Source organism: Lathyrus oleraceus, chromosome 4 (genome assembly GCF_024323335.1).
Source record: "Lathyrus oleraceus cultivar Zhongwan6 chromosome 4, CAAS_Psat_ZW6_1.0, whole genome shotgun sequence".
Classification (NCBI taxonomy): Eukaryota; Viridiplantae; Streptophyta; class Magnoliopsida; order Fabales; family Fabaceae; genus Lathyrus; species Lathyrus oleraceus.
Genome location: NC_066582.1, coordinates 115143717 through 115287895, shown reverse-complemented (window position 1 = coordinate 115287895; position 144179 = coordinate 115143717). Strand labels below are relative to the sequence as shown.

Here is a 144179-nt window from a genome sequence, read left to right as displayed (position 1 = left end):
TGGTGTTTTGTGATTGCACAATTGGTGGCAATCATTGGTTGATTGAAGATATGGCTAGCTGGCACAATCTATCAGGGATATCAACCAGATTTACTTATTTTCCAAGGAGATCTTTACAGCTGATATGAAAAGATTTAATTGGAAAATATATTTAGGGTTTTCAAGTTGTCCAATGTTTCTATAAAAAGGGACTTAGAAAACCTGATTGAACACACAACCAAGACTGAGCGAAATAGAGAGAGAGAGAGCTAGGGTTTGTGTCTGTTTAGTCGTAAGACTTGTAGGTCATTCAAGTCATCCATTGATGATTGAATTGGACTGATTTGTGGTTGTAATTTGTCACTCTAAAGCTGTTAAGCAAGAGTGTGTGTCCACTTGATCAAAGCTGTGAAGCAAGATCAAGTGTGTGTCTTCTTGATCAAAGCTGTGAAGCAAGATCAAGAGTGTGTCTTCTTGATTGAAACTCTGAAGTAAAATCAAGAGTTTGTAATTGAAAAGTATTTTCTTTTCACAAGGGATTGTTGTTTAAGATCACTGGTGTGTGATTGTAAGGGAAGTGAGTGGGTTCTCATATCTAAGAGTGCTTAGTTAGAAGTTGCACGGGTAGAGATTAGGTGAGAAAGACTGTAACTTGTTGAAGTGTACGGATAGTCTTTGAACTAATTCTATTTTAGTGAATTTCCTTCCTGGCTTGATAGCCCCCAGACGTAGGTGAGTTGCACCGAACTGGGTTAACAATTGCTTGTGTTATTTGCTTTACCATTCTGTATTTTTTATCCATTGTGTGTTAACAGATATTAGTGTCGTAACATTACCTTCGACATCTTATATCTGATACCAGAATTTCAATGGGTTCCTTTCAGAAACCTGAGTATTCTTTTAACAGCTGTTAAATGAGATTCTCTAGGATCTGATTGGAATTTGGCATAAAGACATGCACTAAACAGAATATCAGGACGTGTAGCAGTCAAATAGAGAAGAGAGCCTATCATACCACGATAGAGCTTCTGACGAACCTTTTGGCTAATTTCTTCTTTTTCCAGAATGTAGGTTGGATGCATAGGTGTCTTAGCAGGTTTGCATTCAGCCATTTCGAATTTCTTCAGAATGTATTTTATGTATTTACTTTGATAAACGTAGGTAGCTTCTGAAGCTTGATTGATTTGAATCCCTAGAAAGAACTTTAGTTCTTGCATTAAGGTCATTTCAAATTCTGCCTGCATTAGCTCAGAGAATTCTTGACATACAGAAGGGTTAGCTGAACCAAAAATAATGTCATCAACATATATCTGGCATATCATGAGATCATTTCTAATGTTTTTACAAAAGAGTGTAGAGTCAACCTTTCCTCTAATAAAGTCATGTTCCAGAAGGAAGTTACTTAATCTGTCATACCAATCTCTAGGAGCTTGTTTTAAACCGTACAGTGATTTCTTGAGTTTAAAAACGTGTTCTGGACATTTAGAGTTTTCAAATCCTGGAGGTTGATTGACATAAACTTCTTCTGATATATAACCATTAAGAAATGCACTCTTGACATCCATTTGATATAGTTTGATAGAATGATTTATAGCAAATGAAACAAGTAAACGAATAGATTTTAACCTGGCGACTGGGGAAAAGGTTTTGTTGCAGTCAATGCCTTCTTGTTAACTGTACCCTTGTGCCACCAGTCGAGCTTTATTTCTGACAACTTCTCCTTTTTCATTCAGTTTGTTTCTGAACACCCATCTGGTTCCAATAATGTGAGTTCCTTTAGGCTTTGGAACAAGATCCCAGACGTCATTCTTTGAGAATTGATCTAGCTTTTCTTTCATAGCTAGAACCCAGTCGTTGTCTTGAAGTGCCTCATCACAGGAAGTAGGCTCAATCAGAGATACTAGTCCTAGAGGGATTTCTTCAGATACTTTGAATGTTGACCTAGTTCTGACAGGTTCATCCTTGTTTCCCAGAATCAAATCTTCAGAGATGTTGGGGCGACTTCTTGATTTCTTCTGGATAGTTAAGGCTTCAGTTGCATCTGGACTTTGTTTATCAGATACTTATGGTGCTTTAGTCTTTTCGTCAGAACCTGCAAGAGTAATCTCCAGATCTGCAAGTTTCTCAACTAGCTTTGACTTTTCAGGGTCAAGCTTATCATCAAATCTAACATGGATTGATTCTTCCATAATTTTGGTTTCTGTGTTGTATACTCTGTAGCCTTTAGAGTGTTCTGAGTATCCTAACATAATACCTTTTTGTGCTTTTGAATCAAACTTGTTCAGATGTTCTTTAGTATTCAGAATAAAGCAAGAGCATCCAAAAGGATGGAAATAAGAAATGTTGGGTTTTCTTCCCTTACACAGTTCATAGGGAGTCTTTTCCAGAATAGGTCTTATAGAGATTCTATTCTGAATATAACATGTTGTATTTACTGGTTCATCCTGAAAGTGCTTAGCCACATTTGTTTCATTGATCATGGTTCTGGCCATCTCTTGGAGTGTCCTATTCTTCCTTTCTACAACTCCATTTTGTTATGGAGTTCTAGGACAGGAGAAATCATGGGATATTCCATTAGAATCGAATAGTTCTTCAAAAAAATTATTTTCAAATTCTCCACCACGATCACTTCTGACTCTGGTGATTTTAGAGTCAAATTCGTTTAGCACTTTGGAATAGAGGCTAGTGAATACATAGTGAGACTCACTCTTGTGCTTTAGGAATTTTACCCATGTCCAGCGGCTAAAATCATCAACGATAACTAGTCCATATTTCTCTCCATTGACTAATGTTGTTTTAACAGGCCCAAACAGGTCAATGTGAAGAAGTTCCAGAGGCTTAGAGGTGGAAACAATATTTTTCTTTTTAAAAGATGTTTTGGAAAATTTCCCTTTCTGACATGCCTCACACAGAGCATCTGAAGAATACTTCAGCTTGGGTAGACCTCTGACTAGCTCGAATTTGTTTAGCTGAGAAATTTTTCTCATGCTAATGTGGTCAAGCGTATATGCCATACCCATTGCTCTTCGTGAACAGACAGAACGAATTTTACATTTTGTTCTTTTAGGTCTGAAACATTCATCTTGTAAATATTGTTTTTCCTCCTGCCAGTGAATAAGACTGTTCTATTGTTCTGATTAATTGCTTTACATGTTTTTTGATTAAAGATTATATCATAGCCGCTATCACTTAATTGACTTATTGATAACAGGTTATGCATTAATCCTTCTACATAGAGAATATCAGATATAGAGGGAAGAGTTCCATTACCAATAGTTCCGGAGCCTCTGATCCTTCCTTTCTGATTTCCTCTGAAACCTACGAAGCCAGCATCTTTAAGTTCTGGGCTTTGGAACATATTCTTTCTTCTCGTCATGTGTCGCAAGCATCCAGAGTCCAGGTACCATGATTGGTGTCTTAACTCTGCTGCATAAGATATCTACAACATAAACAATCTTATCCTTTGGTACCCAGAATCTTTTGGGTCCTTTATGATTAGTTTTCCCAGAGTTTCTTAGAACTTTGGGTTTTCTAGCATTATCAAAATGTTGTGCTTGTGTATGTGTGTAGTGATAAGAAAAAGGAGATTTAGGTTTGTCATTTGTGGAAGATATATCTTCATTGGGGATATACCCTATTCCTCTTTTATTATTCTGACTTACTCCATAAATCATGGATGCCATTGTGCTCCCTTCTATCCCATTTTTCAGAAACTTTTGAAAAGATTTTTCATATTCATATATCATTGTGTTAGAAGTTTGTGGGGCTTGAGATAGTGCTTCTTCAAGTTTTAAACATTGTTTATTTGTGGAGTCTCTTTCTTTTATGAAAGTTTTATTTTCATCTTTTAGTTCTGAAGCAGTTATCTCAAGCTTATCACATTCTTTGATTGTTCTTTCAAGAACTCCTTTTAAAGCCTTAAATTTTTGTTTAAGTTTCTGATATGAGGTTAGAGTTTCAGAAAGGCATGATTCAAGGTCAGAGTGAGAAAGTTCAGAAAATACCTCTTCAGAGTCAGATTCTCCATCTGATATATTTTTGGAAGTGATAGCCAAGAGTGCAACATTTGTTTGTTCTTCAGAGTCTGATTCGGATGAATCAAATCCACTATCGTCCTAGGTGGCCATCAGTCCCTTTTTAGTTCTGAATGAACTTTTCTTGAAATTATCTCTTCTAGAGCTTTCTTTCTTCAACTTGGGACATTCATTTCTGTAATGACCTGTTTCCTTACATTCATATCATGTTATATCTTTGTTTGACTTACCTCTGAAAGTTGATTCTGAGCGATCCCCCTTGGGTCTTGGTCTTCTGAAGTTATTATTCCTTTTTCTCCAGAGTTGTTTTACTCTTCTGGTTAAAAGTGATAATTCTTCTTCGTCGTCATAGTCTTCCTTCTCAGAGTCGTCATTGTCTTCCTCTTCAGCTTGGAAGGCTTTGTTTCTATCTGGTTTGCGTCTTTCGGATCTGGACTTTAGTGCTACAAACTTGATCTTCTTTTGAGGTTCATCTTTCTCCAGTTCTATCTCGTGGCTTCTGAGTGAACTGATGAGTTCCCCGAGGCTGATATTGTTCAGATCTTTTGATAACTTTAAGGTTGTAACCATGGGTCTCCATTTCTTTGGCAAGCGTCTAACAATCTTTTTAACATGATCCGCAGTTGTGTAGCCTTTATCCAGCACTTTGAGTCCTGCAATTAAAGTTTGAAATCTAGAAAACATTACCTCTACAGCTTCATCGTCCTCCATTTTAAAGGCTTCACATTTCTGAATTAGAGCCAGAGCCTTTGTTTCTTTGACTTGAGAATTTCCTTCGTGAGTCATCCTCAGGGAGTCAAGTATTTCTTTAGATGTTTCCCTGTTGGTGATCTTTTCATATTCATTGTAGGAAATGGAATTGAGTAGTATCTTTCTGGCTTTGTGATGGTTTTTGAATTCACGCTTCTGATCATCTGACATTCTGCTTCTGGGAATAGCAACGTCAGCGTCTGTCGCAGGTGGCGTGTAGCAAATTGTGACAATATCCCATAGATCAGCGTCGTAGCCCAGAAAGAAACTTTCAATTTTGTCTTTCCAATAATCAAATTTTTCTCCATCAAAGATTGGAGGTTTAGCATTGTAACTATCTCTTTCATTGGTGTTGCCCATAGTTTTTCTCACGCTGGATCTCTCTACACTGTTAAGTGTTTGATTAGAAAATCAATAATAGAGCCGAAGCTCTGATACCAATTGAAGGTTGAGAAAAACAAGAAAGGGGGTTTGAATTGTTTTGGAAATAAAAACATTTTCAGAAATTAGACACACACAGAATAAAAGGAGATGACACAGAATTTTATACTGGTTCGCTTGAAATTCAAAGCTACTTCAATCCACCCGACAAAGGTGATTTCGCCTTCAAAAGAGACTTAATCCACTAATCTTGAAATATTACACAACCAATCGTCTAAGAGAATAATCTCTCAGCCCTCTCAAGTATTCAGACTACACAAAGTCACTTGAGGAAGTATTTTAAGCAAGAGTATAAATTGTAATATAATGTGCTTCTAACAAACAAGCAAGAATTACATAATTGTAAGAACAATAGCTTTTCACGTAAAAGCAGTAGCTCGTGAAAGATAAGAAGGAAATTGAGAGTTTTCGTTTTCTTGTGTGTCTCAGGTGTGTTTTCTTATGAAGTATTTCGTCCTTTATATAGTCGTTGTGAAGGACCGTTAGAGTGATGACAGGATCTTGGTCATTGAAGAATGTTTAATGTCATTACTCTCCTTGTTTCTTTCTAAAATAGTTTTGCACGCCTCATTATTTCCTTCTCAAAATACTTTCTTTCCAAATTAAGATTTCTTTTCGGTTACGCGTTCTGAACTCGTGAGTCTGCATCAGAGTCTTGATAAATCAGAGTTTGTCTTTAGAGGTTGATTATGTCTAACCACACCAGAGTTTCTCGATGCTCTAGACTTCTTCAGATTCAGAGTCTGGATTCAGTATTCTTTTCTTAGAGTTTCTGACTTCTTTATGTTGCGCTGGTATTTGTGTTGATCAGAATCAGAGCCTTCTGGACATATTCTTTCTGAGTAGCATCTAATAGTTAAATATTTTGTATCTGATGTGATTTTCTATCTGATGTTTGATCAGAGTCCTGCACATTAAAAAAAATCTCGTTAGAATACCATTTTTGTTTCATCCTTTGTTATCATCAAAATCTTAGAGACATGTTGTAGAACCAACTTTGTTCTTACAGCAGGCGTGTGCTTCCTTCGGATGCGTCGAATCTCAGACTCAAAAGAAGTCTTCATCTGAGTCGTCTCGAGGACAAGCTGGTCAACAATCTTCTTCCAAGCACCGGAAGGCTGAGGCATACTAGAGGAAGATGGACCCTCTGGCTCTCTCTGTTTCTTCACTGCTCATTCCTTAAGAAGTTCAATCAGTGCATCCTTGTCCTTAGACTCAAGTTACAACTCTTCATGCTTTCGGCTTAAAGCATGGAACCGCTCTTCCCACATATCCTTCTCTTGTTTCATCTTGGCGAGTGCGTCTTCCAACTCCTCTACATCTTGATTAGGGAGAGTTAATGGCTCAACCACAACCATAGACATAGGTATCTCACAAGCATACGTCATCTTCAATTACAAATCTCTCTTTTTCACCCAAAGAGTGTAAGCTTCCAAAGCTACACAGTTGCACGGACAAAGCTCAGATCTTCCTTTCCTATGCATATTATGCCAAGCATGTATCACTTTCTGCTTCAAATGTTGGAGATCTTTACCCTCTTAATAGAAAATACCTTCTAACTGAGTGTTATTAGGTTTGTCTCTCAAGGGGAACCCAAGTTGACAACGAGCCAAAGCAGGGTTGTAGTTGATTCCTCCTTGTGTACCAATGAGAGGCACATTAGAGAACTCACCATAACTATCAATAATATCCAAGCTACCTAATGTAGAGTCATGCCAAACTATATCATCATTAGTGAGGGACATCCGTAGATATTGTTTGTTCTCCACAAAAGCAGGCGTCTGAGGCAAGTGCGAAATAAACCACTTGTATAGAAGAGGAACACAACACACAATAGTTCCACCACCTTTAGAATTCCTTAGATGCAAAGAGAAGTACATATCACCTAACAAAGTAGGCACAGGATTCCCAATGAAGAAGATTCTAATGGCGTTAACATTAACAAAACTGTCAATGTTAGGGAACAAAGCTAAACCATATACGAGCAACACAAAGATGGCTTCAAAGGCATCCATACTACCGGCTTGAGCAAAGGAAGTAGCTTTCCCAATAAGGAACTCAGAATACAACCCAAATAGTCCTCCTTTCTTCACCCAATGAGCCTCAATCTCAGACTTCTTCAGATGAAGAGCTTCAGCTATGATATGAGATCTGGGAATCTCCTCCAATCCACTAAAAGGCACTTTGTCAGAAACAGGTATTCCTAAGAGATGGGCATACTCCTCTAACGTAGGCACGAGCTGATAATCAGGAAAAGTCAAGTAACGGAAGAGAGTATCATAAAACTGAACCAACACGCTCAAGAGTCCTTCAACCACATCAGCAGATAACACAAATAGAAGCTTCCCATGACGTTGCTTGAAGTCCAAGGGATCTAATACAAAAGATGACAACTTCCTTAACTCTTCCAAATCGGGATATCTGCAACTGTACTTCTTAGTGTTCCTTCGTTCACAATCCATGGTCTGAAAATATTTGCAAATAAAACCTCAGTTCCTTGAAATTTTCATGTGATGAATGTTATGATGTTCTACAGTCCTCAGCTTCTCGGACCCCAAATCAGAGAAAGTAATGCCTAACCACAAATAACTTGTGTGACATCAATAGCTCCAAAATAGTCTCCACTGAGTATATGAGTCTCAAGCCAACTTGTTAAGGACTACACCGCACAAGTCGAACATGACTATACCATCCTCCTATCTTAATTGCACTCAAGTTCGGGTTAGAACTTATCTCACCACTCAGAGATCACCAAGCACAACAAGCAGATTATATCACACAAAACAAATATACAAACATCAAATAAACAAATATATTCACATAAAAAAGTAGGCTAAACTCACTGAGGACTACTCCCCAGCAGAGTCGCCACTTACTTTCTGTAGCGGTAAATTCATGATCATTAAGCTATGGATAAACTTAAAGTCAATAAAACCAGAGTCGCCACCGCACTTTTATTGTTTCCAAAGGAAAAAGGGAAAAGTACGAACAAAACCCAAAGATAAGAAGTTTTCAAATCAAAACTAATAAAATGCCAGAGATTACAGGTAAGGGGGTTGGTTACACAGAGGGAAGGTGTTACCACCCAAAGTGTCCTAGGTACTCCTAGGAAGCCCTTTTTTATGTGCGTATGTGTTTTGGTATAAAATATGTTTGCAATAAATAGAGTGTGAGGGTGAGAAAAGAATTCATTAATTATATTTTTGTGTTTGACAAGACCTTCGGACTCGTGCCTACGTACCAACATAAAAATGAGGGATCAAAACCTCGTAGTTCATGGTATCAATTTCAAAGTGAGTGCATTTCTTTTAACAAGTGGGAGGAGATGAAGAGACTATCCTAAGAAAAAATTAAAAGTTAAGAGTTGAAAAGATCTGACAAATGGGATGCAATCCAATAGACAAGAATGTCATATAGAAACCCATTTTTCTTTGGACTTTAGAATCAAGCAATATCAATAAGCAAGTATCAAAATGAAGAGCAAGGCATCAAATAAAGATAGCCACATCCAAGCAAGCAACTTCATAGTCTTCTTCTCAATCTTCCATGTATTAGATGACATACTCCTTGATTGGCTCAGAATAAGGCATTAGACACAGGTTCAAAATGACATTTGCATTAAGTCCATGTAGCAGATGAACTCAAATGGATATCAATACTTGTATCAGATGAGAATTCAAATCACAAGAACTTGGTTTCAGAAATGTTGGCATTAGCCAAGTCCTTTTGCATAGGGAATATTGCCTAATTCTAAGTCCAAAGCTCAGATCAAATCCAACAGTCCACACAAACATTTTTTACGGGTTTTTGTTTATTAAGTATTTTAAGGTCCTAAGACCACAAGCACAAACAAAATATACAAACAAATATATACAATCACAATATATGGCTCAAGTGAGCAAAAGGGAAAATGGCACTAAAATAAACAAGTTAAATGATATGTATAATGGAAAATGATAAATAGCTTGAATTTAAAGTGCATAAAGTGAATGACTTGAAATTAAAAGTTAGTCAAATGTTACTTGATTAGATGTTAGTGGAGTTTTACTTTTCAATTGTTTAAGTCATTCTTTGGAGAACACTCAATCCTATATTCACAAGCATGAATCCTTGAACCAAGACATCTTCCAAAGGAAGGAAAAAAGGCCAAGTTTCCACACAATACCATGAAAGGGGGGAGACTTACAATCTCACTTACTAGAATGCTATGCCTTTTGGTCAAAATTTAGCGTTATGTTAAGCAATCGTAATTGGACTTATGTAGAAGTCATAACTATCTGAGGCTAGACAATAGAAATTTTGGTGTTAATGCATGTTAGAGATATGGTATAATGAACCATACTCCTAAAACATACCACATACAAAAACAAAATGATCAAAGGATGGACCTAATCTCATCCATACTTGTATTGATTCATCTAACATAAAGTTATTGATGAACCAATTAGCCTTAGGATATTGAGATGTCATTGTTCAATGAGAGGGATGGGATAGAATAGGATTTAAGATGAAGAGGGAGGGGAAATGAGACAAACACAAATTGGTCATGGGAGGAATTTTATCAAATTAAAATCATTCATTCATTTTGGGAGATGAAATGTACATTTCATCAATCCCCTAAATCCAATGATTTTAATCCAACAAAAGTCAAATCAACCTTGACCAAGGCCCAAACACATAATCAAACTCCACAAGTCAATAAAAATGGCTCAACATAATTTCTACATAATTAAACAATTAAAAATCAAATTAAAATGCATTAAATTAAATTATGTTTAATCAAAAACCTAAAACCTCTTCAAAACACCAAATAAATGGCCAAGAGATTTATCATAGATCAAACAAAGTCAAAGGACCTTGGAGAAAAAATTTCATCAATTTTGAAAAGTCATAAGTATTTTTAAACAATTAAAAATATGCACAAAAACAATTAAATCATGAAAAATATCAATATTGATCCAAAAAACAATTTTAATTCAGAAAATGAAAGAGAAAAATATTTGAAAACTTTTGGTGAAAGTCCCATATTTTTTGGATCAATAATGAAAATTAATATGAATTAATGAAAATAAAGCGATTAAAAGAAATTTCAGAAAATAAAAAAAAACGTGCACCATCTGATCTCCCTCATTAATTGAGGTGGCAGATCAGATGGATCAGAGTGTGCATTCCACATATGCCTAAGTTAAATGAGATGCACGCGTGGTAATCAGAAGCGACGCCCAAGATTAAAACAATTTAAAAGGATCTTATGGTTGAGATGCTTCCAACACATCATCGGAGCCAGAGCTCCGGTCTTCTTCTCCGATGGACCTCACCGGACTAGTCCACCTTCAACCATCACAAAAATGAAAAAGCAAGACATGGATTCAAAGAAAAAATGCTCAGGAGCTCGAATCTAGCCTCAATTTTATCTAATTCCAAGTATATGAAAAGATACATGGAATTGAATTTTTAGGATCATGATCTGAGTTGCTTCGATTTGACCTCAAAGCAACTCAATCTTGTTGCCTACATTGGTAGGTCTTCAGCAAACCAAAAATAAACAAGAATAGTGGAGAATTAAGAGAGAATCGAAGAAAAGAAGTTTCTGAAAAATCACCTTCGAGTTAATCTAATTCAACCTGATCTTGATCTGGATTTGATTGCTTTCTCCTCCTCTTGCTTGCAGAAACCAAATGAGATGAAAAGGGAAGTGAATTTCTGAAGTTTGAACTTCCAAACAGAAGATGAAGTTTAAGCTCGATTTCAAGAGAAATCTCAAAAAATTCTATGGCAGTGAGGGTTTGAAATGGTCTAGCAAAGCTTGGGCAAAGTCTTGATGATGAATCTGAAGCCTTAAGCTTGTTTAAATAGGCGATGCACTTGATATTTGCACCACTTAAAAATTGGACAAAATTAGAAACCTCATTGCATGGGTGCATGGGCAATGATTTGGGCCTTGAGGATGATGCAATCCACTCCCAATTCATGTACAAAGTATGCTGAAATCATCACATGGAAGCATGCAAAAGGAAATGATCATGTGAAGTCCAATCTTTCCAAAACACTTTCCATAATGAGGCCATGTGCAAGTCCCTCAATTTTAATCCAAATGAGATGATCTAGGATGTTTTGTAAAGGTGACATCAAGGGGAACAACTTTCATGTTGAACACTTTTTCATTTGAAGCTTGGATTATGATGAATTTTGAGGTGGAAGTTTGGGAAATTAAACATATTTGAAACTTTTCTAAGTCCCAAGTCAAATATTCACTTCTTCCACCTTGAATAACTTTTTCTAGGGACTTCAAATTAAAACAGTTCCTTCATCAAAGTTGTATCTATTTCAAACCTATTTAATTTGGTAACAAATTTGACCTCATTTGGATTTGTCATGAGGGATTTATGCATTTTAGAAGTTGAGGAAAATCACTTGTTCAATGTTATTGGCCCAAAATGACCTATAATGTTTTCACTTGGCACATGAATTTGTAAGTTGAATTTTCACTTCCTCCGAACATAAAAGTTGAAGTAGACATATTGAATTTGATCATTCAATTTTAATGGATTTTAGATCATAAAAAATGAGAAAGTTATGGTCTTGGGAAGTTGACCTCAAAATTAGGGTTTAGACAAAATGACTTATAATCTTGCACCATACAAAATGACTTTTCAAGCAAAACTAGCTCTTGACCTCAACATGAAAGTTGTTTGGAATTTCATTTAGATAAACTTTTCTCTTTTAATAGTTTTCATATGACAAATATTGTAGGCGATAAGGTCTAGGGAACCCCGGTTTTGACCAGTTGACTTTCTCTAGTTAACCACCCTGAATCATATTGCTAGCTTGACATTCTCTTGACTTTTGGGACTCATGGAGTATCATATATGCATAATATATTTGATCAATTGGTGAAGAAACTTGTTGAATAAGTCACACAAGATACCTAGATGAATTAGGGTTTCCAAGGCAAACAATCTCCAAACTCTTGATGATTTCTTGATCAAAATAACATGTGAAGATCATAGGGATCCATATATGACACTTAGAGCCAAGGTAAACCAATTCTTGATTGAGCTCCTTGCATTAAGGGTCTCAAACCCTAGATATGGTCTAGATAAAGCATAGGTGAACATGTACACTACCTACAAAAGCAACAAACTATACAATGACATATATTTAGTATTTTGGTTAGTAAAAATAAAGAAAAATGAAGTATGATACAATCAAAAGTGCTTGGTGATCTCTCCCAATACAAACCCAATGAATGAGGGGTGAGGAGGATGCCAAGTTGTGATCCCAATGCTAATGCATATGATGAGATATCATGAGGGATCTTAGGGTCAAAACTAGGGTCTTACGCACTCGTCTGTGTTTTTCCTAAAAACCTTTTCAATACTCGTTTGTATTCATCTCTAACACTCGTTCGTGTTTATCTTACCTCTCCTTGATACTCATCAGTATTGCTTTCCAACACTAGTCTGTATTGGTCTTATCTTTTTGTCAATACTTGTCTGTGTTAATACTTCCCTTCTTCAATACTCGTCTGTTTTACTTCTCAACACTCGTCTGTGTTGGCAACCCTTTTCATTTAATAATTCAATCTGAGCTAAAAGAGAAGTATTAGTATCAACAACTAAGATACCTTTAGGCATTCCCACAGTTTCAATCTTGACCAACCTTTCTCTTTTGGACCAGTGGTCACATCTTCTCAACAAGGTATTTCACTTGTGGTTCAGTCATTTGGCGGATGGAACCTCTCGCGGAAGCATCCAATAACATATGAGTTTGACTCTTTAGGCCTTTAATAAAATTACGCATCTGCTTTATATTATTCATATTGTGATTCGGGAATCTGCATAACAAAAGTTTGAATCTTTCTCAAGAGTCATAAAGTAACTTAATTTCCTGCTGCTCAAAATTCACAATGTATGCTTGGTGCTCGATAAACTAAGTAGTAATGAAGAATATTTCTAGGAATTTGTCCTCCAATTCCTTCCATGTTCGAATTGTTCCATTTGGAAGGCAAAGTAACCAATATTCTGCCCTTCCAATAAGTGAGAACCCAAACAACCTCAATTTAACCTGGTCTTCAGTGACATCAGTTGGTTTGAACATTGAAGTTGTTTTGTAGAAGCGTGCAAGATGCTCCCACGGGTCTCTAATCGCGTTCTCGTTGAACGGATTTTCTCTTAAACCTGAAAGTACATAATTCTTAATATCAAAGTTAGCAGGGTCATCCAATACACACCCTCTCGAAACCTATCCTTCATTGGTTCTTTTACAGTAATCCCTCATAGTCAGGGGTGGTACAACTGCCATGGTGACTTTCTCTTTAGATTCAGAAGAACTTGATAGTTACTCTTCTACTTGTGTTCCATCGTCCAGAGCTGTTTCTCTAACTGCTTTTCTGAGAGCACGTGCGGTTCTTTCAATCTATAGATCCAATGGTATTAATGATGATCATGAACTAAGCATACACAAACAGAAAATATCTTAGTAGCACTATGATAAACAAGAAAAAAACAAAAATAAAACATACTAAAATAAAACGTTGCACAAACGTCGCCTTGTTGAGATATCAATAGTCCCCAGCAACAGTGCCAAAAACTTGATGACTTCTCGTCAAATTTACCAATAATGTCACAGTAATAAAAAGATCGAATCCACATGGACTACTTCTAATAAGAAAAAATGTGTGCAATGTATAAAACTAGTAAAAAGGGAGATTTTTCTAGTTTTAATGCGAAAAGCAAATAAGAGATTCAACAAAATTACGAAAGCGGTCAGGTTGTGTTTTAGAATCCCCTATTTCTCCATTGTTGATGTTTGATGCCTTGTATGAATGATCTTATCACTATAACCTCATGGCGAATTAACAAAACCGTTATAGTCGATCCCTTAGGAAATAACTCACTAACCACTACTCGGAGCTTCCTATCCCTAGTCCGCCAGCATAAGCAGGGTTAGGAGATGTACAAAATGTTAATTCCCTATGCCACTACTCAGGGTCTCCTATTCCTATTCAACTAGCATAAGTATAACAATTGCCATAGGTCCAACACATAGACTAATGGTCAGTATTCCATATGTGCCTAAAATCAATTTAAAAGAGTATCTCATATAAAAAGAATTAAGAATAATAAGCAATTGAATGGCATTATAGATCAAAAGGTTCATACAAAGTCAAATCAACATATAACTCAACAATATTGAAAAAGGTTCATCATAACACAACCTAACACAGAGGAGCTTAGCTACTCATAATTCAGATTACAATACCACAATTTGTAGATGAAAATAACATATGAATTCCCTTGAAGTAATGGTCTCCAATGGCTTTAAATGCCCTAAAAATATCCTTATATGCTCTCCAAATCATGCTTTGCTCTCTAATTTTTGTAACCCTTATCAAAGTGAAAAAATTCCCCTTAAAAATAACTTAGAATGGATCAGACGTGTCAGAAAAAGCCAAGAAAAAGGGACCATTGCGCGCATGATGACTTGTATCGCACGCGCAATGAAGCTTTTAGTGCCCTATAACGTGCATGATGGTGCATGTGATTATTTCCGAATCTTAAATCTTTTTTCTCCCTTTTTCACCCAAATTTTCACTAAGTCCACAATCTTCACACTCAGTAATTTTTTCCTCATTCTTTGGTCTTTCATCTTCATTTTGGCTCAACTTTCACTTGTTTTGATCCGATTCTTCGAATAAATTCATGCAATGACGGACTGTCATCATTTACATTTTTTGAAGGTGGATTATTTTGATGGAGTTTTGTTTGTGTTGTTTTTATGGAAATTTGAAATGAGATAGGTAGTAGAAGTCTATGTTTTGAAATTAGATGGCCAATGAGATACGTTTTTCTTCAAGCAGGAAGCAGATGGTTTGCGTTTCTTTGTGAGCCACATTTATCTTTTCCTTTAATTCATTTAGTGATTTGAATTTTGGAAAGAGAGGAGAAATTATTGGTGGGCACCGCTCATCAAATGAAATTCAAGGCCAATTATACTCACTATTTATATTATACCTTTAGGGTTTTACAAATTTAATTTGGTCAAAAATACCCTTAGATATTTTGTGAGATCAAAATGAATCTTATTGATAATAAACAAAAATCAAATATATATTTTTAATATAAATAAATAAAATAATTTAATTGTTTTATTTATCTCTATTTATTTTTTAGTAATATTTTGAATTAAAAGTGAAACAAAAATGAATTAAAATGAATAAAATTCAAACGTGAAAATGCACAAAAAAATAAAATGAACGCATTAAAATAATCTATGCAAAATAAAGTTTAGTAAAATAGATAGTCGTAGATCAAATCTCGCAGTAAAAAATACCCAGGTGAAAAGGTTCACACTTATCAAAATACGACAGAGCGAAGGCGAAAAAAATAAAATGAGCACGCCGAGTTAAACTACACATAATGTAGATCAATAAAACAGACAGTTACAGACCCAAACCTAAAAACATTATTTACTGATTTTACATGGGTCAATAAATCGATTCAACCATTCTATTTGTAAAATCGAAATTTTATTCTAGACAAAACAAAATAAAGTTGGTTGAGTGAAAATTTAAAATGCATGGACAAAATTGGGGTATGAAACGAATCACCTAACTAGAAACAAGCAATGACTGGTTGATTTTGACTCTAGTAAAAGGACCAAGATCATATGTGTTGATGATGAGTATCTGAATGTTAAAGGAATGGGAAATGTAAAGTGATGTTAAACAATGGCAAAGTTGTATTGATCAAGGATGTATGGTATGTTCCTAGCATGAATAACAATCTGATGAATGTAGGTCGGCTGATTGAAAAAGGTTCTTAGTAACCATGAAGGACAATCTCTTGAAGTTGTATGAATGTAATCAGAAGTTTATTATGCACTATGAGCTGGGAAGAAACAGAACATTCAAAGTAAATGTTACAACAGCAGACACCCAATTCCTTAAATTTAGAGGTGTTGAAGGGGAAAGTGAGTTGTGGCACAAGAGATTGGGGCATCTGAACTACAGAATCTTAGGGCATTTGACTTCAAAGAATATGGTACATAGAATTCCTAAGATTATTGCACCATAGAAATCATGTGATATATGCATTGGGTGTGGTGCATTCCAATGTATGTGAGCCTTTTGAGGTACCTTCACTTGGAGAAAACAAGTACTTTGTGTCATTTGTAGGCGATTTCACAAGAATGACATGGGTAACACTCATTAAGTTTGAACACGAGGTGTTTGCTAAGTTCAAGAAGTTCAAAGTGAAGGCTGAAAATCAAAGTGGACAAAGATTGAAGATCCTCAGAACCGATGGTGGAGATAGTTTAATTTAATAAAGTGAAAGAATTTTTGTGAGGAACATGGTATTGGGCATGGGGTGACTGCTTCATACACTCCACAACATAATGGTCTTGTTAAATGGAGAAATAGAACTTTGCTTTACATGACAAAGAGCATGGTGAAGGAGAAGAATCTACCTAAGCAATTGTAGGGTGAATCAATTACCACATCAGCATATGTGCTTAACAGATGCTCAACAAAGAAGTTAAGGGAAGTAGTTCCTATTAAGAAGTGGACTGGAAGAAATAAAAGTGTCGGCCATTTCAAGAATTTTGGTTATGTATGTTACAAACATATACCAGATGCTACTATAAGGAAATTGGATGACAAAAGCAAAGTCATTTTGCCTATAGGTTATCATAGTACATGTACTTATAAGCTCTATTTCCCAGTCATCAACAAAGTTAAAATAAGAAGAGATGTCATGATGAAAGAATCAGAAACATGGGATTGGAGTAAGTCTCAATCCAAATCTAGTGTAGTGTCAACACTAACGCTTGATTCTGCCTTTGAAGGACAGTCTGAATCTGAAGATGACTATGACTCTTAAAGTGAGTTTGGCTCTGAAGGTGACTTTGAATCTTAAGGTGAGTCTGACTCTGATGGTGGATCTGAATCTGAAGGTGATCCATCCTCTGAAGGTGGAACTTCTAAAGATGGTCCATCCTCTGAAGGTCAAACTTCTGAAGGTGGTGCTTCTGAAGATGTTCCAGACTATGAAGGTGGAACTTCTGAAGGTGGTCCTGCTTCTAAAGGTGAACTTGTTCAGTTCTAAAGGCCACAAAGAGTTAGAAAAATACCAAGGAGACTTATAGACTTTGAGTTGTTGCATGATACTGAGATTGACTCCTAAGGGGAAGTTATACAGAGTTCCATGATGGTGGACTCTGAACCTGTCATCATAAATGAGTCTCTCAAGAAGAAGGTGTGGGTGAACTCCATAAAGGAAGAGCTTGAGGCCATTGAAATAAACAAGACATGTGAATTGACGTTTCTAACTCAAAACAAGAAAGCCATCAGTGTGAGAAAGGTTTTCAAGATAAAGCCGAAGCCAGACAGTTCAATTTCTAAGCATAAAGCAAGGTTAATAGCTAGAGGATTCATACAAAAGTATGGTTTATACTACTTTGAAATGTTTGCACCTGTAGCTAGACATGAAACCATAAGGTTGGTTATTGTTATAGCTGCAAATAGAAATTGGCCTCTGATACATTTAGATGTAAAGTCATCTTTCCTAAATGGTCTATTCTAAGAAGAAGTTTATGTGTTACAACCTCCTGAATTTATGAAAGAGAATAAAAAAGAGGTGGTGTACAAGCTGCATAAAGTCTTGTACGGGCTGAAACAAGCTCCAAGGGCTTAGAATCTGAAGATTGATTCATTTTTCAAGCATCTGGGTTTCAAAAAATGTGAAATGGAGTATGGTGTGTATTTTGTAGCATACTTCTGAAGGCAATATGATTTTGGTGTGTCTTTATATGGATGACATACTTCTTACAGGGAGTTGTACTTCTAAGATAAACAAGTTGACAAAGAGTTACACTTCTGAGATAAACAAGTTCAATAAGGTGTTAATGAATGCATTTGATATCACTGACCTTGAAAATATGGTATATTTTCTAGGGATGTAGATTTTACATTATGAGAAGGGAATTATTGTGCACCAGCTGAAGTGCGAACTTGAGCTACTGAAGAGATTTGAGTTGATGAATTGTAAGCCGACAATTACACATGCTGAGGCAAATCATAATCTGGATTCTGATGTTAATGGTGAAGGTGTAGATGCTATAACCTTGAAGCAGTTGGTTGGCTGTCTGAGATATATGTGTAACACCATACCTAACATATGTTATACAGTTGGAATGGTAAGTAGTTTTATGAGGAAACTAAACTGATCACATTACCAAGCTGCAGTCAGGGTTTTGAGGTATGTAAAAGGGACTATGAGGCATGGAATTATGTTTCCATCTGGAATGTTAGATAATACTGAGCTGATATGTTATTCAGACTCTGACTGGTGTGATGACATAATGGACAAAAGAAGTACTACTGAGTATCTGTTCATGTATCTAGGAGCTTTCGTTTCTTGGTGCTCCAAGAAGTAATTAGTGTTTGCATTCTCAACCTATGAATTTGAATACATAGGTGGTGCTTTATCAACTTGTTAGGTTGTTTGGCTGATTAATTTGTTGCATGAACGGAAGTTCAAGGTCAGCAAACCAGTCAGATTGATGATTGACAACAAATATGCCATAAGTGTTACTAAGAATCTAGTGTTTCATGGAAAAAAGAAAGCACATTGATACTAAGTATCATTTTCTGCACAATCAAGTTCATAATGGAGCACTTGAGGTTGTTCAAGTTAGTACTCAGAAGCAACAAATATGCCATAATGTGCTGACTAAGGCGGTCAAAAGTGAACACTTCATCAATTTGAGGGGTGAGATTGGTGTTGTTGATTTGTAAACTTGAATATGAATTAAGGGATGGTGTTAAATGTAATTCAGTTCAAGTTCATTTGCATTTCATTGGAATTTGCATTTGTGTTTAGTTTAAGTTTCATTTGGGTCTTTGTATAAAACTAAAATTTTAGTTGCATTTGTAAAATATTTTAACTTTTGCAATTTGAGTTTCAAAGTTAGTTACAAATTTTCATTCTCTCTCTCTCTCTCTCTCTCTACAATTATATTTTTGGATTTTCATTATAGTGTTTGACCAGATGTAAAATCTCTCTCCTACGTATCCTTAGGTGCAATGAGGAATTCAAATCTATGTAGTTCTTTGTAGAAAATGAGTGTTTGTTGGTAGATTTTAGAGAACGATGTTTAGGTTGCATTCTAGCGGTTAAACATTGCTTGTATACTCGCGTGTGGGAGACTTAAGCGTTTGTTTGTATCACGGTAGAATGGATCATGTTTGATCGCATTCTAGAGGTTAAACGTTGCATGTATACTCGCACGTGGGTTACTTAAGCATTTGTTTGCATCACAATAGAATGGATAAAATATCATTTGTTTATGAAAAAGTTTGATTTTTGATTGCACTTGGGAAAAAATGAGTTTGGTGAGTTAAATTTGCTTTTAAGGGTGAAAGACGAGTATTTAAATGGTCAAGCTAAACGCATTTTATCCAAGTACTCAAGGATGAAATATATATACATCTAATTAGTCCTTTTTCATTCGAGTTTATTGTAAAATATGTGAGGCGAATTGAGTCACGATCCCTTAACGAAAGACAAGCATCTGAATGGTTAAGCTATATGACTTGTATCTGAATACTAGGGAAAAAGGCATATTCCCAATTAGTCATTTTTTATCCACCAAAGAGCAAACCAAATTTGGTTGATTATTGTGTTTTGAATGGAAGACGAGTATTCAAATGGTCGGGCTATACATCTTGTATGCGAATACTCAGAGAAGAAAGTGGCATATGCCCAATTAATCCTTTTTCATCTGAGTTTTGTGAAATAAGATTTGAATTAATTTTTACTTAAGTTTGAAAATAAATTGATGTTTATCAAGTGTTTGATTTGAATTAGTTTGATTTGAATTAGTTTGAAATTGATTCGAAAAGTTTTTTGATTTGATGGTGAAATGGTTTTGAAAATTACTTGCTGTTGATCAAGTGTTTTTAATTTTATTTTGAAAAGATTGATTTTAATGGCTTTTTATTTATTTTTAGGTTTTTTTATTAAGAATTATCAATTAAAAAATAACCCATAAAAATAAAATCATAAGATAAAAGGGATGGGGTGCACTATTCATACAATGGAGGAGCGAGGGTAAAAAACCCTAAATGGGATTAAGGCCCAAACAAATAAAAAAATAAAGAGAAGGTGAAACAGGAAGGGGGTGAGAGTCAATAAATAAGCAGGGCACAAACACATCAAGGCCCAATTATTAAAAAAAACAACAAAAAAGGCCATGAGGGCCTGAATGCTCTAGACCATCAGATTGATCTGATGGTTATGATTTGGCCTCAAGATCAAACAATCTGGAGCATGATATCATAATCTTATGATCATAAAAGAGGGTGCACGTTAGACCATAGTGGGGGATTTTGTATAGGATCCCTTCATTTTTTAGCTAACATCCACTTGTAGTGTGAAACGTGACTTTCTTTTACAAAAAATAAAAACGGTAAAACCAAATATATTATTAAAAGAGTACAAAAAAGAAATTAAAAAAACTTAAATCCCCATTAACGTCTCTTTTCTCACGGTCCTCCATGCCAGTTTTCAAATATTTTCTAGAAAATCGAACTTAACCCTAACCTCCGATATCTCCATTCCTCATCTCCCTTCTATTTCCATGAAAATTGAACAACAACGGGAAAAAATTCCAACAACCTTAAATCAATTTCAACATAAAAACTAAAATCAAATGAAGAAGAAAAACTACCAAAAATGATGATTGTTTCGTTCGTGAGATCAAAATAGAAGCACGATGGTAGATCCGACGGGGTTTGGATGTGGATGGTGGCGCAGGGACGGTTCCTCGTCACCGGAGCTCATTGAGACATTGAAGGGAATTGTACAGCCTCCAGTTGTGAAGGTATGTAGATGTTTGATAGTTTCCAAATATGCGGAAATCAGATAGTGTACTTCCGGCGAGTGATTTTTTCTTTTCCGTTTGAATCTTTTTCTTCTCTTTTCGTTTTTGGTCATGTTGCTGCTATGTGTTATTTTTGCATTTTGGATTAGCAGTTTTTGGGACATAGTTATTGTTGTTGTTTCGAACAACTGGTTGAGTGAGGTGATGATAATGATTTCATGTGGTTATTGTGGAAGGAGAAAGTGATAAGTTGAGGTTGTGTTAATGGTGGTTTTAAGTTATGGTTTATGGTTGATTATGAAGAAGAAGGTTGTGATGTTTTGGTTTGGATGGCTCTATTTGTGATGATATTGTAGAGTTGATTGGTGTGTGGTTAGTGATGGAAGAATGATATAAAGATGAATGATTTTGAAGAATGTTTATGGAGCTCCTGTAAGGTGAACGAGGTTGGTAATGAAATATGGTGATACCTTTTGATGATTGAGGAAGAATATGGTGAGAATAATTTATGTGTGTTGTATTGTAAGAAGATGGAGATGAATGAACAGAAGGTGGCGAAGAAAAAAGAAGAAGAAGTGATATAAAAGTTGGTTTGATATATAAGAGAAAACACGGTGAGATAGTTTTATTTTTGCATGGAGAAATGGTTATAAAATTGAAATGCAATGGTGATTTTTCTATTGCAATTTTGTGACTCCCCAATCTTCTCATTTCTCTTAGAATTTATAGGTATTAACTAGGTTAAGATTCAAGTGTGTGAGCATGATAAGTGTGTGAGAAATTGGTGAAAACCATGTGAGAATTTGTTATGAAATTTGGTGAGTGGAACTGTGTGACTGGGTGTGATGAGGTGAGGATGAAAAGTGTGAAAAGCTTGCACATGCACGTAAGAAAAAATTGTTGTAAAATTTGTATGGTAAGAGAATGTATGATGTAACGAGAATGATAATGAACATTGGAATTTTTGCCCTTTAGTGCGTGACTTTTGAAAAATGTATGTATGCATGTATGGTGAAAAGATATTTTGCAACTTTATATTTGTTTCATGTGTAGTTTGCACTAACTTGTTGGAAAAGAAAGGAAACATGTGATGATGTCTGTGATTGGATGAATGATATCATGAAAATAAAATTATTATTTTTATAATTTGTTTGGCTTTGTCTTTTGTGCCCATTTAATACTTTTGATTGACTTAAAATAAAAATTAACAAAAGGGATGAAATGATTCATATGGTTTAAAAATGAAAAATTATTTGTATAATTTTGTTTTGCACTTTCAAAAATGAATATGATGAAAACAAAGTGTGATATTTAACTTATGCTAAAAATATGGAAAGTGAAATGGTCCTAAAAATCAACAGACAGGAGAAATTATATATTTTTTTAAATGCAAAATATGGTGAAATGCAACAAGTGAAGAATTGACAAAATGCAAGCATGATCAGATGAAAAGAAAATGCTCGAAAAAAATTATGGTACAACAGTTGCCCCTTATTTAATTATTTTTTACTTAGAGCTTATGAATGAAAACAATATTCATATGATCTTTGTGAAATATGATTAAATAAAAAAATACGCTAATTTAGTCCATTGAAAGGTGCAAGGAGATGGGCTGATAGGGTAAATGACTGGTCGTCTTCAATAAAAGGGTTGATACCTAGACCGACTGCAAGATCGTCATCAACATGGGGGTTGATACTTAGATCGACAATAAGATCGTTATCAACATGAATGTTGATACCTAGATCGACATCAAAGTCTTCATCAACACGAGTTTTAATACCTAGATCGAGGAATTAAAAGACCACTGGAAATATCTACCAGAGATTTATTAAGTAAGTTGCAAGGGAGACTTGCTAAGGAATGGTTACAAGGGAGAATTACTAGGGAAGTCTAGCGCTTGAGGGTGTAAGACCCCAATTTTGTCCCTAAGATCCCTCATGGCATCATAACATTGCATTTGCATAGCCTCAAGGATCATAGGCACCTTGGTTCCCCTTGCCTTTGGGTGGGACTCCTTGTGAGTGGTTTGAGATCACCAAGCATGCTTGAATTGTATATCATTGCTTTTCTCATTTTTTTGTTTACTAACCAAAGGCACAAAAATATATCACTAACATTTTTTGTTTGTAGCTTGAGCAATCACAAGGTCAAAAGCTTCTAGGAGATCCTTTGTGCAATGACATGGCCAAGAGAAGATGAAAGCAAGCATGGTAATGGTTCCCAAAGCTCTCATCCATCAAATATGCCTCCCTAGCATCTTAATTCATCATTTTGATCAAATCAAGTCAAAGGGTTTGAGGTCTTGTTCTTCATGGAAACCCTAATTCATCTGTGCACCACAATGCCTTGCTCTTGAAGCAACCTCAGCCCATGATTAAATAAAATCAAGGGAAGTTCTTTAATTCATCATTTCATGCATATTTGAACTTATTTGAGTGTCCTCAATCATCAATTCATCAGGGTATGAGTTGTGGACTTGAGAAGTTGATCAGTCAATTCATCTGACTATTTTGAAATGCACTGAGACCTAACTTTTGATGTGTTGGTCAAATGGAGATTATTCCAAAAGAAAAAATGTTCTTAAGGACAATATGAACAACTTTAATGTTCATCAAAAATTGATTTGAATCTTGGAAGGTCATCATCCATTCTAAGACATTATAGGTCATTTTGACTGAAACCCTAATCTTGGGTCAACTTCCCAAGGACACAACTCATTCATTATTTATGATTTTGAGGTGGGATCAAATGCATTGGAAATCTTAAGATGTCTACTACAAATGTTATGTTGAGCAAAATTTCAAAATATCAAAGGAAATACATGTGATAATGCAAGACATTATAGGTCCTTTTTTACCAAAGGCATTAAAAGGCAAAAAAGTCCAACTTCAAGTGTCCATACCTCTTTCATCAAAACTCCAAATGATGCAAACTTTAAGTCTATTTTGATTGTCTTGAAAATATCTACAACTTTTATGTTGGAGGTTTTTCCATTTGTGGCTTGCATCATCAAAACAGAGGGGCTTGAAAACTGGCCAAATTTAGAAACCTTGCTTTGACATGTCATGCACCTTGCACTTTAAACTCAAATTTCATAAATTTCCACACTTCAAATGGATTTCTGCCCAACATGACAATTGTTCCTTACATCAAGACCTTTCCAACCATTACTCACATGGTCATGTTTGGACTTTCCAAATGGGACTTTCGAAGAGGTGAATGTATAGGTCAAATTATGGAATGCACATGAAATCTGGATACACAAGCAAACTCAAAGCAAACTACACGTCCATTTCATTCCAGACTGAGTTCAGCTTGCATTTGGCATTGTTTTTGGGCCTTGTGCATGATCATGCAAGCCCATGCAAGGAATGCCCATGTTCATGCACACGGATTGATTCATCATTTCCTTGCCACTCCCTCTATAAATAGAGACCCTATTCCATTCAAAATTCATCCCTGATTCAACCTGTTATGCTGCACAAATCTCTCCATAACCATTACCAAAGAAGCTAGTTCATTTTTCTCTAATTTTTTCAGATCCAAAATTCAACTACATCTGGTTGAATCCTTGGATCTAAAGCTTCTAAACCTTCATCATTCATCTCATTGATCTGCTGTTTTGGCAAAGAAAGCAAGGAATCGAGCTTAAGTTTCCAGAAATCAAGCTTACTCTTTAACTGGTATTTTCTTCGAATCTCATCATCCATTGACCTATTTGCTTGGATCTTGTGTTTTCTGAAGTCCTCACTTGAGAGGCAAGCTAGTGGTAGCTTCAATTTAGTTTTTCTTTGATCTGCATTTTTCATACCAGAATCTTCCACCACAGATTTCTTAACCTATAGGAATCTTGAGTGTGATTCAAGGTTACAGGGGTGATGTACATCACCCCAGCTTTAATTTGATGTATAGATCGTGCATTTTCATTAAGGTTTGGATCTTTGCAATTTTGGCCAGAAAATCCAAGCTCGCCGGAGAAAACGGTGGCTCCGGTGGATGTCCTATTGCCAGATGCATTGTGGACCCTTGGATTCATTTTCCAGATTTGATCTTGGCCTTTGATTGTTATGACTTTTATTTAATCTGTGTGTGGTTGCATTGACTTGGTCCTATGATGCGCGCGCATGCCATTGCCTTCAGATCGTCCACGTCATTTAATGAAAGGAGATCTAACGCGCCAGGATTTTCCACATTTTCTAATTTCTGATTTTATTTTCTTTAATTCCATTTTATTTCAAAAAATCATATCTCTCTCATTTTTAATCCAAAAATTATGGGACCAATTGCATTAGTCTCCAAATAATTTCTAGTTTCTTAAAATGATTTTTAATATTTTTTATTTCATCATTTGATATTTTTAATGAATTTTCCCTTTTCTGGTTATTTTTAATTCATTTTAAATAGTTTTTGATATTCAAAAAATACAAAAATATTTTCCTAACCTATTTGAATGATGATGAATCTATGAAAAATATTCTCATCAATTTTTTAATTGATTTGAGATTTATTTGAGATTTTAGTTCAATTAGGTTATTTTTATTCATTTTTAATTGATTAAAAATAGTTTCTGACTTTTAAAAATGCTGAAATTTTTTGTCAAACCTTGTTTGACCTTGTTGAACTTAGGATAAATCACTTGGACTTTTCAAGGTTGATTTGAAGTGATTTTGAAGTTTGACCTTTCTTTTATTTTTAATTCAAGTTTAATTTTAAATATTAAAAAAATGCCAAAAATATTTTGTTCATTTCTTGACTTCCAATCTTCATCTCACTTCTGTTTTTGATTGTTTGACTTTGACTTTCAATGTCATTGGTCAACATATGTGGGTTGGTACATGTTATTCCATTTAATGCACTTTAATTTTGCCATTTCCATTTCTCTTATTCATCTCCTTCTTCTTCTTCTTTTTCCTTTTGATCAATGAGTTGAAGGTTGATAAGTTAGCATTGATTAGGGAGACTTAATCTTCCTTGATCCAAACCTAATTCATCTTGATCAATTGATCAAGTGAATGGCTTTGCATTAAGGATAGGTTGTTTCCTAAATCATGCAAAAGGCTTAAACCAATACAAGATCAATTCTCTTCTTCTTTTTGGCATGGCAAGTTGTTGGAACTTGGTTCACTAATCAAGACTTCTAACTTGTGTTGTTGCCTACATTATTATTGACCGGCCTCAGATAGTTGTGACTTTTACATAAGTCCAATTACGATTGCTTAACATAGCGTTAAATTTGCCTTATGGCACACTAACTATTAACCACTAACAACTAACTTTTACTTTATGCAATTTACTATTCTTGCACATATTATTCATTTGCTTTTTCCTTTGCTCATTGGAGCACATGTTTATGTTAATGCCATTTGTCTTTTGCCCACTTGGGTGTATAATTGTGTATATATATTTTGTGCTTGTGTTTGTCTGTTTGTTGTGAATCCAAATGCAAAGAATTGGACAAAATGGACTTAGAATTTAGGACCTTACCCAAGCAAATGGAATTTGAAGAGCAACTAGGCCTCATGCCTTTAGAGTGCTTAAATGTCAAAGAGCAACTAGGCCTCCTGCCTTTAGAATGCTTAAAGCTTAAGGATAAACATTGAAAGGACCATATTCTAAACTCCCTCTTGTCCATTCTTTGATTGTGTTATAGAACTTTTTGATGTGTGTTTTCTTTGTGCTAGGGATTCCAACTTGAGCCTAATTGAGAAACCATTACCATGAGCTTCAAAGAGAGAGATCCAAGATGCCTTGAAGAACCTTATCTCAAAATTCATTAATTGTTGATTGCTTGAGTTCATGCTTGTGATTGCTTATTCCAAAGGATGGGAGCTACTTGGATCATCAATATGATCTCAAGAGAGGAACTCCTTGTGTGGTTTTGTTCTCTCTTCCTTTACCTCTTGTATGCTTAGGATCTTAGCCATTCTTCTTCTTCTCTCCACTCTAACCCTAGCCAAAACTTTTGTGCAAACATTTAACATTTGTTTTCAACATTATAAACCTAAGCCTTATGCTTTTGATTTTCAAACTTCCTTTTCATAACACTTATTTTGAATTGAATCTTTAAGTCAACTTTGACCATTTTGTATATACTTCTAATTGGTAAATATAACCCATTCAAATGTCTTTTTGTGGTTTCAATGGCCACTTTCTTAGTCAAATTTTCCATAACCTTTAGCTATTAGGTTTGAGTTATCCTTGAGGTAGATGTAATACTCACCTATATCCTTAGTGATGGACAATGAGTCTTCCATGCTTATTATAGGGTTAACCCCTCACTAGCATGTTGAAGCTATCCTCACATGGTGGATTTGTGGTTTTAGGTTGAGTTTTCTCCCTTTGATAACAAAAGACCTTAAGGCTTTTGGACTAATCAATTCACCAACTTGTTTTTTGAGATTTTTACCCCGAACTACGAGGTTTTTGATCCTAATCTTTTTTAAGATGGTACGTAGGCAATGGGTTTATCCATCCCAACAAAAAATGTAAATAAACTTGTATATTCTCTTCTCATCCCTTCAATCATGTTTGCACAAATAAACTTTCACAAAACACCAACCTTACAACAAGTATGAAAAGGGCTCCCCAGGAGTACCTAGGATGTTTTGGGTGCCTAACACCTTCCCATTGCATAACCAACCCCCTTACCCAGATCTCTGACTCTTTTTTACTAGTTTTTGTTAAAACTTTTAGGTTTTTGTTCGCTTTCTAACGATTCCTTTGGATAAATAGAAGTGCGGTGGCGACTCGACTTGTATGATTTACCTTGGATTTAGTCAATATCTCTAATGGTAACGAATACCCCGCTACAGAGGGCACCTAGAAAGGAGCCCTATTGAGATAAAACTTCATTTGGGAGTTGTAACTGGTTTTGTTGGGGATTAATATGGACTTCTATGAGCGGTCACAAAATCTTGGTTTATGCTATGCATGTATGCTTTATGCCGATGCATGAGATGGTGCATGAAATGTAATGCATGGTTAGTACATGTGATAGGTTAATGGATGTGTGTGCCAATGAAATTTGGACTTTGAAGTTGAACTGCCAAACGGAAACTAGATTTAAAAATGAGAATTGTCAGAAGAGAACTGGACTTTGAAAATGATAAGTCACCTGATGGGAACAGGGCTTTGGAATTGACTACCAGACATAAATTGGTTTTGATTTACTGTCATAGGGGAACTAACTTTAAACTAGACTACCAGACAAGAGCTGGTGAAAAAGATTAAGTTGTCATACAAGAATTGATTTTTAAAATGGAGATTGCGAGACAAGTACTAGACTTTGAAATTTGACTACTAGATGGGAACTGGTGAAAAAAAATTAAGCTGCCAGATGAGAACTGGATTTGATTTAACTGTCAGAAGGGAACTGCCTTTAAAATAGGCTATTATATGGGAACAGGTCAAAAAGATTAAGTTTCCATACAGGAACTGACTTTAAGATAGGCTTCCAGACAGTAACTGGACTTAAAAAAGATTAAGATGCCAGACAGGAACTGGAAATGATTTAACTGTCAGATGAGAACTGGTCCTACAAATGAAAAAAGTTAAAATACCAGTTGGATGTTGGATTAAATCGCCATACATGAACTGGTCTTTAAATTGAATTGCCAGATGAGAACTGAACTTTAGATTTGACAAATTCCAAAGCATTGAATTTTGAAAGAGTTTCAACTTTTCCAAACAAGTACTAGTCTTTGGGAATAAGAATGAGCGCCACTCACGACTCTTGCTATGCATGATATTTACTTCTATGAAGTATAATGATCTTCTATGCGATATTTTTTTTAAGAAATGCATGAAATGTGATGATTGGTTGATGCATGCAATGTGTTGATTTCGTGTTGTGACATATAAAGTTGAGCTTTTGTGAGGTACCAAGTAAGATTGGACTATTGATGTTTGATCTTTCATGCTTGTGTTACAAGGCTTTTTGATGATACCATATTCATGCCATCTGAATATGCTAGATGAATGAGATTATATGCATGGTTTGATTTTAGAGCAATGCAAACATGGTTGATGCGTGGGGATGATTCATAACTCGGGGTTTCCAAATATGCCCTTGTGGCAGGTAATGGATGGAAGGATTCTTTTTCATCAAGTTTTTGTTGAGGAAAAGGTTATAGGATGGGGTGTTAGCATGATATCCCGACACTCATTTTAAACTCAACGATTGTTGATGCACGATATGGTTTACTTGAGCAACTTGAAGGTCTGGAGAGGACTTGCCCCTCTATAGCTCATCTTGCCCTACTTTGTTAGATCTTTGAAGAAGTTTACCTTGAAAGGAGTTTGTAAGAAACTTGCCATAATATGACCTTGAGATGGTTTTCCCTAATATTTTAAACCTTGAAGCGGTATGCCCCTGATTGGGCGATGCTTGAAGTGACTTAACTCTGATTAACCAAATCTTTAGGTGATTTTCCCCTGCTCAACAAGTCCTTGAGGTGATCTGCCTCTGATGTGGCTGATTCTTGAAGTGGTTTTTCCCTGACGCGATTTCAAAATGGCTTGCCCCAATATGACCTTGAGGTAGTTTTCCCCTGATTATTTGATTCTTGAAACGATTTGTAGGTGCTTAATTGGCTGCATTATATGGTAAAACACTAGATGGTTACTAATGTCTTGACTGATGTCATGACATGTAGATGTGACTACATTGTAGTTACTGCAGGACTAGCTAACACAGGTTTTATTGAATGTCAAACTGGATGCTGTGACATTCATACCTGTCAACAGATACTAAGGACAGCAGGAGTTCTGTTAGAACTTAGTATTTATTTCCAGTCTGGTTATCAAGGAAAGACCAGACCTGGCATAAGGCCTACTGACTGAAAGTCAAACTGGATGTTATGACGTTCATCATTGACAGCAGCTGCTGAAGATTAGACAGAGTGGTGTTCTGCTATACTTCAGCATGTAACTTAGTTTGTTCTTCAAAAAGAACAACAGAACTAACTTAAGGCCAATTGTGTAAATGTTAAGTTGGACACTTTGACATTTATTAATGTAAGCTTTCACTGTAGTATGGTCATTTTGATCATGTACAGGTCAGCAAAATTGTACAGTCTGTTTTCTGGAAAAACAGACTCAGCATATGAACCTTGATGTCAAGCTGAATGTCGTGACATTCATGCCTGACAGCATATGCTACATTGTAGGTTGTTCAGTTTTCTGTTTCAGCTTTTTCTCAGGCTATTCTTCAGGAAGTCAACAGCTTAGAGAAAAACCAGGAAATCAACAACCAATCTACATTCAATGAACCTAACAAATAGCCTATTTGTTAGTAACCTAAATGTTGAATTTATGGAAACTTGTGTGACCTTAAATTCAGGAGAATACAGGTGCAAAAGCCCAGGATACTACAATATAAAAGGAAGGCGTTCCTTCATTCAGTTTCAGGGATTTTGAGGCGTGAAGATTAAGTGTGTCCATCATACTTCACTGCTGTATTTTTGTGAGTCTTGTATTAGACGTATCTTGTAAGCCAAGTCATTATCAAGTAGATGATAGCTTTGGCATAGGGTGTTCATTGAGTTGTAAGTGTTGTGTCACTCAAAGCTTTTAAGCGTGAGTGCTGTGTATCTTGATTAAAGCTGTGAAGCACAATCAAGAGTTGTTTGAAGTGTGACTTCAACTTGTCTTTAATATTGTTTAAAGATAGTAATCACTGAGGTGATTGAGGGGGAGTGAGTAGGAACTCTGATCTTAGGTTAAGATTGAAATTGCATTGGGTAGGGATTAAGTGATAAGTTGTAAACGGGTGAGTTTAGCTTTGAATTGATACTACTAATAGTGGATTTCCTCCCTGGCTTGGTAGCCCCCAGACGTAGGTCATGTTGGACTGAACTGGGTGAACAATTACTTGTGTTATTTACTGCACTTACTGTTAAGTTCTGCATAATCCCTGTCAGTGCAGAATTGGATGTCATAACAACCAGTGTGACATCCAAAGTCTGATAACTAGAATTTCAATTGGCATCAGAGCAGGCACCCTGCCTGTGAATTTCTGGGTGAGATCTAGGGAAGTTACTTTCTAGTACCATGGACAAGGATTTAGGACACTCAAATAGACCACCCATGTTGGATGGCTCTAATTATGATGACTGGAAGCCTCGTATGATAGCCTTCTTAAGGTCTCTAGACAGCAAAGTCTGGAGAGCTGTCAACAAAGGATGGGAACATCCAATGAGGACAGGTGAAGATGGAGTCAGTGTGCAGATTCCTGAAGAAGAGTGGGACAAGGAGCAAGAGGCATTAGCTCTTGGAAATTCCAAGGCCTTGAATGCATTGTTCAATGGAATCAGCAAGAACATCTTCAGGCTGGTACACCACTGTGAACTAGCTAAGGAAGTTTGGGATACCCTCAAGGTAACTCATGAAGGTACTTCCAAGGTGAAGATGTCCAAACTTCAGATGCTGACCACCAAGTTTGAAAATCTGAGGATGAAAGAGGATGAGACTATTCATGACTTTCACATGAATATTCTTGAAATTGCAAACACCTCTGGTGGACTAGGTGAGAAAATGGCTGAAGAGAAACTTGTAAGAAAGATTCTCAGGTCCTTGCCTAAGAGATTTGCTATGAAGGTCACAGCCATAGAGGAGGCGCAGGACATCTGCAACATGAAGGTGGATGAACTCATTGGTTCCCTCCAAACCTTTGAAATGGGCTTGGGTGAGTATGCAGATAAGAAGAACAAAAGTATAGCTTTTGTATCTAATACTGAAGAGGAGTCAGAAGCAGGATATACTGGAGGTGATGAAAGTATATCAGAAGCCTTAGCCATGCTTGGGAGACAGTTCAACAAGTTCGTGAAGAAGATTGATCAAAGAGGTAGACCCAATGTCAAGAACATCCCGTCTGACATTAAGAAAAGATCAACTTCTGATGAGAAGTTCAATCACGGCAAGGGAATCCAGTGTCATGGTTGTGAAGGGTATGGACACGTCAGAGTTGAATGCCCTACTTACCTCAAATTGCAAAGTAAGGGGTTAGCTATCACATGGTCTGAAGGAGACTCTGAAAGTGAGTCTGAAGGAGAATCTGCCAAACATGTCACTGCACTAACCAGTGTTTGTGCCTCTGAAGATGACTCAAGTGCAGATGAACTGACCTTTGATGAACTTGCTGCAGCCTATAAGAAGCTGTGTTCCACCAGTGCAGAAGTGCGTGCACAAGGAGAAAAGCAAAAGAAACTCATCAAGGAACTGGAAGATGAGATAGAGGGTCTAAATGATGAGATAACCCTGCTGACTTCCAAGCTGAATCAGATGATCAAATCCATCAGAATGATGAATAAGGGAACTGACACCTTAGAAGAGATTCTAAAGGTGGGACAGCAGTCTGGAACCAAATCTGGCCTTGGATTTGGGAAAAGATCCTCAACTGAACACAAACGCCCAAAGGCTAAAGTTCAGAAGTTCAAGCGGAAGTCAAAGCCAATGTCTCAACATCGAGGAACTAGGATGAATGATCATCAGAAGAGGAAATACCAGGAGTGGAGGTGTCACCACTGTGGTAGGCTTGGTCATATAAAAGCCTTCTGCTACTGGATTCAGGGTTTCCCTAACCAAGCCTCACAGGTCAGGCCTAAGCATAAAACACATAAGCGATATGTTCCCATTAAGAAGCAACAATGGTATGCTAGGATAGCACACACTGCTCTAAGGGCTTCTACCAGAGAGGACTGGTACTTTGACAGTGGATGCTCAAGACATATGACTGGTATGGAAAATCTACTGGTAGATATTCAACCTCACACTACCAGCTATGTGACCTTTGGTGATGGTGCTAAAGGAAAAATAAAAGGTGTGGGCAAACTGGACTGTTCTGGAGTGCCAAAACTGAATAATGTGCTGTTAGTAAGAGGACTAACTGCAAACCTCATCAGCATAAGCCAGCTGTGTGATCAAGGGTTTCATGTTCAGTTTACTAAGGAGCTATGCATTGTGACAAATGGTGACAATCAGGAAGTTATGAGAGGAACCAGGTCCAAAGATAACTGCTACCTGTGGGAACCTGAAGTCTCTAACTTTTCCACAACATGCTCCTCAGCCAAGGAAGAACAGGATGTGAGGCTGTGGCATAAACGCCTTGGACATCTCCACTTACGGGGAATGAAGAAGATTATATCCAAGGAAGCAGTCAGAGGAATTCCAAAGCTTCTGATTGATGAAGGAAGAGTCTGCGGAGAATGCCAGGTGGGCAAGCAAACCAAGACGTCACATCCGAAGCTGGGACATCCCACAACCTCCAGAGTTCTGGAACTGTTGCACATGGACCTAATGGGACCTATGCAGGTTGAAAGTCTTGGTGGGAAGAAATATGCATACGTAGTGGTGGATGACCATTCCAGATACACGTGGATAAGCTTCATCAGAGAGAAGTCAGATACATTTGATGTCTTCAAGGACCTGTGCATAAGACTTCAAAGGGAAAAGGACTGTTGTGTGGTTCGGATTAGAAGTGATCATGGTACGGAGTTCAAGAATTCCAAGTTTGATGAGTTTTGCTCGTCTGAAGGAATAATTCATGAGTTCTCCTCTCCTATAACTCCTCAGCAGAATGGAATAGTTTAAAGAAAAAATAGAACTATTCAAGAATCTGCCAGAGCAATGATTCATGCAAAGAAGCTCCCCATGCACTTCTGGGCTGAAGCAATGAATACCGCGTGCTATGTTCACAACAGAGTCACCTTGAGAAAAGGAACCTCCTCCACTCTATATGAAATATGGAAAGGCAGAAAACCCACTGTGAAGTACTTTCATATCTTTGGAAGTAAATGCTACATCCTCACAGATCGTGAACAGAGAAGGAAGGTAGATCCCAAAAGTGATGAAGGTATATTTCTGGGATACTCCACTAACAGCAGAGCCTACAGAGTGTTCAACTACAGGACCAATGTCCTGATGGAATCCATAAATGTTATTGTGGATGATAAAGAGGAAGGAACCGATGTCATGGAGGATGTTGAAACATTCCTTGACAGTTCAACTGACAGTCCAGTCAAGTCTGAAGAAGTACAGGATCCTCCTCCTGAATGTGAAGTAGATGTAACCACCAAAGTGCCATCTATCAGAATTCAGAAAGACCACCCTAAGGATCTTATCATAGGGGATCCCACCAGTGGTGTAACTACCAGGTCAAGAGGAATAAACTCAAATTCCTGCTTTGTATCCAAGGTTGACCAAAGAATGTGAAAGAAGCCCTGACTGATGAATACTAGATCACTGCCATGCAAGAGGAACTTGAGCAGTTCAAAAGGAATGAAGTATGGGAACTAGTTCCAAGACCTGAAGGGACCAACATCATTGGTACCAAGTGGATCTACAAAAACAAATCTGATGAGAAAGGAGTAATTACTAGAAATAAAGCAAGACTAGTAGCTCAAGGATACACTCAAGTTGAAGGGGTAGATTTTGATGAGACATTTGCTCCTGTGGCTAGGCTTGAGTCCATCAGGTTGCTGTTGGGGGTAGCATGCATCCTGAAGTTTAAGCTATTCCAAATGGATGTGAAGAGTGCATTCTTGAATGGCTACCTGAATGAAGAAGTCTATGTGGAACAACCTAAAGGGTTCTGTGATCCTAACCAACCTGAGCATGTATACAAGTTGAGGAAAGCCTTGTATGGGTTGAAACAAGCTCCTAGAGCATGGTATGAAAGGTTAACCGAATTTCTGACCTCAAACGGATACAGAAAGGGTGGCATAGATAAAACCTTGTTTGTGAAGGATGAAGAAGGCAAAATCATGATAGCTCAAATCTATGTTGATGATATAGTCTTTGGTGGAATGTCAGAACAAATGGTTCAAAAATTTGTTCACCAGATGCAGTCTGAGTTTGAAATGAGTCTAGTGGGAGAACTGACCTATTTCCTTGGAATGCAAGTAAACCAAATGGAGGACTCTATGTTTCTCTCCCAAAGCAAGTATGCCAAGAACATAGTTAAGAAGTTTGGTATGGATAATGCCAGGCACAAGAGGACTCCTGCTCCCACTCATCTGAAGTTGACCAAAGATGATGGAGGGCCTAATGTTGATCAATGCTTGTATAGAAGCATGATAGGTAGTCTGCTGTACCTAACTGCAAGTAGACCTGACATTTCTTATGCAGTAGGAGTGTGTGCCAGATATCAGGCAGAACCTAAGGTGAGCCACTTGAATCAAGTCAAACGGATTCTCAAGTACATCAATGGGACCTGTGACTATGGGATGCTGTATTCACATGGGTCTGAGCCTGTCCTATCTGGATACTGTGATGCTGACTGGGCTGGGAGTGCTGATGACAGAAAAAGCACATCAGGTGGATGCTTCTTCTTAGGAGACAACCTCATATCTTGGTTCAGCAAGAAGCAGAATTGTGTTTCTCTGTCCACTGCAGAGGCTGAATACATAGCTGTTGGAAGTAGTTGTTCCCAACTGGTTTGGATGAAACAGATGCTCACTGAGTACAATGTCACTCAAAATGTCATGACATTGTTCTGTGATGATCTCAGTGCCATCAATATCTCCAAGAATCCCATCCAACACAGCAGGACCAAGCATATTGACATTAGGCATCACTTCATCAGAGATCTGGTGGAAGACAAGGTGATCACTTTGGAACATGTAGCCACGGATCTTCAACTGGCTGACATATTTACAAAGGCTCTGGATGCTACTCAGTTTGAAAACTTAAGGAGCAAACTGGGAATATATCTCTCTGAGACCTTATAGCAACCACTGATGCTTGGGATAAATTGTTTAATATCTCTGCCTATTAAACAATTTGTACTAGGCTATGATTGGTCACCAGATCATAGCTATGCTACCTGCAACAAGGGTGGATACAAGAGGGTAAGGAGACACCCTACTGTGAGAAGGCCAATGTACCTGCAGGAGTTCAAGGATGCTGTTCATGCAGGAGTGGTTCTGGATGTCAGAAACAACATCATGGCATCTGATATGGTGGTACCTACTGTAAAGCAAAAGTGGGTGATTACTTGATCAAAGCTGTGAAGCAAGATCAAGTGGTTGGTAACTTGGTTGAAACTGTGAAGTAAAACCAAGTCTGTAACTCTGTCGTTATTCTCTGGTTATGTTGTTGGCTTTGGCAACATTTTTGACAAAAAGGGGGAGTAACCCCTGAACAAACAGAGTGGGTGTGTCTCTACAACAGACACTCATGGGTCTCTACAACAGACTCTCAGGACGACAGATTCCTCCCCTGTGTGTGCTGCTGTGTATATGTGTGAGTGTGCTGCCACTCTGAGTGTATTAGCTAGTAATATTTCCTGCTAGGTGTGTGATTCCGCTGCCATGAACTCTGTTATGGGGATCAAAGTGTTTTAGCCAAAAATTTGCTAAAGGGGGAGTTTGTAGGTGCTTAATTGGCTGCATTATATGGTAAAACACTAGATGGTTACTAATGTCTTGACTGATGTCATGACATGTAGATGTGACTACATTGTAGTTACTGCAGGACTAGCTAACACAGGTTTTATTGAATGTCAAACTGGATGCTGTGACATTCATACCTGTCAACAGATACTAAGGACAGCAGGAGTTCTGTTAGAACTTAGTATTTATTTCCAGTCTGGTTATCAAGGAAAGACCAGACCTGGCATAAGGCCTACTGACTGAAAGTCAAACTGGATGTTATGACGTTCATCATTGACAGCAGCTGCTGAAGATTAGACAGAGTGGTGTTCTGCTATACTTCAGCATGTAACTTAGTTTGTTCTTCAAAAAGAACAACAGAACTAACTTAAGGCCAATTGTGTAAATGTTAAGTTGGACACTTTGACATTTATTAATGTAAGCTTTCACTGTAGTATGGTCATTTTGATCATGTACAGGTCAGCAAAATTGTACAGTCTGTTTTCTGGAAAAACAGACTCAGCATATGAACCTTGATGTCAAGCTGAATGTCGTGACATTCATGCCTGACAGCATATGCTACATTGTAGGTTGTTCAGTTTTCTGTTTCAGCTTTTTCTCAGGCTATTCTTCAGGAAGTCAACAGCTTAGAGAAAAACCAGGAAATCAACAACCAATCTACATTCAATGAACCTAACAAATAGCCTATTTGTTAGTAACCTAAATGTTGAATTTATGGAAACTTGTGTGACCTTAAATTCAGGAGAATACAGGTGCAAAAGCCCAGGATACTGCAATATAAAAGGAAGGCGTTCCTTCATTCAGTTTCAGGGATTTTGAGGCGTGAAGATTAAGTGTGTCCATCATACTTCACTGCTGTATTTTTGTGAGTCTTGTATTAGACGTATCTTGTAAGCCAAGTCATTATCAAGTAGATGATAGCTTTGGCATAGGGTGTTCATTGAGTTGTAAGTGTTGTGTCACTCAAAGCTTTTAAGCGTGAGTGCTGTGTATCTTGATTAAAGCTGTGAAGCACAATCAAGAGTTGTTTGAAGTGTGACTTCAACTTGTCTTTAATATTGTTTAAAGATAGTAATCACTGAGGTGATTGAGGGGGAGTGAGTAGGAACTCTGATCTTAGGTTAAGATTGAAATTGCATTGGGTAGGGATTAAGTGATAAGTTGTAAACGGGTGAGTTTAGCTTTGAATTGATACTACTAATAGTGGATTTCCTCCCTGGCTTGGTAGCCCCCAGACGTAGGTCATGTTGGACTGAACTGGGTGAACAATTACTTGTGTTATTTACTGCACTTACTGTTAAGTTCTGCATAATCCCTGTCAGTGCAGAATTGGATGTCATAACAACCAGTGTGACATCCAAAGTCTGATAACTAGAATTTCAATTGGCATCAGAGCAGGCACCCTGCCTGTGAATTTCTGGGTGAGATCTAGGGAAGTTACTTTCTAGTACCATGGACAAGGATTTAGGACACTCAAATAGACCACCCATGTTGGATGGCTCTAATTATGATGACTGGAAGCCTCGTATGATAGCCTTCTTAAGGTCTCTAGACAGCAAAGTCTAGAGAGCTGTCAACAAAGGATGGGAACATCCAATGAGGACAGGTGAAGATGGAGTCAGTGTGCAGATTCCTGAAGAAGAGTGGGACAAGGAGCAAGAGGCATTAGCTCTTGGAAATTCCAAGGCCTTGAATGCATTGTTCAATGGAATCAGCAAGAACATCTTCAGGCTGGTACACCACTGTGAACTAGCTAAGGAAGTTTGGGATACCCTCAAGGTAACTCATGAAGGTACTTCCAAGGTGAAGATGTCCAAACTTCAGATGCTGACCACCAAGTTTGAAAATCTAAGGATGAAAGAGGATGAGACTATTCATGACTTTCACATGAATATTCTTGAAATTGCAAACACCTCTGGTGGACTAGGTGAGAAAATGGCTGAAGAGAAACTTGTAAGAAAGATTCTCAGGTCCTTGCCTAAGAGATTTGCTATGAAGGTCACAGCCATAGAGGAGGCGCAGGACATCTGCAACATGAAGGTGGATGAACTCATTGGTTCCCTCCAAACCTTTGAAATGGGCTTGGGTGAGTATGCAGATAAGAAGAACAAAAGTATAGCTTTTGTATCTAATACTGAAGAGGAGTCAGAAGCAGGATATACTGGAGGTGATGAAAGTATATCAGAAGCCTTAGCCATGCTTGGGAGACAGTTCAACAAGTTCGTGAAGAAGATTGATCAAAGAGGTAGACCCAATGTCAAGAACATCCCGTCTGACATTAAGAAAAGATCAACTTCTGATGAGAAGTTCAATCACGGCAAGGGAATCCAGTGTCATGGCTGTGAAGGGTATGGACACGTCAGAGTTGAATTCCCTACTTACCTCAAATTGCAAAGTAAGGGGTTAGCTATCACATGGTCTGAAGGAGACTCTGAAAGTGAGTCTGAAGGAGAATCTGCCAAACATGTCACTGCACTAACCAGTGTTTGTGCCTCTGAAGATGACTCAAGTGCAGATGAACTGACCTTTGATGAACTTGCTGCAGCCTATAAGAAGCTGTGTTCCACCAGTGCAGAAGTGCGTGCACAAGGAGAAAAGCAAAAGAAACTCATCAAGGAACTGGAAGATGAGATAGAGGGTCTAAATGATGAGATAACCCTGCTGACTTCCAAGCTGAATCAGATGATCAAATCCATCAGAATGATGAATAAGGGAACTGACACCTTAGAAGAGATTCTAAAGGTGGGACAGCAGTCTGGAACCAAATCTGGCCTTGGATTTGGGAAAAGATCCTCAACTGAACACAAACGCCCAAAGGCTAAAGTTCAGAAGTTCAAGCGGAAGTCAAAGCCAATGTCTCAACATCGAGGAACTAGGATGAATGATCATCAGAAGAGGAAATACCAGGAGTGGAGGTGTCACCACTGTGGTAGGCTTGGTCATATAAAAGCCTTCTGCTACTGGATTCAGGGTTTCCCTAACCAAGCCTCACAGGTCAGGCCTAAGCATAAAACACATAAGCGATATGTTCCCATTAAGAAGCAACAATGGTATGCTAGGATAGCACACACTGCTCTAAGGGCTTCTACCAGAGAGGACTGGTACTTTGACAGTGGATGCTCAAGACATATGACTGGTATGGAAAATCTACTGGTAGATATTCAACCTCACACTACCAGCTATGTGACCTTTGGTGATGGTGCTAAAGGAAAAATAAAAGGTGTGGGCAAACTGGACTGTTCTGGAGTGCCAAAACTGAATAATGTGCTGTTAGTAAGAGGACTAACTGCAAACCTCATCAGCATAAGCCAGTTGTGTGATCAAGGGTTTCATGTTCAGTTTACTAAGGAGCTATGCATTGTGACAAATGGTGACAATCAGGAAGTTATGAGAGGAACCAGGTCCAAAGATAACTGCTACCTGTGGGAACCTGAAGTCTCTAACTTTTCCACAACATGCTCCTCAGCCAAGGAAGAACAGGATGTGAGGCTGTGGCATAAACGCCTTGGACATCTCCACTTACGGGGAATGAAGAAGATTATATCCAAGGAAGCAGTCAGAGGAATTCCAAAGCTTCTGATTGATGAAGGAAGAGTCTGCGGAGAATGCCAGGTGGGCAAGCAAACCAAGACGTCACATCCGAAGCTGGGACATCCCACAACCTCCAGAGTTCTGGAACTGTTGCACATGGACCTAATGGGACCTATGCAGGTTGAAAGTCTTGGTGGGAAGAAATATGCATACGTAGTGGTGGATGACCATTCCAGATACACGTGGATAAGCTTCATCAGAGAGAAGTCAGATACATTTGATGTCTTCAAGGACCTGTGCATAAGACTTCAAAGGGAAAAGGACTGTTGTGTGGTTCGGATTAGAAGTGATCATGGTACGGAGTTCAAGAATTCCAAGTTTGATGAGTTTTGCTCGTCTGAAGGAATAATTCATGAGTTCTCCTCTCCTATAACTCCTCAGCAGAATGGAATAGTTTAAAGAAAAAATAGAACTATTCAAGAATCTGCCAGAGCAATGATTCATGCAAAGAAGCTCCCCATGCACTTCTGGGCTGAAGCAATGAATACCGCGTGCTATGTTCACAACAGAGTCACCTTGAGAAAAGGAACCTCCTCCACTCTATATGAAATATGGAAAGGCAGAAAACCCACTGTGAAGTACTTTCATATCTTTGGAAGTAAATGCTACATCCTCACAGATCGTGAACAGAGAAGGAAGGTAGATCCCAAAAGTGATGAAGGTATATTTCTGGGATACTCCACTAACAGCAGAGCCTACAGAGTGTTCAACTACAGGACCAATGTCCTGATGGAATCCATAAATGTTATTGTGGATGATAAAGAGGAAGGAACCGATGTCATGGAGGATGTTGAAACATTCCTTGACAGTTCAACTGACAGTCCAGTCAAGTCTGAAGAAGTACAGGATCCTCCTCCTGAATGTGAAGTAGATGTAACCACCAAAGTGCCATCTATCAGAATTCAGAAAGACCACCCTAAGGATCTTATCATAGGGGATCCCACCAGTGGTGTAACTACCAGGTCAAGAGGAATAAACTCAAATTCCTGCTTTGTATCCAAGGTTGACCAAAGAATGTGAAAGAAGCCCTGACTGATGAATACTAGATCACTGCCATGCAAGAGGAACTTGAGCAGTTCAAAAGGAATGAAGTATGGGAACTAGTTCCAAGACCTGAAGGGACCAACATCATTGGTACCAAGTGGATCTACAAAAACAAATCTGATGAGAAAGGAGTAATTACTAGAAATAAAGCAAGACTAGTAGCTCAAGGATACACTCAAGTTGAAGGGGTAGATTTTGATGAGACATTTGCTCTTGTGGCTAGGCTTGAGTCCATCAGGTTGCTGTTGGGGGTAGCATGCATCCTGAAGTTTAAGCTATTCCAAATGGATGTGAAGAGTGCATTCTTGAATGGCTACCTGAATGAAGAAGTCTATGTGGAACAACCTAAAGGGTTCTGTGATCCTAACCAACCTGAGCATGTATACAAGTTGAGGAAAGCCTTGTATGGGTTGAAACAAGCTCCTAGAGCATGGTATGAAAGGTTAACCGAATTTCTGACCTCAAACGGATACAGAAAGGGTGGCATAGATAAAACCTTGTTTGTGAAGGATGAAGAAGGCAAAATCATGATAGCTCAAATCTATGTTGATGATATAGTCTTTGGTGGAATGTCAGAACAAATGGTTCAAAATTTGTTCACCAGATGCAGTCTGAGTTTGAAATGAGTCTAGTGGGAGAACTGACCTATTTCCTTGGAATGCAAGTAAACCAATGGAGGACTCTATGTTTCTCTCCCAAAGCAAGTATGCCAAGAACATAGTTAAGAAGTTTGGTATGGATAATGCCAGGCACAAGAGGACTCCTGCTCCCACTCATCTGAAGTTGACCAAAGATGATGGAGGGCCTAATGTTGATCAATGCTTGTATAGAAGCATGATAGGTAGTCTGCTGTACCTAACTGCAAGTAGACCTGACATTTCTTATGCAGTAGGAGTGTGTGCCAGATATCAGGCAGAACCTAAGGTGAGCCACTTGAATCAAGTCAAACGGATTCTCAAGTACATCAATGGGACCTGTGACTATGGGATGCTGTATTCACATGGGTCTGAGCCTGTCCTATCTGGATACTGTGATGCTGACTGGGCTGGGAGTGCTGATGACAGAAAAAGCACATCAGGTGGATGCTTCTTCTTAGGAGACAACCTCATATCTTGGTTCAGCAAGAAGCAGAATTGTGTTTCTCTGTCCACTGCAGAGGCTGAATACATAGCTGTTGGAAGTAGTTGTTCCCAACTGGTTTGGATGAAACAGATGCTCACTGAGTACAATGTCACTCAAAATGTCATGACATTGTTCTGTGATGATCTCAGTGCCATCAATATCTCCAAGAATCCCATCCAACACAGCAGGACCAAGCATATTGACATTAGGCATCACTTCATCAGAGATCTGGTGGAAGACAAGGTGATCACTTTGGAACATGTAGCCACGGATCTTCAACTGGCTGACATATTTACAAAGGCTCTGGATGCTACTCAGTTTGAAAACTTAAGGAGCAAACTGGGAATATATCTCTCTGAGACCTTATAGCAACCACTGATGCTTGGGATAAATTGTTTAATATCTCTGCCTATTAAACAATTTGTATTAGGCTATGATTGGTCACCAGATCATAGCTATGCTACCTGCAACAAGGGTGGATACAAGAGGGTAAGGAGACACCCTACTGTGAGAAGGCCAATGTACCTGCAGGAGTTCAAGGATGCTGTTCATGCAGGAGTGGTTCTGGATGTCAGAAACAACATCATGGCATCTGATATGGTGGTACCTACTGTAAAGCAAAAGTGGGTGATTACTTGATCAAAGCTGTGAAGCAAGATCAAGTGGTTGGTAACTTGGTTGAAACTGTGAAGTAAAACCAAGTCTGTAACTCTGTCGTTATTCTCTGGTTATGTTGTTGGCTTTGGCAACATTTTTGACAAAAAGGGGGAGTAACCCCTGAACAAACAGAGTGGGTGTGTCTCTACAACAGACACTCATGGGTCTCTACAACAGACTCTCAGGACGACAGATTCCTCCCCTGTGTGTGCTGCTGTGTATATGTGTGAGTGTGCTGCCACTCTGAGTGTATTAGCTAGTAATATTTCCTGCTAGGTGTGTGATTCCGCTGCCATGAACTCTGTTATGGGGATCAAAGTGTTTTAGCCAAAAATTTGCTAAAGGGGGAGTTTGTAGGTGCTTAATTGGCTGCATTATATGGTAAAACACTAGATGGTTACTAATGTCTTGACTGATGTCATGACATGTAGATGTGACTACATTGTAGTTACTGCAGGACTAGCTAACACAGGTTTTATTGAATGTCAAACTGGATGCTGTGACATTCATACCTGTCAACAGATACTAAGGACAGCAGGAGTTCTGTTAGAACTTAGTATTTATTTCCAGTCTGGTTATCAAGGAAAGACCAGACCTGGCATAAGGCCTACTGACTGAAAGTCAAACTGGATGTTATGACGTTCATCATTGACAGCAGCTGCTGAAGATTAGACAGAGTGGTGTTCTGCTATACTTCAGCATGTAACTTAGTTTGTTCTTCAAAAAGAACAACAGAACTAACTTAAGGCCAATTGTGTAAATGTTAAGTTGGACACTTTGACATTTATTAATGTAAGCTTTCACTGTAGTATGGTCATTTTGATCATGTACAGGTCAGCAAAATTGTACAGTCTGTTTTCTGGAAAAACAGACTCAGCATATGAACCTTGATGTCAAGCTGAATGTCGTGACATTCATGCCTGACAGCATATGCTACATTGTAGGTTGTTCAGTTTTCTGTTTCAGCTTTTTCTCAGGCTATTCTTCAGGAAGTCAACAGCTTAGAGAAAAACCAGGAAATCAACAACCAATCTACATTCAATGAACCTAACAAATAGCCTATTTGTTAGTAACCTAAATGTTGAATTTATGGAAACTTGTGTGACCTTAAATTCAGGAGAATACAGGTGCAAAAGCCCAGGATACTGCAATATAAAAGGAAGGCGTTCCTTCATTCAGTTTCAGGGATTTTGAGGCGTGAAGATTAAGTGTGTCCATCATACTTCACTGCTGTATTTTGTGAGTCTTGTATTAGACGTATCTTGTAAGCCAAGTCATTATCAAGTAGATGATAGCTTTGGCATAGGGTGTTCATTGAGTTGTAAGTGTTGTGTCACTCAAAGCTTTTAAGCGTGAGTGCTGTGTATCTTGATTAAAGCTGTGAAGCACAATCAAGAGTTGTTTGAAGTGTGACTTCAACTTGTCTTTAATATTGTTTAAAGATAGTAATCACTGAGGTGATTGAGGGGGAGTGAGTAGGAACTCTGATCTTAGGTTAAGATTGAAATTGCATTGGGTAGGGATTAAGTGATAAGTTGTAAACGGGTGAGTTTAGCTTTGAATTGATACTACTAATAGTGGATTTCCTCCCTGGCTTGGTAGCCCCCAGACGTAGGTCATGTTGGACTGAACTGGGTGAACAATTACTTGTGTTATTTACTGCACTTACTGTTAAGTTCTGCATAATCCCTGTCAGTGCAGAATTGGATGTCATAACAACCAGTGTGACATCCAAAGTCTGATAACTAGAATTTCACGATTTACCCTAGACTGACCGATCTTTAGAGGGATTTTCCCATGACCAACAGTTTCTTTAGGAGATTTACCATTGTTCGATATATTCCTGAGGTGGTTTTCCCCCATATCATATCCTTTATGGATGATAAAATTCCTTGTTGATTGCTAATTGTTGGAATTCCCTTTATGCTAAGCGCCGACTTGCAAATAAAATTGTTCCTTTAAAATGGTAATACTAATGCAATGTTCATGCAGGTTTTGAAATCAAAATCATTATTGAGATGAAGTTATGATATACATTGAATGATTCGATGATCAGAACACAATGTTGATCTAGATATTCAAAGTGTGAAAGATGATGTGAGAGCATGATACCAATACAGATAGTTAGTAAATATCTTTGGAGTCGGGTTAATGCAACCTTGTCGTAGTTAGCTTTCAAAATAAACCTTGTTTCAATTAGGTATTTTGAGGGTTTTTACGTGGCATGGTTCATGGTTTTTGAAACAAAAGGACATTAGACTCAAAATCTGATTTTAACCTAACCCATTCTACTTGATGATCTTTCGTCTTACGTTCAGTTAATTTGACACACGCATTCAACTTCCAAGAGGGTTTTTGAAGGTGAATATGTGATGGTTTGAGAACCAATGAGGTTTTTTGCTTGAGGTGGAAGTCACCTACTTTTGTTTGGTAGTCATAAAATTTTGTTTTTGTCAAGAGTTTTGGTGACCTTTTGATTCTTTATATGGTGGTCACCTAATCTTGTTTTTTTATTGAGGATTTTAGTGACTTCTTTTGACTTTTTTGTTTTCCATTATTTATTCCTACTTTTTTTCCTGGACCTTCTCTTTTGAGTCCACCGGGATGCCTTAATTTTTGTCTAAGTTATTTTTTTAGGTTCTCGACTTAGTTGACTTTTTTCTCTTTTTTTTGTCCTTTTTTTTTATTTTGTTGAAAGGTTGTGAGTGTTGTGTTAATAGTTGGTGGGGAACAACCACTGTGAACTTTTGTGATCTCTTCGACACTTCATAATGTGTGCGGGGAAGAAGGTGTGGTTAATCCTTAGACGGGATGTTCTCTCTTGAAATTTGAGTGTGCAGTCAAATTAACTGAAAACTACCCTACCCTTGGTTAAGCGTGAGAGTTCATTTTTATACATAAAGGAACACCAGCTTCTAGGGTCAAATGGGTTGACTAAGGACTAACTCCTTAACTCCTTAGTGTTTGGGAATTGAAACAATGTCTTACATCATTAGCAAAGTTTTATTCGAAAGTATACTGTAGCAATTTTGGGTATTTCTTTTTCATTATTCTGCCTCCGATCTTTGCTTAAACAAAAGTTTGATAAAGTCAAGTGAATGGGAGAAGTATTAATATTTTTTTCTTTTTGCGATAAACAGGAAAAAACGAGTGAACATGAAATGATTGATTCAAAAGATGCATGTTCATTTCATTAATATTACCATTTAAAAATAATGAGTTTAAAAGAAAGTAGCATTTAATAACAAAGAAATTACAAATGCAAATCATAAAATAGCCAAATGATCGTCAGCATTGAGGATGAACGTTCATGTCTGATCCACCGGCTTTAGGAGGTGCTTTCCGAATTATTTGCGCTTATCAGAGAAAGGGATTGTTCACCATATTAAGGCCCTCTTCGAAAGTCAGTAACATGTTGTCAATCAGCTCATGCACCTTATCTTTGAAGACCTTACACTCCTCGATTGAGTGCCTCATTACTCCATCATTAAACTCACACCCGACATCTGGGTTGTACCAAAGAGGAAATGAAAATTCCATGGGTCTAGTCTATCTAGGAGTCATCACCGAGTTTTGGATCAATTGAGACCACAATTGACTGTATGTCATTGGGATTGGGTCAAACTAGCGAGTCTCTCCTTCCTGGTTATTTGGAGGCTTGGTTTGAGTGCGGTTTTGTTTATGTACTTGGTTTCTATAACTTGGTTATGGAATAGGCCATAGTTATTGTTAATGAGACCTTAGAAGCAAGGGCTGAGGATGATATCCGGGAGAAAAGCCATTAACTAGAAAATGAGTGGTCGCTGCATGAGGTTGCCATTGACCTGTGGTGAAACCGGACGAATGTAGAGAGGTAACCACATCTGCTGCAGTAATTGGTGTGGGGTTTCCCTCTCTTCTCAATAAAGCTTGCAGAGTTTCCATAACCAAACCCATCTGACTTTTCAACTGATTGACCTCATCTCTCGACAATTCCTGACCTCGCTAAAGTTCGTCCGTAGTTTTTCGAGACATGTTTCACGTTATAACCGTGTGTCGAGTAATCAACTTTTTGGTTATGGACAAAAGGCAGAATGAGATTTTTGTTGTTTTATGGAAATACTCCCTTCATTTCAAAATGATTGTCGTTTTAGAAAATAAAATTTGTTTTAAAATGTCAATCATTCTCACTTTTCAATATATAAATGATTGTTATTTTTTCAATTATGTTCTTTAATTATTATTGTACTCTTTACATTACTTCCAATATGTTAGTATGGCTAATTTAATAAAATTGTACACCCTCCGATCATTATTATAAGCAAATTTGACTTTTTTGTACATTTGACTGTCAATATATCTAGTCCATATATGAACTAGATACAGTCAAATATATTAAAAAAATCAATTTTACTTATAATATCAATGCATTTCTTAATCTGTATGTAAAAAACCTTAAACAACGTTAATTTTGAAATAGAGATAGTAATAAATTTGATTAATAAAAGATTTCAATTTCTAATCATTAAGATGATATCATTCCAAATGATGAAAGTTGTGTTAGAGATTATCAACAAACACAAACTTAACTTACTTGAGTTTACATTTACTTTATAGGATAATTGTGAGTTTTTTAAAAGGTTTAAATAATCTTTTGTTTCTTATAAATTGACATTTTTTTTATTTTGATCTCTCTATTTTTTTTCTTTTCAGAAATAACATTTAAATATTAAATTTTTTTTATTTTAATCTTTAAAATTAAAATATCCGAAAGAAAATCCACATGAAATCTGCATATTTTTTTGTCATATTTTTTAAAGAGTAAAATTAAATAAAATTTAATATTTAAAAATTTTATATAAAAAAAGATACATGAAAAAAAAAATGTTAGACTACATGATTAAAATACTATTTAAGTCTTTTTAAAATGTAAGAATATCCTAACCACTTTAAGGTGCATGATTAGAAAAAGTCTTGTTGGTTTAATACAGTTGAAAAAATCCAACTTATATTTTTGGAAAGGTCAAAGATTCAACAGTTGAGAGACATTATTCCGTTACTACTAGTAGATGAGACGAGCGTGGTAACATGGTAAAATTCTGAATGATGGTGCCTGGCACCTTCACCCGACAGTCTGACATTTTCAATAACAATGTTAGACCTGAATGTCATATAACTCATGATTGATTATTCTCTTCTACTCATAATTTGTCTTCTTCACATGCCACTCTCCCAGATTAATCTCCTAATAATGCGCAATCCCGATTAAACAATATTGCAAATTGCAATTACGTTACAGACTCTTTTTGTTAATCCATTTGATTTTATTGCTTCTTTTGTTAGGTATATTGTTGTCTAAGCATGTAAGAAGCAACTCTAAACGTGGATACATTTTGAGTAAATATTGGTTTGCCTTCAACTCTACATTAGCCACAATGTACATTTTAATCATCACAAGTTTGTACTATTAAACTAAGACAAGCAAGTTTAACTTTACATGAACATTTGATTTAATTGCTATAAATTTTTTGTTTTATTGTCAAATAATTATTTTTAATTTTTCTACGGATATTTATTTTTTCATATTAAAACTAAATGTTTGCATGTAGCTATTTATTCATATTAAAACTAAATGTTTGCATATAGCTATTTATTCATATTAAAACTAAATGTTTGCATGTAGCTATTTATTCATATTAAAACTAAATGTTTGCATATAGCTATTTATTCATATTAACACTAAATGTTTGCATATAGCTTAAGTAGCATTTTTAAGCTTTGCTAATTTAGTTCTTATCCAAGAAAGTCAACTCTTTAAGTTGTTAATTTATAAATAGTAGCGATGGGTCTGTCTGTTTTTTTAATGCCTATATGTGTAAAATATAAATTATATTATTTATTTATTTATTTTAATTTTAATTTTTAAATTATTTATAAAATAATAAAAAACAATAGCATGGAAGATAATAATTTGTCAAGACTATACCAAAACTACGTTTTACCTTTACATATTAGTATAAATTAAATTATTTATAAAATAGTAAAAAAATATGATATTATATATATATATATATATATATATAATATATATATATATATATATATATATATATATTATATATATATATATATATATATATATATATATATATATATATATTATATATATATATATATATATATATATATATATATATATATATATATATATATATATATATATATATATATATATGATGTTCGCAAGAAAAAGAAGTTAATGTTTAAAATGAAAATTTAAAAAGGTATATTTGAAAGAAAAAAATGTTACGCCCAAATTATGTTTTGCCTTTATATATTAAAGAAAATATTCAATAAATAGATCAATTCTTGTGACATTCTCTGCTTCGTAGAGGTTTCTTAATCTTCCTCTCCCCCTCTTCCTTCTGCCTCTGCAAGTGTGAGTGCCTTGTTTTTCCATTCTACATATGTAGTATAAATTTGTGCTTTCTGCGTGTCCTTCTCTTGGTGCTATCACCGTCTGGTTTTCCTTTTTGTCATGTGTTTTTCCTTTCTATTCCGTGTGCCATTCTCTTGGTGCTTTCGCCATCTGTTTTTCCTTTTTCTCGTATGTTTTTCCTCTCTCGATTAGTGGAGGGTGTGTCTTGCATCCTCGGTTTGTTGGGGGTTTAGGTTTTATGTTGCTTTGGACTCTCACTCTGGTTTTATCCTGTAGGATTCTGCATTTCTTGGGGATTTATATTTGTGCCTCCTTTGTTTCTCTGTCTTTCCTTTAGGTGTTTTGGTAGTGGTCATTGAGATACAAGTTTTTGCAGAAAAAGGAAAAAGATTTAGATCTAGTATGAATATCCAGATGTCTTATACCCAAGTCCATTTACAAAATCAATTGGGAGAATGCATTTTCAATTAAAACCATAATCATGGTCCTTGCAGGTTTGTTCACCATGTTAGCAACAACAAGAAAGCAATCGCTGAATTGGTTGATGATGCAGAGGATGACTTTTGTGTGTGGGATGAAGATGATATAAAAAGAAGAATTCAAAGATAATCTACAAGCTCTGATAGGAAAGTTCCTTTTGAACAAACTTACGCAAAAGAATTATCTATCTACCGGACTTGCTATTATATGGTGTGAGCCAAAAGGTCTTTTTACTTTCACGCTCATTAGGATCAATGGTAGTATTTTAACATTGGATTGTTTGTGAGGATTTTAACATTGTTACTTTTGCCAAAGAAAAAAATGAGGGTAATCATATAGACATATGTATTACTAACAAGCTCAATGATATTACCACTACTATAAAAAACACATGTAACCTCAGATGCGAATTGATTTAACCTCGGTTATAGAGGCGAGGTAACGAAAGGCGTCATGAAAAGTTGTCATTTTACCCCTCAATTTTAGAATAATCGAGGGGATGGTTGAAATGATCAACGGTTCGATCCTCGACAATAGTTTTTGTATATTTTCAAAACTAGGATTATATACCTCTCAATTTATAACAAAATTGAGGGGAAGATATATATATATATATATATATATATATATATATATTATATATATATAGATATATATATATATATAGATATATATATATATATATATATAGATATATATATATATATATATATATATATATATATATATATAGATATATATATATATATATATATATATATATATATATATATATATATATATATATATATATATATATATATATATATATATATATATATATATATTAATTCTCATTACATTGTTTACACAAAATATTAATCAATTAATTTTTTTACAAACCACATTGTTTGTACAAAATATTACACTGTTTACACAGAACATTGCATTTGTTCTTCATTGTCATCATTATCGATGAAGAACAAATGTTGGATATCTTGGAGAAGATCAAATATGGGGATCCTCGTTTTATTGATTTTGAGGAAAATCAAATGTCTGATATAGAACAAAAAATGTTAGATAAATAATTTAGATAAAAAAGGTTAGAAAAAGGTCACGAACACAAATCTTGAACCCAAATAATTTTTTGTTCTTGCAATTCATCATAGATAATTTTTTCTAGATAAAATTAACGCTTTTTTAAGTTTCAAAGTTTTCATGTCAAATGTTTCATTATCAAATTTTAAAATTCATAATACTTTTATAATGAGGGTTTTAGGTTTCACATGGATCACTAATGACAGTCTGTTGAGCGTTGATACTCATTAAATGGACGATAAAGATTTGTTTAAGGACAATGAAGAAACTGAATAAACACGCTTATATTTTACCTCGGTTATTATTCAAAACTGAGGTAAAATATATTTCTTTTTAGATAAAAAGTACAATAAAATGCGTTTCATCCCAAGCGCCAAATACCTCTCGGTTTCTATAAAAAAATCAAGGGGAAAAACTTTTTTTTAAAATTACATTATTAAAATAAATTGTTTAAACAAATATAGATTTTGATAGTGGATTCTTGGAGAACAAGAAATATTGTCAACCAAGGAAAGAAATAAATTTCTCAATATTTTCTTTGATTGACGTCATAGGAAAGTTATTTCAAAAGTACAACAACAACATCAACATCATTATGTTGGGATGAATTTCAAGAGTTGAAAAAATGTTTTGTTCAAGATAGAAGACATTGGAATTTTTTTTTGTCTTACAATTCATCCCAAAGAATGATGTATACAAGTTTGGAGCGGATACATATAATAAGTTAGGTTTATGGTAAAATCTGATTAACGAGAGATTTTATAGTAAAATTTGATAATCTAATCTCTCAATTATTAAATATAAATGAAGAAATAGATCATTAATTTAAAAATTAAAAAAAAAGCACCGGTTTTAAAGAAATAAAAACATAAACTGATGTTACTGAGATTTGAAGCATGTCCTGGATTTTTTCCCCTCAGTTATATTTAGAAACTGAAGGAATATATGATATTTATTAAAAAAATAAAATAAAACATATAGCTTTTTGACCTTTTATCTCAGTTTTTGGTTGAGTGAGGTGAAAGCTTTGTAATGAAACATAATATTTATGGTAGTGTATAACTATTTGTAATCTTAATGATATTGGGTATATGGGTGATCCTTTTACTTGGGCCAACAACCAGTGGGAAGGAAACTACATTCAAATTAGGCTAGATAGGTTCCTAGTCTCTAATTGTTGGATGAATAACTATCAATTCTATTCTAATAGTCATTTAATTTGATATAGCTCAGACCGTTATCCTATTTTATTATGGTATAGCACTAATAGATTATGCAGGTTTAAACCAAAGAATGGGGCAACCAATTTTGAAAAGATACGGATCTCTCTAATGAGGATAGCAAAAAAGTTGTCCAACATCGTTGGGGTATGTCTAATGAGGACTATAATGTCAAATAGAAGTCGGTCGTCCAAAGTCTTGTTGAATGGGATAAATAGGTTTTAGTGATATTCCAAACAAAATAAAAATAACCCATAAGAAGCCTAAGAAACTAACAAAAGGCCCTTGTAGGAATATAAAAAAAAAGACATCCTTTTGGCGAAAAAGCAAGTGGAAAATACCCTCAATTTAGAAGAGGTGTGGTGGAGCCAAAGATCCAAGAATTTTAGGTGATAATATGGACACAAGGATGTCTATAAGGGAGAGTTGAATAAACATATTCCCAATTAGAAAATTTCAAAAATATTTTAGGTCCCATAAACGAAATCAGAGATTTGAAGACACACGGAAGCATAACATGTAATAACCTAATTTCCCCCTGACATTTTACTTGTAAAATATAAGGAAAGTAATAATAAATAAGCATCACATTACTCAGCATAAAAACATCATCTCTCATCATTTAAACAAATAGCAACGAAAATCTACTCATCAATATTCGACATGCGTTTGAAAATTCATAAAAAGACCAACTTCAAAATAAACATAAAAAATATGACCTGATTCCCCGTGTTACGGTATTCAAAGCAACACTTGGAATCTAAAACAACAAAGGAAAGGGTAAAGGAAAAGAAGACCATTAATGCCTTCCTTTAAGGAAACCAACCGTTAAGGCTTCTCAGTTCCTACCTGAGTATCTACATCATAAGGAATCAAGACCACACACAAAATAAATAGAGGGTGAGAGTACATCCTTATAATTTAATGGTGTATAAACAATGAGGATAGTAAAATCAAACATGAATAGTCACTCATAATATTCAACCAAAAAAACATAAAACACAAGCAATTATCACTCGCAAATCATAAACGTTCACATATACAAGAATGAATGTAAATGTACTCGTCACCTCTACTTCAATGTGCATGTGGTAACAAAGTTTTAGAAGTCAGTGATATATTACTGAACTATTTACTCGTCACTGGACCAAATTCCTACTCGTCACTGGACCGAATTCCTACTCGTCACTGGACCGAAGTCATATCTATATCCATTCTACATGATGTATGAAATAAAAAAATAAACACAATTTACGTATCTACCTCCATCATTATTACTCGTCATTGGTTCCTCTTGAACCTACAACTCAACATAATAGTCGCCAATGTAAGGCCACAACAAATGGTTCCACCGAACCAGATCAATCTCAGCATAACTCGACACAATAATTATAATCATAGAATTTCTCAATGACAATCATCATTATAACATTTATATAACCACTCAAAGCATTACAACATCATAACTCAACACATAGCAACCATCAATTCACAATTATATAATTATTCAATAATCATCTCATCATACTCTTCATATTTTAATGTACATGTTTTAACCTCTAAGTCATTATTATTAGGTAACATTACATGTCAATTGCCTAATGCTTCAAACCGCGCCTCAAACGGACTTACAAGACTCAAGTTACGCGTAAAACTAAATTCCCCATACAAAATCCAGAGGCCTACTATGGCCCCCGTAACACCTAACATAGACCATAGTGGCTGGGCTCACCTCCCCCCTATTTTTTCCACTCTGGTATAAAAGCCAGAGGGCTTCTATGCCCACCCATAGCAGCTACTATGACCCGTAGTTGCTTTCTAGGCCCCAAAATTATGTTCGCAATTTTATGTGATTTCTCTTGTTTTCCAACCTTTCATCAGACCCAAACCCTAAAAATTGACTTCTAACAACCCCCAAAACATATCATATCATAAGGTACATGAATCAAAGAGTAATCAACATATCACAACATCAAAATCAGCATCGTCATATCAATTCATCATACTTTTCATCAAATACATACACAACAATATTGACCTTATCATCATCAACTCTCTCATGGAAAATTATCATGAAATTTCACATCAAGGTAACACATATCATGTTTTCACAAAATCGTAATTAATAACACATATAGAGGTTTTACACAAACCTCACATGATCCACAAAACCCTCATCAATGGAGGACAAGGGAGAAAAGGAAAGAGATAAGGGGTAAGGATCCCCCTCTATCCTGTAAGAATAAGCACCCTTATCATGACCCCTACCTCAATTATGCATAAAGCTTCAAATTTGACAATGGCCACTCTCCCTCTTGATCTTGCAATGTTAGAGCTTGGTTCTCTCTTGCTCTCTTTTTCCTCAAACTTTTTTTATGTACTGAGTTTTATATTCCTCTCTTATATTCTATAAAATGATTATTATTTTATTTTATTCCAAATAATTATCTTAATCCCGTCATCTTTTCTATTATCACATTCACCTCCCTACTTTTCTCAAAACTCTAAATTAATACCCCAAACTCAAGTCTTCTTATATTTCTATTATTTTAATTAATGAAATAATTAAATAAACAATCGTTCTACCCATCCTCATAGAATAATCAAATAATTTATAAACACGCCAAACTCAATTAAAATAATTTAAAAAATTAGGGTGTTACACAACACAACACTAAGAGAGCTTGGAAGAATCTCAATAAATTAAGTCAACTAAAGTATTTCAAGATATCACTAAGGACTTGATACTTTCTAATGAAAATAAATTACAAGATAACCAAATTCTTTTTAAACAAAGCGATTTAAAAACAATTTGTGTAGATACTCATTCAAGGCATAATTCGACTTATGATGATCCAATAAGATTGATGCATTGCAAACCTAAGCTTATACATTAAATCTCTATAAATAAAGTCTAACCTAAATGGCATACAAACAATGAAAATTTACACTAATGCAATAGTCATAGTAAGGAATGCTAGAAAATTAAAGTAGGTGAAGGAAGAGATAAAATATACACAGAGATATATAGTGGTTCGACGCTCATTCTCGCTTTACCTATTCAACTCTTCAATGGTGTTAAAGAACCATCGGGAAATAATCATAAAGTATTTTGAAAAGTTACAAGCATTTTGATTACAATGAAGTATCACACGATAATTCGCTTTGTTGATGTAGACACTCAAACTACTAACAAAAACAAGATCCTAAATGATCTTAATCCAATACCTTTGATATCCACAATAACATGTTCCAAGTATTCGTATGTGGCTATCCACCTTGATCCCACTAGTTTCTTGTCTGAGCGATTTTCATTAGCTAAGCATTGATTGGACAACTTTCAACTTTGTCTATGAACAATCTTTACACAACTTCACCAAAGTTGGACATCTTCCAACTCCATCTTGCGAACAGTTTGTACTCGGCCTCATCAAAGTCTTCCATGGAGTATAATGAAACTCTCTTCTTGATAGATACCAATAAGAATAAAATTGCATTCAAGAAATGATCCATGCACATGTTACAAACAACAAATTCAAACAAAAACATTAGATACCCTAATGTATCACTAGTCTCCCTCAAACACTCAATCTTTAGAGATTAAAGTCCACAACAATGGAAAAAGACTATGGTTGAAGATGATGAGTAGATCAAAAGGAAATGCATATACACAAACACTCCCTCTCTCTCTCTCTCTCTGTAATTCATAATATGTTAATCAAGTGATTGAGTGTTTGTGAATGAAGAACACACACGCACATGGTTTTCTCAATTTTCTAGGTAAATGGGTCTTGGTTCTTGATGGTTCTCATGGGTTTTATCAACCATGAATCAATACTAGATTGATCAACTCTCTTTTTCTGGCTTTCCCTCAAACAACAACAAATTACACAAGAATATTGTGTAACAAATAGAAGTGGATATGACATGGATTAACACTTAAGAAGTTATTCTTTATAACAAGAGAAAGAATCAACGGTGCTAGGAATTGACGCACTATAGAAGCGAAGACAAATTGGCATTTTATCTCAATGGGTTTCACCCATATTGTTTAATTCTGATTGTTTAAATCAAAGAAACGACCATTTAAATCTAAGGTGGAAAATTTAATATTTTAAGCTATGATTTGAGTCAATAAAAATCATGATTTGAGTCACAAAGTATTGTGATTCGAGTCAGTTCAGCTTAAGACTCGAGTCAAGTTGAGCAGAGCTCAGTCCTAACTTTCATGGGGAGCCATGGTTCAAGTTGGGTTCAAACCATGATTTGAATCAAATCATCTAGAGTCCAAATCCAATTTTCACAATAAGCTTGATTCGAGTCACACAATACACATGATTCAAATCAAGCTACTGGGCACCTTGATTTAAGTGTTTTAACTTGTGATTCAAACAACACCTAATGAGATGACAAAATCCAACTTGCTAAGATTAAAAAGGAACACTATCATGGGTGAAAACTCTAATTTATTGAGTAATGTCTTAATGGTACAATTGTAAATAGTCAAAGCGAACATAATACAACTCATGCGGGTGAATTACAAACATGTGAATACGAAAATAATGAACAAATTACAAACATGTGAATAATCAAATAAGACACACACGTAAATTGACAAAAAAAAATGTCAAAACAAAGAAAGTGATACCATATAATAACATGACTACAGTTTCAAAGAGTAATTAGCTTAAAACGGGGGATAAAAATACTATATATTTTCATTTAAAAGCTATTCAAATAAAGGCAAATAACTATATTGACCATATTCAGGGAAGCGATGGTAGAATCTACAAAGATGAGCATGACATAGCAAAAATCTTCATTTCATATTTCAACAACATATACATTTCCAATAATAACCAACACAAGACTGATATCTTTTGAAGGTGTGGAAAACACAAGAAAGGGGGGGGGGGGTGAATTGGGTTTTAAAAACAAAAGTTTTTTACCAACTTAAGGACACCACCCAAATACTAAGAACAAAGACATAAAAACACAAGTATTTTTATCCCGGTTCTCTTGAAACTCAAAGCTACTCCAGCCCACTCGCCAATGTGATTTTTCCTTATACACAAGGACTTAATCCACTATAATCAATTGATTACAATAATCACAAAGAATAACCTTTTTTGTCTTCTCAAGGATCCGACTATACCCTAGTCTTCTTAAGGAATCACAAATAACAAGTTTGAATCAAAGGTTTTGTGTTTACAAGATACTTCTACACAAGCAGATTTTACACAAATGAAAAACAAAACACTTAAAGAAAACTGCGTACAAAATTGATAGCTTTTCACGTAGAAACAGACTTGTAAAATAATGTAATGTGTCTCTGTTTTTCTTCAAGTCTCTAAGTCCCACTTATATAGCATAAGAAAATAGATTGTTGGAGGGTAAAATGGGGATACCAATAGAATGGTTGTCTACTGTTGAATTGGTGAAAGGAGTTATAAATAGTATAATTCTTCGCCCACAATTTCAGTGACAAGTGTGATGTATGGTATTGTCCTTTTCCCACAATATCAGGTAGTGGAAGGAACATTTGATTTGTACTATGTAATATTTGATCATGTATCCATTTTGATCTTATCTTCAAATTTATTGCCTTTTGATGAATATTTGATGAAGCATGAAATGAAGAAACATACAATTGGATTCATAAACTTTAGAATCTTTAGTCAGACCCTTGACAGCGTCAGCAGTCTGGCTAGAGATCTTCATAATCTTCAGTCAGAACCTTGATAATCCCAACATCTGGCTTGAGATTTTTAGAATCTTCAGCTAAGTAACAAAACTTCAGAAGATTTCCATTCTTCAGAAGCTAGATGATCAGAGTCACATCCGGAAGTAGAAACGGAGAGAACGTTGCAGCAGTAACATAGTGTCTCTTAAGAAACTTCTTAGGAGTGAATCAACATAGAAGCAGAAAGATCATTGCAGCAACAACTTGACATCTTTTAGAATTCTCATGATTAACGTAGAAGTGGAATTTGGAACATAATGTTCAGAAATTGATGTTTGCACGTCATAAACTCAGAATCAAAGCTGATTGTTAAAGCTACACAATAATAAATCATTAGGGTACCAAAATTATTCTCACACAAATACAACATTGTTATCATAAAAAATTAAGGTATAAATGCAGAACCAAATCTTTTCTAACATCTTTGATGTGGTTAGTAATATAATTGATGTTGACATGAAAGAAGACCTGGAAATACAGTTCACTATAAATGAGATTAGATAAGCCATCAACCAAATGAAAGGAACAACCTTCTGGGTGACAATTTGACCCATCCCCAATGTGCACCCGCAAATTTACCCATAACGGGTAGGGTAAAAAGCCACAAAAATGGGTACGGGCATGAGCTCGGGTAATTACCCACAAAAATAAGCGGGTATGGGTGCAGGTATGGGTACCTTGATACCTATCCCATCCCATACCGGCACACTATATATTTATGTATTTTATTTTTATTTTTTAATTTATATTATTATAGAAAACTTTATGTCAATCAATTATAAAATGAATATCAATGTTAAACAATTACGTATTTAATATAAGTGTCCGTTTATTTCAATAATGAATTGTTTGAAAACTTTTTTAATATTTTTAAAATTTTAAAATTATATGATATTTTATAATTGATCTATTCATTTTTAATAGGAACGCGGGTCACGGGTATGAGTATGGGTATGGGTATGGGTACTTACTTACCCATAGGGCACATATACATGTGCTAACTTTGGCACCCAAGCGGGTATGGGCTTGGGCACAAGAATTTTTTCAAATCGCGGGCTTGGGATCAAACCTTACCCATTGCCATGTCAACCTCTCATGGTATTAATGGTCTCCCTGCTTGTTTCTATCAGAGCTATTGGGATATAGTTGGGGAATATGTTATTGGTTTATCTCTAGACATCTTAAACAATGATGGTAATGTTTCAAAACTCAATAATACTTTTATTTGACTTATTCCACAGGTCAGTAAACCTTCTCTCCCTTTTGATTTTCGTCCCTTTTCTATTTATAATGTTACTCTAAAGATCATTACTAAATCTATTTCTAATAGAACTAAACATATGCTCAACAATATTATTCAGCCTTTCCAAAGTGCTTTTGTACCTGAGAGGCTAATTATAGACAATGTTATCCTTGCTTTTGAATCCTTACATACCTTAAATAAAATTTATAGTGTCAACAAAGGCTATATGGGTATGATGTTTAATATGTCTAAGGCATATGATATAAATGGTTAATTTATGGTTTGGCTATTGCTAGAAAATCCCCGACCACCACTCATCTATTTTTTGTTGATGATAGTTTGATTTTTTGTAGGACTGATGAATAATAGGAAAACGAGCTACACAATATTTTTGGAAAATATCAAAGAGCATCAGGCCATCTTATAAATTATCAAAAATCTACCAATGTTTTTAGTGGCAAAGTAAAGGAGGAAATACAAGGCCAGATCTGCAAGTGGATATGTATTCAAAGGACAAACAAGTTGTGGTTTTACCTGGGTCTTCCTATCCAAGTGGGAAGATCTAAGAGGAAGGATTCTCAGTTTATCTTAGACGTGATTAGGAAGAGGATAATTGGGTTCAAAGAAAAGAAATTATCATACCTAGTAGGGCAGTGTTGATCAAAGTTGTCATCTAGACTGTCCTAAATTATTCTATGAGTGTCTTCAAACTATCCAAGACTTTATGTGATGATTTTGAAAATATTGTGAGATCATACTGGTGGGTCCATAATAATAGTAATAGAGGTATCTACTGGAACAAATGGTAGAATATTTTCTAAAGTAAAGAGAAATGAGGCTCGGGGTTCAGGAGCATGACCTCTTTCAATGATGCCCTACTTGCCAAAAAAAGCCCGGAGAATAATCATAAATAGTAATACTATCCTCTGAAATTATCTTAAGGTAAAATATTGCCTAAACACATCTATTTTTAAAGTTGGAAGTAAGCAGGGAGACAACTACATATGGCATGTCTTCATTAAAACAAAGGATAGTCTCTCAAAAAGGTTATTGTTGGAGAATAGGGAATGGGAAATCCACTAAAGTTTGGGAGGACCCTTGGATACCCTACCAAGGATGGTTTAAAGTCCTAAATTAGAAACCATTGAATTCCAATGTGTTTTGAATTAGGGACCTACTTGATGAAGGGTGTCTAAGCTGGAACCTCCCTCTTATTCAAAGGAATTTCCTTCTCTATGATATGGAAATAATTCTGCAAATACCTATAGGAAACCAAGAAGAGGGAGGAATATTAATGTGGATGGATAATGTTAAAGGTGAGTACACAATGAAGACTGGGTATCATTGAATTCATACCCTAGAGAACAAGGGAGAACCTGAATCCTCAAACAATAATGAGGTAGCTAGAGTATGGACAAAATTTGGGGGTATCAAAGTGCAACCCATAATTTTGTATTTTTCTTGGAGAATTATCCTAATGTTATCCTTGTGCATAGTGAACTCAAAAAGAAAAGGGTTAATTGCCCCATTTTCTGTCTTATGTGTCTCAAACACAGGGATATTATATACCATATCTTCAAGAAATGACATTGGTCTAAGAAGGTGTGGTTCGGTACTACGCTCAACATTAATTTTGAGAATACTAAGACAGGCGACATAAAGAGTTAGATGTGGCAAACTATTACTCAAAAGGATAAGGAGTTTAATATGAGGGTAATGAAGACCCTATATTGTATATGGTGGGCCAATAATATGGCTATTTTTGACGAATTAACTTCATATAACTTTAAGGTGTCAAACTAATTTGATTAGTTAAGCAACCAAAAATAGAAGAGAAACACAATAATGCGAGTAAAATCATCAACAAGGAATCAGAAGTGGTTAACCTTAAGGAAAACCAACTGAATCAGATGAATGAATTCACCTTTATCCAAATAGATAAAATGATAGTAAGCAGGAATAAGGAACCACACATAGCTCAGAAGTATTCAAACAAGAAATCTAGTAAGAAGAGTTTAAAAATTAATGCTCTCAAGACAAAAGGTAAATGGAATGAATGATTACCTTGTTGAGATTGATAAATGTGTGCTTTTAAAAGTGGGAATCTTAATTAAAACTCAAAGTACTCCTTACTGTAAGAGCAAGTGGGAGGATAAAGATAGAAGGCAAAACTGGAAAATTGGAAAAAGATCGAAGGGGAAGCAGGATAACAAAAACATGATTATGCATGTTGTATTTCTTGATCAAATATGTAAAAAGAATAGAAATACTAATAAAGACATCATTTTCAAGGATAATGTTATCCATATAAATTAGGACGAGGGTGAGAATACCCATGTTGTTAATAGTATAAGAAAGGAGAAAAAAGACAATGCCCAAACCCTAATCCAAAAGAGGAGAGGTAAATCTGAGGACCATAGTGGTAAAGGCCATAATGATTATAATAAGCAAAGGGAGGAAAGAACAAACAACAAAAAGGAATATCTTAAAAATCAAAAGAGCAGCAAGCACATAATTCCTCGTCAGACAATCATCAAGAAACAGGGTGAGCATTGTCTTTATATTTCGGGATCAGAAATAGAATATAAAAGCAATGTTAAGAAAGACAAACAGAAAAATCAAAGAACTAACGATGAAGAGCATGTAAAAGAAAACATATGAACAATGAATACTTATGATAACATGAAGATTAAAATCAACACATATGCAAACTTGGCGATTGAAGGAGAGTGGAACACCAGAGCATGGTCCAAAAAGGATAGTGAATAAACCATAGCTACTACTACCTAAAATCAAAGAAGCTATAGAAACTTTACAAGGTTAGGCTTTGCTAAATGCAATAACGATCATGAGAAACATGCAAGCTCAGATTGTTGAGATCAGTACAGACTGCAAAATTCTAGTAAGACAGATCCATGAAATGGGCACAAAAAAAGAGGGAAGGTATGTAATGGGAAGATCATAAAATTAAAGGTGAAACACCACGCATCAAAGGAGATGATTCACATTGGGACGCTGATACTCAAGATCAGCGAAATCCTAAAGGGCTTTAGAAAGTGGAATGTAATTCACATCAGCTGATCAAACAATGGGATGACCTATTATTTAGCAAAATAAAAACCATTAAGGAAAAGAATCTTTTTATAATGGATACTAGGATCAAGCACAACAATGATTATCATAAATAAAATCTATTTTTTGCTTAAAAAACAATTTATTATATTAATACATAAATATACATATATAAAAATAAGTATTGTTGTTAGAAATTAAAATCTAGACCAATCATTTATATTAATTTAACTAAACTAATAAATATATGTTGAGTTACTCCACTCACCTAAAATAAAGTTATTTTGATTAAAAGATATTGTTATTGAACTTTATTTGTAAAACATAAAACTGTATAAGATTTTAGTTCTCACTCTAAAATTAATATCTAAATAATTTCATATTTCATATTTATATTTATATTCTCTTATGAAGTTAGTTTCTTTATTTTAAAGATCTCTAATTTTGGTCCCCTTTTCATTTTTAAACTCAAAAGTGATAAGAACTAATATTTTAAATGGCATGACATGCGATTTGATGGTTGTTGAATAATCATGATAGCTTAATTATTTATAAGTTATTATCTAACATAAATATTATTATTTTTTTGCCTTGTATCATGAACTCGAAATTTAATTTGATCACATAATATTGTAAAAAATTATTTAAGTCTTTCAACTTTTCAAAATCCAACGGATTTGTCATTTTCGTCCACAGCATTAGTCAAAGTCAATGACCAAAGTTATGTGGTACTAACTTAAGTATTGGATGCATACGTGTCATTATTTTTGTCATGTTATATGTCATCCCACATGACTAGTTAACGACATAAACTAGATAAATTTGTTTTTAAATTCCTTACTAAAGATGTAGAAGATCAAGAAACGCATTAGTGGTAACAACTGTAAAACCATAAATCTTTTTCCAAAATTTCATAATTTATTCATCTTATCAAAATAAGTTGTTGTATCTTAAAGTCACGCCACAAAATCGACAAACCCTAAAGATAAAATATTTAATTTTGTAACTTTGGGACTAATCCCACGGGAGAAAATCCACAATTGAGGGATAACTCAACTCAGGTCATACATAATTCAAAGGGTGATCTTTTCAATTTGATAATTATTTGAACCATTGGTACTATTTTCTCCTTAAATATCAACAATATGCATATGACCACTGAACTAAAAAAAATAATCAACAATATACATATGCCTGTCCCATCTATTAAACTCACCACCATCATTGTAGCTTCATCCACAAGAGTGAGACTTTCTCCGAAGTCCATGGAAATACAATGGAATTTAGAATGCCTGGCGCCTTGTGGAGTTTAATCCCAACTTTGAAGGAGATATGGCGCTTTTCTAGAAGCCAAAATCATCTAAGTATAAACTTTTCATTGACCTCGCTTGTAAATGAGAGTTGCTTGTAAATGAGAGTTGGAGGATGTCATCATTCCTTATCTACATTTGAGATAGAAGTGTTGTCTTAATGGACGCCCTCAGGGTGTGCGACTCTAAGTCCTTATGTGTATCTCGACCAATTTTATTTTCTTCTTAAGTTGCCTAGTTCGTGCTCCAATTACGCTTGTAATGTTCTTAACACTTGAATGCATTTCCTAGATTGTGAAACATCATGTCTTAGGAATCCTTCGGTGTTGGCCATTCTCCCTACTTGATAACATTGAGGTATATTATTTGGCTCTCCATTAGTTTGAACATGTTTTATGTAGTTTGGAAGTGAACAAGTACATCAATGTTGCTAGATACCAACTAAAAAGGTTGTTAGTTTTCAGAAATCTCCCTATAATAAATTATTAAGTTGTGTCATTATTTAGTATTTGATAAGCACTATTATATGTAGTTCTAAACTTTATTATTGAACATAATTGTTATGTACTTGAAATTATAAATATTTTGTTGATGATTGAACGGACCAGTTTAAAAAAATACAAATTTAGAAAAAAAAATAAAATTTAAATCAATTAAATAGAGTCTCTAATGATTGAAATTATTTCTAAAAAATTGTATATGTTTTTTTAAATAATGTCAAAACTATAAGGATATAAATTTGTAAAATACTTTCACCAAACACATTTATGCTGATTTGCTTATACTATTCAAATTTGGACACTTTAAAACATCATGGAGAAAATTTACCCAAAAATAAGAAAGAGAAGACACGCGGTCAAAATATTTTATTGCATTATCTTTTTTTTTTAACAAGTGTCTGAAAAATATTAGTTAAAATAATTAAAAAATTAGTTAAATATTCAAAACTATATTTTGCATTAAAACCCATAAATTTAAGTGTTTTTTAGAAATCTAAACATATTTATTTTTTAACGGTTGAATAATGGCACTTATTTCAAGTATTTAGAGTGTATTAACTTTAACTTTAAATTAGGTTTCATTTTCAAGGGAAAATTCTAATAGTGTCCAATCACATCACATGTACTATTAATGTTATTAAATTTCTCACAGAAAACAATCTAACTAAATTTAATACTGTTTTTTGGAGGCAAAATTCCCAGATATGTTGCATTATCCAATTGGAAGCATGAAATTGTTACAACGAAAACGAACCCAACCTTGAGTAGAGTAAAAAAAAGAGAAGAATTCTAGAACGTAATAATCATAAACGACACTGCAGTTGAGAGGCACTTGTTTGTCCCCACTTCAAAGTAATCAATAAACGACACACCGTTTCCATCTTCGCCTTCACTCTTCACATCCGCTCTTAAAAGTTAAAACCGCTTCCACATAATTCCCACGCAGAACCCAACCAACTTCTCCCCGGCGATGGTTCCGGATATTCCTCCCGATCCACCACCGCAACTGTAATTCCTCCGCCACCGCAACTAACAACTCCGGCGTAAACAAACTCACAATGTCGTCATCGCAAACCATAAAACAAAAGGTGTTCACGTGTCTCACCAAACTCTCCGATCGCGATACTCACTCCCTCGCTGCATCCGAACTCGTGACAATTGCTCGGAGCCTTGATACAACCACCGTGCCGGTGTTTCTCTCTTGCTTATACTCCACCGATGCTTCCGATAAATCACCCGTACGGAAGCAATGTGTTTATCTCTTCGGAATACTCTCTGAGACACACGGTAACGCGCTTTCTCCTTACCTCTCCAAGATCATCGCTAACATCATTCGCCGTCTTCGTGACACCGACACGTCGGTCCGATCCGCTTGTGTGAATTCCGTTTCGGCATTGGCTTGCCACGTCACCAAGCAACCTTTTCTTTCCTTTCTGAAACCGTTATCGGAGGCTCTGTTCACGGAGCAAGAACAGAACGCGCAGATTGGCGCTGCGCTTTGTCTATCTTCGGCGATCGACGGAGCACCGGATCCGGACTCGGCTAGGCTGGCGAAGCTGTTGCCGAAGTTCCAGAAGCTGCTTAAGCGCGAAGTGTTTAAGGCCAAACCGGCGTTGTTGACGCTGATCGGAAGCGTAATCGAAGCCGGTGGTGCATCCGGTCACGTTTCCTTGAAGAATTTGGTTCCATGTTTGGTGGAATCGTTGAGTAACCGTGATTGGGCGGTGAGGAAGGCTGCAGCGGAGACGCTGGTGGTGTTGGCTAACGTCGAGAGAGATTTCTTGTCGGAATTCAAGTCTGATTGTTTGAAAGATTTTGAGAATCGAAGATTTGATAAGGTTTTTCAATTTTCACCATCTGATTTTATTCTTAGTGTTTACTTATGGTAATTTGAAAGTGAAATCGGAGTGTGTGGTTTTTGGTGTAGGTAAAATTAGTTCGTGAAGTTATGATTCAGATGTTGGAATCGTGGAAGCATATCCCTGATACTTCTGATGAATTTTCACCACCTCCTAAATCGCAATCTTCTTCTAAAGGTAGTATTAAATTTTGGTATCTAGTGTGTGAGTGATTTTGCAGTTGAGAATCTAAGATAACTAAGCTTTAGATCTCTTTACAGAAATAGAAAGATAGATTGTGTATTGTGTTTAGCCATTTAGTGTCGCCCCCTTAAAATGGAATTATGATATATAGAGGGTGAAGAAAAAAAAAGTGTTTGTGATGTTTGATCTAAAATAATTCATAATTTATGTTGTCTAGAACTAGAATGTGTCGGCACTATCGATTTGGCAATGTTTCTGTCTGTTTGTGATCTGTTGCATTGATTGTCTATGAATATCTCTCGAACCTCTTTCGGGGGTTTTTGTTTTGGCTCAGAGAATGGAAGTGATGGAGATTATCCTCCAATTTCGCAAAGTTCATGTAATCCTGGTTCAGTAATGGCGAACCTGCGGAGGAAATCAGCTCCTGTTAGCCGATTCAGTCCACCAGATAGCTCTTCTGCTAGCAATGGAAAGAATGTGAGTGCTTTAAGTAGTAACAAGAGAAGGAGTTCAGTTGTTTCACGAAAATTAAACCATCAGAATTGGGATGTTCAAGTGTCCATGACTGATCAGGGTGATCTCCAGGAGACGGATGAAAATGAAACTTCTTTGGAAACAAACAAGATTGGTAAAAACAGATTTCTTAGGCCAGAAATGAATCGGGCGCTGTTAAATAAAAATTCTGATGATAGAATAAAAAAGCACGGTGGCTCCAAAGCTGGATCTCGTGTAGTTCCATATCATGATGAGAGTCAAAGCTCAGCTCCTGTGAGTAATGTTGCCAAAGATCTTTTTAAGAAGGACAAAGAAAGTGAAGAATTATCTTTGATTCGTAACCAATTACACCAAATTGAGAAGCAACAATCCAGTCTACTTGATCTTCTGCAGGTTTGTTTCTGATCAAGCTTTTTATCTATCTTGTTTTTGTCTACATATTTCTGGAAGATCAGTTAATAATAATATACTATCATTGTGGTTTTAAGCTTCATCTGTTACTCTAGTTATCATATTTACATGTAGCACGTTCCAATCTTTTAATGATAACATCTCCAACATATTCCGCCACATTGTTACAGAAATTCATGGGAACCTCACAAAATGGAATGCAATCTTTAGAGACCCGTGTACATGGCCTTGAGTTGGCATTGGATGATATCTCTTATGATTTGGCTGTATCAAATGGAAGGATAACTAATTCTAATGTCCCTCGTAATACATGTTGCTTGCTATCTGGAGCAGATTTTTTTAGCTCCAAATTCTGGAAAAGAACACAGGGCCAGTATTCATCCCCGTTGTTCTCTAGACGTACTGCTGCTCCATCACTTGCTTCCAAGCACTACCCAGCTGGAAGGAATGCTGAGACTAACTTTACAAGCCAACGATTCAGGCTTGATGGAGGTTTCATCACTAATCCTCTGGCAGCTGCACACACTAATTCAAGGGGTTTTGCTTGATCTGAGCCAATCTAAAAAGAACGCTAGTGTTTTGCCTCTGGACTACGCACAGTCTTTGAAGCCATCGCCCACGGACATACAACTGATACCAGTCTTGGCACTATACGCATCATTCAATTCTTACTCGTATGCCCTTTTTTTTCCATTACTGTATTTCTTACTTTGTTGCAGATGTGCTTGGTCATTTTATTCTCAATCAGAGTAGTGTTGATTGATAGAACTTCTGATCGAAATTGCATATTCTGTTTCATCAAACTATGATTTAATCAATATATATACATTTGTTGTGCTACTCGAAAATGCTCCATGTTGTCTTCTTGATGTTGAAGAAGGCGAGAAGCTGGGTGGACTATACATTGTTATAAATATTGAACAAGAAGAGTAGATTGGAGTGCTTTCACGGCTAAATACGACACTATTCTAAAAGAGGGTTGTATTATCATTATTATATACTGTAGAAGACATGCTGCTTTTTTGCATTAAATATCGCGATGTACAATTTCAGAATTGTGTTAATAGTTCTCATTTTAGGAGTTCCACTCAGCTTGTGAATACAGTTGAAATAAAAAATGGTCTGAAGATTCTCATGCGCAGACCCATCTATCCCCACCCATCACCTAATTAGCCTCTAAAATACTCAAAAAGAAAAGGGCTCAATAAGATTCCTATGTGCCATGCCAACCCATCCCCCGGCTTTGTAGGATGTCGCTTGGCAAATTGGACTTCCAGGTGATTAATTATTGAAGAATGGTTTGATGAAATGCCTGTAAACAACTTCAGGAAATAATTCCAATTATTTAATTTCATTGATTGCTAAAATAAGATATACTATAATTCATAGCATTAGCATGATGCAAATTTAGAGCTGAAAAAAACAAATCAGTCAAAATTAAGGGATTTCACATTTTGATCTGAATTGTAGATTCAGACACTTTAACCATATTGTTATTGAGTTATAAACAAAAGGAGCCGTTATACTTATACGGCACGACACTCTTACTCGCGAAATTGAACGGTGCATGAATCACAAAAATCAGACAAATGGAAAACAATACAGTACATTGGAAATAAAATAATTAAAGGCAAGAGATTCATTCAATGGTGTTCAATCATTCATTAATTTTTGGTGGTTGGTCTTTGTACCAACCAACATTTTCCATTAAAAACAATAGGCAAATAACTGTTTACTACATCAATTATGATAAGGGTAAATAAATGTGAGTCAATAAGATACCTAAATTGTCTCTTCAAATAAAAAATAGTTTTCTTTAGAATTGAGGGCTTTTAATACTTTTTAAACAAAAGGCTTAAATTGTGTTAAAAAAAACTTAAATGCCTTTTGATCTTTAAATTTGATGATTTTTAATTTGGGATTTTTTTATCTCAATATATAGTAGGGTGGAAAAATACCCTATAAAAAATAAAAAATATCTCTTAGATTTCATATACGCATCTTCAAACCTATCATGCACCACCTTATGGCGTATTAATTGAGTGTTACTTTAGCTTAAAATAAAAAATTATTTGAGAGACGTATCTCCGGGTATTTTTAACAAATATATTGATATTTGAGCAGTCCAATGGACATTTCAAGGACCTTTGCATGTCTGATTTTTCCTAAGCTGCATCACCTGCATGATCATACAGCTATACTTGTTTTCTACTCCAAACCCTTACCAAAAACCTTTCTATTCTCAATCCACATTTCACTCCAAATCTTCAAACTTATCTTTCATCGCATCAAATGACGCAAAAGAAATTAGAATTTTAGGTAAAAATCATTTATTTCAAGCCTCATTCCTCACATTAATCATGTTTTCAGTTTGAAAAACGTGCGTTTATTTCAGAGATACATCTCTAGATTCTGTATGAACTCACCCAGAAATGCATTGTTTTCATTTTTTGAGCTCTGTTTACCGTATTTGCATTTATTGAGTGTTTTGTTGTAATTATTTTCATTAGATATAGTGCAAAGTTGTTTACTGTGGAAATTGGTAAACAACCACTGGTCCTCCCTAAGCCTTAAAACTAAGGGTTACTTGCAAGATCGACTAGTTGATCCTAAGACATGTGCTAATGTAACAGGGTGACTTGTTCAATTCGGCGGAATATTAACTTTGTGGGAAACGGCTTCTGACAAAGTATTGAACAAGCAAACGTTTTTCCGCACGAAATGATGATGATATAGACTATGGGTGACTCGTGACCGACATCACTATAACATTCAAAAGACATACACAACGAACACGCTTTTGGTGAATTCTATTATCGTAATAGAATTAGTGTCGACAGCGTAGACGACAACGTAAAATGATAATTCAAACATAAAGGAAATTAAAATAAAATGTTCAACGGGAATAATTGAAAAATAAGAAAGTTGCATTGAAGTAAATGTGGTGATTCACGTTCATAGCACTCTTAAAATCTTTTGCTTCCTCGCGTTGGGAATGTGAAGTTTTTTACAAGTGATTTTGGTACAAAGTGAACACCCCGAGTCCTCTGTGGGATCTCCTATTTATAATGAACTAAATAAACTGTCTACAAGCAAAACTACTAAAAAATAATTGTCTGTAGACAAACGTCGTGCCACACGATCTAAAAACTGCTTCGTATTTTGGCGCTTGTTCTCCTTGTAACTGCTAGTCATTTTGAATTTCAAACTTATCCCGCTCAGGTATTTATGTCGACACCATCCCCTATGTGTTTGGTCCAATCAAGAATTTCTTAAGTCCCAATCTCCAGTTCAGTCGACAGAACGGATTTCGACCAAACATGCTTTTTCTGTCGGTTTCATCTTCTGGTAACTTGTGGTTTTCCCAGCTCTGGCTTATCTTGGGCTCAACTTTCTTTCAAACCTCCCCTTGGTGGGGTATAATCCTTAAATCCATAAGGCACTTTCACTAATTACGCCTTCAACATGCCCTATTAGTTTCTTGTGGTAACAAAAGTGTAGATGTACAATTGTGAACATCTACGGTCTCCCATGTGTTTGTCTTATTGCAAAGAAGGCGAAACTTGGTAGTGCGTTAAGAATTGATGAAGTTTACAGTCATTGGAAAAGGCTTAGGTTTGATGACGATGGTGTCATGAAAAATGGTAAATCGAATATCTTTATCTTGACCGAATGGGAAGTGATACAAGATAGATTTTTGAAAGTCGATGACAATATGAAACTCCACATCAAAGAACAATTAATGATGATTGCTTATCCGGAAACCACTAACTTGAAATCACCCTCACAGTCGGTAAAAACAAAAGGTGCTCCTAAGAAGCTCAAGCCTACACTGAGTGACAATTCAACAATGTGGTCTCCTTCGTATTTGGAACATGTTAACAAAGTTTTTCCGGACTCACCAACTCCAAAATCTCAAAAAAGTATTTTTAAAGGAGCTCGCATTAGCAAACCACCTCCTTCACCGCCTCCACCAGAGATTTCATTCATTGGCAAGATGTCGGTTCTTTATGACGGTGATGATAATTGCGGTTATCGAGTTCTTTAGGCTTTACTCGGTAAAGGAGAAGATAATCATACACTTGTCTACCATAAACTTATCCATGAGTTGAGGACTCATAAAGAATCATACACACGGCTTTACGGAAAGAAAGAAAACTTTGATGCAATTTATGAGTCTTTTGTTCTTTACATTAGTGGACCGGCACTGGAGGCAAAATGAATGTGCTTCCCGGAAATGAGTCACCTCATAGCATGTGCGTATGATAGAGTATATTGATCTTACACGATACAGTTTTTCAGAAACCTTTTTCCCACTTTATACCTCACCTCAAAATACAAATGATTGTATTATGTGTATTGGGTGACTTTCAAAATCACGACACATTGTTCAAGTTTATTTGAAATTGGGATGCCCTCACTACTACAGAAAACACCTATCATAACGGTCAAAAAGAGGATACAACTACGTCTGACCAACCGTTGTGAGGTAAGGTGTGATTGTATGTATGATGCTTTCTACCATAGGCGTAGGACCGTTGTGATAAACTAGACAATGTGCTATATATCACAACGGTCAAAGTATACAACCGTTGTGATATAAAGCGAAAGGTCAGGGGTTCGAAACTCAGTGGTATAAATAACAATGATTAAATACTTTATTTTTTTAATATTTTATTTTATTTTTTCATATATTACAAACTTCTATTTTTTTTACCGGTATATTATACATATATTAGCTAAATATTTATAAAATATCAAATTAAGAAATGAAAATACATTTACAACCATCAAAGACTACACAGTACCACCGCCATTTTCAACTAACACATTGAAAATAAACACCCAACGTCTACGGACGTCGCTTAAGTCATCGGGAGAGAAAGGTGTCTCGTTCTTAAACGTCTACATAAGAAAGTGAAAAAAATTGAATATCACGTGATTTGAATTATAATAGCAAATTACTTTAACATTAATATGTTATTGTAAATATTTAATGACATCATATATACCTTATCTCACGAATCAACAATGTCAACAAATATGATGTTAAATATGTGTTTCATTAATAGTACCCACACTCGTATCCCTTTGCTTGTTTCGTAGTCTACAAATTTAAATATTTTATGAATATATAACCCTAAACCCTACAAATTTAAGTATATATATATATATATATATATATATATAATATATATATATATATATATATATATATATATATATATTAAATATATATATATTATATATATATAATATATAAATATATAGATATATTATATAATTATATATATATATATAATATATATATATAAATATTTATATATATTATATATATATAGATATATATATATAATATAATATAATAATATATATATATATAATCTATATAGATATATATATATTATATATATATCTATATTATATATTTAATATATATATAATATATATATTATATATATATAATATTAAATATATATATATATATAATATATATATATATATATATATATTATATATATATATATATAATATATATATTATATATTATTATATATATATATATATATATATATATATTATATATATATATATATATATATATATAAAAAGTGAATGTCACAATATTAATCCACTTACATTGGACTCACAAAATGCGATATTGTTTCTAGAGTTGTTCAACCTATAGTGTCGATCCACAATCATGTATATTGAAAATCATTTAAAATTATTACATACTAAGATGATTACAAAGTCAAAGAAAATATTACTAAAAATATCATAAACATAAGGTTACCTAGTAATAATTTATTGCATCATAAGTTCAAGTGGATTGTGTAACGAACATATTATAGTTGCTATATTTGTCCGAAGAGATATGACGATCAATTGAAAATGTTCTCTGAATGAACAATACAAGCATATATAATAAGTATTTGGTAAAACATGAAAACTAATTATAATAGAGAAACCATAATTTTAAAATTACTTACTTATTGAGGAATGATGCTAAGTAATATTCTTTCTGCCCCATGTTATTCGTTATGTTAAGTATTCTTCAATATTTTTTTGTAGAATTACCTGTAAATCATACTCTAACTCTAACTGGATTCAACAATCCATAAGTATTCGATTTATTTAATTATATACAAACACGGTAAATGTACCTAAATGGTTAAACAAAATACAAAAAATACGAGAGAAACTAGTTATATACAAAATAATGAATATACCATAATGAGATATACTTACGTGCACCAAACTTGTAGTAACCCTACGTCTAGCCACCAATTTCCAAATATCATATCATTTATATCTCTAGGAAGGATTAAGAATTCCTCTAACCCCTGTAACTCTGGATCATGTTCTAGCGCAAGAGAAAATACATCGTCTTTGTTGCGCATAACATAACATAAAATTTTGGAATATGATCCTTCAGAAGGAGACAATCACCCGTTATGGATCTCGTTATCGATGGGGGCGGCTGAACAACTGCATTTTGTGCTTGCACCATGTACAACATTTCTACCAGGAAATTGATCATCAGCATTATCATCTTCATTTGCATATTATGGGACGATTCGACTGATTCTCTACATCATACAAAATACAAGAACACAAAACTAAATTAACACAATATATATCATATATTTCAGATATCGCAATATTCTCACATACCGCATATAACTCTTCAGAAATACGAGACTTCACAAACTTTTTCCAAACCTTCTTGTCAAGAAATGGATATTTCATACACGGGCATTCAATATTAGGCTTACACTTCGTAATGTAGTCACCCGTGAACCGTGACTTAAAACTCCTCCAAGTCGTACCAGCATAAGTGATCCATTTTTTTTAAATTCCGAATCATCACTAAAATCAAATGTCAACTACACATTTACATCCATAAGAATGTATTCGTGTTTATATAAAGTAATATTGAATCGATGCAAATTAAAATTAATATTTGAACGTCTGTCCATATGCTCGTTTTCACCTCACCATCATTCCAATCATCTAACAATTCACTTTTAACCTGTTTTAAACATAGAAAAAATATTAACGTCCTTTTATCCATAAAATTATCAGAAAATACAACTCCTACTAACCATGAACTCCTCAGAATTACGAGACTTCATAAACTTTTTTCAAACCTTCTTGTAAAGAAAAGGATATTTCACCCACTGACGCACAGTATTAGGCTTACGCTTCATAATGTAGTCACTCGTGACTTAAAACTCCTCCAAGTCGTACTAGCATAAGTGATCCTTGTTTTTTTCAACTTCGAATCATCACTAAACTCAAATGTCAACTACACATTTACATCCATAATAATGTATTCGTGTTTATATAAAGTAATATTGAATCGATGAAAATTAAAAATTAATATCTGAACGTCTGTCCATATGCTCGTTTTCACGTCACCATCATTCCAATCATCTAACAATATGTTGACTTTGATACGTCTAAGGAATGCAACATAACTCTTAAAAAGCAAAGAATAAGGACCATCAAGAATAGTATAAACGACACTAAACTCGACCGAAAGTCTGATACCCGACTTGCAGACTGTTGTTAATTTAGCCATCATTGTGGCATCTTTTTGCTTTTTTTCTGTTCTCCTACTACAGATTGAGAATCATTTGTACTGATTTCATTTGTATACGTAGCTTTGTCGCTACTAGATGAAGAAAATGTCATCTATCAGGACATAAAACAATCAACGTCAAGACACAAATATCATCAATAATGGCATCATTAACACAATGGCATCATCAACACAATGACATCAACAACAACAGTGACACCATCAACACAATGACATCAATAACAACAAATACATAAAAAACAATATGGCATCATCAACAATAATTACATCAACAACAATAATGTCATCATCAACAACAATGGCATCAACAATAACAAATACATAAGCATTAGTGGCATTATCAACACAATGGCATCAACAACAACAAATACATGAACACCGATAAAAAATGATGGTATTGTAGATGCATGGGGAAAACGTTTATGTACCAGAAACTTCATGAATAAGTAAAAAAATGTTGTCAAAATCTTTGAGTTCCTCCTCGACAGATAAACCGAACGCTAGTCAAGAACAAAGAACATGATGTCGGCTCATTCCTCGACGGTACGAAAGCACCAAAGTTGGTTGAGAATGTTGTTGTTTCTTCATGTTTGAAGATGATGTGGTACGTTTCGTTAGGGTTGAAATTGATTTCTTTTCGTTAGGGTTGAAAATGTGTTGTTTGATTAAGGTTGAAAATCACATTGTTTCGTCAGGGGTTATTTCTTGATGGAAATGAAAATATGGAACTGAAAAGACAAGTTAGCTAACTTTATTTAAAGTGATTAAATAATATCATCACGGTTGTTTATCAAAACCGTTGTGATATATGATGAAATTTTATAAAAAAACCGTTGTGATATATTATAACAGTGTTTTTAGACAACCGTGGTGATATAAGATTTACATTAATGCTATTTTATAAAAAAAATCAAGTTTTAAGTAATTAATTTAAAAAAAAAATTAGAAAATGTATCACAACTGTTAGTTCAAATAACTGTAGTGATATAACTTTTTTTTAAAATAAAAATGAAAGACGGTGCTAAAATACTGAAGAAACCACGAATTAGCAGACGTTAAGAATCAAACTCATGAAACATCAACTGATATCACTACAGTTGTTTTAAAAACTTGTGGTAATAAATTAACAATGTTTAATTAAAAAATATAAAAATATATAGACGCTTGAATTTAGAGATATCACAACGTCCCTTCAAATGACCGTAGTAATGGTGGCGCCGTTGTATGTACTTTTTGTAGTAGTGCATATACCACTTACATCGCCTGAGTAGGCAGCTCATTCAACAACAAAAGCAGAGACTTGACCGGACCAATTTGTGGAAAGGATGCAAGAGTTCGATAAATTGAGAAACATTGAAAGAGAATCAAATGCACAAAAGTCAAATGGGTACCACCCATACTTATAGATTTAGTCGGCGACAAATCTTTTGATTTGTTTTAGTTTTCTATTTAGAAGAACCAATAAGTGTATGTAATTGTGTCTTAATATTAATGAAGTGTAATATATACAATTTCTAAATATTTTAATACATTATTGATCTTTGTCAAAACATTTGTTCATTTTCCTAACAAAGTCATCAATTAGGTTTTATCTTCTGTCTGGTTTAAGATAGGTTCCGGAGAAGTATCTCTAGAACAAGATAGTAGGGAGTGGTATCAAAGATATATCTCTGAAACCAACACTAATACACTTGATAGAATATTTGAGGTCCATATTTGTCCACCAATTCTATAAATTAAGGGGCTTTTGTTTTTTATTTCACACACATAAAATGTCTCAAATGTCACAAACAAACATCATCTGGTATGTAGCAAATGTCTCCTTCTTCAGTGCGACACCCAGACGAAAGTTTAAGCTCAATGAATACACCTCTTTTGCAGATATGAAACACGAAGTGCATAATCTTCTATCTTACAGAGATAATCGAAAAATTGTCAAGCTTGAGTATTGTTCCACGTCAGTTGACAACGAATGGAATATTGAGTTCAACAACTTTGAGCTCAAGATGGATGCAAATGCAAGATCTATGTGGAGTACATTTTTCTGTTTCGAAATAAAAGTTCCGCTCAAATTGGAAGCGACGGTGATATTGAAATGTAATGTCTCATTTTATGTTGAAATGACATTAATGCTCTTTCTGTCTCTAATACTAGTGCACATATGTTATGAAAATAAATCTATGGACATATTTCGAAGGTGATCTATATTTGGGTTTGTGGTCTTTTAATTTTTATATGGATTTGTAGTCCAGCATTCCATATCTTTGAAAAATATATCCAGCCATATTGTGTTTTTTTAATCTATATAAGCAGTAAAAATTTCTTTACATATATGGGACTTCCATATTCTCTTGTTTTCATTACTTGAGGTTTCTTCCTGTTTTCTTTAGCAACCAAGAAGAATTTGATCATTCTAAAACATGATATTCCAAAACACCAAACATGCTAAAACATGATATTCCATTTCATCCATTCCTCAACTTTATGAATCGAAATCCCATCACCATCAGAAAGTGTTCTAAAACCATAATGTGTTGGTGAATCTCTCACATAAGCATTTCCACCTCTTTTGCAATCATGCACATTAGTTCCATGAATTATAATATTCTTCACAAACTGTATAGTTTTACAAGGTCGACCAGCAATGTTCATGTTTGTTCTTCTACCATCAATAGTTTTGAAAGGATTCATCACTAACTCTTGCTTAAGCTTAATCACCATGTAAAGTTTGAAGATTATCCATAATGGTTCTTCTTGAATAACACCGTCATTCTTTGTCTATATCAAAACTTTCATTAACTCTTGATAGATTTTATAGGTTATTTTGTTTAGTGAGAGCACATGTTGAGTCTTGGATTTTATCTAAAATATTTGTTTAGTGAGAGCACATGTTGAGTATTGGATTTTAACTAAAATATTTGTTATATCGCAAAGTTGATTTGCTATCAAGTTATGTTTGGTGTTGTTATTTCTTAATTTTGGGATTTTGGAATAATGTATGGGTTTTTTCTTCAAGTTTTGCCACTTGGTTACCTGTAATTTATAGTCTAAGATTTTCATTTTTCCACTTGTCATTTATAATCATAGATGAGGTGGAATGGATTCATATAAGGTTCGACCAACTCAATTTTATAGAGGAGAAGCGTTTGACAGCGTTATGTCATAGTCAGCTCTATCAGAGGCGTCTTAAAAAATAATTTGATAAGAAGGTTCAACCTCGAGAGTTCTAAGAAGACGACCTGGTGCTGAAGCAGATCCTACCGGTGAACAAGGATTCACGGGGCAAGTGGACACCGAATTACGAAGGTACATGCGTTGTGGTGAAAGTCTTTTCTGGAGGTGCCTTGATTCTCGCAACTATAAACAACGAAAAATTGCCACTCCCAGTGAACTCTGACGCAGTCAAGCGATACTTTGCCTAAAAAATGGAAAACAAAAGTTCGCTGAGTCGAAAACCCGAAAGAGCGATTTAGGCAAGAATGGGTATCCCATTGGACAAAAAACTCATAAAACGTCCAGGAAAAAATTAGGGATAAAAATCAAAAGAATTTAACCTACTAAGTTGAAATTATGAAAATGTCACTTAGGCAAAAATGGTATCCCGATGGATTGAAAACCCGAAAGGGAGGTTCAGGAAAAAGTGAGGGATTATTCCAAGGCAAAGACTATGGTCCGTGAATCCATGTTACCATGGAAAACTCTAGACAAGAAGAATCGATTCAGTCGTTCTCCTCAGAAGCAAGATTTTAGGATCTTCAGAGACATAAGGATTATAGCAGTCTTGTAATTCAATGGAAATTCAACAGTTCCCATTGCCATTTTACTTCTTTTCTAGTACAACAATTACCTCTTCAAGTAATTGCATCCTTATGTACTATTACTCACTTACAATTCAATTCAATAAAAGATAATTCTCTTATCAAAATTTTCTCAATCATTTTTGTTTTATCTACTTGTTTGCAAAATATCGTTATTTTTTATAAACAATACATTAAGACTTCGGACAATAATAAAAGCATTTAAAAAGAACGATAATTTGTTTTGATTTTTGAAATGTCTGAAGGGAGATTGACAGTCCCCAGTAATGCACTCGGCGCATAAAGACATAAAATCATTTACAGGTCTCCATGGCCACTTTAGCATAGAAAGTCAAGTCCTTTCTAGAACAAGTACACAACTCGTCATGCAACATATCAAACTTGGATAACCAAGAGCATCCACTACTACTTATTGATCATCATATTGTCAAAAGATCAAGTGTTGGGAATTCAAACCATTCCACTTACCAACTCCCAATCTACTGGAATTTCAATAAACAAAAGCCCAATACTCCATTGGTACTCAAAAGCCCAAATTCCATTGGCACATCAAACACCAATTCACATTGGTACACCAAAACCTCACATTTGCCTAACCTTTTCGAGGAAAGAAAATCAAATCTTAAAAAAATCCAATCACCCATATGCATTCCCACATGAAATTCATGTATCTTTTCATTCTTAGCATTCCCAATGATGTGGGGCGTTACGATTAAAAAATCCAGTCATTCATTTGCACACATACATTCAATAATCATAACATCTCCACATCAATCCATGCATAGTGTTTCCATCGAGGTGGAACATTTCGCAAGAAACTAAACATGCATGACATAACATGAATCAAGATCTGGGACCCATCATAAGAGTCCAAGTCAATCCTCAGCCAAGTCGGTGGTATTTATTTGAGTGAGTTCCTACCCCGTGTGTTCTCATGGGATTTTCCCCAACTAGTCTTTATTCAATTCTTTTGTTGACGTTATCCCCCTGCGAGTTTTCTAGATTTGCTCCCCAAGCAGAGGTTACCCTAAAAAGTCTCCTTGGAGCTTTTGCCCTACAGAGCTATGCCCAATAAATCTTCTCCCAAGGGAGTCTTTTTTGGATTATTTTCCCCAATGGATGAACATGTGAGATTTTGCTCTGTCAATTCTCATAGAGTCTCAATTGTGTCATTTGAAATATTGCTCCGTCAATTCTTGGGGAGTTTCAATTGAATCGTTTGAGATCATGCTCTGTCAATTCTTAGAGAGTCTCAAGTGTGTCATTTGAGATGTTGCTCCATCAATTATCAGAGAGTCTCAAATGTATCTTGTTGAGTGTATTATCTGTCAATTTTTAGAAAGTCTCAACTACATTATGTGGAGTGTTGTTCTTTGTCAACTCTTAGAGCATCTTCTAGTTGTTGTTATATCATTCGAGATGATGCTCTGTTAAGAGAGTCTCAATGGAATCATGTTAAGTTTCTTAGCTGTTAATTCTCAAAAACTCGCAACTGCCTTTCGTGGAGCATTATTCTCTATCAATTCTCATAGCGTCTCCCGGTTGTTGCATAATCGTTTAAGGCCATGCTTTGTTAAGTCTCGGAGAGCCTCAGTTTTCATTTTGTGGAGTAATTCCTCTATTAATTATGAGAGTGTCTCCTATTTTCTACCTACATCAACTATTTCAAAGTTCTTATTCTCTAAAATTTCCTATTTATCATGCATTTTATCGTCAGGAGTTTCCGCGCATGTATCAAAGGACATTTCGACGGGACAAAATTGAAAGTTCACTTTCTTAATTATTGGAGAAGGCCTTCAAATAATAGTTAGAGGAAAGCTCAGTTTGTTAGCTCTTCAATGATCTTTCGCTGGTTGTTAGTTGGAAAATGTGTCTGTTAATTCACGTAAAAAACGTCTCAATAATGTCTAGTTGAAGTTTTTCTTTGATAAATTTTGAGGAATCTTTTGATGATGGTAGTCGAGTGTTCACTTTGTCAATTCTCGGGGAACCTTACAAATGACGGTTAATCGAAAAGTCACTTTGTTAACTCTCAGAGGATATTTTTGATGATTGTTATTTACTTCACCCTGTTAGTTCACAAAGAATCTTTCAGTGGTCGTCAATTGCATGTTTTATTTATAAAAAAAAAATATTTTTCAAAAATAGTATGTTTGTACTTGCTGAGTTGAAGGTTTTCTCGGTTAGTTCTCGAATGACCATTCAAATGGTGATTAATTGGAAGTTCACATGGTCAATTCTCTGGGGATATTTCAGTGATTGTTATTTTGAGGGGTGTTGTTGATAACTCCCGGGAAATATTTTCAATGATTGTAATTTGTATTGTTATTCTCATGCATTTTCTTCATTAAAAAAACACTTAAGATTTTTCCATCCCCACCTACTAAGATGAAGGAACTCTTGATAATTTTAGGGGTATTTACCCACAGATTCGGGGACTTAGTGATGAACTGGCCTTGGGAAAAATACCAGTTTTTGGTGACGTCCTTCAACCCTCATGACTTCCACTATGACTAATGAAAAATATCATACCTTGAGATCTGTGACTCTGTTTTGGATGCGGTTCGAAGCGTTAGAAATATAACGCGTAATACTATCTCATAGTGATTCCTTAAGAGGCTGAATGTTCACTTAATTATGTGAATATAATATTTTACTTAAGGTGCAATGTTTGTGGTTGTGTTTCTAGCTGGTGAGTTAGGTTTTATGTGTTGTGTTGTCGTGCGATTCATGTTAACTATTGTTGGCCATGTTTTGGGTGACTTAAATTAATTAATTGTGTGATTATATTAGGTTGTTGAGTGTTAATAATTTATTTATAAAAATTATTTAATTTTTAGAATTAAATCTATAATGCTATTTGGTGTTGTTATGTGATTAACGAAAGATGATGTATTGTATGCATAAGTTTGGTTATATATGGAGTATGAATATTTGAGTTGTGTAATGCTTGTATGTAAATATGAATAATTATTATTGTGGTGGTGGTAGTTCAAAGGGGGGGACTACGTTGTTGTATTCTATTTATGTTTTGATGTTGTGTATGGAACATTGTATGATTAATTGTTGTGATCATTATATTTGCATAATGAGTTGATTAAATTGATGTATTGTTTGAAATATAATTTTGTTGAGATGAATTATTAGAATACTTGTGTTGCATTGTTGATTGATAATGTGCATTTTGTGATTTTGGTGTGATGTAATCCAGAGAGGGTATTATTTGAGTTGTCAATTCATTTATGTTAGGATCAGAAGAGGGGTCTTAACTCATTGATTTGATGATATGATCATGCATCATAAGAGTTGTTTAAGAGGCATGTCTACTTGTCCACAAGAGGGGACTAGTGGCTTGTCCCAAGATCAGAAGAGGGGGCTCGTGGGTTCAAAAGACGGGACTCGATTCTAGAGAGAATTGAATATTGAGTTGATACCACATGCATATGCATAGAGTTGCATATATGAGTTATATTGCATAACGAGTCATATGTGCATTTGTTGAGATAAATTTGTTGAGTTGTGATTGATTTGGCGAGTTGGGTGTGGGAATGTAATTGATATACTATGATTGAGATTGCGTAGAATATGATATGTGTTTAATATCCTACCTTGTAGTATATGCATGTTATTAATGATTATGATTTCTCACCCCTTCTGTTTGAATTTTTCCTTTACATGGGCATTATGTAGATACTCAAGAGTAGAGACGTTGTTGTGAGTGGAAGTTATCTCCTGGAGCTATTTCCTTTAGTTTAGTTGTTTTAGTTTTGGTTAGGATCTGATATGTAACATTGGGGAGCGATTTTCTTTGTTTTATGTTGAGATTTTCCGAGAGACAATGTATGCTCTCGTCTGTTTATGTTTTGGTGTGATGAGAATTTGGAGAAGACTTACAAGCTGATACTTCTAATTATAATATGAAGTTTTATTATGGGAATTAAATTGGTGTGTGTGTGTGTGTGTGTGTGTGTGTGTGTTATTCATAATTCCGTTGCCATGATATCAAATGAGTTGGTGTCACCTTGGATTTTCGACATAGATATTAATGGTAAGTAACACAAGGGCATGCCATAGTGAGGTTTGAAGTCAAACATGGTCAATTGAGACCATAGGTTGATTTGATGACTTTGACCTATCGAAAGATGATTTGGAAAATTCTAGTCAAATCATGTAGTCAAAGATCAAGGAGTATTTGTGGAGTCTGAACTTAGTGAAATTTCCAACAATAAGGTTGCTTAGTTTGATTAGTCCAATGAGTCAGAATTGGATAGGATCAGGTGGTTATTTAAAGACACGTGGAAGTTTGTCGAAGACAATTGTTGCATGGAAGAAAAAATGTGGCATGATGTGTTTAGTCATCCGTTGTAGGCAGATATTTTAGACTAGTATATAAGTAGGCACTTGTTTATGTTGTAAGGGTCCACAATTGTACTCAAATTTCCACAAACTCGAAGTATTTGTGATTGAGAAACGAGTGAAGAAATGTACGTATCTGTTCCAAATTTATAAATTTCAAGCATTTTACATTAAAGTCATTCCTGCATTTTAAGTTACTTTCAGTCACTTTACTTTCAAAGTCTACATTTCAATTTCAGTCATTTTTCATTCAAATCCTTTATATTTCGATTTTACTCTTCAAATTATCATCCTTCAAACCTTGCACTTCGATTTTGATAGCAATATGGAGTTCAAAGGTCATGATTCACACAAATATGTTTTGGGATACTTTCGAGTTTGATCCCTTAAGTATTAATATAAACTTGTTTTGTTTACCAAATTTACCACTAAACAAATTGGAACACCCGGTGGGACCTTTTTGTGTGAATTTCTACTTTTCATTTCGAAAAATATCATTTTTGAGTTCTTCATTTTATTTACTTCTCATTTTGTGAGTGTGAATGAGATTGAGGAATGGTAAGATAACTAAGAAAGAAGTTAGGAAACCTACGAGGAAATACGTCAGAAGAATGGTTATTCCAAGAAACAATAATGGAGAACAACCTTCTAATATCATTGGGGCAGGAAAGGTCACTACAACGTCGACTGAACTAATCCATTTGATTGCTAGCACTACGGTCATACCGTCAACGACAGTTGCACTATCAACTATATAAGAAGGGACGATTTTCTCCCCTTCAATATCCTAGTGTCACCCAGTGAATCCTAGACCAATTATGGTGTCATAATTTAGGCCTTTTGCCATAGGTTTTGCGATGCACATGTCGGGGGTGAACAACCTTATGGAATGCAAACACCAGTGATGGAAAGCATACATACTAACCCTTCAATGATTTTTGATAATGTTGCAAATACATATTCATCAACATTGGTGTCTGGGTCGGCTATAGGTAACCACAGTCGAACCATACCACCCCAGATGAGAATGAGATTTGGTTCCCAGGAAGTATCGACGTTTATGTGATGGCAATGAGACAATAAATGAATGAGAGTAACCATGATATAGTTAATATTCTTACCCAACAAATGTGTATTATATTTAACCCATTGATTCAAAATATGAATCAGAGTTACCAACAGTTGGCACCTCAAATTAATCGAATTGCTGATTTTTTTGGCGCTCCACCATCACAAGTTCGACCCGTTATACAATCCTAAGTCGTTAGGAAAGTTCGAAATGAAAGGCTAGTCTTGGAGGGAAAATGGTAAATCAGGGGCAACAATTTGTGCCCCAGGTAGTCAAACAAGAGATTTCTAGGGAAGTTGAGCGTCCACCTGTCATAATGGTTAATCAAAACCATAACGCTGATCAAGTCGTTCATCAAGTTCGACAAGGAAATTTGTTGAGAGAAAATTACCTTGCAACCATTATCGAACGGATAATGGCTCAAAATGGTGTTGTACATCGGCCTACAAAGGACAAATTATATGACTCCTCTATTAGAATATATGTTGCAAACTGAACTGCCAAGGGGATGAAAAGTCCTTAAGTTCACCAAATTTGTTGGCGATAAAAATGAGTCTACCGTCGAGCATATTGCCCGATATTTGACCGAAGCGGGAGACATAGTGAATAATGAGAGCTTAAGGATGAGATACTTTTCTAGTTCTCTTACAAAAAAGCCTTTACATGGTTTACAACCCTCCTTACCCATTCCATCAATGATTGGACTCGATTCGAAAGGTTGTTCCATGAGCAGTTTTACATGGGGCAATCCAAGATTAGTCTGAAAGAATTATCGAGTGTGAAGCGAAAGTTCACTAAATCAACCAAAAACTACTTAAATTGATTTCGGTTATTGAAGACACGATGTTTTACTTAAGTGCCTGAGCACGAGCTCGTTGAAATGGTCTATTGGGGATTAGTTTATTCTATTAAGAAGAAATTAGATACACAATATCTGAGAGATATGGCTCAGTTGGCCGACAGAGTTTGGCAGGTCAAAAGACTGAAGGCTGAGAAAGCCAAAGTGAACAAGGGTAAGAAGGAACGTGTGTCCTTCATCGATATGGAAGATAATGACTTTATGTCAGGTGTTGAATCTAACCATGTCAAGGAAATTGAGGTCGGTGTGGATGAATTAAAGTCGGGTCCCCCATATGTTTGTAAGTTGCTTAGGCCTGCAAACGGGAGGAACCCTTATGAACTTGAAAAAATGATAAATTCCCTAAGAAAACTTATACCTTTGATGTGACCAAATGTGATGATATTTTTGACTTGGTTGTCGCAGATGGTCAAGTACTTGTGCCACCAGGCGCGAATGTACCACCATTATAACAAAGAAAGAAACAAGGGTTATGTAAATATCATAATTTTCTCGGTCATAAGACCTCAGCGTGCTTTCTTTTCAGGTATCTTGTTCAGAATGCATTGAACGAAGGAAAGCTGAAATTTGCCAAAGGTAGAGCTCAAATGAAGATCGACAATGACCCGCCGCAATTCGGAGAAGCCAGTTATGTGGAACCAGTGGCAATCAACATGGTCGAAATTATTGAGGATTTTTACCTGGAAGAGTTCGAGGATAGTGAAAACCAGATTGAGGTTGTTTACCCTAAGGCTGGAGAGGGTGATCAATGCATTTTGATGCATATTATTCTATAATTGTACTTAGGCATTTCTCTAGTTTATTTTGTTTATTTTACTATTTTATTATGGTTTTAGATTTAAGTTCATGTTTGCCTTTAATCTATTTTCGTTTGCTATTTTCAGTTTTAGCGGTTATTTGATACATGTTCACTGTTTAGATCATAACTTGAGATACGGGATACCGTTTTGCGAGTTCTGACATGCGTTGGAAAGCTAAGAGAAAGAGATGAAACTTTTGTGTTCCAGTCAAAAGATGATTCAGAGTGCAGGAGTCTCACATAATTCGTTGAAGTTTCGTACTTTAGGAAATAATTTCTTTTGGGCCACTTTTTGGGTCGGATTTAGGTTTTTCGACCCAGTTTGAATTATAAGTGAAATCCTTATTTTATTTAAAAGGAGAAGCCACGGTACTGTATCACATTACACCTTATTCACGATAACTTTTTACTTTGTGTGATTATGAAGAGGAACTAATCTTCTAGAGTCAATCTGCTGAAACCAAATTTCCAAGGCTTTGAGGTTTTTATCCTATCAATTTAATTTTGTTCTCTTTCAATTCTATTCTATAAAAATTCATTTGCTTAATCTGTATTTTATGGAATATTTTTGATTAAATTTGTATGATTGCATTCCTAAGTGTTAATCGTCGTTTTCGTCGCTTTTTCATTAAATCGTGTTTGCTTAATTCACAATTGTATTAATCTGTTTGTTTAATTCGGAATATAGGAATATTAACCTATCATATATATATATATATATATATATATATATTCGATTCAATTTAGATTGACAAGTGCAATATATATATATATATATATATATATATATATATATATATATATATATATATATATATATATATATATATATATATATATATATTGCACTTGTCAATCTAAATTGAATCGAATATATATATATATATATATATATATATATATATATATATATATATATATATATATTGCGCTTGTCAATCTAAATTGAATCGAATATATATATATATATATATATATATATATATATATATATATATATATATTCGATTCAATTTAGATTGACAAGCGCAATATATATATATATATATATATATATATATATATATATATATATATATATATATATATATATATATATATATATATATATATATTGCGCTTGTCAATCTAAATTGAATCGAATATATATATATATATATATATATATATATATATAATATATATATATATATATATATATATATATATATATATATATAGCGCTTGTCAATCTAAATTGAATCAAATAGAGATCGAAGCCGCTTAGGAAATTGGTAGGTAAAAACCAGTGATTAGTCGGAAACCGAAAATAATAGATTGATTTATTTTAGAATCGCTTATTTTAATCACTTATTTACTTTGTTTTCTAAATCAATCCCTAAAACATAAATCCCCTCTAAATCGATTTCATTAGGTTAACAATAATACAAGAATCCTTGCGATACGATACTCGAGTTGTCGCTTCCTCTAAACTACAATTTTCTAATTACTCGTTTTGACTCGTGCGCGACAACGGATCAGAGGGGTTGCTGGTATTTCTCTACAGATGAAAAAATGAAGATTCAGAAGTGATGTTATGCCCTAGATGCAACACTGTGTTCAGCAAAAAGGCTGCAAAGAAGGTCGAAAGCGCCCAGCAGGCAAGGAAGAAGGAAATCTGGAGGAAGAGAATAGGCCTCAATTTTATTTTGACAAGAGGGGTTCCCTCAGAAGAAGGAGCAGTTCGCTACCTACCAAAAGGATAAGCATGGTAATTATGTGCCAACATTCAATGCTCCTCAGGGGAGGTGGATGAAACCTACTGGCAAAGAATAGTCTGGGAATCAGAAGTGGAGGAATTTTGAAATGGGTCGAGGTTCATCAATGACCTATCGAGAGAATTTTTAGATGTCAGAGAGGCGGTAATATGGTCCCAATAACTATAAAGGGAAGAACCTGATGTCAAGAACTCAATGGATGAGATTTCAGAGAAAGAATAAAGTCGAGAGAGAAGTTGCAGAATCAAGTAATAATAAGCCACACCAAAGCCAAGTGAAAGACCCGGTGAAGAAACCAGTGGGGAGACCAATTTTTCCCTAAGACAAGCCATTCGAAGGGAAAGGCGAAGGAAGAGGTACTATCGAAGAAGGACGAATTAGTGGCTGACAATTTAGACTTCAGGTCAGAGAATGATTTTGATATGTTGTTCAACATGGTGTCTGTACTCCCTAGGGAGTGTGGTTATGTCATTGAAGTTACTGAACCTGAAGATCATGAGGAAGAATAGATAATGAAGCACAAACTAATGTGTTATTTTGTGATGGACAACGGTTATATCGAATAGTAGGATCCATTTTTTGAAAGGCCCTATGAGGGAATGAAAAGTCATTTAAAACCAATTATTATAAGGGAAAAAGTATAATGGTGAACAAAATTCTGGTAGATGGAGGGGCAACTATTAATTTAATACCCCATTTCTTGTTGGAAAAAATAGGGAAGTTTGACACAGACTTGAGGCCCCATAACATGGTGCTCTCAAATTATGAGGGTAAGACAGGACAGACTATGGGGGTTATTCAAGTTGATGTAACAGTGGGATCTATAACTCGAACCACGGTTTTCATGGTTATAGCATCGAAGGCTAGTTACAATTTCCTCCTGGGTCGAGAATGGATACATGGAATGGGAGTAGTTCCTTTATCACTTCATCAAGTGATATCAGTCTAGCGAAATGATGGGGTAGTTGTGAATGTCAAAGAAAATCAAGAATACTACATGGCAGAGGTGAACCATGTAGATAAAAGATATTTTGATAAGAATCTAACCAACACAGTGCCTTGCACACCAGCGGGGTTTACTTACATGCCTTCAGGGGATGAATTATATTCTCTTAAACTCCACCCGACCCATGGATTCATGTGGGACAGAGAAATCATGGGTGAGAGGACTTATGACACAATCCGGCCTACTGGACGGGGCGATGAATTTGATGAGATGTCTGAATTCGAAGCTTTGAAGAGAATTTCAGCTTACATAGCCGAGAACAAATTAAAAATGGCCTTGGAGGCTGAAATGTCATACATGGTTGTCAAAGCTAATGAGATCGAAGTGTTCGACGTGAGTCAAAGGATAAGCATTGGACCGTTATCATTTGAAGAGTCGGATCAGCAGGCTTAGAAAATGATGGTTGAAAAGACCAGTGGCTCATCTGCATCTATGATGATGAGCCTTTAGGTTTCAAAAAGGATCCTGTAGCATCTACTACAAAGATGCAACCTTAAGATCCACTTGAAGAAATTGACTTGGGAGATGAAACTATCAAAAGTCTGACTTACATCAGTGCCAACATCGATCTCAAACTAAGGTTAGAGGTAATTAATGTACTTCATGAATTTAAAGATTACTTCGCTTGGGATGATAATGAAATGTTAGGTTTGAGCATGGAATTGGTGGAAATAAAACTGCCAATAAAGCCAGGGAAAAAGCCAGCCAAGAAGATGCCTAGGCGGTTTGCGCCAGAGGTCATGTTCAAGATAAAGGAGGAGATCGAAAGACTCCTGAAAAGCAAGTTCATGAGAACGACAAGGTATGTCGAATGGATTGTGAATATCGTTCTAGTAATTAATAAAAATGGAATGTTGAGGACATGTATCGATTTGAGATATCTGAACGCTGCAGCCCTAAAGGACGATTACCAAATGTTTATCGCCGAGATGTTGGTCGACTCAGCAACGGGTTTCGAATATCTTAGTACGCTTGATGGTTATTCTAGTTATAACCAAATTTTAATTGCAGATGAAGATGTGCCGAAGACGACATTCGATGCCCAGGAGCTTTAGGCACCTACGAATGGGTAGTGATTCCATTTGGCTTGAAGAACATTGGGGAAACTTACCAGAGGGTGATGAATTCTATCTTTCATGGTTATATCGAAATGTTTATGCAAGTGTATATTGATGATATAGTCATTAAGTCTGCATCGGGAAATGGTCATCTTGACCACCTTCGACACTCATTCGAAAGGATGAGGAAATACGAACTAAAAATGAACCCTCTTAAGTGTGCTTTTCGTGTGCAGGCTGGGGACTTCCTTAGTTTTGTTGTCCATGAGAAGGGAATTGAGATTAACCAGAATAAAACCAAAGCTATCATGGAAACTAAACCTCCTTCGACCAAGAAAGTGCTCCAATCTCTTTTGGGAAGATTAATTTTCTAAGGAGGTTCATTTCAAACCTTAATGGAAAAATTTGAGCATTCTCGTTGTTACTCTTCCTAAAGAAGGAAGAGTGCACTTGGAAGGCAGAGCATCAGAGGGTTTTCGATGAAATAAAGGAGTACTTGATGAATCCTCTGATTTTGTCCCCTCCAATTAGAAATAGGTGCATGAGGTTGTATATTTCTGTCTCGGACTTGACTATAGGAGGTATGTTAGCACAAGAGGATGATAATGGCGTCGAAAAGGGTCATATATTACCTCAGTCGAGTCTTAAACGATGCAAAAACTAGGTATAGTCTTATAGAGAATATGTTTCTTTTTTGTATTTTTCATGTATGAAATGGAAGCACTAAATAAAACTAGTCGATGTGTATGTGTCTTTTCATTTCGATGTTATTAAGCATATGTTGTCTAAACCAATTTTGCATAGTAGAATTGGGAAATGGGCTCTTGCCTTAACTGAATACTCCCTAACATATGTGATGTTAAAAGCCATGAAAGGGCATGTGGTCGCTGACTTTATCATGGATCATTCAATAGTCGAGACACCTTTAAACTACTTAGAGCCAAAACCGTAGAGGTTATACTTCGACGGTTCCAGACATGATAATGGGATTGGAATTGGAATCTTAATTATTTCTCCAAACAAGATTCCAACCAAGTTCAAATATAGAACTGACGGGTCTTGCTTGAATAACGAGGCCGAGTATGAAGCTTTGATACTCGGTCTTGAGATTTTGTTAGATATGAGGGCAAAACGAGTTGAAGTAAGAGGAGATTTTGTTAGATATGGTGGTGAAGCAAGTAATGAAGGAGTATCGATGTATTAAGGAAAATCTAATTATGTACTTCGTTATAGTTAATCGACTAATCAAGTATTTCGACTTTGTGGATATTCAGCATGTCCCTCGGCTTGAGAATCAAGAGGTGAACGAGTTGGCGCAACTTGCCTCAGGGTATAAAGTGTCAAAAGGAAAACTAGAAGATTTCTTTAAAGTTTTAGGAAGGGTAAAGTCGACAAGGTTGTCCCCATCAGATCTAGTAAAGACTAAGTTAGGATTAGCATATCCAGAAAACTTTGAAGTCTTTACTATTGAAAGTTTAATTGATACCGATTGGAGAATACCAGTATTAGAATACTTGGAGAATCCAACTGGGTCAACTGATCGAAAGGTAAAATAAAGATCTCTAAGTTACGTGATTATATGGAATGAATTATTCAAGAAAATGCCTTAAGGGGTTTTACTTAATTGCCTTGGTAAAAGTGAGGCATACTTGGTTGTGTCGAATGTTTATAGTGGGGCATGTGGTGCTCGTAAAGTTGGTCACAAGATGATATGGTTGCCTTGTCACCAGGGTGTCTTGGCATGCAATGTTGAAAGATTGTATTGATTTCACCAAGGGTTATTGTCGCATCTCGGAGAAACACGCACACGGAAAACAGAGTCGCCACCAATGTTATTTATCCAAAGAGAGGGAAAAGAAACACTGAGTAAACCTATAAAAGGATGATTCAAATGGTTTCGCAACCAAGAGATGGGTAAGGGAGTCGATTACGCAAGGGGAAGGTATTAGCACCCTTCGCGTCTGTAGTACTCTACAAGATCCACTCTTGTTTTTCTAATCAAAGGGTGTGTCAAGTCTAAAGCAAGGTTACGAAAGGAATGCATGAAAATGAATTATTAACAGAGAAAAAGAAAAGATTTTATTATTGCGCTCGCTTAGGTTTTGCATCCCAATGCCCACATATCAAAAAGAATCATAGCACTGTACTTCTTCTCAAAAACTTTGGTGTGTTGGTGTTTTTTTATGGGTAACAACCCTTATTGAAAATTTCATAAGAAAATTCAAGTGGCAAAAGGAGTTTTTTATTTGTTGAGTGTTTTTGTTGAAATAGATGCATCAGATGGTCCCTCAAAATGTGTGGGTATCTGTGCATTTCTTTCTTAATCATGAAATGGTTTAAATAATGTTAGAGAATTTTGTATTTGATTAATAAAAAGGTTTTGGTTTTAGAATGGATGCAAAATAGAAAAAGGCTAACAAAAGGGAGGTCCCAATCCTACTTGTTGTCATGCAATGTGGACCTAAAGTTAGGATCAAGGAAACTTCTACCTAATGTTGTCATACATGGATACCAAACCTAAGATCTGTTTAGTTCAATCTTGACCAAGAAAGAACTAAAGGATCCTATGGGGAGCATGCAATCAAACACTTAAACAAGGTAATGAAGGTAAGAAAATATCACTTAAATATGTAATTAGGTAAACACCTATGTAAGTAACAAACCAAGACCATAAATAACACAAAGAGAACTTAAACAAGTACCATTCATGTCATCAAGTAAAAATAAGAGAAGAAATGGTAATTAAACAATCACATCAAATGAGAAGTGAACACTTACTCACACATAGGCACTTAAACAAGATACCTAAAGCAAAACCCACCTAAACAAGCAAGAATCAAAGATGAAAGGACATGCAAATAGATGAACACCCAAGAAAGAAACAAGGTAGAAGGAAAGATGTTAATTTAACAATCACACATCAAACCATAAGGACAAAGAGTTAAGGCATACAATATATGAACATCTCCTAACCTAAGGACCATCCTACTTGAACAAGTAAGGAGGAAAAGCACACAAACAAAGATTAACCAACCAAATGAACCTGTTATCAAATAATCATTAGGTAACTTAAAATCAAAGTAGACATTTAGGCATTTCAATCAAAGCCCTAAAGGTCATGCACAAGATGTTTTGGAATTAGAGAAAGCAAACACTTAAACAAGCTCGCATGCAAGGCTACAAGTGTGGAGTGTTTATCTTAGCATGGTATAAGAAAGTGAATTGAAGTGAAGGAGATGAGAAGACATACAAGTTAGAAAATAAGGAACATAAACTTATTATCATCAATTAATCATGCATTGGGAAGGAATTTTTACAAACATGTACAAAGGTAAGGTTATAAACAAACCTAATTGGGAATTGGTCCTACACTCTAGGTACTAACAAGAAAATACAAAAGAGAAAGGACATGGAAATAGAGAAGAGATAAACATGAACAATATAGTCCCCTCAAACATGTCTCTATGGCCTATCAAAATCCCAAACAAGAATTGAATTCAAAACATAAACATTCAAGTAAACAAACAAACATTCAAATCAACAAGAAAAGTCAACAATTATTAATCAAGAAGAATGAACACAAAGCAATTTAGACAAGAGAAATCAACATGGAATTCCCACTTGAAATACCTATCATCATCACCAAAGCATCATATCAAACCACATTCAAAGAGGGAAGCAAAGGGTGGACATGGTAAATCCTAAGATGCTTCTAAATGGAAACAACCATCATCTTAGGCAAAGAGTAAAGATTGAACATGGAAATGAAGTATCAAAACCCATAAGGCAGAAACAAATGGAATATTACATCAATCACATAGATCATTCAAGCATGGAAGAGCTACGGCACAAGGTATACTTAAGGAAGGATCACAAAGTGAACAAACAAACATCATGTGGAAAACTCGATTGAATTCAAAAAAGAAGGCATGAGATGATCTATAAAAATGATTAGAGGGGCTCTACCTCATGGTATCTTAATCAAGAACAAGAGATATCATGAATTCCTAAATGGTTGCACAAGTGCATTCCTTAAACAATCAAACAAAACAAACAAAGGCTAGCCCCAAAAGACATGCATTGTATTATTCAAAAGAAAATTTTAGGAGGCTCCAAAGACAAGTGAAAAATTATCAAGACAACAAGAAATCATCAACTTAAGAGTGCCTTAACATGTGTCTAAAAGCAAGGCCAGGAAAAAGCTCAGCATGGCAATAAACATCAAGCATTACAATCCATCATTGATCATACAATCCAAGCATTAAAAGGAGATCAAACATGAACCAAATTTAATGTTTAAATCACCAAAATAAAACCTAAATATTCTACATATATGTGCCTAGGTGTGTACAAAAATTGGGGTCAAAAAACCATAGGAATCATTAAGAACAAAACCCTAATTTCAAAACCATGTCAAGAATCAAACACATTTTATGATAAAATATTAAAACAATTAGAAAAATAAAATAAAAAATATGGAAAAATAAATAACATGCTAAAATATAATCATGTATTTTTGGGGAATTTTTGGAGTATTATAAGTAATAAAATAAAATCAGAAAAGAAAAATAAAAACAAAAGAAATAAAAAGAAATCAACTAGCAAAGGGGGGATGAATAAGAAAAAATGAAATGAACTACAATCAAGTTAAACATGCGCATGGGCCCAAAAATGGGGGGTGGGAACAGCGAAGCATGCAGGCCCACGATCCATTTCACTTAAAATCAGATTTGGAGGGCGTGACATTAAAATATAACAAGAAATCATGTGGACATATATCAATCGATCACACTCATTTTAAGTTACAAAAGACAAAAACATGCGCTAGCCAATCATAAAGAAACATGCATCATCTTCAACCTCGGTCTAAAGCTCATGCACGATACAAACCCTAAATCCATGCATCTAAAACATCATCTTCAACCACTCATAACTTCCTCAACAGTTCATAAAAATGAATGAAATCAAAAGCAAAGATGCAGATCTCATGGAGTAGAACAACATCATGTCAAGAAAAACTCAAAATGGTGGATAAATCATGGAGAGAGTTGGCATGAAAGTCAAGCAAAACTCATTATTCTCATCAAGTTTCAGCAACTCATATGTATAGAACTCAAACATTCAAGCCAAAACATCATGTTGAGCCACTCACATATAACACATACAAACTACTCATGGCATGCTTAGATTAAAAATGAAGGAGATGAGATGGGAAGAAGCTTACCTAGCGGAGAAGGTCCACTTCCTCTTGTTCTTGTTTGAGCTTCAGAAATCCCTCCAACAAAGCTTTGTAATACTCAAATGGAAGAGATGAAGCAGAACAAATGGTGAGGGATGAGCTTCCCAATGAGAAAATGCTTTCAAGCTTCAAAGTTGTAGATCTGGATTCTCTCTCTTCAATATCCTCCCCTCTGAAATTAGGTCATGCATCACTTATATATGGTGTCTATGATGAGGTGTGATGCTTGCCAATGTGAAAGAACCGTTGTGGGGCATGACTGGAAGTTTGTGCAAAAATGAGAAGTGGTGTGCAAGGTTGCGTTTTGGAATATTTTGGGGTCATGCTTGCTGCATTTTGGAATGGGAAAAGGGGTGGAAAACATCAGCATGGGCTTGGCATGTGAGGGAGGATAGAACCAACATGTTTGTTTGCTTGAAACATTCCTTTTTTTTCAAATACACAGGAGCAAGAGTGTGCATGGAGAAGGGTTTTTTGGGCCATTTAGGGAAAGGAAAAGAAGGTGGTATGTGTGATGGAGTGAACCTTTATGAGCTATTTGAGGAAAAGTGTGCAAAAATTGGTTGATTGCATGATTCGTCTTGAGCACAAACATGGCCATGCAACCAACTTGACATGAATTTAACTTGGTGTGTGCTCAACCAAAATTCACATGCTTGATACCAATGGAAAGAGAGAGGGCCAAGGAACATTTATCATTTTGAAAGCAACGTGAAATGAAGCCTCTAACATTCCTTAAAGATTGGAGAAAGGAGAACAATTTTCATGTTAAGGCCAATTCGATTTGGAGTTTTGATCATATGGAACATTGGCCATGATGGCAGCTGCTCATTAACACCAAACTTGCCAAAAATAACAAGTTTCTAAAAATCCTAATTTCCAAATTAGGTAATTTTAGACAAAACTCTTGATTTTCTTGATTCTTGTGATTACACTTGGAAAAATATCAACCATTGGTCATATTTGAATTATGAGTCATAAGTTTGACCTTAAAAAGTCATGAGTTGACTTTTTGGTTGCATAGTTGACTTTTGTTCTACACAATCAAATCACCTTCTCTCTTGATCAATTGAACTTCTTTTGACTAAATTTAATGACCAATACTTCACACATGGATACTTTGAGACATATATAGGACCAAGGAAACAAGTTTTGCTCAAAAAGTCAGTCACAAACTGAATTTGACCAAAACCCTAGTTGATAGCCAAATGATAGCAGGAGGATGATCATCTCTAAGTCCGTTGCCAATCTCAATCATCTGGGAATACAATGAACATGTTGAAACTTCTTGAGGCATATGGAACCCTTGTGGCTTGAGTGACCCAAGAGATTGAGGACACCTCCTCACCATTGACTTGAATACATCTCCTTCTTCTTTCTTGCTTGAAATAAACCAATAGAACCAGATACCTTGATCTCATAACTATAGAACCAATGATATGCATGAGTATGTATGATAATGAGGCATAAGCCAATTAGGGTTCAAAAGAAGAGGGTAAGTTTTGGGGTACAACAACTGCCCCTATTCAATCTTCTTTGACCTGAAAGGTCGGAAAAAGCGACGGCTTTTAGACATTCAAGGTGAAAGGGGATTGAATACCAAAAGAACCGTGAAATTTGCACTCTGAAGAATGGTAATGCATTGGGTATTGGTTAAACTTTCTCTTTCTTCATCCATTGATGGACATGCCAGTAAACACTGGACTTTAAGAAATTCCAATAACGATTGGACTTAAATAAGGAAGGCTAAACAGACTTGACCAAGGAAACACCAGTAAATACTAGACTCAAGAGAAATGCCAATAACAATTGGACTTGATCAAGGAGGGATAAACAGACCTGACCAAGGGATGCCAGTAAAAACTGGACTTTAATAGATGCCAATAAAAATTGGACTTAACCGAGGAGGGCTAAACAGACCTGACCAAGGAACGCCAATGAACACTGGACTTTATGAGATGCCAATAACAATTGGACTTAACCAAGAAGGGCTAAACAGACCTGACCAAGGAACGCCAGTGAACATTGGACTTTACAAGATGCCAATAAAAATTAGACTTAAATAAGGAAGGCTAAACAGACCTGACCAATGAATGTTATTGAACATTGGACTTTGCGAAATGCCAATAACAATTGGACTTAACCAAGGAGGGATAAATAGACTTGATCAAGGAACGCCAGAGAATACTGGACTTTACGAGATGCCAATAACAATTGGACTTAACCGAGGATGGCTAAACAGACCTGACAAAGGAACGCCAGTGAACAATGGACTTTAAGAGATGCTAGTAACAATTGAGCTTAACCGAGGAGGGCTAAACAGACCTGACCAAGGAATGCCAGTGAACACTGGACTTTGAAGAAAGAGACCCAAGCCGGTAATGCACCATGTATCACGGTATTTTGTGAGGATTTCTCTTCTAGAGTTACATCAAATGAACATTTTCAATAAGAAGACCCTAATTGACTCATGTTTCAATGCATGTTTGAATTTTTCTATGGCGTAATGCTCCATGTAAACATGGAAATGCTACACAATTTTGTAGATGCAATTTAATGATGCATGATTAACCAGGAAATAAAGGAGATGTAAGGAACTGCTGAAGATAGTTCTAAAAATTTGGAACTTTGTGGGAAACCGTAAAAGTAAATTGCAAACTCTGATGGAGAGATTCAAATCTTTAATACAAACTCTGAATAGGGAGATTCAATGGAGATTGAACAATGCTAGGGATGACAAAATCTTGTATTGCCATGAACAAGATGACTCGTGCACATAACTCTAGCTGGGGATGAAGTGATTCTTGCATAAGAGAACTTCAAAAATATGCTTCTGCTGGAGATACAAAAAGTCTCAACAAAGAAACCATATTGGGGAATGAGAAAAATCTCAGACAAACTCGGTTGGGGAATAAGAAAGATCTCATGGCTAGGGACGAAACTCTTCTTCGGGAATAAACATTCTCCAATAAGCACATCTTTAATAACATCTGTTGGGGACAAGCCGATCAGGAATTCCACACTGGTATCTTAACAATAAAACTTGCTTTCATGATGGTATGTCGTACATCTGTGAATGAACAATAGCTCATGTACAACAAATCACACCGAAGTGTCCTAGGTATAGCATGACTACTTTGTCTACCAACCAGGCCACACAAAAATTGCAAGCAACTTCAAATGTTTCTAATCATGTTATGTAAAGCCTTTCGAATTTTCAGAAGCAATGATTATAAAAGTTAGGATGTTTTTGGAAACAAAACAATAAAGTAAAAACAAAGAACAAGATTTTGAGTGAAAAGAACTTTTTATTAATAGTTTGCATGTAAATAGGCATTTACATCGGGAAGCAATTCCTAAAAAGAGGTAATTAAAAAAACAAAAACAAAAGTGTATTACAAGAGTGGCAATGTGACTATGGAATTTCCATCAGGTTCCGATTATGCTATAACTCTTATGACTTCAACGTTCTCATCACTTTTCTTTTTGAAGAAAATGATCAGACTAATTTCTACCCTTAGGGGTTTCCAATTGTAACAACGAGATGAAATCAAAGATCCTCCACAAGACGCAGCCTTTCGCTTTTAATCCCTAACTTTTGTCTGGGTCGCCCTTTCGGGTTTTGTATCCACCGAGATACCCTTTTTTGCCTAAGTTGCCCTTTCGGGTTTTCAACTCAGCGGGTGTACTTATTTTTTTTTATCCCTAATTTTTGCCCGAACCTTTTATTCACTTTTTGTGGTTTTCCAGGATCCTCATGTTTTCCTAAGTCGTCGACTTAGCGGGTCCTTTTCATGCGAAGTATTTTTTAACTATGTCTGTGTTCATAGGGAGTGGAAAGTCTTCACCATCCATAGTTGCAAGCATCATGGCTCCGCTAGAGAAAACTTTCTTCATAACATATGGCCCTTCATAATTCGGAGTCCACTTGACCTGGGATCAGATTGAGGGAGAATAATCCTCTTCAAAATAAGGTCACCAACCTTATAACTCGGAGGACGGACTTTTTTATCAAATGCCTTCTTCACCCGTTTTTGATATAACTGCCCATGACAGATAGTTGTCATTATCTTCTCTTCGATGAGGCTCAACTGATCGAATTTGTTCTGAACCCACTCAGCCTCGTCAAGTTTCACATTTGTCATCAACCTTAAAGAAGGGAATTCAACTTCATCATGTAAAAATGCTTCCATAGCGTGCACTAATGAGAAAGGAGTTACTCGGTCGAGGTACACACTAAGGTACAGTAACCATGCAAAGAAAAAGGTAGCATCTCGTGCCAGTCCTTGTAGGTTACAACCATCTTTTGTACAATCTTCTTGATATTCTTATTGGCGACCTCAACAGCTCCATTCATCTTTCGGCGATACGGGGAGGAATTATGATGCTGAATCTTGAAATTCTAGCATAACTCTGTTATCATTTTGTTGTTGAGATTGGACCCATTATATGTAATAATATTCTCTGGAGTCCCATAACGACAAATGATATTCTTCTTGATAAAACGGGCAACCACCTGCTTAGTCACATTAGCATAGGAAACAACTACCACCCACTTGGTAAAATAATCAATGGCTACTAGGATGAAACGGTGTCCGTTCGAAGCGATGGGCTCAATACGTATGATCATGTCAATGCCCCACATTGGAAAGGGCCATGGAGAAGTCAAAACATTTAAAGGCACGGGAGGGGCATGCACTTTATCAGCATAAATTTGGCATTTGTGACACGATCTGGCATGAAGGTCACAATCAGTTTCCATGGTCATCCAGTAATAGCCAGCTCTCAGGATCTTTTTAGTCATGGAATGACCAGTGGGATGGGTTCCAAATGAACCTTCATGAATCTCTTCAATAATTCTTTCTGCTTCGTGTCTATCCACGCATCTGAGTATAACAGAATCATGATTCCTTTTATACAGCACATCCCCACTTAAGAAAAACCTGACATACAGCTTCTTCAGTGTTTTCTTATCCGGGATAGATGCATCCTCCAGGTACTCTTGTTTCTCGAGATATCTTTTGATGTCTTAAAACCAAGGCTTATCATCTTGCAAATAATCATTAGCATGGCAGAATGCTGACTCATCTAATCTCATAATTCTGATGGAGGGGGCATCATTCACCCATTTAACCTTGAACATGGATGCCAGAGTAGCCAGTGCATCTGCTAAGTGATTCTCTTCCCTCAGGATATGGTCGAACGTGATCTCTTCAAAATATGGAATCTCAGTATAAAATCAGATTTGGGTGTCTTGTCTCCCATTCTCCTTTGATTTGGCTGATAATCAGAGCTGAGTCCCCATATATATTTAGGTATTTGATTCTCAAGTCAATAGTTGCTTCAATCCCATAGATGCGAGCTTCATATTTGGCCATGTTATTTATGCAATCAAAATAGATTCTGGCAGTGAAAGGAATATGAAAACTCGTGGGAGAAGTAATGACAGCTCCCACACTGTTTCCCAAAGCATTTGAAGCACCGTCAAACACGAGCGTCCACCGTGATCCTGGTTTTAGGCCTTCATCTGGGTCTGGTCTATTGTAATATTCTTTGAGAAACAATACATCTTCATCAGGAAATCCAAACTTCATCGGCTGATAATCCTCTATAGGTTGATGAGCCAAGTAATCAACGATTATACTATTCTTAATGACTTTTTGAGTCGTATACTGAATATAATACTCGGTTAAAATCATTTACCAACGAGCAACCTTTCCCGTGAGAGCAGGCTTCTCAAAAATATACTTGGTCGGATCCATCTTTGAGATCAACAAGGTAATATGGTCAACATATATTGTCTCATCCGGCGAGCAGCCCATGCCAGATCGTAAGTTTTCTCGAGCAATGAATATTTGATTTCACAGTTGGTAAACTTTTTGCTTAGGTAGTATATTGCATGCTCTTTTCGGCTAGACTCGTCATGTTGACCTAATACATACCCCATCGACTCATCGAGGACTATAAGGTACATGATCAGTGTTCTTCCCTCCACCGGGGGCATGAGGATTGGAGGTTCTTGCAAGTATTCTTTTATTCACTCGAACGCTTGTTGACAATTTTCATTCCAACTGACAGTCTGATCTTTTCTCAATAATTTGAACATTGGTTCGCAAGTGGCTATTATATTAGAAATGAACCTTGCAATGCAGTTCAATCTCCCTAAGAAACCGCGCACTTCTTTCTCTGTTTTTGGTTCAGGTATCTCTTGGATTGATTTTATCTTTGCAAGATCAACCTCAATTCCTCTTTCGCTTATCAGAAATCCAAGTAATTTACCAGATCTTACCCCAAAAGTACATTTGTTGTGATTCAACCTAAATCTGAATTTCCTTAGTCTTTCAAACAATTTTCACAAGTTGACAAGGTGTTCTTCCTCTGTATGGGACTTCGCAATCAAATCGTCTACATAGAACTCAATCTCTTTATGGATCTTGTCATGAAAGAGAGTTACCATAGTGTGTTGGTAGGTTACCCCAGCATTCTTCAAACCAAAAGGTGTTACCTTGTAACAAAAGGTTCCATAAGGCGTGATAAATGTAGTCTTCTCCATATCTTTTGGAGCCATTTTGATCTGATTGTAACCAAAGAACCGATCCATGAAAGAAAATACCAAGAATTGAGCAGTGTTATCTACCAATACATCAATATGAGGAAATGGGAAATCATCTTTGGGACTTGCTCTGTTCAAACCCAGATAGTCAACACACATCCTTACCTTTCCATCTTTCTTAGGCACAAGAACGATATTAGCTACCCACGGAGGATAAGAAGTAACAACCAGAAAACCCGCGCCAAACTGCTTTTGAACCTCATCTTTGATCTTCTTGGACATATTTGGGTGCGTCCTTCAAAGCTTCTACTTGACAGGGGGACACTCTTCTTTCATAGGTAGCTTATGCACCACAATATTTGTATCGAGCCCAGGCATGTCTTGGTAAGACCAAGCGAAGATATCAACAAACTCTCACAATATTTCTATCAACCTTGTCTTCACACTTTCCTCTAAAGCAACCTCTATCCTGACCTCTTTCACTTTGTCCTCGGTTCCGAGATTCACAACCTCGACCGACTCTTGATACGGTTGGATGACCTTTTCTTCTTGCCTCAATAACCTTGCTAACTCTTCAGGGAGTTCACAATCTTCCTCACTTTCTTCTTCGGCTTGGTAGATTGGATTGTCAAAGTCATAATGAGTGATAGCAGAATCATTATTAATAGAATTTAGGGTGGATATGGATTTGCATTAATGATGTTTTTATGTTCTTTAGGAAGTGTGTGATGAAAAGAAACATTGCCATTTTTAAAAGGAAAAAAAAACTAAATAAAAAGAAAGACAGAGAGCAAAATATTTGAATGCAAAAACGTCCTTTATTTAATGATAAAGATTGCAAATAAAAATATGATTCACTACGCCTTGGGCAGAGCGTAGGAATTATTGCATGATAAAGAAAACAAAACATAAATTTACTCCTGATTGAGTTGAGTTGGGTGATATCCTTAGAAGACCAATTATCGAGCTCCTCTCCTAGAACACTTGGATGAATCCAGTTGTCAATATCATAATCACTGTCGATGTCATCACCAACATCATTAGCTTAACCATTGACAAAACCAGCACTGGAAAACCTCACCAGAGTGGAAGCATTTGGAGCTCTGGGAGATGAACTTTGACTGGCGGGGCTGAAACCGAGACCGAACTTGTCAAATTTGGGAGGAATATCTAACACATGATCCCAACCTTCGGGGTGACCAGCTTCAACAACCGCTCTGGCATCCTTTATAGACAACATGGGAGTTGCAGGCTTCTTCTCCTCAGAATGAGGAGCCTTGATTACTTGAACAACCTCAAAAGCCTGGAAAGGAGTCTCGTGAAACTCCCATTCATCCTCTAGATAACGGAAAGAGGCCAAATGACTAACCATATACTCTTCTTCTCCACAAACAGTAATCACCTTACCACCCATTGGGAACTTCATCTTCTGATGTAGATTAGATGTTACAGACCATGCCCTATGAATCCAGGGTCGACCAAGCAAACAACAATAAGCAGGTTGTATATCCATGACAAAGAAAGTTGTACTAAACACTTGAGGTCCAATTTTGATAGGTAGATCCACTTCACCAAACACTGCTCTTCGGGATCCATCAAAAGCCCTGACTATCAAGTCACTCGGGCGTAATTTAACACCCGCATAATCTATCTTCATCAAAGCCGACTTGGGTAACACATCCAAAGATGATCCAATGTCCACCAGCACACGAGACAAAGTAGTACCTTTACATTCCATATAAATATGTAGAGCTTTGTTATGGTTTCGCCCTTCAGGCGGAAGATCAAAATCTGTGAAACCCAAACCATTATCTGCAAATATGCTAGCCACGACCTCTTCTAACTGATTGACTGTAATATCTTGAGGAACAAATGAAGAACTCAACAACTTCACGAGAGCATTCCTATGAGTCTTAGAACATAACAACAAAGATAAAATCGAAATCTTGGACGGCGTCTGACTCAACTGATCCACCACTTTGTAATCACTTTTCCTGATTATCCTTAACAACTCTTCAACATCCGGGGAGGAGGAAGCACTAGGCATTATATTTTGTTGAGGAACATTAATCTGCACAGTTTCTTGGTTATCTGCCACCACTTGTTTACCCTTAGCTTTTTCCAAGGAATCAACACTATCTTGAGCATTTGGTGAAGGGAATACCCTACCACTTCTTGTAATCCTTCCTGTACCTGCCAGATTATCAACACTCAAATTGTTGTCCATGCACGACTTCTCTTCAAAATACTTCTCCTCTTGCTTCACTCCATGATAGTAAACATCGAAATCATAATGCCATGGCACAACCTTCTCACTGGAGTATGGAATAGGACCAGGTAAAGTAATAGTCAAGGGAGTCGGTCTAACTCGAGCTGGAATATTAATCGGAGTATACGGGATAGAAATCACTACAACATCTGTTTATTCAACCTTTTTATCCTTCTCAATTCTGTCAAACTGTAAAGACCCTTTAGTAATCAAACTTTGAATTCCCGCTTTCAAATCATCGCAACCTTCTAGTTGACTCTTGCATTTGCAACATTCGATGACATAGCCAGGATAAACATCATTCTTGATCAAATACTCTTTAACGAATGGTAACAGAGTAGTCACCAAATTCACATCCATTATTAAATTCAACTTTTCATCGTCTTCAACAACATTAATAGCTAGTCCATTATGAGCAGGCATCGGATTATGGATAACATTGGGTCCATTATCTGGAGTGAACTGGATAGATTTTTAATCCAACAAATTCTGCATTGCATACTTCAACGCCGAGAAATTCTCCATATCGTGACCCACACCATCAGAATGAAATTCGCATCGGGCATTAGGATTGTAATTTGCAGGAAGCCTCTCAGGAGGAGCTGGCATATTTCTCAGATTAACCAACTTGAGTTGGAGTAGATGTTGGAGAACTTGAGAATAAGACATAGGAATTGGATAAAACACCTTCTCAGGTCTTGGTTCTCTCTGTTCATTATAGTTACAACGAGGAGTATTCTGTTGTTGTTGATACTAGGGTTGTTGTTGCGGTTGAGGAGCTGCAGCGATCGGTATAGTCACAACATTCACTTATTGTTGTAGTTGAATTCTTCCTCGACCCCCCATGAGAATACACTTCACTAAACTCATTTTAATTCTTCTTAGGATACCCACTGAACGATTTCTTGCCACTCCCGCTTGCAGAACTACTGGCACTAGCAGACTGGATTTTGCCCATCTTTAAACCAACTTCAATTCTTTCTCCCGTCATTACCAACTCAGAAAACCCCACGGAGGTGTTTCCCACCATTCTATCATAATATGGACCTTGCAGAGTGCCCATGAACATATCAATAAGTTACCTCTCCATCATCGGGGGTTGAACTCGAGCCGTTAATTCATGCCATTTCTGAGTGTATTCTTTGAAAGACTCATTCAGGCCTTGGGTCAAACTTTGCAGTTGGGTCCTATTTGGATCCATGTAAATGTTGTATTGATAATGCTTCACAAATTCCTCGACCAAATCTCTCCAATTCCAGATATAGGTTCTCTCCAAATGCACATACCACTCCAGAGATGCCCCAGATAGGCTGTCATGGAAGAAGTGCATCAATAACCTTTCATCTTCCGAATATACATACATCTTACGGAAGTAAGCTTTCAAATGAGTTTTAGAACAAGTTGTGCCATTGTATTTGTCAAGAACATGAACTTTGAATTTCGGTGGAAATCTCACTCCCGGTACCAACCCCATGTCATTAACATTCATCCCCGAAACTCCTTGGCCTTCCACTGCCTCAACCTTTCTTCCAGCATACGATACTTCCTATCTTCAGCAGGAAAACCCAAATCACTGTTGTGCATAAAATACATGTCTTCATTACGATCCATCTCCAATTCCTATACCTGAGGATTCCCCCTCCCATTTGGATGCCCCAGTATCTCTCCAGCAATGAGATGGGGTCCATGATTAAATGGTGGAGGTGGTGGAAAATGGCCTTGGTTTCCATGCAGACCCTGATTACAAGTGACATTCTGATAATCATTAGCATGTTGATTAGGGAAGTTCACTGTGGCATTGGGACGAGGCTTCCTCACAGAAATATCTTCAAACATAAACTTGGGATGTTCATTCTCATTCTGAACCACACGATGTCTCTCTACAAGAGCCTTCAACTCCTCTTGGCCACGAGCCAAGTTGGTGATAACCTCCAAAAATTGCGCCATTTTGGTGTCTACCTGAGTTCTCATTTCCACAAAATCAGCTTGAATCTTCTCCATCTAGTGACCCTGGTTGCTTCTGGTGGAATACCGGTGGAAAGTTGGATTTGCAATCTCTGCTAAGAAAAGCATAATCAAGATAAGAAGACTGGTCGAAAAACCTGTTATACATGGGGTATGAATGCATGAATGCATGCAATGTATGTAATGACATGTTCAAATATTTCCAGGGATCTAGAATTTTGATTCGAGTTGATTAAGCAAAAGAAGATAAATAGTGAACACCGGTAAACCAATCATCATACTCATTAAATAGTTCACGAAAAAAACAACTAGCCAAAGCTAACAGTACAAATAAAGACACCACGTTAACAACCCTGATGGTGATCACCACATGAGAAAGATAAAACAAAGTCTAATTTTCCCAATCTACATAGGTCAAAGGCCTTCCATCATGGAAATACTTAAAACTCCATTTCTAGGATTCTCTGAACAACTTCCTTCTTCCCTCTTGATCGCGCCTTAGAACAAGACTTTGAATAACCACATCCTTTCGGAAAATCATGTCATCCAAGTACTGACATTGCTCAATCAACTTCTCATATTCGTTGCATTCTGGAAGCGGAATCTGTGCAAGATTATCATCTTTTCCTTCCAACTGAACTTTGAGACCTGCCACTTCTTCTATAACTTTTCCTAGTTGAATGTTGCTTCCTTTGAGTTGAGTCTCCACTCCTAGCCTTTTAATGTTATCTTATTTAAAATGGACATCTTTAGATCGGAGTTTCTTCTCTAACTCTTCAATCTTGGCTTTGTATCTTTTCTCCATCTTGGCTTTGGATGCTCTAAGAACTTCATAATCTCGATGCTTTCGTTTGGTCTTCTTTTTTGCTTCTCCAAGAACCTTCTTATGAACTTCAACAGAAATAGACGTGTTTCCTCTACCATCTTCAGCCCTTGATCTCTTCTTAACTTTCACAGCCCCTTCCATTTCTATCTGAAACTTCTTGAGCTTGTGGGACAACTGAGCTTTTCCTTGACTGGCCACGAGAAGCTTCACCCATAACTCTTCATTCATTGCAAGTAGTTGGAGATTCTGAGCTTGAATTTGGTCGTAGGATCCCTTGGGCATGGCATCTGATTGATCAAGCTCTTGTGGATACAAGGGAGCTTCTAGAGGGAAATGTCAGTGACGATCTTTGTTACTCTCTTCAATCCACTTAGCATAAGGTGAATAGACTGCAGAATCTCTCTTCCCAAAGTATGTCCCTCCTTTTAGATGAATAATTCCCCTATGCTTTGGCAACTCTTTCTATCCATCCAGTACTATCAGGCACATCATAACACAAGGATTCTTGCACATCTCTGGCCTCAGGGGGATCTTTCAAAGCGTACCCTAATTGTCTTCGAGAAAGAGTTGGATTGTAATTAATGTCACCCCGCATCCCCATGAGAGGCACATTGGGAAATTCCCCACAACTAAAAATCTCTTCCTTGTTTTCCAATTTGTTCAAACTATGTCTGTACCAATCGATGTCCTTGGAGGTGATTCCCATCAGCCTTTGGGACCACTTCAAGGTGTTTTGGGTATCAACAAAAGCACCTTGGCAAGGGAGGAGACTTCTAAACCAATGATGCACAACAATGGATGCCACCACTTTTCCCTTTGTGACTCCTAGAGTGTATGGAATGATAAACATCTCCTAAGAGGGTTGGCACAGGATTCCTTTGAATGAAGATAGCAACACCATTCTCATCAATGAACTTCACCTCATTAGGAAACAATACAATCTCGTAAATACATGTTGGTGTAAGCCCTAGAGGCCAATACATTTTGGTACTTGTATCGAATAATAAAAGGCATTCTCTTTATTATGGTTGATTAATAAAGTCCCTGGAATAGATAGTCCGTTTAATGTATTAAGTGTGACTTAATCATGAGAACACATTAAACATAAGGACACTATTCCTAAAGTATCCGTAGTCGAGCTTTAGTGTGAAGTGGGATAACATTAAAGCATTAAGACTATTATGTTTGTAGACTAATGATCACATCTCATGGATCATGGATAAAGAGTTATCAAGTCTTAAACATAGGTATGAATATTAGGAGTAATATTTATACCGGATTGACCCGCTATGAGAATACTATATAGAAAGTTATGCAAGGTGTCATAAGTTATTCTCATGGTGATAATAGTGTATTCCACTCTTCAACCTGAAACCACTATGGACCCTAGATGTAGAGTCGAGTGCTTTATTGCTGATCCAACGTTGTCCGTAACTGGATAACCATAAAGACAGTTGATGGGTACTCCACGAAGCATGCTGAGGGACATGAGTGACCTAGATGGAATTTGCCCATCCTGCATAACAGGATAAATGTCTATGGGCCCAATATTGAACTGGACAAGGATGACACGGTCTATGCCTTGTGTTCAATATAGACATAAGGGCAAAAGGGTAATTATACACATAATTATTATCACAGATGGTTTTGTCAGATCACATGACATTTTCGTGTCTTGGGTAGCAGTGATGTGTTGCTAGATACCGCTCACTGTTTATTATATTAAATGTGTGATTTAATATAATTGCCAACGTCACGAAAACCTACAGGGTCACACACAAAGGACGGATTGATGAGAGATAGAGTAACTAAGGAATACCGTAAGGTACGGTGCCCTTAAGTGAGTTATAGAGCATCGTAAGGTACGATGTACTTGAGTAGAATACGAAATATGGTAAGGTACCATGAGCTTAAGTGATTTTGGGCATATTATAAGATATGGGCCAAAATACACTTAAGTGGGCTTTTAGCTTGAAGCCCACACAAGTGGTTCTATAAATAGAACCCTTGTGCAGAAGCAAAAATTTGCGGTTGCATTATTTTCGTTTTCTATCACTCTCTCTCTCTCTCTCACTCAAAGCCTTCATTCGTACCAGCTAGCACTGAGATTGAAGGAACCCGTTCGTGTGGACCGAGTAGAGACGTTGTCATCATTCAACGTTCGTGATCGTTTCGTGGATCTGCATCAAAGGGTTTTGATCGTTACAAGAGATCTGCACCAAAGGTTTCAACCGTCACAAGAGGTAAATATTCTATCACTGATCATGACCATTCGTAAGGATCTCTAAAGGAGAAATTTTTAATTTCCGCTGCGCTTTGGGTCGCAATTCTCCTTCAGTGGTATTAGAGCCACTTACGAAACCATGACTCGGATAGGTGTTTAATTTCTGTATTAATATGATTAAAAGACAGAATGAATCAATTAATTAAACGGGTAATTAAATTTGGCATCATGAGTGTACGAGTTGGATGATTGATGTTGACTATGTTTCGGAATCCGACATTAGTATGGTGAAGCAGCGATACATCGATCGTCCATAGGTTACGCAATTGAGACCGATCAACTTATATATGATATAAGTAATCCTAATGCAATGTACAGTATATGTGATATACTGTTTCTATTTCACTCATTCGAACACTAAATGATTGTTTTCCTTTGAGCGATCAATGGTCATTTGCTTCGGAATCCGACATTAGTATGGTGAAGCAATGACATGTTGATCAATCATACTGAATCAACAATCGAGGTGTGTTTGACGGTCTGAAATTGGCGCATTAGGGTTGGTGACGGCGCAAGGGTTGTGCCGTCAAGGAGTTGTGAATTTAGGGTTTTTTGGAACACGTGTGTTGACTGTTTCAAAGTTTGTTAATTGGCCGCGTGAAGCTCGTGTGACGAGCATAACAAGCGTAACAAACTGGATGCGTAACGGTCGTAACAAGACGCGTGACGTTCGTAATAGACCCATAGATTGACCTGTGACGGTCGTAACAGACTCACAGAATTTTAGGCATTTCTGTTTTGACCTGTGACGGTTGTGACAACCCTGTGACGCTCGTCACACTCACATTGCCTGTGACGGTCGTCACACGCCTGTGACGGTCGTCACACTCCCAGAGTCAAAATTTTGGGGTTTCTGTTTTGTGACTCCGCAAGGGTTGTGTTCATGCAAAACAATGTCCATTTCAAATGAATTGTTCATTAAAATTTGGACAGGGGCGCTGCCCCTCCAACCCCGCAAGGGCGCTGCCCCTTGACCCCGTCCGCTGATCGGTCAGCGGAACCACCGTCCGCTGACTGGGCAGCGGAACCCCCGGCTAACTCTGCGTAGTGTGATCGGTCGCCGAAATTTAATTTGGTTTTAATTAATTAAAGGAATTAAAATTTAATAATAACAATGTGTTTATTATTATTGCCTTGTGGTGATCAGTTATGGCCTTAGTTGTCCTTTATTTTGTTTTGGGTTTTTAAATACGACCTGCGTGTCGTGCCTCTCCTTTTGATCTCTTAATGTAAATTCTTTTCTCATCTCAAACCCTCGTATGTAAAACGAGTTTCTTCTGGAATGTAATGTTATGAATAAAGAGATGAAGACAATGTTATGAAGAAAGAGAAGATTTCAATATCAAAAGAGGACAATCTTGAAGATCTTGCTTGGAGAAGCTTAGAGAAGAATTCAATATTAAAGGAGGACAACCTTGAAGATCTTGCTTGGAGAAGCTTAGATCGTTGTAGGTTAGCTTAGGTTCTCTCATTGGCTTGGGAGAACAATTGCGCTAGGGGCCATAACTGTTTCATTTTGTTTGTATGTATGTTGATGCATGTGAATGTATGTTGATGCATGTGAGAGACGATTTATATGATAAACAAGCCGGTGAGATCATAACAATTGCAATTCCCTCAAACTAAATATTAAGTTTATGCTTTCCAAGTTTTAACACTCATCAAGACTAGTAATGGATAATGTAGGTTTCGCCTACGCGAGGTGCATGATCTATATATTAGTAAGGTACGATGGGATAATTGTAATATCCAACTGTTAAAACAATGGGTCAAACTTAACTAAACAAATTATAATAAGATTATATATATGTTTAGAAGCAAGAGTTGGGAATGATCCATATGATGGATTGGAATAAGGAGTTATTCACCCAACTGAAATATTCGAGAGTTGTATGAGATACAATTGGAAGGAGTTCCTACCTAAATAACCTAGTTTTGTGTAATCCGCCTACGCGGACTTAGAACGAAGTGAAATATGGATCTCGACCCACTAGAAAATCTTCCAACGGGATTTTCCGAATCAAATGATGAGGGTCATCTGTTTTGAGTAAAATAGTGGGAGCATATTTGATTAAAGGCCTAATTAAATATGTCAATGATACTTATATTTTCTTAATCCTCATGTAGATAACCATGACAGCAAACACCTCTAACAACATCTTGCGATCAATCCTTGACAAAGAAAAATTGTCTGGGACAAATTTTCTGGATTGGCACCGAAACCTGAGGATTGTTCTCAAACATGATAAAAAGTTGTATGTCTTGGAGACACCTGTTCCTGAAGAGGAACCTCCTAGTTCTGCACCTAAGGCAGAAAGAGATGCTTATAAGAAGCATGTCGATGATGCCAATGAAACTGCTTGTCTCATGCTGGCTACCATGAACTCAGAATTGCAAAAGCAACATGAGAACATGTCAGCGTTCGATATGATCGAACACCTGAAGCTGCTCTATCAAGAGCAAGCAAGGCATGAGAGGTTTGAAGTTTCAAAAGCCCTTTTCCAAAGCAAGTTAGCTGAGGGAGCCCCCGTAGGTCCCCATGTACTCAAGATGATTGGGTATGTGGAAAACCTTGAGAGATTGGGTTTTCCCCTCGAAAAGGAACTTGCGACTGATTTGATCTTGCAATCGTTGCCAGATAGTTTCAGTCAATTTGTCCTAAATTTCAATATGATTGATATGGACAAATCTCTTCCTGAACTGCTCGCCATGTTAAGAACTGCCGAGCAGAATATGAAGTCAAAAGGGAAGTCCATTCTGATGATCGGAAATGGAAAGAGACAGAACAAAAGGCCCACCAAGCAGGGTGATAAAGGGAAAGGCAAGGAAGTTGCCAAACCCAAACCCACCGTTGCTGCTTTAAAGCCTAGTGGAGGCATAGCAAAAGAAGGCACCTGCTTCCATTGCGGTAAGACCGGACACTGGAAGAGGAACTGCCCAAAGTACTTGGAAGATGACAAAATCTCCATTCACAGGAAAAGGTGAAAGAGCTAATGATCTTTTGGCCCTCATACATACTGATGTATGTGGACCACTGAACATTCTAGCCAGAGGAGGTTTTCAGTACTTCATTTATCGATGATTTCAGTAGATACGGTTGTGTGTATTTAATGAAACACAAATCAAAGTCCTTTGAAAAGTTCAAGGAATTCAAGAATGAAGTACAAAACCAACTAGGTAAGAATATTAAAACACTTCAATCAGATCGAGGTGGTGAATATTTAAGCCTAGAATTTGATGACCATCTGAAAGAGTGTGGGATCCTATCCCAACTCACTCCTCCTGGAACACCCCAATGGAATGGTGTGTCTGAGAGAAGAAATCGAACCCTGTTAGACATGGTCCGATCCATGATGAGTCACGCCGATCTTCCAAACTCCATTTGGGGACATGCACTATTGACAACAGCTTACACACTTAACCGTGTTCCATCCAAAAAGGTTGAGAAGACACCATATGAGATATGGAGTGGTAAGAAACCACATATGTCTTACATGAAGATTTGGGGTTGCGAAGTTTATGTGAAATGACAAATTTCAACTAAGCTTGAGCCCAAATCTGACAAATGCTTATTTGTGGGGTATCCTAAAGAAACAAGAGGGTATTACTTCTACAATCCTTCTGAGGGCAAAGTGTTTGTCGCTCGAACTGGAGTTTTCCTAGAAAATAATTTTATTTCCAAAGGAACCAGTGGGAGGAAAGTAGAGCTTGAAGAAATTCAAGAATCACAAAGCATCGACACACCTATGGAGGAATTGGAGCAGGAAACACAAGTAGTTGTGTAAGAGCAACCTGCTCAAGTAGAACAAGACCAGCGTAGGTCAGGCAGGATACGTCACCTACCTGAGATATATGGATATCTGATCAAGGTTATGTGTTACTCATGGATCAAGATGAGCTTGTGACCTACTCATGGAATCTTCGTTTTGATGAAACAGTAAAACAATATGGATTCATCAAGAACGAAGATGAGCCTTGTGTCTACAAGAAGGTTAGTGGGAGCATGATCGTATTCCTGGTATTATATGTAGATGACATATTACTTATTGGAAACGATATCCTACCCTGCAACAAGCAAAGTCTTGGGTAGGGAAATGCTTATCTATGAAGGACCTAGGTGAAGCAGCCTATATATTAGGAATCAGAATCTATAGAGATAGATCATAAAATGCTTGGCCTAAGTCAGAGTACATAGACAAGGTGCTAAGACGCTTTAATATGAATGATTCCAATGGTTATGTGTTTTGCTGAAATGGTGGCGCTGTGAGCTTGAAAAGTTCAAAGCAAGATACAGTTGCTGAATCTACAACCGAGGCCGAGTATATTGTTGCCTCAAGTGCAGCAAAGGAAGCTGTTTGGATCAAAAGTTCATTAGTGAACTTGGCATAGTCCCTAGCATTGTGGATCCCATTGGTCTCTATTATGATAACAATGGTGCTATCGCATAAGCCAAGGAGCCTAGATCTCACCAACGATCCAAACACATACTTAGGCGTTATCATCTCATTCGAGAGATAATAGATAGAGGAGATGTGAAAATATGTAAAGTACCTACACTTGACAATATAGTTGACCCACTGACAAAGCCTCTTGCGCAGCAGAAGCATGATGGCCATACTAGATCAATGGGCATACGGGGTATGCCTGATTGGCTCTAGTGCTAGTGGGAGATTGTTGGTGTAAGCCCTAGAGGCCAATACATTTTGGTACTTGTATCGAATAATAAAAGGCATTCTCTTTATTATGGTTGATTAATAAAGTCCCTGGAATAGATAGTCCGTTTAATGTATTAAGTGTGACTTAATCATGAGAACACATTAAACATAAGGACACTATTCCTAAAGTATCCGTAGTCGAGCTTTAGTGTGAAGTGGGATAACATTAAAGCATTAAGACTATTATGTTTGTAGACTGATGATCACATCTCATGGATCATGGATAAAGAGTTATCAAGTCTTAAACATAGGTATGAATATTAGGAGTAATATTTATACCGGATTGACCCGCTATGAGAATACTATATAGAAAGTTATGCAAGGTGTCATAAGTTATTCTCATGGTGATAATAGTGTATTCCACTCTTCGACCTGAAACCACTATGGACCCTAGATGTAGAGTCGAGTGCTTTATTGCTGATCCAACGTTGTCCGTAACTGGATAACCATAAAGACAGTTGATGGGTACTCCACGAAGCATGTTGAGGGACATGAGTGACCTAGATGGAATTTGCCCATCCTGCATAACAGGATAAATGTCTATGGGCCCAATATTGAACTGGACAAGGATGACACGGTCTATGCCTTGTGTTCAATATAGACATAAGGGAAAAAGGGTAATTATACACATAATTATTATCACAGATGGTTTTGTCAGATCACATGACATTTTCGTGTCTTGGGTAGCAGTGATGTGTTGCTAGATACCGCTCACTGTTTATTATATTAAATGTGTGATTTAATATAATTGCCAACGTCACGAAAACCTACAGGGTCACACACAAAGGACGGATTGATGAGAGATAGAGTAACTAAGGAATACCGTAAGGTACGGTGCCCTTAAGTGAGTTATAGAGCATCGTAAGGTACGATGTACTTGAGTAGAATACGAAATATGGTAAGGTACCATGAGCTTAAGTGATTTTGGGCATATTATAAGATATGGGTCAAAATACACTTAAGTGGGCTTTTAGCTTGAAGCCCACACAAGTGGTTCTATAAATAGAACCCTTGTGCAGAAGCAAAAATTTGCGGTTGCATTATTTTCGTTTTCTATCACTCTCTCTCTCTCTCTCACTCAAAGCCTTCATTCGTACCAGCTAGCACTGAGATTGAAGGAACCCGTTCGTGTGGACCGAGTAGAGATGTTGTCATCATTCAACGTTCGTGATCGTTTCGTGGATCTGCATCAAAGGGTTTTGATCGTTACAAGAGATCTGCACCAAAGGTTTCAACCGTCACAAGAGGTAAATATTCTATCACTGATCATGACCATTCGTAAGGATCTCTAAAGGAGAAATTTTTAATTTCCGCTGCGCTTTGGGTCGCAATTCTCCTTCAATACAACAAGCTAAAACAGCATTGAAAGCCTTCCAATCTTCTTTGTCAGCCATACCACCAGCTTCTTGTAATAGGAAACTCGAATGATAACCACAGACACTTCCCTTCTTCTTAAAGTTAGCCTTTACAACAGATTCGCTCAAATAAATAGCAGCAACAACTTGAGCAGCATCAGGTTTCTTCATGAAAGCATGAAAGGGTACTTGGTGCAAGATAGGAATATCCAAGATACTTGAGTACTCTTCCAAAGTAGGAGCTAACACATAATCCGAGAACATAAAACACCTCAAAGTGCGATCATAAAATCGTAACAAAGTATGAATAGCATCCCGCTGGTACACATTAAGAGAAGCTTCTAGGTAACCCAAAATCCTTCCATAGTCCTTTCTGAAGACATCAAGATTGTCAGGGGAAGACCTTTTAGCTAGCTTGAGAAAATCATCCAGAACTGGGCTTGGGAACTTGTAAATGATGTTGTATATGTAGCTGACATTCTTAATAGTGTTCATCTTCAAAGATAGCTTAACAACAAGACTCGAAGACTAGAAAACCTGGAAATAAAAGAACATGCATGTCAAAATGATGTCAACAAATTCTTATGGATGCAATGGGATCAAGGTTTCCATAAAATCTGAGCAACTGTTGTGTTGTAAACAGAACTAGGTCATATATAACATGATCAAAGGTTCGACGTCAATTTTGATTCTGAGAAAACAGGGTATGATGAAGGCTTATTTTTCTATAAACCCCACCCTAACTCATAGGTAGGTTCTAGTATTGGATAGAAACAGGGGTTTCTAATGGTCACCAGAGTCGTGAGTCCTCTATGAACAACACTTTGTCTGATGCACAAAGGGTGCAGGACAAAAGCATTCTCAAGAAAACCTTGTATGGGTGTGGTATCCCATGTCTTCTCATGTGTGTCAAGGTCCACGAGAGTTGACATGAGTATCAACTCTAATCATATGTGTACACTGGCCTGGGTAATGGGCCTTTTACCTCAATGTAAGACCCGTCCAAAGAAACAACAGCGCAGCAGCATGATAGCATAATGAAACCAATAATAAAAATGCAAATGCATGCAAACACATAAATGAGTAATAGCAGCAAAGAAATAGACAAACATCATCTAGTGAGAAGCAAACAAACAAGAGCTAGGACTGACTTGCTAAGGGACTCCCCAGCAGAGTCGCCAGCTGTCGTATCTCAGAGAAACGCGCACACGAAAAATAGAGTCGCCACCAATGTTATTTACCCCAAGAGAGAGAAAGGAAACACTGAGTAAACCTACAAAAGGATGAATCTAATGGTCTCGCAACCAAGAGATGGGTAAGGGAGTTGATTATGCAATGGGAAGGTATTAGCACCCCTCGCGTCTGTAGTACTCTACAGGATCCACTCTTGTTGTTCTAATCAAAGGGTGTGTCAAGTCTAAAGCTAGGTTGCAAAGGGAATGCATGAAAATGAATTATTAATAGAGAAAAAGAAAAGATTTTATTATTGCGCTCACTTAAGTTTTGCAACCCAATGCCTACGTATCAAAAAGAATCAGAGCACCATAGTTCTTCTCAAAAACTTTGGTGTGTTGGTGTTGTTTATGTGTAACAACCCTTATTGAAAATTTCATAAGAAAAGCCAATTGGCAAAAGGAGTTTTTGATTTGTTGAGTGTTTTTGTTGAAAGAGATGCATCAAATGGTCCCTCAAAAGGTGGGGGTATCTATTCATTTCTCTCTTAATCATGAAAGGGTTTCAATAATGTTAGAGCATTTTGAATTTGATTAAGAAAAAGGTTTTGGTTTTAGAATGGATGCAAAAGAGAAAAAGGCTAACAAAAGGGAGGTCTCAATCCTACTTGTTGTCATGAAATGTGGACCTAAAGTTAGGATCAAGGGAACTTCTACCTAATGTTGTCATATATGGATACCAAATCTAAGATATGTTTAGTTTAATCTTGACCAAGAAAGAACTAAAGGGTCCTACAGGTAGCATGCAATCAAACACTTAAACAAGGTAATGAAGGCAAGCAAATATCACATAAACATGCAATTAGGTAAACATCAATGTAAGTAACAAATAAAGACTATAGATAACATAAAGAGAACTTAAACAAGTAACATTCATGTCATCAACGCAAAATAAGAGAAGAGATGGTAATTAAACAATCACATCAAATGATAAGTGAACACTTACTCACACATAGGCACTTAAACAATACACCTAAAGCAAAACCTACTTAAACAAGCAAGAATCAGAGATGAAAGGATGTGCAAATAAGTGGACACCCAAGCAAGCAACAAGGTAGAAGGAAAGATGTTAATTTAACAATAACACATCAAATCATAAGGAGAAAGAGTTAAGGCATACAAGAGATGAACATCTCCTAAACTAAGGACCATCCTACTTGAACAAGTAAGGAGGCAAAACACACAAACAAAGATTAATCAACCAAATGAACCTATCATCAAACAATCATGGAGTAACTTAGCATTTCTAAACTGAACCATTTGTTAACAAAATCAAACTGATATATTTATTTTTGAATTTTTTGATAAAAAAACTATTTTAAATTTGTAAAAAAATATAAAAAATAAAACAACCCATATAATAACCTAATAAATTATAAATCAAAAACTAAATTTAAACAAATGAAGGATGATTACACTAATCAAACATAAACTTTTGATTTAAAATACTACATTATATATCTAACTATATTATATAGGTGTGACAAAGATACCTTACTAGATAGAATTACATGATTCATTATACACATCAGGTTGCAAAAAGAGAAGGATTTGTTGAAGCATTGCAAATTGAACTTTAAATAATTCCAAACGATACTTCAATACATCAAGCTTCTCATTCAATGATGTTAGTTTTTAGTTTATTAATCACGGTTCAGTTGTTCGATTCAGTTTGACGGTTTAATTCAGTTCATGGATTTTTTTACCAGTCCTAGTTGTGCATTTTGGCTAGGCCATCCTGCACCTAGAGCGCATATGCTGGGCCAATCAAACCTTGTTCTTCAGAGTTTTACTCTGTGCCAGAATCATGAATTTCCATTTCTTTTTACTTGTTTTCAATTAACATGTATCAAAAAAGTTCAAGCATGTGTTTTCTTCTTACAAATAATTAAAGGATTTTTGTATCGATTGTTTATAAAATATACCAATAAGTGTTAATGTATTTAACATAAATATCTGACATGTATCATACACTTTTAAATACTAACAAATAAATGAGCATTATGAAGTACATAAATGTAGTCAATATACTGATTAGGGGTGAGAATGAGATACAAAGCAAATTAAACTTATTTAATCCAATCCTAAATTTTGGTCGAATAGAACATTTAGACCATAACCGATCTCAAACTTAAAGAAGAAAATCATAATACACGAGTCTAACAAAGATCCAGTCTATGTTGGGGTGAGATCTCAAACTTAAAGAAGAAAATCATAATACACGAGTCTAACAAAGATCCAGTCTATGTTGGGGTGAGATGCAGTTGTCATTCTATTCACCATGTATTTATCATCAATCCAATGCGAACCACACTGTGTGAGCTTCAATGCAATGGAATATTCTATCTAACGATAAAGTTGTAGTGAATCAAAATATTGCAACAGTCAAAATATTATTATTATAGCTATACAAACATAACTGACTTCACTTATGTTGGTATTATATGAATTTGGCACTCGCATTGGTGGCATAACTTGAGACTTACTATAAGCTAATGTAGAATAAATACAGATATAAGGCCAAACTGAAAGCAAAAATAAGCTTAAACTTCATGCCATACAGAGGGAATATACAATACAACACGTGAATAAAAGCCCGAAATTCAACAAAATGTTTTATTTTCTTTAAATGCTGCTACAAAACACCATTCTCACCAGAGAAGATAAATGATGATTCAAGGCACCACCAGAAACAGCACATAATATGGAATGGTACAACATTAACTTACTAGGGGGGAAAGTAATGTGACAGATTCATGAGAGGATCATGAAAAGCTTCACAATCAAATAAAAATAAGGTTTTATCATCTCAATCAAATAAACTAGAATGCATAGTGACCAACCAATATTCTAGATACCACTCTATTATATACCCCATACTTGTTGAAAAGAAAATTTCATCAAGTCTTCAGGCATACAAGATGTAAACTAAAAATAACGTATAGGCTCGATCTATGACAGATCACTATCAACTTTTGATAAGTAAACGGGTGATTATTCATGAAGCACATTTAGTTAAAAATTATCAGAATAGAATCTCACATTACATCTCTACACATCAGGATTTGTAATTCAAGATGGTAGGCTGCATAAAATCAATCATGAAGCCTACTCGTCAACGTCTTCCTTAGCAAGCTTCTACAAAAAAGAAAAATAGTATATGTTAGATAGAGATATATCTACTCAAGAAAATTTGACAATAAGATCACATTATCACAAGTCCTGGTGAAAAATAATCTAAAAAGATCAAGTCAATACAAAGATTAAGCCTAACCTATACTCTGGTAGCATTTGAGAAGAACACTCCAAACCAAGTAAATTAATACAGAGTTTGGCTACTCACTTTAAGCATAAAAGCAACACATTTCAAACTGATGATGAGGAAATCAATTGTATAGATTGTTGATTCTTTTTCATTACCAACAGAATACTTCTTTTTAAAGTGAATTATGAAAGTTTTCATAGGTAAAGGAAGATAAGAAAAAGTAATAGAGCTATTCATTAGTCAATCAAAATTCCTTTTTCATTATACAAGCAAAATCTAAAAGTGTTGTTGAATAGCCAGTATAGTGGCTCTATACTACAAAATAGCCAATATAGTGGGGCTCTATACAAACAATCAAATTCATTTTTCACTATACAAACCGCTGTTGTTCTGCGGTAAGCTGTTTAGTACAAAATGTTGTCAAATAACTACTATTGTCCGCTATTGTGGCGCTAGAGCATAAACCATAATTTTAACAAACCACTATTTTGAATCATCCACAATTGACAACACTGAATCTAATACAAGAGCAGAGTGTGTATATATAGGCCATGTCTGAGTTAGTTTATTTGAGTTTATCTACTAGCACTGGCATAAGTTTTGGGAGACTGGGAGCTTTTAAGAACAGCTTACTTTCATAAGTTCTTCAAAATAGCTTATGAAAACAGGTTATACCTTATACAAAAAAATTCAGATTTATTTTATCTTTTGCTATACAAATAACTTATACATAAGTAATTATCATGATAAACACTTATGCTATAAGCTGCATTTAATTTTTTATCCAAACATCCCCATGGTACTACAATTACAACAAACTCAATCAGTAATTAACTAAATATTCTCCTAAACAATTAGTATTTGAATCCATCCATGCCGACATGAATTTTTCTTAAACCGAATAAATTATTGCACAATTCATTGGGTAAAATTGGGAAAACAAACATAACACACAGGGAAAAGTAACAATTCCACAAGGTTTGATAGGGTTTCAGAGACTAATAACCTAAATTGATTGATGCAAATGGTATAATTTAGCATAAGAAGTAAAAAATAATTGGCAAAATGGAGATTGAAACAAGTAATTGGAGAGAGATGATTACGGATTGAGCTTTATGCCAAGCAAGTCCTTTGTAAACGTTAGCGGAGAAAGTGGCGGTGAGGTAAATGGTGGTGACGCCGAGAGTTGCCGTGAATGCCTTGAAAGCAAAATCCCCAACCTTACTAGCTATTCCCATTTTCGATTCACAACTAGGGTTTTACACGCTTCCTCTTTCTTTTCCACACTTTTATGAAAAGTTATACTCTCTCATGCTCCTTATTCTATTTAATTACTAATACTTCTACAGTCTCAAAATAAATATTTCTACTTTCACACGTTAAGAAAATATAATAAAGTAAAAATATTATTATATTAAATTATTTATTAGTATATTTGAATTAGTATTAATACATAGTTACAAAACAATAAATTAAAAATATTAATTAAACAATATAATTAAAATATAAAAATTAAAAAGACAAATATTTAAAAACAAATAATTTACACTTATTTTAGAATTAAGAGACTAATATTTATCATTAATATTTGGTAATAATAGAATTAAACTTGAAAGTAAAACTTTTTTTAGTTTTTAAACAAGATAATTTCTTTAAAATTCAAATGAATAAATTAGGGATGACAAAAAAAAATAATGTGAGACATCGGTGATCAGTATTAGAGAATCTTTTATATATAATTGAATATTTTAATTCTAGTTTATAATATTAAATTTAAATATATAAACATATTAAAATAATAAAATAAATTAATAAAAAGACTAACAAATTTATTAGTTAATAAAAATTATAAGTTTTATATAATAATAATAATAATAATATAGAAATATTATTTACATATAGTTAACTAGGAGAATATAATAAATCTATAAAAAAAATTAGACATGATTAGTCACTAAGTCTCTTAACTTAATTTAGTATTTCACGTTAGTCTCTTAATTTAATTTAGTATTTCACTTTAGTCTCTTAACTAAAAAAAGTTACAAGTTAGTCCCTTAACTTCATTTTGGTTATTCTATTTGGTTTCTTGTGTCAATTTCTAACATAAAAAAGTTATGTTCTAATGACGTAGTGTAACGGTAAGGTCATTGATACAAATCAGAGTTAGCATATGTAGTTAAAAAATTGATACACTATTTAAACTACAAAGGTTTTGTTTTTGGAAAACCCATGCAGTTTAAATAGTGTATCAGTTTTTAACTACATATGATTACTCAGATTTTTATCAATGGTTTTGCTGTCACACAATGTCACCAGAACGTAATATTTTTTGGCTCAAAATTGACGAAAGAGACCACATAGGATAACAAAAATGAAGTTAAGGGATTAAATTGTAACGATTTTTAGTTAAGGGACTAAAGCGGAATATTAAATTAAGTTAAGGGACTAAGACATGTATTAAGCCTTTTTTTTATTAGTAACATGTCCTATTTAGTTAAGATAGATGTACCCTTGAATTCTCCTATCATTCACTGTCAAAACTATCGAACATCCCTTCTGTCTAAAAGAAAGTGAGAGCAAGGTGGGATTTTGGTCTCGTGGAAGAGCGGCATAATAATTTTATACTAGAGAAATGCTAAGAACACTATTTTTTCAACATTTTCTCTAACACTCACTCTTTAATTGGATATAACATTGTGGATCCTAGCACTTTATGTTACACCTATTTCCAATGTCACGGACTCACATATGGTTCATCTAATGAGAGATTCAGTATTTAAGAGTGTTAAAAAGAGAGTATACTTAGCACATTAGTATCCAATGAGCGACGTGTATTCCACCAAATCACACATATATTTTAAGAGAGTCAGTATTTTTTATTGGACAACAATATAAAACGGTTTTATACGATTAATGAATATTCATCAACTATATATCTAATACAATTTGAATGAATTAACTCTCTAAATTGTCCTTGCCTTTTTTAATTTTTAGAGTTGCAAAAGGAGAAACCGGTAAACAACAAATCTCCCAATTTTATTCACTCTCATACAACCAAATTCCTCCACATGTCCCTTCATTACTTGCCCACTTTAAAGTACATTGTATTCCCCCTCTCCCCTCCTATTAATTTTGAAATTTCTTTATCTTTCTTCAAATAAACGAACATAGACATTCTTCCCTTTTTTATTCAAATTAGTTCAAATAGCCTCTTCTTTGGAACCTGATTTGCCCATCTTTTTTCTCCCTTCTTCCCTTCTTCTTTTTATGATTCAGATTAGTTTAAATATCCTTGATAAAAGCCATTACCCAAGGCATGGGATAGATCATCCTCCTTGTAAACATAAGATTCAGTCTCCTTCAAGAAGCAACTCTGACTCCAGAACTTGCGGAATAAATATGTGCACACGGGTGAAGGCTCGATTTCTAGTTTACAGATCTTCGTGTGAGCTTTTTTGGTAAAAAGGGTAACAAGAAAAATGTTATCCTTGAAATGCTTCATGTTTTCATAGTAGGTCTCGAAGAATCTAAAGATATGCCTCAAAGAAATCAGACCTGAATTGTGCGCATGATTTAGATTGTTTTGAGTCTTGAAGAGATGGAAGAACAACTTCACGATAAGCTTACCCCCTTGTACTCACACCAATATTGGAAAAGCCTGACAAACACCCAACTCACAGGATGCAACTGCAAAAGGGAAATCATCAAGTGGTTCATAACACTAATATAAAAGTTAGTAAAGGGAAGGTGGAAGCCTATTAGAGAGAATAAAAACTCGTGAAATGGGATGACGCATCCATAATATTGGTTGCATATCCTCTTATACCCGTTTGGAGGAAACACTCCCTAGTCGGACAAAAGGCCCACATCAATCTAAGTATGGCTAAGACACCCTCATGAGTGAAAGTAGAGATGGTTCCCTATATTTCCTTATTCATCAAGTCGCTTGCAATATCTTTGTTTGCCTTCTTAGTCGTAGTCAACGCAATCTCCATAGTCATATGTGTTACGAAGGAAAACCAGATGCAGACAAGATATGATAAGTAAGCAAGTTTAGACACAAACCCTCCTAGCAGAAAATACCTATAATAGAAGAAATATATCAATAAAGAAATAGATGTATCGAAAATTCGTTATTCAAGAAACCATAGAAATGGGGACATGAGCATGAGAGAAAATGTTATATTTATGTTTAAAAAGATTGATCGATCAGTCATGTATGTCAAGTTCCAACAAACAAGATCATATGAATTTGACTAAAATGGTAACATGAAAGCTCATGAGAAAAGATGACAAGGAAAGAAGAAAAGTAATTCGTTTGTATGTCGTTAATGGTAGAAAGGGTTGATATGGGGCTTCAAAAGCTTTTTATTAGCTACTCATCCATTGAGGATCATATGATCCACTAAGTATCACCAATGGTTATGATTGTGGAACTATGTGTCTGCAAGAAAAATCAACAAGTGGTTAAAGCTCATAGATAAGCAAGAGTTACTTAGCCATGATGATGTCATAGTTTTGATGATGACAACACCCAAAGTAGTAATAAAACTTGAAACGGTTTTGATAATAGAAACTCGTGAATTCAAGCAATTACTAAAGTTATCTCAAGCGATCAAAGATGCATAAGGTGGTTGGTCAAGTTATTCCTCTGAATCAAGCTAAAAACTTAGGATTTATGATCACCAGTAATACCTTTACAACTCTCAGATGATGGCAATCTAATGTAGAGACATCTCAAGTCGCGTCAAGAAGATTCCATGTTATTGTTAGATTATAAAATCAAAGATAATGAAGCCAAGACTGGAAGCTTCATAGTGTGAAAGAGAGGAAGTGTGAAAGCTCGCTTGATCGTGTCTGTCAGAGTGATCAGTGTATTGTAAAGATACAAAGACATTTCTGGAACTATTATGGATAAATCACACACACACACACTAAAAATATATCTTTGAAGCCTCTCTTTCTAAAATAAAATCACCAATAAAAATTTTGGAGCCTAGCCATTTTTGACTAGGAAATTATCCAATTGATTTAAGACTTTTTATAATTGTCTAATCGATTAGATACTTGTCTTAATTGATTAGATAATGGAAATTTTAGTCTATAATAAATTGTGACTAAAAATCTTGATTTGGTTCGTGATCAGTTTGTGGAAAACCTTAGTTCGGTTTGGAGGATATCCAACTCAAAATTCCAAATTGGTTCAAGATCATCCTGTGCAAAATATTAGTTTGGCTTTGAGACTAACCAATCGAAGCTTTGTTTTTTGTTTGGTGTAAAGACTAACTGGTCCGTTGTTTGGCTAGAAGTTAGCTTGAAACTTCATTTCCTTGTATAATAGAGTGTGCGGTCTTAACCTTATAAGAGCTCACAAAAATTATTGGACACTCTCAAGATTAATTATTGGGAGAGGAGTATGTCACTTCTTTAAGACCGAACCTCTATAAATTTCTGGTGTCGTTCTCTCTTCCCTTAACTCTTTTACTTCCACTTATTTTCTTTACCTTAATTTTTGTTGCATATCCAAACATTTTTAGAAAATGCTTTCAAACTCTGATTTATAAAATGATTATATTTTAAACCATCATTTTCAAACCTCTGCAATTCACTCTGATCCCCCCTCCCTCTTTTGTATAGAGTCACATGTTCAATAAAGATTTCCTCAAAAAAATTATTTGAAGTACTCAAGTGCTCTAAGGAAGAGGAAACATCATCACCAACTAGCATAGGGTCATGTGTCAATTGTAACATCCCGGAATTTTTTTAATTTTTTAATCAAATTATTCGTATTTTATTTAATTACTTAGTATGTGGTATGCTTTTAATTAAATATATTGAGTTGTATGTGTATGTGGTAAGGTGTAGTGAGAGCATTAGTGGGGTGGTAGAAGGATTATAAGGATTAAATTAATTAATTAATTAATTAGAAATAATTAGAGTGGATAATAATTGTTTTTAGTTAATATTAAATAGAAATATAAGTTTATGGGTGGAAAATAGGAACTAAGGAGAAATAAGGGAGTGGTGAGGATTAAGAGATATGTTGGGACTTAATATAATTACCTAAAGATTAAATTAGGATTTTGAGATAAAAAGGGATTAGAGACCTAAGAGTTGTCAGTACGTGAAATGGAGTTTGGAAGAGTAAGGGAGGCTAGGGCTTGAAAAGGTGAAGAATAAACCATCACCAATTCAGAATTTTACTAAGAACCTAAGATAAGAGGGAGAAAGGGCTTCGTGGGTGTATTGCATTAAAGGGTAGAGAAGAGAGACTTTTAATCTCTTTAGGAATTGTGTGAATTGTTTCTGAATTATTGTTGATTATACGTAGTTTTGGAAATCGATGATTGGAGGTATATTTATCTGATTTTCGTGGCTCGATTTGTGTATATAGGATTCTGTTTATGTGTATATTTTTGTATGCCATTATTGGAGTTTGTTGAAGTTTTGAACATAAACATGAATGTATTGAAATTGATGAATAATTTGTGTAATTATGTGATTTGGCTAGTTATAGTGATGTTATTACATTTCGTATTATTTTTTGGGCGTGTGGGGATGATTGAGGGATAAAAAAAATAGGAGTTCAAGGGAACTCACATGTAAGAATTCACGATGTTTCCTTCTAGTGCAGGGTGATAGGCATCACACAGATGATGAGGTACCCTCGTGCACCTTGAGACGCTGACGGGGAGACCGTCATGGTCTCCAGGCTTGGTTTTCCAAGCTGGTTGTCATCTTGATGACGTTATAGGAGTTTTGAGTAGGTGATGGGCGTCACCAGGGTGAAAGGCCACTCTTCATGGTGTTGGAAGGGGCATTCTTGCCTCTGTTGTGTGGTATGAACTGTTAGTTCGGATTTTTGAGGTGTTTCTGCTGTTTGGGTGACGTATAGCTACTATTTGGTCGTGTTGGTGTCGTTAATTAATTAATTATCATGAACTTAATTAATTATGGTGACATTATTATTGTTGATTGGTAATTGCCTTACTTTTTTGTTTATATTTTGTAATTGTATGAGATACTTACGGTGCTATTTTATGCTGTTACATGATGAGAATATGATTAATATTATTGTGAAATACATGATTATATGGTGATTAAGTATGTATTTGTTGGTGTACATTGTTGTTATTATTGGTGAGTAGTAATTCAGAAGGGGGATTACTATTGTTTGTCAATGCATGATGTTTATGGTTAGAATGGGGGCCGTAAGCATTATTAGTTTTGTTGCATTGAATTGTATGGACATGCATCATTGTGTCGTATCGTTGAAAGAGACATGTTTGTTAGTTCAGAAGGGTGGACTAATGGATTTTCCCAAGCTCAGATGGGGGGCTTAGAGCTCAGGAGGGGGGCTCATGGGTTCAGAAGGGGGACCCGGTTCCGGAGAGAACCAGATATTTAGTTGGTACCATATGCATAAGTGTCACATTGTATCGTTAGTCACATTACATATATATGTGCATATTGTTGTGAACGGGCGTGAGATTATGGTGATGTTGATTGTGTATTGGATGTATAACATGTTATGTATTTCTCTACCTTTGCATTCTTTACACCGTTCATATTAAAATTGTTTATCACCCATTTTCTTTATGTTATCCACCATGGACATCTTGCATATACTCAGGAGTAGAGTTGCTATGGTGTGTGGAAGGTGACTCGTTGGAGTTATTCTTCATTTTTAGTTTCGTTTTATCGTTATTCTAGTGGGTTTAACGCCCTGATCTTGTAACATCGGGAACGAGGAGTTTGCTATGTTTTTGAATTAATGTCAAACTATGTTGTTTTGAGTTTAATAGTTTATTTGAGAAGTTTACATTGAAGTTGATATAATATGATTTATGTTGTATGTTGATAATTGTATGATAGTTCTTGTTGGGTTGTCGTTGGTAACACCTTAAATTATCGAGTAATTATTTTTACATAAGTTTAGGGGTTTAGGGTGTTATAATAGTGGTATCAGAGCAGGTCGGTTCATCCGACCATGTTTTTGTAATGTTATTTGTCCCCTGGTATGTGACGAGTGTGTGAACATTGTAGGTGCAATGTTTCTTTTAATATTTGTTTACTAGTGTGAAGAATATGGCAAGAGGAAGAAATGATCGAGTGATTGTTGATGCTTTGGAGGTGATGGCTCAGTCTTTGCAAAGTCGTCAAAATCAAGCTGGTGATGAATTTTGTGGATTGGGAAAGTTTCAGAGAAACAATTTGCCGACCTTCAAAGCCAGATATGATCTGGAGGGTGCACATACATGGCTTAGAGAGAATGAGGATATTTTTATTGTGATGGATTGCACTGAAGTTCAAAAGGTGTAGTTCGGAACTCAAATGCAATCAAAGGAGGTTGAAGACTGGTGGGGTAATGCGCGTCAGAGACTGGAGGTTATTGGTTTTGGAATTACTTTGGTTGTGTTCAGGACTGAATTTTTGGAGAAATATTTTCCAGAGGACGTGCGCAGTAAGAAGGAAATCGAGTTCCCTGAGCTAAAGCATGGAAATATGAAAATTGATGAGTGTGATGCTAAGTTCGAAGAACTGGTCAAGTTTTGTCCATAATACAATGGTGTGGCTGTTGAGGGGTCGATGTGCTGGTGTAAGCCCTAAAGGCCAATACTTTTGGTAGTTGTATCGAATTACTTATTAATAATAAAAGGTTTTTTCTTTATTATGTTTGTTTAATAAAGTCCCTAGAATAGCTAGTCCGTTTAATGTATCAAGTGTGACTTAATCATGAGACCCCATTAAACATAAGGACAATATTCTTAAAGTATCCGTAGTCGAGCTTTGTTGTGAAGTGGGATAATATTAAAGCATTAAGACTATTATGTATATAGACTGATGATCACATCTCATGGGTCATGGATAAGGAGTTATCAAGTCTTAAACATAGGTATGAATATTAGGAGTAATATTTATAATAGATTGACCCGATATGAGAATACTACATAGAATGTTATGCAAAGTGTCATAAGTTATTCTCATGGTGATAGTGGTTTATACCATCCTTCGACCTGAAATCACTATGGACCCTAGATGTAGAGTTGAGTGCTTTATTGTTGATCAAATATTGTCTGTAACTGGATGACCATAAAGATAGTTGAGGGGTAATCCACGAAGCATGTTGAGGGACATGAGCGACCTAGATGGAATTTTCCTATCCTGCATAACAGGATAAATGTCTAAGGGCCCAATATTGAACTAGACAAGGATGACATTGTCTATGCCTTGTGTTTAATATAGACATAAGGGAAAAAGGATAATTATACATACAAGTATTATCACAAAAAGGATTTGTCAGATCACATGACATTTTTGTGTCTTGGGTAGCAGTGATGTGTTACTAGATATCACTCATTGTTTATTATGTTAAATACGTGATTTAATATAATTGCCAATGTCGCGAAAACCTACAGGGTCACACACAAAAGGATGGATTGATGAGAGATAGAGTAAATAAAGAATATTGTAAGGTACGATGCACTTAAGTGAATTATAGAACATCGTAAGGTACGGTGCACTTAAGTAGAACACGAAATATGGTAAGGTACCATGCACTTAGGTGATTTTCGATATACCATAAGATATGGGCCACATACACTTAAGTGGACTTTTTAGCTTGTAGCCCACACAAGTGGTTCTATAAATAGAACTCTTGTGTAGAAGCATTTCACTTGACGAAATTTTGTTTCTCTCTCTCATTCACTCAAATCCTTCATTCGTAGCATCTAGCACTGAGATTGAAGGAATCTGTTCGTGTGGAATGAGTATAGGCGTTGTCACCATTCAACACTCGTGATCACTCCTTAGATTTGCATCAAAGGTTTCAATCGCCACAAGAGGTAACGGGTTCTATCATTGATCATGCCCATTCGTAAGGATCACTAAAGGATTTTTTTAATTTCCACTGTGTTTTGGATCGCAATTTTCCTACAATGGTATCAGAGCCACTTAAGAAACCATGCATTTGATAGCTGTTTTTTTTTTGTATTTTCTATATTAATACGATTAAAAGACAGAATGAATTAAATAATAAACGAGTAATCAAATTTAGCATCATGTGTGTATGATTTAGATGATTGATGTTGACTATGCTTCGGAATCCGACGTTAGTATGGTGAAGTAGCGATATATCGATCGTCCATAGATTACACAAATGAGATCGATCAATTTATATATATGATATAAGTATTTCTGATGCAAAATATGGTATATATGATATATTATTTCTATTTTGTTCATTCAAACACTTAATGATTGTTATTCCTTTGAGCGATCAATGGTCATTTGCTTCGGAATCCGACATTAGTATGGTGAAGCAATGATGTGTTGATCAATCATATTGAATTATCAATCAATGTGTGTTTGACGATATGAAATTGCTACATTAGGGTTCATGATGGTACAAGGGTTGTGTTGTCAAAGAGTTATGCGATTAGGGTTGTGACTACACACGAGTTGTGCTTTAAAATATCAAGTGTTGATGCGAAAAACGACGTCGGTTTCAAATGAATTGTTCATTAAAAAAATTCGTCGGGGCGCTGACCCTAACAACCCCGCAGGGGGAGCTGCCCCCTTAACCCCCGTCTACTGAACGACTAGCGGAACCTACGACTAACTCTGCGTAGTGTGATAAATCGCCAAAATTTAATTTGGTTTATTAAATTAACAAAATTTAAATTAATAATAATAATGTGTTTATTATTATTTTCTTGTGGTGATCAGTTATGGCCTTAGTTTTCCTTTATTTTGTTTTTGGGATTTTAAAATACGACTTGCGTGTCGTGCTTCTCTTTTAATCTCTTAATGTAACTTCTTTTCTCATCTCACTCCCTCGTATGTAAAACGAGTTTCTTTTAGTAATGTAATATTGTGAAGAAAAAGAAGAAAACAATATCAAAGGAGGACAACCTTTAAGATCTTGCTTGGAGAAGCTTAGATCGTTATTAGGTTAGCGTAGGTTCTCTCATTAGCTTGGGAGAGCAATTGCGTTAGGGGCCATATCATTTTGTATGTATGTTAATGCATGTGAATGTATATTGATGCATGTGAGAGATGATTTATATGATAAATAAGCCGATGAGATCAAAATAATTTCAAATTCCCTCAAATTAAATATTAAGTTTATGCTTCCCAAGTTTTAGCACTCATAAAGACTAGTATCGAATAATGTAGGTTTCGCCTACGCGAGGTACATATTCTATATTAGTAAGGTGCGATGGGATTGGCACCTCTAACAACATTTTGCGATCAATCCTTGATAAGGAAAAATTGTCAGGGACAAATTTTTTGGATTGACACCGAAATCTGAGGATTGTCCTCAAGCATGATAAAAAGTTGTATGTCTTTGAGGAACCTGTTCCTGAAGAAGAACCTCCTAGTTCTGCACCTAAGGTAGAAAGAGATGCTTATAAGAAGCATGTCGATGATGCCAATGAAGTTGCTTGCCTCATGCTAGCTACCATGAACTCGGAGTTGCAAAATCAACATGTGAACATGGCAGCATTCGATATGATCGGACACCTGAAGATGCTCTATCAAGAGAAGGCAAGGCATGAAAGGTTTGAAGTTTCAAAAGTCTTTTTTCAAGGCAAGTTAGTTGAGGGAGCCCTTGTAAGTACCCATGTTCTCAAGATGATTGGGTGTATGGAGAACCTTGAGAGGTTGGGTTTTCCCCTCGGAAAGGAACTTGCGACTGATTTGATCTTGCAATCATTGCCAGAGAGCTTCAGTCAATTTGTCCTTAATTTCAACATGAATGATATGAACAAAAATCTTCCTGAACTGCTAGGCATGTTAAGAACTGCTGAGTAGAATCTGAAATTAAAAAGGAAGTCCATTCTGATGATCGGAAATGGAAAGAAATAGAACAAAAGGCCCACCAAGAAGGGTGGTAAAGGGAAAGGCAAGGAAGTTGCAAAACCCAAACCGATTGCTCCTGCTTTGAAGCCTAGTGGAGTCTTAGCAAAGGATGGCACTTGCTTCCATTGCGGTAAGATCGGACACTGGAAGAGAAATTACCCAAAGTACCTGGAAGATAAGAAGAATGAAGTAGAGACTTAAACTTCAGGTAATTTTGTTATCGAAATTAATCTATCTACTTATGCATCATGGGTATCAGATACTGGATGCGGCTCTCACATTTGTACCAATGTGCAGGGGCTAAAAAGGAGTAGAGATTTGGCAAAAGGTGAAGTTGACCTACGAGTTAGCAATGGAGCAAAGGTTGTTGCTTTAGCCGTAGGAAATTATGTATTGACTTTACCTGGTGGTTTAATAATTCAGTTAGAGAACTGTTATTATGTACCTGCAATTAGCAGGAAAATTATTTTCGTTTCTTGTTTGGACAAGTTTGGTATTTCATTCATAATAAAGAATAATTATTGCTTTATTTATTTGAATGATATATTTTATGCTACTGCACAAATGAATAATGAACTATATGTCCTTGATCTTGAAATGTCTATTTATAACATTAATACTAAACGGATGAAACGTAATGAGTTAAATCCAACTTACCTTTGGCATTGTCGATTAGGCCATATAAATGAGAAACGCATTTCTAAACTCCATAAATATGGACTCTTGGACTCTTTTGATTATGAATCATATGAGACATGTAAATCTTGTTTAATTGGAAAGATGACAAAGTCTCCATTCACAGGAAAAAGTGAAAGAGCTAATGATCTTTTGGCCCTCATACATACTGATGTATGTGGACCACTGAACATACCAACCAAATGAGGTTTTCAGTACTTCATCACATTTACTGATGATTTCAGTAGATATGGTTATGTGTATTTAATGAAACACAAATCAGAGTCCTTTGAAAAGTTCAAGGAATTCAAGAATGAAGTATAAAACCAACTAGGTAAGAATATTAAAACTCTTCGATCAGATCGAGGTGGTGAATATTTAAGCCTAGAGTTTGATGACCATCTGAAAGAGTGTGGGATTCTATCCCAACTTACTCCTCCCGAAACACCCCAATGGAATGGTGGATCTGAAAGAAGAAATCGAACCTTGTTAGACATGGTCTGATCCATGATGAGTCACGTCGATCTTCCAAACTCCTTTTGGGGACATGCACTATTGACAGCAGCTTACACACTTAACCGCGCTACATCCAAAAGGTTGAGAAGACACCATATGAGATATGGAGTGGTAAGAAACCACATATTTCTTACATGAAGATTTGGGGTTGCGAAGTTTATGTGAAACGATAAATTTCAACTAAGCTTGAGCCCAAATCTGACAAATGCTTATTTGTGGGGCATCCTAAAGAAACAATAGGGTATTACTTCTACAATCCTTCTAAGAACAATGTGTTTGTCGCTCGAACTGGAGTCTTCTTAGAAGTTGATTTTATTTCCAAAGGAATCAGTGAGAGGAAAGTAGAGCTTTAAGAAATTCAAGTATCACAGAGCATTGATACACATATGGAGGAATTAAAGCAGGAAACACAAGTAGTTGTGGAAGAGCAACCTGCTCAAGTAGAACAAGACCAACGTAGGTCAAGTGATCGCGACTTTATGAGTCGAATTTGGGGTACAAACTGCAAGTGCACAGTTCTATCGCGTAGTTTTAAAAGATATCGATCCCACAGGGACTTATGAATCGATATACCATTTTCTAAGGTTACTTCGTAAAGCTAAGGCGGGTAATACTTTGATTGTTTGGGGAAAAGTTAAAACTAAAAATAGGATCTAAATTAAATATCAACTAAGCGGATATCGGTATGTGGTTCGTCGTAATGAGGGGATCAATTCTTCGTTGGTTTCTTGGTTTTAAAATAAATCTTTTCAGTTGAAACTATTGATTAAAAGTCTTATCTCAAACTCTCGCTCTGTTGAATAAACTATGATTTTATATTAACGTAGTTGTCACTTATTAGTTAAGTCAAAAACCACTTTTTGAAAACAATAGAATCTGTAGAAACTCTTTTTAAGAAAACACTAATCGTTTAAACACCCTTGTCTCAAACTCTCGCTCTGTTGACTTAGGTTATATAATTAAATTCAAATGCTTAACTCTCGTCCTCACACTCAACCTTTAAAAATACTTTTTGGAAAAGATTAGAATTTAATTAACTCTAAAAATTGCTCTCGCCATGATTTAGAATTAATGTCCAATTTACAATGTCCAGTTAAAAACTCAAACTCTCGTTCTATTGATTTTAACTTCTTTATGTCTTTTACTTTCGTACAAAAACCTTGTTATTAAACCTGTAAATTGAGACCGTGAAAAGAGTGATTTTAATTTTAAACTTAATTAAACCAACTTAGTTTTGATTCCTTCATTCCGCTTACTTTACATACCGATACCTAAATAAATTAGCCAGACATACTAAACAGATCTAAATAATTATCATGCATAAACAGATTCATCTCAGGAAAATAATATAAATCAACAATAAAGCAGGGCATATATAAATTCAAACAATAATTAAAGAACCTGAGTAATCAATAGCAGTCTTGAACACTCCACCACAAACGGTTGGATTTGTTCTTGAACTCTTCAATCAGACAGAAAAATAAAAGTGAAGGAATAAAAATCTAGGGTCTAACGTAAGGTTAGATCTAGTGAAAGGTACACAATAGTTTCCGGTGTAGAAACTATTGTGCGAAAAATTAATTAATTGCTGAAAGCTTAACTGGAAAAGAAAATAAAAATGAAAATAAAAACTGCAATTAAAAGCAAAAACAGTAAAGAAAAAAAATAATGGTATGCTTGCACGGCTGGAAGAGGAAAATTGAACGAAGTCGGAGAGCTTCTGCAGGGTTTGCACAACCAATATTTATAATGGTCACTTTGTTGTAACGGTTTCCAAAATTCTTCCGTTCACGTTCCAATGGTCAAGCGTAACAATAGGCCTCAACGTCTTTGTTGCGCTTCTGGAGCCAAAAATATAGGAGAATGGTGTGACGTCCGTCACACCATGTGTTACGCTCGTAACACAAGTGGGTAAAGCGTGACGCTCGTCACAGCCTGTGTGACGCTCGTCACAGGCACAACGCCTGTGCTTTTGGGTTGGGCTTTGGCTTTTGATATTTGCTTCTTTTCATTCCTTTTTGCACCTCCTTTTCTTCCTTTTTCTCTTGTGCTTCAAATAAACTACCTGAGATAAATAGAAAGAAAATACCGAGTAATATCGCGTAAAATGAAATAAACTGAAGTAAATAATAATATAATTTAATTAAATCGAGTCCTAGAATGTGATATTATTTCATGTTATCAAACTCCCCCATACTTAGATCTTTGCTTGTCCTCAAGCAAAATACAGTATAGAAATCGCTTAAAAATTTAGCCAGGTGAAATTTCAAAACACACATCAATTCGTACTAGGTTGCAAGTAGATTTTGTTTAGAAGCAACTTGAGTTTATTTCGACATCAAGAACTACCGTTACCACATCTGATAATCTTACCTCACGCAAACCAGTTCGAGTCATGCTATTATAGCTAGCCTGGTTCTTTTACTCTTATTTCACCCGTTTTCATTCTAGCGAAGTCACATTAAGCCCTTTATCGTTTCGCGCACATAGTGGAGTGACCGGTTAGTGATTTTGATCCCCTTTTAGCTAGAAGTTCTGGTACATAAGTCGGATAACTTCGTTATTCAGTCCATTGCAAATTGCGGGGGATCGGACCGTAGTCCCTCCTACCAAGTTCAGTACCAGATACCTGATCGCTCGACTGGGTGAGTCGAGAATGGGATACAAACTGCAAGTGCACAGTTCTATCGCGTAGTTTTAAAAGATATCGATCCCACAGGGACTTATGAATCGATATACCGTTATCTAAGGTTACTACGTAAATCTAAGGTGAAAATGTTTGATTGTTTGGGGAAAAACTAAGAGCTAAACTAATATCTAGATTAAATATCAATAAAACGGATATCGGTATGTAGTTCGTCAAAACTAGGGAATCAAGTCTTTGTCGGTTTCTTGGTTTTAAAATGAATCGTTTCGGTTAACTTTATTGGTTAAAGGTTCTATCTCAAACTCTCGCTCTGTTGAATAAACCATGATTTTATATTAATGTTGCTGTCACTTATAATTAAGTCAAAAACCATATTTTGAAAACAATAAAGTTGCAGAAACTCTTTTTAAGAAAATACTGACCGTTTTAAACACCCTTATCTCAAACTCTCGCTCTGTTGACTTAGGTTATATAATTAAATCCAAATGCTTAACTCTCGTCCTCACATTCAATCTTTAAAAATACTTTTTGGAAAAGGTCAGAATTTAATTAACTCTAAAACTTGCTCTCGCCCTGATCTAGAATTAATGCCTAACTTACACTGTCCAGTTAAAATCTCAAACTCTCGCTCTATTGATTTTAACTTCTTTATGTCTTTTACTTTTGTAAAAAAATCTTGTTATTAAACCTGTAAGTTGAAACCGTAAAAAGATTGATTTTGATTTTAAGTTTAGGTAGACCGACTCAGTCTCGATCCCTTATTCTGCTTACTTTACATACCGATACCTAGGCAAATTAGCCAGACATGCTAAATAAATAAGAATTTATATCATGCATAAACAGACTCATTCCAGGCAGGCAATATGAATAAACAATAGAATAAAACATTAAAAATTAAATAACAATTAAAGAACCTGAATGCGTAATACAATGGTCTTGAACACTCCACCACAAGCCGGTAGGATTTGTTCTTGGATTCTTCAATTAGACAGTAAATTAAATCAAGGAAATAAAACTGGAATATAACGTAAGGTTAAATCCGGTATAAAGTTGCACAATAGTTTCCGGTGTAGAAACTATTATGCGAAAAATATCTAAAAGCTAAAACTGGAAAGGTAAATTTGCAAGGGAAAAAGAATGTAAAGCTTGCAAAAGAAATAAATAAAATAAACAATGCTAAGTTGCTGGAAAGGAAGAAAAATAAGCAAAGGCGTGAAAAGAAAATTTGGCAGAGCTTCGGCAAACTGAGCGTGCAAAAACTGACGCTTTTTTAGGTTTGTGAGATGGCTATTTATAATAGCCTTGGTAACTGCATTCCGTTTCCCACGAGTCTTCAGCATGGCTAAATACACGGCGTGGGCATAGGACACGAACTCTCTCAACGTTCTTCTTCAATTCTTCTGAGAGCGTGACTTGCGCCAAAAAGCTAGTGGAATAGTGTGACGCTCGTCACACCATGTGTGACGCTCGTCACAAGGATGCTTCTAGTGTGACGCTCGTCACAACCCTTGTGACGCCCGTCACAGGCACAACGTGCGCTTTCTTTTGGGCTGGGCTTGGTCTTTGATATTTGTTTCCTTTTTACTCCTTTCTACACCTCCTTTTCTTCCCTTTTTCACTTTTGCTTCAAAATGGGTACCTGATGTAAATAGAAAAGAAATACTGCATAATATCTGATAAAATGGGATAAATTAAAGTAAATGATAATATAATCTAATTGAATTAAGTCTTCAAATGTGATATAATTTCATGTTATCAATACCTGCTGAACCAACTCATAATGGATCTTTCATATTATGCTTTTGTATGATCTGCAACCTTTAGATTAAATGATCTGGTAAGGATCACCTAACTTAATTAGTGCATTTCCTGATATATATATTTTTTTATGTTACTTTGGGAATCATTCACTTATATTCATCGGCCCTCCACGTAGTTTGCTATTAAGATGGTGCTGACTTCTTGTATAAACTACTCGGGGTTATTATAAGGTTAAAATCCAGGGACTTGTATAACAGCTGTCTTTCTGATCCAACATGTTGAGGTTTGTTTAGAGTATTGGGGCGGTAATAGTTTTTGTCTTAATTTGTCTCAAGTTCGATAAAATGAGCAACCTTTATGCTTACTGAGTGTGTTGAGTTTTTGTTATGGCTCATGAAATTTTTTGAGAGAATAGATAATAGAAATTTTTCACACTAGGGACTTAACTTAAAATATATTATAAGAAATTTTGTTTTTTTTTATAAGGGAAATAACAAGAAATAACAATGAAAAGAAAGGTACATACTTGAAGAAGGGAGGATAGAAAGAACACGGTTCCCCCCCCCCCCATACTTAAATGAAACATTGTCCCCAATGTTTTAAGGAAAAGAAATGAAATACAAAAAGAAAGGAAAAGGAATCAATGCTGCCTTCCGCCTCTTGTTCTTGGACCGGGTGATCGCTGATGTACTTCTAAGTTGTCAAACCTGCTAAGCAAATCAGTGAACCGCTGGTCGGTTATGGCATTCCTCGCTTCCTGTTGTTGTTGCATTTGGCGCATCATTTGCAGCATTTCGAGATTCTGCGCTTGCATACCATCAATAGCATCCATGATGTCGTCATTGGTTGCAGGTCTTCTTTGTCGACGACGTCGTGAGGATGGGCCAGCTGCATTATCGTAAGGGTTTAGCGGGACTGATTGTTGTGCAGGAGCATGATCACCTTGCTCCATTTCTTCGAACTCGTTTGTAGACGGGTTTGCATGTGAAGGCTCGGTAGCTTCGGGAGCATTAAGATCATAGATATGGCGGTTTGGATTGGTGACATCGGTTAAGGCAATGTTGGGTAGAATAACGCTTGGGACCTCTTGGTTGTTCACCATAAGATAATACCCTCCGCCTATCCTGTTCTTGATTAGGCGGTTGGACCGACAGTAGCTTATGTCCATAAATAGGGGAGGTAAAGATTCTAAAGTTTGGAGTCGGTCCCCTAGGTTTAAGCCAAGTGCTATGATGGTGATTAATCCACCAATTACAAAAGGTTGACGGCCTCTAGCACATAAGGTGCGGATATGATGAAATAGGAAGGAGGCGGCGTTTACCTTAGTATCCGGTTCGAAGACGCATTCGAGGAAGAATAATTCCTTTGCGTTGACCTTGCTGTTGTTCGGTCTTCCAAAAACTGTGTTTTGCAGGATACGGATGAAGTACCGGATGGTTGGGTTATGTATATGGGAAGCAAGGAGCACATCCCAGTTGTTGGTATCTACGCCGGATATTTTCTTAACTAGGTCGAAGGCGTGTATGTTCCACTGGGAATTCGGAGGGATTCTCGGGTGGACTTGACCTTCTACAGGGAACTGTAGCATGGTGCTCAATTGGTTTTGGGATAGGGAGTATTCGGTGTTGAACATACGGAAGGTTGCGGTACCGGTTAAGAATTCGTCTTCACCGGTGGGAGTGTTGTACGAATAGGAACTTAAAAAATTCTAAGGTTAGGGATGGGTAGGTAGGTTGATTATGCGTGCATAGAAAGGTTAAATCAGCAAGACGGAGCATCCACTCTATACCTTGAAGTAATCCTAATTCTTGTAAACAAGTTAAATCAGGATACCTGGTAGAGGTGACACCTCGTTGTTGGAAACGCTCGAACTGCTCCCTTTGATAATTATCATCTTCAGATCGGAAGATGATGTTTCCAAAATTTTGATTTCCCGCCATACTGATGAATGAGTTGGAAGAAGTAATAGGAAAGAAAAGAAATGTATTTGATTGTATAGAATGGTTGTGATGTAGGAAGAAAGGTATGGTGGGTATTTATAGGAAAAAAATTTGAAGTTGGAAAGGAAGTGGTTGAAAAGTAAATAAATGTGGGTTAATGTGAATAAATGGGGAAGGTAAAAAGGTGAAGTGGTGTAACGGTCGTCACCCAACGGCTAGTAACGTTAACATGGTCAGACGGTGTCACGCTCGTGACAGGGGCGTTACGGGCGTCACAGGCACTTGGCGTGACATCCGTGATAGATTGTGTGACGCTCGTCACACAGTCATCCTGGCATGGTTACTGCTTGCGTTCTTCATAATAATTATAGTATTTTATTTTTTTGTTTTGCTTCAGATTATTTTATTCTGCTATTTAAATGTCCCTTGCATGCTATTCTACTTTGCATAATAGTGCATAAATATATTTTTCTTTAATAAGTTGTGTAGGCAGCAACAGTAGAGAGCATTATTGATAGATATTGCATAGTTCATAATAAAGTAGAATAAATCAATAGCTTCATAAAATAATCATAATGTAACATTGGAAGAAAAAAAAACAAAAATGTGAAAGAGAAACAAATACGAACATAATTTGAAATAACATTAATGAATAATCTAACTTAAAACTAAATAACTAAGAAAAACAACTTTTATCCATCTGCATGATCTCTGGCCGGAGGAGCAAAGGAGTTAACACGGTTTAGCAACTCGTGAAACTGATTTGTCATACCGTTCATGTATCCCAGAAATTCGTGTCTCATGTTAGCGAACTCTTCTCTGAGGGCGTCTTGTTCTGACATCAAAGCTTCAATGGCAGTGTTATAATCAGTTCCGGGCATATGATGCCTAAGATCGGGTATTGCCGATTCTTCGGTCTGAACAGGTTGAGGAGGAGGATCAATATCATAATAACCAGATGGTGTCTGAGGGTCAGATTCAGCATAAGGAATCTGGTCATCACAAATCTCATAGTCCTGGATGGATTCAGTGGATCTAGCAGGAGAGGGTGTTGCGTTCAGATTGTAGAGCCAGTTATTGCGGTTATGAACACTAGTCCTAGGACTAGGCAAGGTGAAAAAGCAAAGAACTTGGTTATTAATTATAAGCTCAAACTCGTCAGACCCTAGGTTTGCTATAAACATAGTGTTGAAGAGGAAGGGTATACTCATAATAGTAATGCCACAAAAAGGGCTTAAGTCAAGCATAGGCTGACGTAATCCGATAGCATTACCAATCATGGTTATCAAACCGCCTATTCGAATTGGTTCTCGTTCATCTTGGATAAGGTGGTCTAAATTTGCTAACATAAAAGTGGCACCGTTTACTGGACGGTTCTAGGAAGCACAAAATATGATGAAGAGTTCATCACGTGAAACTGTGGTACTGTTTGGCTTCTTCCCAAATAAGGTGTGGGTCAGGATCTTATGGAAATAACGAAAGGCCGGGTTATGTATGTTTCCAGAGAGAAACTCATGTTCCTCGGGATCGTCATTTCCAGTCAAGCTTCCCCAAAAGTGTTCAAGTTCTCTATATTCAAAAAGTTCTTCTTGGCTCACTGTGAATGTATCAAGGGAGGTAGGGAAACCTAAAAGGTTGGTAAAGTCTTGAATATTAAATTGGTACTCCATGTTAAACATTCTGAACTGGATGAAACCTCTGCTTATTCCTTTTCCATGGCTGGGTAGGTAGATCAGGGAGCTAAGGAATTCTAGTGTTAGTCTCTGGTCAGTGACGAAATGTCTACGGATAGGAGAGGTTTCCCACCCTATCTGACTCAGCAAATATAGGACACTTTCTCTTAGTCCAAGGGCAGTCATTGCCCAGTCATCAGCATACAGGCTAGGTAGTATCTCTCTCGTGGCTAGTTCCTCAAACTTTTGTTTCTGAGCTTTCCCTCTGAATTTGATACCCATACGATCAATTTGTCCCATCAGGTTAGTGTTAGCTAGAGAAGAGAAAAACAAGAGTTTTAGTCAGGATTTGGCCAAATGCCGAAAGAAGAAGAGAAAAGTTTTTAATAAATTAAAATAAATTAAGAATGAATACTAAACAAAATTTAAAAGACTAATTAAGGGGGAAATAAAAAATTATAAATATTTGTGGGTTGTCTCCCACTAAGCGCTTTGTTTAATGTCGCAAGCTCGACATAAAAACTATCAATTATAATCTATAAGTTCTGGAGGCATTTCGTCTAAGTGCAAGACTTGCGAATCTTCATTGTTTTCTGCATAGTGATAATGTTTTAGACGTTGCCCGTTTACGGTAAATGGTTCCATAGATTTGCTTTTAATTTCTACTGCTCCACTGGGAAAGACATTGGTGATTTGAAAAGGACCTGACCATCTAGATCGTAGTTTTCCCAGGAATAACTTTAGCCTAGAGTTAAATAAAAGGACTGTATCGCCTTGTTTGAAGATTTTCCTTGATATGCGCTTGTCATGCCATTGTTTTGTTCTTTCCTTGTAGATTCTGGCATTTTCGTAAGCGTCTCTTCTGAGCTCCTCTAATTCGCTTATGTGATCGCGACTTTATGAGTCGAATTTGGGGTACAAACTGCAAGTGCACAGTTCTATCGCGTAGTTTTAAAAGATATCGATCCCACAGGGACTTATGAATCGATATACTGTTTTCTAAGGTTACTTCGTAAAGCTAAGGCGGGTAATACTTTGATTGTTTGGGGAAAAGTTAAAACTAAAAATAGGATCTAAATTAAATATCAACTAAGCGGATATCGGTATGTGGTTCGTCGTAATGAGGGGATCAATTCTTCGTTGGTTTCTTGGTTTTAAAATAAATCTTTTCAGTTGACACTATTGATTAAAAGTCTTATCTCAAACTCTCGCTCTGTTGAATAAACTATGATTTTATATTAACGTAGCTGTCACTTATTAGTTAAGTCAAAAACCACTTTTTGAAAACAATAGAATCCGTAGAAACTCTTTTTAAGAAAACACTAATCGTTTAAACACCCTTGTCTCAAACTCTCGCTCTGTTGACTTAGGTTATATAATTAAATTCAAATGCTTAACTCTCGTCCTCACACTCAACCTTTAAAAATACTTTTTGGAAAAGATTAGAATTTAATTAACTCTAAAAATTGCTCTCGCCCTGATTTAGAATTAATGTCCAATTTACAATGTCCAGTTAAAAACTCAAACTCTCGTTCTATTGATTTTAACTTCTTTATGTCTTTTACTTTCGTACAAAAACCTTGTTATTAAACCTGTAAATTGAGACCGTGAAAAGAGTGATTTTAATTTTAAACTTAATTAAACCAACTTAGTTTTGATTCCTTCATTCCGCTTACTTTACATACCGATACCTAAATAAATTAGCCAGACATACTAAACAGATCTAAATAATTATCATGCATAAACAGATTCATCTCAGGCAAATAATATAAATCAACAATAAAGCAGGGCATATATAAATTCAAATAATAATTAAAGAACCTGAGTAATCAATAGCAGTCTTGAACACTCCACCACAGACGGTTGGATTTGTTCTTGAACTCTTCAATCAGACAGAAAAATAAAAGTGAAGGAATAAAAATCTAGGGTCTAACGTAAGGTTAGATCTAGTGAAAGGTACACAATAGTTTCCGGTGTAGAAACTATTGTGCGAAAAATTAATTAATTGCTGAAAGCTTAACTGGAAAAGAAAATAAAAATGAAAATAAAAACTGCAATTAAAAGCAAAAACAGTAAAGAAAAATAATGGTATGCTTGCACGGCTGGAAGAGGAAAATTGAACGAAGTCGGAGAGCTTCTGCAGGGTTTGCACAGCCAATATTTATACTGGTCACTTTGTTGTAACGGTTTCCAAAATTCTTCCGTTCACGTTCCAATGGTCAAGCGTAACAATAGGCCTCAACGTCTTTGTTGCACTTCTGGAGCCAAAAATATAGGAGAATGGTGTGACGTCCGTCACACCATGTGTTACGCTCGTAACACAAGTGGGTAAAGCGTGACGCTCGTTACAGCCTGTGTGACGCTCATCACAGGCACAGCGCCTGTGCTTTTGGGCTGGGCTTTGGCTTTTGATATTTGCTTCTTTTCATTCCTTTTTGCACCTCCTTTTCTTCCTTTTTCTCTTGTGCTTCAAATAAACTACCTGAGATAAATAGAAAGAAAATACCGAGTAATATCGCGTAAAATGAAATAAACTGAAGTAAATAATAATATAATTTAATTAAATCGAGTCCTAGAATGTGACATTATTTCATGTTATCATTATGTCAAGGATTCTCTTTTCACCGGCGGCTTTATAGTTTAAATTTAAATTTTTAATAGCCCAATAGGCTTTATGTTCTAATTCTACCGGGAGGTGGCAGGATTTTCCATAAATGAGCTTAAATGGAGTTGTCCCTATGGGAGTTTTGTAAGCAGTTCGATAAGCCCATAAAGCTTCTGGTAATTTCAACGACCAGTCTTTCCTTGAGGTGGCGACTGTTTTTTCTAATATTTGTTTAATCTCTCTGTTAGACACTTCCACTTGCCCACTGGTTTGAGGGTGGTAAGGTGTCGCTACTCTATGTCTTACGCCATACTTAAGCAGTAGTTTTTCGAGTACCTTGGATATGAAATGCGATCCACCATCACTGACTACTATTCTTGGGACACCAAACCTTGGAAATATTATATTCTTAAAGAGTCTAGTTACTACTCGTGTGTCGTTTGTTGGAGAAGCTATAGCTTCAATCCATTTCGATACGTAGTCAACTGCCACGAGTATGTATTTGTTACCGAAAGAGGATGGAAAAGGTCCCATGAAGTCTATTCCCCACACGTCGAAAATCTCTACTTCCAAAACGCCTTTTTGTGGCATCTCGTCACGTCTAGATATGTTTCCTGTGCGTTGACATCTGTCACATTTCTTAATAGTTGCATGTACATCCTTCCATATATTTGGCCAATAAAAACCGGCTTGTAGGATTTTAGAGCAGGTCTTGGATGTACTTGCATGTCCACCATAAGGAGCGGAGTGACAGTGTTGGATTATTTTTTCTACCTCTTCTTCGGGTATACACCGACAAAAAATACCATCGGGGCCTCTTTTAAAAAGTAAGGGGTCATCCCAGTAATAGTGTTTTATGTCATAGAAGAATCGTTTCTTCTGCTGGTAGGATAAATTAGGTGGAACTATTCCGGCAGCTAAATAATTGACGAGGTCAGCGTACCACGGTGTAACAGATATAGCTAAGGTGGTTTCTACCTGTTTATCAGCGTTATTTTCTTCCAAAGTAGCTATAAGCTTATCGTACGAGAAATCATCGTTAATTGATGTTCTTTCCAGTTCAAGGTTCTCGAGTCTCGAGAGGTGATCTGCTACTACGTTTTCAGTTCCTTTCTTGTCTTTGATTTCCAAATCGAACTCTTGTAGCAACAGGATCCACCTTAGGAGTCTAGGTTTAGCATCCTTTTTTGTTAAGAGGTATTTGATAGCAGCGTGGTCAGTGTAGACGATTATTTTGGCTCCGACCAAGTAAGAACAAAATTTATCTAGCGCAAATACTACTGCTAGAAGTTCTTTCTCGGTTGTGGCGTAATTCATTTGTGCTTCATCTAGAGTTCTACTTGCGTAATATATAACATGAAGCTTTTTATCTTTTCGTTGCCCTAAAACAGCACCTACAGCGTAATCACTGGCATCACACATTATTTTGAATGGTTCGTTCCAATCTGGTGTCTGCATTATGGGTGCGGAGATCAATGCTTGTTTAAGCGTTTGAAATGCTTCTAAACATTTATTGTCGAATATGAATTCAGCATCCTTCATCAATAGCCCGGT

General features: G+C 36.0%; 5 protein-coding genes across 5 annotated transcripts; 3 read left to right on the top strand and 2 right to left on the bottom strand.

The window, feature by feature from the left end:
* The first annotated feature begins 17416 nt into the window (after nt 1–17416).
* LOC127136281 (uncharacterized) lies at nt 17417–18842 on the top strand. Its single transcript, XM_051062864.1, has 4 exons — nt 17417–17780; nt 18040–18149; nt 18207–18404; nt 18708–18842. Exons 1-4 carry the CDS (start codon nt 17417–17419, stop codon nt 18840–18842), a joined length of 807 nt encoding a protein of 268 aa, XP_050918821.1.
* Nucleotides 18843–64685: 45843 nt separating this feature from the next.
* On the top strand, nt 64686–67749 carry LOC127073873 (TORTIFOLIA1-like protein 3). Its single transcript, XM_051015118.1, has 4 exons — nt 64686–65799; nt 65889–65997; nt 66338–66891; nt 67080–67749. The coding sequence occupies exons 1-4, from the start codon at nt 65020–65022 to the stop codon at nt 67455–67457; spliced, it is 1821 nt and encodes a 606-aa protein (XP_050871075.1). The 5' UTR covers nt 64686–65019; the 3' UTR covers nt 67458–67749.
* Nucleotides 67750–76963: 9214 nt separating this feature from the next.
* Nucleotides 76964–77593, bottom strand: LOC127136280 (probable pectate lyase 5). The gene is made up of 2 exons (XM_051062863.1): nt 77552–77593; nt 76964–77296 (listed from the first exon to the last, which is right to left on the bottom strand). Exons 1-2 carry the CDS (start codon nt 77591–77593, stop codon nt 76964–76966), a joined length of 375 nt encoding a protein of 124 aa, XP_050918820.1.
* A 24484-nt stretch (nt 77594–102077) lies between these two features.
* LOC127136279 (uncharacterized) lies at nt 102078–103724 on the bottom strand. Its single transcript, XM_051062862.1, has 2 exons — nt 103517–103724; nt 102078–103405 (listed from the first exon to the last, which is right to left on the bottom strand). Exons 1-2 carry the CDS (start codon nt 103722–103724, stop codon nt 102078–102080), a joined length of 1536 nt encoding a protein of 511 aa, XP_050918819.1.
* Nucleotides 103725–127031: 23307 nt separating this feature from the next.
* On the top strand, nt 127032–127505 carry LOC127136278 (uncharacterized). The gene is made up of 2 exons (XM_051062861.1): nt 127032–127261; nt 127367–127505. Exons 1-2 carry the CDS (start codon nt 127032–127034, stop codon nt 127503–127505), a joined length of 369 nt encoding a protein of 122 aa, XP_050918818.1.
* The last annotated feature ends 16674 nt before the right edge of the window (nt 127506–144179 follow it).

Bases quoted from the DNA above. Each gene is read 5' to 3' on its own strand.
- LOC127136281 (XM_051062864.1), top strand. From the start codon at position 17,417: ATGGTGGACTCTGAACCTGTCATCATAAATGAGTCTCTCAAGAAGAAG. The intron at 17,781-18,039 runs GTCTATTCTAAG...TACTTCTTACAG, and splicing joins AAAGTCATCTTTCCTAAATG to GGAGTTGTACTTCTAAGATA. The intron at 18,405-18,707 runs GTAAGTAGTTTT...TCAACTTGTTAG, and splicing joins TATGTTATACAGTTGGAATG to GTTGTTTGGCTGATTAATTT.
- LOC127073873 (XM_051015118.1), top strand. From the start codon at position 65,020: ATGTCGTCATCGCAAACCATAAAACAAAAGGTGTTCACGTGTCTCACC. The intron at 65,800-65,888 runs GTTTTTCAATTT...TTTTTGGTGTAG, and splicing joins AGAATCGAAGATTTGATAAG to GTAAAATTAGTTCGTGAAGT. The intron at 65,998-66,337 runs GTAGTATTAAAT...GTTTTGGCTCAG, and splicing joins ATCGCAATCTTCTTCTAAAG to AGAATGGAAGTGATGGAGAT.
- LOC127136280 (XM_051062863.1), bottom strand. From the start codon at position 77,593: ATGACAAGTGGAAAAATGAAAATCTTAGACTATAAATTACAG. The intron at 77,297-77,551 runs GTAACCAAGTGG...GTTTTGATATAG, and splicing joins TCTTAGACTATAAATTACAG to ACAAAGAATGACGGTGTTAT.
- LOC127136279 (XM_051062862.1), bottom strand. From the start codon at position 103,724: ATGCCTGCTCATAATGGACTAGCTATTAATGTTGTTGAAGACGATGAA. The intron at 103,406-103,516 runs GTTTGATTACTA...TTAATATTCCAG, and splicing joins TTTGAAAGCGGGAATTCAAA to CTCGAGTTAGACCGACTCCC.
- LOC127136278 (XM_051062861.1), top strand. From the start codon at position 127,032: ATGGCAAGAGGAAGAAATGATCGAGTGATTGTTGATGCTTTGGAGGTG. The intron at 127,262-127,366 runs GTAGTTCGGAAC...GGTTGTGTTCAG, and splicing joins TGCACTGAAGTTCAAAAGGT to GACTGAATTTTTGGAGAAAT.